This window comes from Falco biarmicus, chromosome 5 (genome assembly GCF_023638135.1).
Source record: "Falco biarmicus isolate bFalBia1 chromosome 5, bFalBia1.pri, whole genome shotgun sequence".
Lineage (NCBI taxonomy): Eukaryota > Metazoa > Chordata > Aves > Falconiformes > Falconidae > Falco > Falco biarmicus.
Genome location: NC_079292.1, coordinates 58,622,045 through 58,723,463, shown reverse-complemented (window position 1 = coordinate 58,723,463; position 101,419 = coordinate 58,622,045). Strand labels below are relative to the sequence as shown.

The 101,419-nt window shown below is 43.4% G+C and overlaps 1 protein-coding gene across 3 annotated transcripts; it reads right to left on the bottom strand.

Annotated features, from left to right (window-relative positions):
* Positions 1-13,685: 13,685 nt before the first annotated feature.
* Positions 13,686-88,122, bottom strand: MYH9 (myosin heavy chain 9). 3 transcript variants are annotated; one of them, XM_056339468.1, is made up of 41 exons: positions 87,984-88,122; positions 71,740-72,092; positions 65,948-66,104; positions 55,735-55,762; positions 54,834-54,927; positions 49,510-49,602; positions 48,762-48,825; positions 48,111-48,209; positions 47,093-47,236; positions 44,173-44,268; positions 42,993-43,111; positions 41,828-41,980; positions 39,862-40,035; positions 38,900-39,073; positions 38,198-38,312; positions 35,654-35,847; positions 35,218-35,339; positions 34,742-34,811; positions 33,635-33,795; positions 32,816-32,924; positions 30,611-30,742; positions 29,795-30,001; positions 29,140-29,277; positions 28,518-28,641; positions 27,519-27,690; positions 26,728-26,940; positions 26,137-26,281; positions 25,431-25,637; positions 24,368-24,472; positions 23,001-23,153; positions 22,388-22,636; positions 21,671-21,883; positions 19,862-20,074; positions 19,345-19,506; positions 18,533-18,661; positions 18,100-18,188; positions 17,774-17,897; positions 16,464-16,672; positions 15,932-16,040; positions 15,416-15,588; positions 13,686-15,225 (listed from the first exon to the last, which is right to left on the bottom strand). In XM_056339468.1, exons 2-41 carry the CDS (start codon positions 72,070-72,072, stop codon positions 15,108-15,110), a joined length of 5,883 nt encoding a protein of 1,960 aa, XP_056195443.1. In that variant the 5' UTR covers positions 72,073-72,092; positions 87,984-88,122; the 3' UTR covers positions 13,686-15,107. The 3 variants fall into 3 exon arrangements, with proteins under 3 accessions (XP_056195443.1, XP_056195444.1, XP_056195445.1); XM_056339469.1 differs by lacking the exon at positions 87,984-88,122 and adding an exon at positions 87,245-87,398; XM_056339470.1 differs by lacking the exon at positions 87,984-88,122 and adding an exon at positions 87,258-87,389.
* Between the last annotated feature and the right edge of the window lie 13,297 nt (positions 88,123-101,419).

Below are 101,419 nucleotides of genomic sequence, written 5' to 3'. Positions count from 1 at the left end.
AAGATAACTTTCTGAGCAGATTTGTATCATTTCATAGTAAAGTTAGGGGGTGTAGTGTGTGTTTCTGCCGCCCCAGAAAGACATCTTCTGAAGGGATTCCTTGAAGGAACATGTGCTGGTGCTGCCATTGGGCGGGAGATCAGGTGGCATAGGATGCTGGCTGTCAAACGCCTATGGAAGTACAAAGACCTGAGTCCCATGACATGCTTGGATGGAGCAGAGGCAATGATTCATGTAGGTTCTGAGACACAGGCGTGAAGTGAGGCACAAACCTGGCTATTAATCTTTGACCCAAAGGCATAGAAATCATTAGGAGACAGTTCAGAGCAAATCTGTCCTCTCCACCACAACTGAGAACAGTTTCTTGCTGCTTCCATCACCTACACACGAGGATGTCTCATCCTGCTGACTAGCTCCCTCTTGCCCTCGCAGCCTCCCGCAGTTTTGCCCCTGTCCTTCCCAGTGGATTCGGTCTCTCTGCTAAGTGGTCAGGGGAGGTTTAGTGGCTTGCCCAGCCCTGCTCATTCCTGCTGTTTCTGTCCTGCCAGCCAAGCTCCTGGAGCCAAACGCTCATCCTCCTGACAGCCGTACTCCCACAGGTAATGAAGTGCTGCCAAGGTAAAGTTTCAGCCCGCACTTCAGTCCTGGTTTTGCAGGAAGCTGTGGTGGAGCTTTCTGTAGCAACAAGCATGGGTAAATGTTGCTCCTTGCTTATCTCAGGCCGGGTCTTTGCTGCAAAATTTTATTAACAGAAGGTGCCTTTTCTCCTCACCGATTAGCACAAAACCAAAAATACATAACCTAAGTCAACAAAATCCAAAGACCTTGTCACCTGACTTAAACCGTCTGCCAAAAGGATGCCAGTCCCCAAGCAGTGGCAGGATGCCAATATCGATGTCACTCTGACGCAAGGGTGCTGTCAGCTGTCAGTCAGTGGGTCAACACCCACAATGAACCCAATCTTTTCCCAGTGCCACCTCTTACAACGAGGACACCTGGCTTCAGCAAAAGCCACTGAGCACCTCAGCGCTCCAGCAAAGCAGCAATGTCAACAGCTGGGAATCAACCAGAGAGCTCAGAGTAAAACCTTCCTGACTCGTTTTCCTGCTGGCTTCAAACATCGCTGCAGTGCATTTATCGTTGCTAATTGTGGTTTGGTCTGTGGTTCTGTGGGGTATCGTCGTATACAAAAGTTGTGCTGTTTCAGGTATACAGATGCTGCTAAAGCAGTACACCACCTGCAGTGCAGATGCAGTTATCTGCTTATATGCAGTTAGCATAAAAATGCTGTCTGCCTGCGCTGCTTGTGGCTGGGAGGATGGGGAATAAAGTAGGGCCTTCGGCGCTTTCACTATATCCCCAAAATGTGTAATAATAGGAAACATGTGAAGAGCGTGTCTGGGAAATGAAACGTCTTTGCTTTCCTGTTGAGATAGCAGAGCTTGACTGGCTCAAGATAAGTAGTGTGAGCCACGGAGGTACCACAGGTAGTGCATGGGGATGCAGACAAGAAGGAAAAAACATTGGCTTTCCCCACCCTCTGGGTGCCAGAGATCAAGCAGCGGGCAAATACTGGCATTTATTCACCTCAGCTGCCTGTGCTGCGTGAACCAGAGGTTGTCAGAGGCCAGAGTCTACGTCAATGGGCCAACAGTAACGACCATTGATGTGGTCCTCTGGTAACCTCACTGGAGCCACAGCCCATGCATAAATACACCCCTGGCTGTGCCACCAAAGTACCTCAGGGCTGTGCCACCCTCTCCGCTCTCAGACACAAATCTGTAGCAGCTGAGTGGCCATGGCATTATTATTCAGCCCACATGGGCACACAAACAAACAGACCGTACGAATCATTATTTGCAACGGCTTGTTTCCAAATCTGCTGGAGGCGCAGCTCGAGAAGGGCAAATGCTCCGCTGGAGGCAGCATTCGTTCCCGGTGGAACAGGCAGACCGAGCGAAGGACAAGGCAAAACACCCACTGTGGTGGCGGGGCACATCATGCAAACAGAGCGGGTGTTATCATGTAACTCCTGTTTGTTTTCAGTGAGGCACCCTTTTTATTAGGGGCCCCTAGCTAGAACTTAATTTACTACATGGCTGATCTTCGGAGTCAAGGCTGATTGTTTCTCCCTAAACGGTTTATTGAAAAGTGTCTGGAAGCGCACTGTTGCACACAAAATGCCAAACTAAGGTGGTCCTTAACACAGCTCAACTAGCAAGAGGAGCTATCTCCCAGGGCAGTTAATAGCTTGCAGATATTTTCTACAGCGATCCCTGTATCACCTTTCACTTCTGTGACTGAGGCAGGGATAAAAAAAAGGGTGTGCAGTTGAAGCAGGCCCACACCCTGATGTTTCCCAGCTGTTGAAGCCTTCCCTTGAGACAGCCACCATCTGTGCGAATTACAACAGCATGAATTACGGCTCGGGATCCAAGCCACAGGAGTGTTTCCATGATTGCTCCAGCTTTTTGCTATTCCAAGCATTTTGCAGGTCCCTCCTCTTCTGCTGCTAAAGTTTTAGCTCTTTGTGTCCTCCGCACTCGCAGAGCTTTCCAGTTCCATTCCTTGTATTTTCCTTGGTCTCAACTTTCAGCTGAAATTTCCACGTGTCCAACCGTACTTCTTCAGCTTTCCAGACCACAACGCATACATTATAGATGTCTCCCCCTGCTGGCTACTCAGTAGTCAAACATCCATGTCCAGAGGGATATGAGACACCCAGTACTCACTTAACGTAAATACGATCCCAAAATTGTGCCCTTAAATTGTATGTTTGCTGCAAAACGTTATCCGTTTTACTTTGCACAGAAAAGTGCTACGTGAATTTATGATAACATCGTACCAATAAGCACTTGCAATCTGATTTTACCCTTTCACAAAGCTATTTGTTGCTGATACCTCACACATTTCAGATAAGATTTGAAAACGTGCTTCTTTTTTTTTTTTTTAGTGCAATTTTTCCACTCTTGAAATAGTTATTGCCTCTTGGTCTTCAGATCTAAATTAGAAAACCGCAATAAAGCACAATAAATACTCTACATATGAGCCAAGAGGATATTTTCAAAGTTAGGCAAACCCCGGTTTGTAAAGAAAATCTCCTGTACATGACACATCTGCATAAATACTAAGAGTTTGCATAAAAACCCGATGCGTGCATGAACACAGAGCCAGCTAGGTCAAGAGAACTGACTGCGAGAGCACGAAGAAATCCTTTTCTTGTGATTCAGCGTGGCATTTAAGCACTTACTTAACCTTAAGCATGAGAAATATCATTGCAATCAATGAAGTTATTGACATGCTTCTGGATGAGGCAAGTACTCTGGTGCTGGGCTGAATCAGGGCTGTGCCTTGCGTGCACGGCCGGAACGACTGTGCCAGCTGCAGGCAGGGGAAGCTGCCTACATCTGTCTCAGAACATGTCCATCTGCCCTGCCAATTGCCAGTGCTCTCTTATCTCCAAGAAAATGAAATTATATCAAATGCAATTTGTAGCCCCCACTGAAAAAAAGGCTAACCCTCCCTCCCAGAATCATCAAAAATCCAGACAGCACATAATCTGCTACAGGAAATCCAAACGCCTAATGCAATTTTATAGGCGGCTGGAGGGTGCCAGCTTTGCTAGCCCACACAATAGGTTGCAGATTTCTCTGTGGAAAACAACAACAAAAAAACCAACCCCCCCAAAAAAAAAGAGTTGGGGGGAGGGCTGGACTGCAGCTTTCCTCGGTGCCTCTCAAATCTTGGGAACTTCAGCTGTGGCTGCTGGCATGAAGGGGCCGCTAATCCCGCAGTCTGTAGCAATCAGAAACACAGCCATATTTAGTCATGTTTTCCAGCCCCTTCTCCTATTCCTGCCTGCTGAACAGCCATTTGGAAGCGAGCAGGGCTACAAAGTCAAACCAAAATAAAACCTAACCAGCCCGTGAAAAATTCAGAAGGGGATATCCACAGCCCTGCGAGGCCAATGATAAAACTGTGGTGGAAATCCCTGCCTGAGTGACACGGGAGCTGCCTGGGGACACCAGCCCTGCACCGCAGGGTCCGCTGACCCAGAAACTGGCTGTGTGGCTCAGGATTACCACTGCCGTGCTGGCCCCACTCTCCCCAGAAACTTGCCTCCAACTTTATTAATACCACTTTTCTTCACAAGTTGCACTCAGATGGAGTTACACTGGTTTGGGTAACACGGGTTAAATGTGGAACAGGGAAATGGCCATTGTCTCCCAAGTACTCGCTATAAATCCAGGCAATTTAAGGCAGAGGGGAGAGCTGGAAGCAATCTGAGCATATACTTCAGCAGTGGGAATGCACAGGTAGGCCACCTAAATAAACATCATTGCCATAACAGGCTATAACCGTGTCATTCTGGAGGAGTCACTATAGTTTTATCCCCAGACTCGCTTGCACTGGTTTTTAAAGACACAGTATCATCTTGTCCCCTTGATTCCCATTCTCCAGCCATCAACCTGGTTGGGTGCCTCAGCTGTACATCTCTTACCCTAATACACTTACCAAATACACGTTGTAATTGACCTCAACGCTGAGTTTCCTCAGTTTGCAGTACGTATTTAGAGGTTAATTACAATATTCATGTGATGGATCTTACCCTGGGTAACATCCACATTCTGCTTAATGCAATCTTACATACATGCATCTGGTTACGCCCATCTATAAGCTTATATGTACGTTTAGGCACACACACAAACACCCACGTTCGCACACACACACGTAAAGGTTCAAGAAAGCCTCAGCACTGCTCTTTGCTACTCCTTCAGGGGGCTGCTCTGTGCACACAGGCTGCTCACCCCACACCAGTGCCTCTCCCAGGGCCTGCAGCTCCTCCAGCTGCCCGTCCCACCTGGAGGGGGATGCTCTGGCTCCCCGCCACCATGCACGGTGCCAGACGCTGGGCCTTACGGGAGCCCCTGGGCTCCTGCTGTTAGAAGGTCCCTGGGGATTTGTGCCTCGACCTGCAGCGCCCTGTGCAGCTCCCACTGGCCTGGACTGATGGGAACCCCAGCCTGGGTGCATGGGGGCGGTGGGGGGTGTCCACCCCCACTGCAGCTCCTTGCCAGCACCCCTGGATCCTTGGAATTGCTTTCCCCCCTGCATCCCTCAGCCCTCTGCGTTTGTTTTTTTTCTTTTTTCCCCCTTTTCTGCAGCAGGAACTTTCCCTTGGAGCCGTTAGTAGGGGAAGGGAGATGAGGAGAAACGAGAGCCAGGGACTCAGACTGTGAACAGGCACAAACTCACCCCTCTGCTGCCAAAACCTCGTTGAAGGCTCCAGAGCTACCGGGACCATGAACCTAGAAGCCCAGGGCTCACCACCCTGCCTCTGCTCAGCCCTCTGCTGCCCCAGCACCCACCGGGGTCTCCGCAGTGTACCCAAAATCCCTGCTCATGCTGCCCATGGCCATCCTGTGTCACCGAGCCCAAAGCCCTGCTAGCACAGACATCACACCAGGTAATCCCTTTCATAAATTGCTCAAGCTCCAACTAAAACCACTATTAAAGCAGCTTTCAGCTCCTCTACTTCAGTGAGATGGCTGCTTTAGAATTAGTTTATAGCAAAGCTCTCTGTTTAATATAAAGCTATTATCAAGCCATTGCCTGGTTCTGAAGAAGATCACCTCATGCTGTCAGCTCCAGGCTGTGACAAAATGCCAGCTTAGGTGTCCAAACAGGACCAAACCAGTCAGAAACAGGCCAAAAAAAATTACCAGCTGCAATAAACTTCTCCTATGTGCTTTCGCCCTCACAGGCGGGTTGAGAGGCATGGGGTCCCCGATCCTCAGAAACAAGCCCCTGCTGCAGCGTGCGGCCGGTAATCAGATTCCATCCCGGCCCAGACAAATTCCTTTTGCACTTCCTCTGTGCCGCTGAGTGCAGCATGCCTGCCTGGGAGAACGGATTATAATCAAGCTCAGTGGGGCTCATAATCAACACAGGTAAGTACAAATCATGTTCCACTGCGCTTTCGAAATAAATAAGGCAACTCCTTTTTGCCTGCTGTATCATTGATAATTTATCCCCTTCTTCCAGTTTTCGACTCATGAGAAATTTCTTTTGCTGAAACCGTTCTTCATTAGTTTTCTGAGATACTGAATTTTTAAATGCATCCCAGTCCATCAGTCACAGCCAGTGTTCTCCATCCACAATTTCCACGTCATCCTCTAAGGCTGTAATTTATCGGTAGGACCCTACCAGATCCACACATCCCCAAATTTTACCCAACAGCTTCTGCATAAGCCTATACCCAGCTGCAGTCATGGGTGTGAGCATTCACTAAAGACAGGTTTTATATTTTCACCACTGGTCTTTCTCCCATCACTGTTTGTCTTTTTTGTTTCTTTTTTTTTAGAGGACAGACCTTCAAATTGCAGGGCAGGAATTGCCACGAGCACTTCTTATTTTCTGTGAAATGCTGTGCTGTGATTGCCCTGGCATCAAAGCATTTGCTGGGTAGTTCAGAGAAGAGAGGAGAGGAGGAAAAAAAAAAAGAAAACAACAGAAAAAAGGAAGAAAAGACAGTAAATATTTTATCTATCCACTGCTCAGCAAAAGCAGAGAGCAGTAGCATCAAAACCATGAGAGCAGTCATTATCCTGATGCAGTATCTGTCCAGGTTAGTGAAAAGGGTTGTGCTAGTTGCAACCAGGGAGAAGAAAAAGGCAGCACCCGAAAGCTAAGCAGGTAAAGGGAACAAATCATGTCGAAGCAATAGTTTGCTGTCTGTGCAGCCCGTCGCTGCTGCTTGGTTCACTCACACCCGGTGACTTAAACATGATGGGCTGGCCCTGCTCCATGCACAGATGGGTCCCCAGCTTCAGCCACGCCAGGAGCGATGCAGGGCTGGTAGACCCGGGGACAGGGTGGCTGTGATCATCCGCAGTGAAGGTGCTCGAGCGGTTGCAGTCAGGCCTTTACCCTCAGCCTAAACAAGAGCCTAAGTGCCTCTTCTTTAGTGATGGTAGGGGGGGTACCCGCCCGCAGAGAGGTAGGAACCCCCTTTGGGCTGGCAGGAGGGTTGCTGGGACCACCTGGAGGGTTGTCAGGGAGTCTCTAACCTGTGCTGGAGGAAACTGAGTGCGGAAGGGAGCTGTGGGATCTTCTGGTTGGCCCCAGGGTGAGTGGAAGCCCTACCTGTCTGCTGCAGCTCTTCTGGAGCGCTCTGCCTTGGTGGGACAGGGCTGTTTGAAGCTCAACTTGAGCCCAGAGAAAGTGCACGAGCAAGGCACAAGCACAGCCCGTGGGGCTGTTGGTGCTGGGAGGGACCCAGCCCGGCATGCAGCCGTACGGCAGGCACCAGCCCCATGCTTCGCCTGCCGCAGGGAACACCGGGAAGCCCAAGCTGCGTGGCACCCTTTGCAGCTTATGTGCCTGGCCCTAGAAGAACCAGGCAGGAGGGGTTCCTGCCTCTGAAATACACCTGCCCCAGGGACACCGGCACAGGGCTCAACCCCACGCCCCAGCAAGCTGGACTGTGGCCAGGAGGTGCCCCGCGGGCTCCCACCCCGGCACCTCTCACCCGCTGCAGCACAGCCGCCCTCTGCCACGGCCGGGAGAAGAGCGCTGGCCTTTCCAGCCCTGGCTCTTCCCACCACGGTGCCTGCTGCAGGGTGTTTCCTTCCTCTGCCTCAGCAGTCAGGAAGGGCTTTGTTCGATGGGGGAACCGCAGCCAGCTTCCCGCAGCACTGCTCCTGCCCGCTCACCGCTGGCCGATGGAGAAGCGGGTCTGGGGAGCCTCCCGCCAGCATCACCCAACCGCCTCCCAACTTCAGGGCAGCTCCCTTGCCTGAAAATATAGATTAACTTTTCTAGGAAATGAAGGAATCCAGCTCGCGCATTTTGTTTGGTATGAATGTCTCGTGACAGTTTATTTTAATCATCTTGCTGCTTTTAATAGTTTGTGGCAGTGTCATGAGGCAGCCGTTCCTACTGGGTGAGCGGTAGGTACTGCAGCCCTGCGGAGAGCGGGCATCCCATAGCACAACTCACGGAGGTGCCGGGGGGATGCTGAGGGAAGGTTTTGGGGGACCGCTCTGTCAGATCCTGGACAGCAGAGCAGGAAACAGCTGCTCTGTCTGCCTAGGGGCCCAAGACCTTGACATCTCACTTCAGAAAGAGGCTATTTCCAGGTGATCCTGCATGATAATCCCGGATGCAGCACCACCCATGCTGTGCCCCATGTCCACGCAGCAGGTGTCCACCTCCTCTTGCCATCGCACACCTCTTCACTCCCACGTTATGAGAGGAGCCACAGAGAAGCTGCAATCTGGTCTCCCTGGAGGGAGATGTTCTCCCTAACGCTCATCCATCTGCTGCTCAAAGCAAACAAATCGGGACCCTCCGCGGGGACCCGGTGGCACGCTTTGCTCATTCTCAGTGTCCCACTCCCAAAGCTATGCCAGGGCCATGCTACACCCTGTGAGGGGAGGACCAGCTCTGCAGGCCAAACTGCATATGATGCCACATCCTTGGCCGCCAAAGTGCCTGCACGGGTCCCATCCGTGTCCCGATGCTCCTGTCAGTGGGGCCACGTGCCCCAGTCAGCCCCACAAACGCAGGCACTTGTCCCCAGCCACTCTGCCAGCTCTTCTGTGCAAACCGCTCTGGTTTCCTCACGTTCTGCCCAAGGAAGCGGCGCAGGCAAAAAACCTCTGGGGTGGGTGAGGTTTTACTCTCAGCGTAGATTTCTTCTTATGCTGTAGAGATACTGTACGTACCCTCCCATGGAACAGGCCTGCTGGCTGCACGGGCCAGCTCTCCTCCAAACCAAACTCGCTGGCTGCAGCAGCGAGGTGAGCACTTCCCTGAGCAGAGGAGCGATAAACAAAGGTGCAGATAAACTCCCTTCAGTTTCACAGCAGGGGCCTGCGTAAAGATGGACGGCACAAACACGGCACCTTTCCTCACGTGGGGTCCCCCTGCAGTTTCTTGACTGCAGATCCTCGCTGGAGCGTAAGCCATGTCCTTGAAGTCATTTCCCAGAAACTTTGCAGGTGAGAGGGAAGTGGTGAGCCAAGCTTCAAGCAAAAGCTGATCAAGAGCTTTATCCGTGCCTTACCCACAAGGACACATCAGGGCGAGACAGCTGGGTGCCTCGTGCTTCCAAAAACGATGAGCTGGCGAGCTGTGCAGCACGCAATTACATCGACAGCAGAAAGGATCAAAAGCCTGCACAGCAAATTGGGCTGTACGTTACCTCGTTAAAACCTATTTTGGCTGTACCAACGCCTCTGCTTCAAAGCCTGCTACAGTTCATAGTGACAACATTAGCACTTCTTATGCAAGCCAAGAGCCTTGCCCGAGACTGGAGCCGGGTCTCCTCCAGAGGCGAGCTCCTCACACCTGCACCAGCCACAGGGGAGGCTTTGGGAGGCAGAAACAGGGTCTGAAAGAGCAGGCTCCAACCCAGGATGAATTTGGCTGCGCACGTGCGGTGCATGCAGCCTCCATGCCCCTCTCGGCCCCAGTGGGGAAGTTTTGAGAGGGAAATGAAACAAGCTTTTGACACATCCCCTCTGGCCACGGGGCAGCCTAGGGACACTACAACCATTCAGCAGCCTGCAGGGCTGGAAAGTTTTGCCAGGGTCCTCTGAAGCCCCAGGGACAGCCCAGGATTGAGAAAAAGTTCTGAGAGGGAAGAGCCTGGGCTAGGAGGAAGGATGCTTCCCTTGCTGCCGTGCCAGGAGCACTCTGTGCCAGGAGTTTGGGAGAGGAAAAGTGAAAGGTGGGCTTGGCTCTGGTACGATGCTGTCTCTTTATAAGGCAAGATGGGGAAATGGTTCCCTGGATACAGTAGGAATAAAAAGCAGGAAGCAAGTTTCTTTGATCACAGCTTCAAGGGGATGGGGTTTTTTCCTCCTTTTTTTCTCCTCCATCAAGTCATCACTTCAGCCACAAAGCTGGTGTAGGCTGCCCTGTGGGGCCGGCTGATCAGTGCACCTCTTGGATATACGGTTCAGCATCTCGCTGCTTCTAGACAAATCTCTCAGCTGACCACCACCAATGCCCTCCACTAGTACTTTGTCTCCAGTGAGACTTTTTCTGGCCACAGAGACCTACTTTAGCCTCAGCCTTACATGAGGTCTGGGATTTGAGTGATGCCTCCTCTCCTAAAAAGGAGCTGAAGGAAGCAATCCACCCATCCTGCGTGCTACACCCTGCCATAACACCCTTTTCCATGAGGCTCTGCACAGTTTCAATCAAAAGTCAATTAAGGCTGTAGTGAACAAAGCCATCCACAGTACAGCTGCAGATTAATTAGCAACACGCAGCCATATTGCGGGTAACACAGCACTGCGAGGCCAGCCACTCCATCATCATCAGTTCTCCATTTCCTCCCTCGCTCTTCCTCAGGGCTGGGGAGCTGAGCAATAGCGAAACCCGCAGGGCAGACCCCTCCCGTGGGGTGCGAGCGGGGCCCTGCACCGCGTCCCGCGGGCTTCTGCTGCCCGTGCGGCCTCAGCCACCGCAGGTGAGCGGGGAAGGCAGCCTGCCTTACGTGCTCCTTGTGCACAACCAAGTAATTGCCCAGTACAAAGAGTGACCGTATTTTTACCAAACTGAGCTTTAAGTGTCCTTCTCTGCACATTTTATTTTAGTTGAAAGCACCGCAGCCCAGCTCTCCCCAATGTCAGTGAGAGAGGCTGCTCCACTGCAGGGAGCTGGCTGGAGAAGGGGCTCCAGCACACGTCCTCTCGTGTGCCAGACCACCGCTGCTCGAGACATTTCATGTTTTTCCTCTTGCTGCATTGCTGTTCGCTGTTTTGCTCAGCCACACTGGCTCAAAATGGTAGCAAGGACAGGAGAGTCACAGATTTCAGACTGGAGAGGTTTGGGGGTTTTTTCTCTTTTTCCTTCTGCTCTTGCTCCCACTGCTGGAACATCAGGGGAAGAAAAAACTTGGTCCAGACAGCAAACACTTATCTGCTAGTATTAGCTGTCCATCCTGGAACTGGGAATATTGTCTCCAGCTGTGCTGGGAGCCAAGGTTCAAAAGGACATGCCCCCAGCAAAGTTCGGATCAGGCTCTCCAGGGAAGGCCATGCAGCTGGGATCTTGCCAGCAGGGTTGGGACAAAGCCTCTCCAGAACAGGCCGAGCGGCTCTCGGGACAGGGCTGGGCTTCCAGACGAGCCCCATAGCTGGCCAGGATGGGGGACCCACACCAGCTCCATAGCTTCCTCCCCACACCAAGCACCACAAAGCAGGCCGTGGACCTGCAGGGATGGATGCTCCTGGACAGCACAAGCCAACAATTAACGCTTTGGAATGCCCTGGGGCCCACTGACGGTGGTTGGGCTGCGGCAGCAGGCAGCAGCAGGCATTCAGTTTTGTCTTGCTCATCCCACTGCTCCGGGGCCTGCTCCACCCTCCAGGCAGGGAACGCTGCAGTTTTCCACCACAGATCTCTGCCTCAGGTGCCATCACTGAGCCGTCCTAGCTCCACCCTCGGCTTTGTCAAAAGTGATTCTCCACGTACATTAAGTAGTACTTGAGACAACTTGGGAAGGAAATGGAAGAGGGCTAAATCCTAAACCCGGCAGACCAGTGCTGCTGCACGCTCTCCGTGTGGGAAGGTGCTTTGCAGCAGGCCCAGCGATTTACCTCCATCACCCTGAGGCTGTGACAGGGCCGATTGCTCTGCCCCTCAGTTCTGCTGTTACAACAGCCTGCAAGGGCCACACTGTAACCTGCATCAATTATTTTTTTTTAGCTAGGTTTATTGTATTTAATGATCTGGTTTACAGATCCTTTGTGCCAGCACAACAGTCCAGTACAGGGACAGGAACGTTTGAAATCAGCTTTACCATCACCCCTTACATCTTCTGTAGCTATACCTGTGTGTGCCCTTCATTCAGACCCTTCCAGTGCCTGCTGGGATCAGCCCTGAGGTTGGATGGTGCAGGCAACAGAGCTCCGGCACCAGCTCCCAGGAACAACTCTTTTGTAGGGACCACAGACCAGGTCCCGGTTCAGTCTTTTTCCACTCTTGCTCATTACAGCACTTGTAATCACTCACCTACTCAAAGCACCCCCAAAATCTCAGTAGCACCTGTGTGAGGCATTTAGCAGCTTTGGAGATCTACTGAAGAGCAACTAACCTGGAGCCACAAGAACTTGTTAACTCAAGGTTGCACTCTACAAAGTGGAAAATGTTGTAGGAGACTAATTTTGGCCCTTCCACGGGGATGCACAAGGTGGCGGAAAACTGAAGTACTGTGCCAGTAGAAAAACAGACACAAGTCTCTTTCCATCTCGCACGGGACAGAGCAGTGTCCAAGCAGTGCACCAGCTCATGCACAGCAGTGCAAAGGACACAAAAAGCAGCCTGTGCTTACGAAGGATCAGCATGCCATCAGCACCTGGTGTCACAGCAGTTCTGCTCTCTATCACAGCAATGCCCAGCCAGCTGGTGTTATTCAAGATGATCCTATGATGGGAAAGCAATTTTAATGTAATTTAAAGGGCATGCTGTTCACAAAGACACCCTCCACATTTCTGCAAAACACTTTGGGAAAAAATAATAAAAGCAGTAAACTCCCAGGTGAGAGTAACTCCAGCCATTTTTAACTCAAGACATCAGCAGATGTCTATTCCACACACCATGCGCGCACCTCCATCCCTTCACACACTAATCCCTATCCAGCTTTTTGAAAGCCACAGCCTGTGTAATGTAGCATCAAAAGTTGTTCATGGTCACGCTGACCCCTTAACGTGACTACACCCACTCGCACAGCGGCGCATGCTGAGTCTTTGCCTCCTTCTGCACAGCCCCTGCCCCCCTCCCTCCCCCCCCCCCCCCTTTTTTTTTTAAGTTCTACCTACACTCAAGTTTCTTAATTAGAAGACTTCTTCCCTTCCCAACATCTGCTTAGACAGAAATCCCACCCTCTGGGAGCAGCAGACATGCATGCTCCCCTGAGCAGGGGTTTACTATAAGCTGCGCGCTCCCTGCTCCCAGTTTGCCAGCAGCACCGGCCAGCTGCACCCTACCCCTCATGGTGAACACGAGCACTTCCCCATCGCTGCCACCCAGGGTCTGACCCAGCCCCAACCACAACCTCTAACTCAGACCGTCTCACCCAGGTTTAAACCCCTATCAACACAGCTGGAGAGGGATGAGGTTGCAATTACCAGGTGCTGGTGTCACACTCCAGCTTTTTATGCCAAGGCTGCAGCACCCAGAATACACGAGCACCTGGGGCAGTTTAAGGGGCCACAGACCAGAAGATGAATGTCACCACAAGCTCCTTATTCAATTTCTAGTTACCTTCCAGTGACTCCAGAGAGTGGAAATAAAAGCGAAGAAGAGAGTTTGTTTGCTAGTTACAGACTCAGAAATACATTTTCGGGCCAAGAACAGAACTAGCTTGGCTCAAATTCACAGCCTTGTGTTTTGAATAGGTAACCCTCTGAACGCACACAAACAAGGTGCTGCGTTACCTTCCTCCAAAATCCCCCGGGGCTGGCCGCTGCCAGCTGCCCCAGTGACATGCGGAAGGTACTGTCACACCTGATTTCAGCTGGAGTGCACTCAGCGTGTCACGGGAGGTCTGCAGCACTGCTGACAGGACAGGCCGATGCTCTGACACCACAGCCGCCACCTTCGGGGGTAACAAGTACGGTCTGCACTGCACCTGGGGAAGGAGGGAACGGCAACACACACACACAGACTGCAGCACATGGATAATCTTTATTGGTAACATCAGTGGAGCACCAGTAAACCATTACTGACTGTAGTGGTGACACACAGCTGAGGCACATGCTAAGGCACTTTTATTATAAAAAAAAAAAATTAATCTTTTTGTGACAGCAATTGGGACACGAGGCTCCTGCATTTAGAGCGCTTCAGGCATACAGTATGGTGCTTCATATTTAATTATTTTTACTTCGCTCATAAGTAGGTCTAAGTGCAGCATATACAATATGGTTAAGAATACAGGTAAATCCAGCAACCAGTGTACGGTGTAGAAAAGTAAAGACTATCTATATATAACCATGGTCCCAATAGAAAGGCAGTGATAAAGACCTTTATTTTTTTCTTAATTACTTATTACAAGAGATACAAAGGCCTTACGTATATCTGTGCAGATTAAAGGGTTTTTAATATACTCTTAGTCAATGGTGCACAATAACTAATCCCAACCCCCGGTTACAGAGCAGGTGCAAGAGGCTTGGACATGTCAATAAAAGAGGGATTTCCCTCCCCTTACTCCCACCCTCTGCCCACTACCCTATTAAATTCCCCTAGATTCTGTCTATTACCATTAAATATATTTGGTCCCCCAGAGATTCTCAGACAAGCACAAGGACATTGTTCTGCTTCCCCAGTCTGTCATTAACTACTGGTCCGCACTACCTTAGATGAAACCGCTCAGAGGCAGAGACACTAACAGGACATCATTGCACTTCAGAGATCTGTCCAGACAGTAAAAATAAGGAAAAAAAAAAAAAGAAAAAGAAAAAAAAAACAAAAAAAAGAAAAAGACAACTTTGGCAAGTCCTCCAGGTAACTGGTCCTGAGAGGAGCTTCCCTCTTCACCCCTCCCTGGAAACATGTGAAAGAAGAAAGGGCAAATTGCCATGGCCAAAGCACACCGTTTTTCCTGAAACTGCTCCCAAACCATGTGGGTGGGCAGATTAGAAGAGGCAGAAGTCTGAGGTCACTGAACATGATTGCCGAAAGCAAACAAAGAGGGAGGGGAAAGAATACAGGAAGGAGCTTCCCTGCAGCTAGAACTGAAGACAAAAGGAGATTTACAGCAAAAATAATCTTTCCCTAACCCCACTCCCTCCAAACTGTGTAAGGATTCACCAGCAGACACGGCACAGACAGTTCTACAGGCCTTTGTAGGGGCCAAACTGCTGGTCAGATTTCAGAACCTCGACTCTTTGGCATTAAATACAAAGAAGATTAGGAAACTGGAAAGAGGAAGAAACTAGGAACACAGATGCCCGATGGCTCCAGACACACAGAGCTGGGCTTGCTCTGCAGATCCCCAGCCAATTTAGGAGAGGGTTTGCTGAAAGTCCAAGGGAAGAGGGGAGGGTGGATGGGTCACTCCATCACATGTAACCTGGGTCAAATGGGAGAACTTATTCAGTAGCTTTGGCATCACCAGCGTCTGCCTTGCCATCCACTTCCTCATCGGAGCACTCTCCTGCACCCTTCCTGACAATTCGACGTGTCACGACAAACGGCAGGTCCCCACGCCTAGGGAAAGACAGACAGTAAGTCAACAACACAACGTTTCACTGAGCTCACCAGACAGGACAGGCTCTGGAAAGAGGCAGGGAAGTACCTGGCCACACTATTTGCTGCGGGCAGCTGCCACTGTGGGCAGTTACAGCAAGACTATGCTGGTCTGGCTGCCAAGGTATTGCACAAAATGCTGTGCCTTTACCTGAGTTTGCTTTTCAGGGAGCTGACTTCTCTATTCATTGCATCAGCTGTTTCGGTGGCATCCTCCAGCTCACGCTGGAGCTTCCTACGGGATGCATTGGCTCGCTGGGCCTCCTCCTCTGCTTCCTCAAGCTGGCGTTTCAGCTGCTTCAAGCGCATGTTTGCCTTGTCCGCCTGAGCATGGCCAGGGGGAGAGAAAAAGATAAAGATATCTGTGTCTCCTCAGAGTTACAGCAGCAAAAAGCAGAGTTTCCACAGCCCCCTCTTCCCTTTCTGAAGGGAGCTGCCTAGGGCTTGACAGCTCCAAGATTTTTCCTTAAAAGCATTACATTTTCATCAGTGTCATCTTGTAATTAGCACAGTGAGGGGAAGGAAAAAAAAAAGAAAATTAAAAAGAAAAGAGAAATCCATAGGAAGGTTAATGCTAGAGCCCTCTTACATGCAGATGATGCCTTGGTCACAGAAGAGTAATCCTTCCACCAGAAGACTCACCAATGTTGCAGGTAACTATACACACCTGATCTTTGAACTGCTCAGCATTACGCCTCTCATCATCCACCTGCAGCAGGATATCTTTCAGCTTCTTCTCGGCACGGCGCACCTGCTTGCTGGCAGCCTGGCGCTCCCTACAAATGCAGTGACGCTCAGGCAAGAACTTACCTCCCATTCTCCCCACCAAGATGACCTGACTTGGGTAAGTTAGAAACAAGGAAGATGGAAAAAAATCCTCTTAACTTAGGAGAAAATGGGCCGGGAGGCAACGTTTCCCAGAAATGACCAAAAGGCACACTCAGATATGACCCTTCTTGAAGCTAACAGAGGGGCAGCAAGTGTATCACAACTGCTGTTTTAGGAATTACTAAATCCAGAAGCAGCTAGAAATCTCTACAATGAAAAATAAGGAAGGTTTACCAAAATCTTAGTTCTGTACTACCCAGTATACCCATCATGAAGCCCTCACTCAGACCAGTCAGGATTTATTCTGAAGAGCTTAAAATCCCAGAGTGGGTGGGGCCTGTAAATCGGACAGAATTTCTACTAAAACATACTTTGTCTCCATGTCCAGCTGCTCTTCCAGCTGTGCTATCTTTGCTTCTAAGGCTGTGATGGTAGCCTTGTACTTGGACTTTACTGCGCTCTCCATCTCCTGCAGTTTAAGCTTAAGCTCCTTGTTCTGGCGCTCCATCTGCTGGCGAGCATTCTCAGTCTTCTGTGCATTGCTGCGCTCAGCATTCAGGTCGGCGTTCATCTGATCAATCTGCAGAGAGGAGAGGAGGAGTAGTCAGCGTATCATGCATGCCAGCCTGAAAGGCTGATTTACGTCTCAGATGCGTGCTGGCACACAAAGAAAAAGGACCCTCAGGGCAAGCTGAATACCTGAAATAACTATGATGCAGAGGGAGCTGTCTGTAGGCAGGGCACTTTCCAAAATACCTTAGTTTATACAGATTTTCAAAGAGATTCCTTGAATAACAGGTTTATCAACTTCCTCTTAGGGCTAAATATGCCAATCCCGTCGTACAATGCTTTCTGGGGCAAAGGCCGTAGTTTAGCACTTAACACAGTAATTATCAGTCTTAGTGAATAACCAAAGTCCTGAGGCAAGGGGATCCAATACATGTGCTTCACTAATTTATCATGTATTTGCTGTCTGTCTACTTCCACTAAAAAGCAGCAGCTTAAAAATACTGACTTTCGAAAGGTGAAACAGCGAGAAGTCTGCTTCCAGGCTGGGGCTCTGGCTGACAGTCAACCAAGTAGAGAACTATGCTCTCATCCACCAGAATGAACAAGCCATTTGGAAAACCATCAGCCTAGCTCCTGGGCTTTAGAGGGGTAAGAAAGCAACATGCTTGACTCCCACAGCTAGACAGATAAAACATGGCAGTGAACAGGCAGATTAAGATCACGGTTTCTATAGCAGCCTAACAAATTCCATATGGTTAGTCCATTTGAAGCAGCACAGAACTAGCAGAAAAGTAATTTTCCAAAGACATTGTGGCACTGTTCAGCACGCCAGGTTGGAGCGGCATGCTACAGATCATCTTTCTTACAATCCCTTAATACAGAAAAAAGGGACTGGGAGGTTTTTTTGGGTGGGGTTTTTTTTTAGTAAACCTGGGAGACTGTTCCAGCTACCCAATGATTTAAATGACCAAAACCAGTGAGTTAACATCAGCTCCGACTGCCCAACCTATTTTCTGTATTGTGGTATTCAGGTGTTTTATCTTGCTTGCATCTACAGACTCCTGAGGGCCTGTACTGTACACCAAGCAGCAGGTGGCATTACTCAGAGTGCAGCCTGACAATCTGCACAGACTAGAGAACCCCTACTGGCACACACAGCCTGAACAGGTACCTGAAGATTTGCCTTCTTAAGCCGGTCATTGATTATCTCTGTGTTACCCTGCTCCTCTTCTAACTCCTCTTCCAGCTGAGCTATCCGGGCCTCCAGCCGTCTCTTCTCCTCCATGGCCAGCGCTCTATAGGACACAGAATCGTTAAAGCAATGTTGGTGGCATTAATGCCCTGGGGAAAATTCCCCATTTTTGATTTTACAAAATAAGCTCAGTCTTTCAAGACCAATGGGGATACAATGCATGCTGCAGTCTACACGAAAATAACAGCCTGCAAAGTATTTTCTCAAACCAGCTCCTCCACCCTTAAACATGGAACATTACTCACCCTTTACCACTGTTGTTGGCAATCTCATCAGCCAACTCATCCCTTTCTTGCTGGGCCTGGCGCTTGGCACGCTCAGCAGCTGCAAGTTCCTGGAATGAAAACGAGACAGTCAGCAATCCAATGGGAAGCTACGAATTAATGCAGCATAGGAAAAAGCAGTTACTGGTAATGGGTGGTATGGTCTCTAGCTAGATCCTGGCTTAAATATAAGACATGGTCTGTTCCCCACCCACGCCACAGCTTCCTTTGTTTTGCACGCTCCTATCACAGCTGTCAAGAAAGGGCCAAATTCTGCATTTTGAAGTGGACCTCATATTTGAGCAAAGCAAAAAGTACAAAAGAAAGGAAATAACCACTTGAGCTTAGACTGCTACAGTTAGTTCTTGGCCAAAGAAAACAAACCAACCCTTGACCTGCATACATATTCCATTACCTCCTGCAACTGGATCATCTCTGCCTCCATGCTCTTCAACTTCTTCTCATTTTCTTTGGCCTGAGCCAAGATCTCTTCTCTGGAAGTACGTGTGTCCTCCAGTTCCCGCATGTAATCCTTCATTTGTGCCTGAAAAGGGAGAAAAACGTTAATTTCAGAGCAACAACACTGACAAATCAAGTTTTTTATCTTACAGGAAACACAGAGGGAAAACTGAAACACGGATTCATTAATCTTCAGCTACTAAGAAGGTTGTTAAAACAAAAGGAATCATCCTTTTCCCATTACACAAGTATCAAGGAGAAGCAGTAATGGAAGCAAACAGGACTGCTTAAATCACAGAAAGGGAAAAAAAGTGTCAGATCTAGAAAGGGGGGAAGAGAGGGGACAGGAAGCTTTGTAGTGAAACAATGGAACGGACAGCCTAGGGAGGATTTGGAGTTTTTCCTAAGAAGAGATCAGACAGATGCCTGTAGGAATTACAAAAGCACAACAGAACTGTCTTGGGGCAGAAGGCCTAAATGATAGTTAAGTTCTTCTAGCTTCGCAGCTCTGCAATCCCTTCTAAAAAAACTGGCGTGAGGCAAGCACTAGAGTGAAGTCAACTTCCCTTACAGCTTGTCTCCCAGAGTTAAACAGCCAGATTGGGGTTAGAAGGATATTTGAAATGCCAATGAATATTTTGTGGTAAACTGCTACAAGGTTCTGCTGCTCTTGTGACACTGATACACGGTTCTCATGAGGTGAGATCTTGTATCCCACTTCCCTGGGTAAATGCTCTACACTGACAGCAAAACCAGTTGCAGTCTCACCTGCAGTTTGCGGTGCTGCTTGATGGCTTCTTCACGACTCTTGTTAGCAGTGTCTATATGGCTTTCCAAATCCTTCAGGTCCATCTCTAGCTTCTTCCTGGCAGCCACAGCAATGGAACGCTGCTTTCGTTCATCATCCAACTCCACCTCCATCTCCCGCACCTGTATGGAGAAATACAGGCATCAGCATTTCAGCTCCTCGATTTCCCAACAGCCATGTTACACATCCCCCTTTCAAACTGTACATAAGTGCAAGCATGTGACCTGTTTTCATTCTTCCTGGCAGGGGAATGGGGCTAACATTCCTCACTAATAAAGCCACATGGGTTCCTTTGATAGACAAAGGCTGTTTGAACAATCATGCACACAAGGGGGAAATTCTCTCACAGCTTTGCAGTGCTGCCTGGAGAGTTACCATTAACAAGAAACTGTGGATTGGCACTGTCTGTCTAACCATCTCTGGACACAAGTGCCTTTGTGTACAGAACACTTTCAGGATTTACAGAGCAATTCTTACTTGTCTAATCAGCTGTTTCTTCTTCTCTTCATTCTGTTCATCACGGCCCTGGAGGTCCCGGTCAAACTGTGCCTTCATGGCCTGTTGGTTCACTTCTAGTCGCAGTTTGGCATCCTCTGTGGCCTGCAGTTCATCCTCCAGCTCTTCCAGCTGTGTCTTCATCTCCTCCACCTGCTGCTCCAGGGCTCGTTTAGCCTTCTCCAGCTCATGGACCTACAGCACAGTACCACACATGAGGTTTCCTCAAAGAGTGGAGACAATTTCATCTATCCTAAGAGCAGAAAAATCTAAGAACAGCCACTCGCATAAGACTATATGCAAGAACACTGCACCCATCCCTTGCATTAGGGCAGAGACACCCCTCAAAGCCAGCTGCTAGCATCCCTGCAAGCTGCCAGCGTGAATCAACTACCTGTCAGTTCTGATCACGTAGTGGCGGTGGGGAGAAAGAGGAAAGCATTTGTTAGCCCAGTCCTGACCTACTGCAGACTCAGAGCTGGACACCTCTGGATTTGACAGAATAAAATACTTTTTAGCCTCTGAATTTTTTAATTTTCCTTCCTGCTTACCATAACATCTTTTGTCTTGAAATTTGAGTTACTGTCTTCCATCGCCTGGCTAATCCCTGTATTTCACATATCAGGCTCGCATCATACCTTCATCTCTGCCACAATACCAGTTAATTTTTAGTTTGCCACTACCTCAACTGGGCCAGTTCCAGGCTCTTCCAACCCATCTTTCTCACTTGCTTATCTAATAACAAACATAACATTCACAAACTTACAGTGTGTCCAGTATTCTCTACAACATTCCTCTGTGTTAACACTAGCATAAGCTTCTTGCATTATTAAACTAATAGTATCACCTGTGTGACATTTCCTGCCCAGAAATTTGAGCCATTGGGGCCCACATCTGTGGCCCAGAATGTGCCATTTCCTTGCCTCAGTAAGTTTGCAGATGACACCAAGCTGGGTGGGAGTGTTGATCTGCTTGAGGGCAAGAAGGCTCTACAGAGGGTTCCAGACAGGCTGGACCGATGTGTATGAGGTTCAACAAGGAGAAGTGTTGGGTCCTGCACTTGGGTCACAACAACGCCGCACAGCGCTACAGGCTTGGAGAAGAGCAGCTGGAAAGCTGCCTGGTGGGAAAGGACCTGGGGCGCTGGCTGACGGCTGGCTGGACATGAGCCAGCAGTGTGCCCAGGTGGCCAGTACCACCCTGGCTTGTATGAGAAATGGTGTGGCTGGCAGAACAAGGGAAGTGATTGTCCCCCTGAACTTGGCACTAGCAAAGCCACACCTCAAACACTGTGTTCAGTTTTGGGCCTCTCACTTCAAGACACTGAGCTGCTGGAGAACGTCCACAGAAGGGCAATGAAGCTGGTGAAGCATGTGGAGCACAAGTCTCATGAGGAGTGGCTGAGGGAACTGGGGTGTTTAGCCTGGAGAGGAGGAGGCTTAAGGGGGACCTTACTGCTCTCTACAACTACCTGAAAGGAGGTTGTAGACAGGTGAGGGTCTGTCTCTTCTCCCAGACAACTAGTGACAGGAAAAGATGTACCAGGGAAGGTTTAGATTGGATATTGGGAAAAATTTCTTCAGTGAAAGGGTGGTCAAAAGCATTGGAACAGGCTGCCCAGGGAGGTGGTGGAATCACCATCCCTGGAAGTGTTTAAACAAAACATGCAGACACGGTACTTCAGGATATGGTTTAGTGATGGACTTGGCAGTCCTGGGTTAACAGTTGGACTTGATTATATTAAAGGTCTTCTCTAACCTAGATGCTACGATATTTTAACTTCATACTTACACTTTTCCCAACATCATCCTTTGAACTCATCAAGTCTTCCATCTCTGCACGGAACTGTTTATTGACTCGTTCCAGCTCAGCTTTCTGCTCTATGGCTTCTTCCAGGTCTCTGGCCAAGGAAAGGGCCTTAGTTTCCTTCTCACGGGCTTCTGCCTCAGCACGGTCCCGTTCTTCTGCATACTTGGCAGAGATGTTCTTCTCCTCTGCCAATAGCTACAAGAGCACAGCATCAGTATTCTGAGAAATTACTGACAATTTTCTAACAAGGTAAGCATGCATCTTTTTGTTAGCCTTTCTTAATACTGTTTTGCCATGGACAGAAGGAACCAAGAAAACACAGCTTCAAAGAACGAAGCATGCATTTTATATTTTTATATATATATTTATTTATTTATATGCACATTTAATAGCTGTGTTGACCCCCAATTAACAAAATTCTGAACCCCTAGGCCTCCAACCTATCATTTCCATCTCTCTCTCAAAGATGATCTACAAACAAGGTTTTGAACTCGATCTTGGTCTTGATATAAATGTTATCCCTTTGGGAAAAGGAGCATCACTAAGCTTGCTATGCATAGAACAGAATTAACTTAGCTCTATGAAAGCTTATTTCTCCACTCTATGTGCTGTATCTCAGTTCAGAAATTGCTTAGGTATTCTTAAAGCTGACCTGTCAATAAGATGCACCTACTGAATGCCCAGTGACTGAAGTCATACCTGATCAAACTTCTTCTGCTTCTTCTCTAGGTTGGAAACTATCTGCCGCTGATGATCCAGGTCCACGGTGAGGTCATCCAGCTCTTGCTGCAGACGAGTCTTCGTTTTTTCCAGCTTGTCATAGGCAGCTGTCTTCTCTTCGTAACGCTGGCTCAAACCCTCCAAGTCCTTCTGCAGCTTCTTCCTGGCTTCCTCTGCTGACTCAAGGCAGCCCAGACCATCATCCATCTTCTTCTTTGCATCTATTGCCTGAAGGACAGAAAATACTGCACATGAAACCATGCCACTAATAGCGTGCCAGTTTACTGGCACCAGAAGTTGAGGAAATAAATCTGCTCATTTCTGAAGGTACTACTCCCCCTTCAAATACTCCTATATGACTGAGTTCCCAAAGGAATTCCTGGATAGAAATCTACAAGCAGTTCACATGATTATAATCAGAGACTTCTTCATTTCCTTTCTCGCCCAAATCAGCAGTATCACCTTTCCCAGGAAAGGTTCTGTTACTATAAGTCAAATCTGCATTTAGATTTTACTTCCGTCAAGAGACCTGCACTTAACACTTCTTCTGAAAAGTCACCGGTCATTGGTTTATGTGATGCAGACTCTGTACCTGTTGCTGAAGAATAGAGATCTGTTTCTCCAGGTTTCTCTTTGTCTCTTCTTCTTCTTCCAGTTGCTCTTTGAAACTGTTCTTCTCATCCTCCATCTGCTTCAGCTTAGTGCTGAGGCTCAGTTTTAGGCGAGTCTCCTCCTGCAGCAGCTCCTACAAAACAAACACCCCAGTGGAATTCAGCATCACTCCTTGGCTTTAAAAGCTCACAGTCCTCACACCCACTCTCTCCAGAATGAGTAGTTTTCAAGTTCAGTCTAAGTATGCAACCTACTTTAGAGATAAGACAACTGAAGACAAAATTTAAATAACTGTCCTCCAGTGAGTCAGTATAGAAACAAAATACTCAGAAAGGTCCTATTCTCTCATATACTCTAATGATTAAAGCATACTACTTCACCACACAAGCCATCTACAGACTTTTCTGGAGTCCTCTGCGTAGCACACAAAGCATTAAAACCTTTCCCAACAATACTGTGACCGTATTCTGCTAAATTACTTTCTCATATTCAAGTATCAAAGAAACGGACAACAGTCTAAAGTGATTTAATGTGGTTAAACCCAACATTGGTCTTAGCAGAATTGTAAGACAGCAGTCATTTACCAACTTAAGACACCAACACTTATTGACTTACGCTGCCAGTGCTTGAGCTGAAGGATCTGTAGAGACTAATAAAGACTGGCCTTCAAGCTAGTGTGTAACTTTTGTATTGTGTGCTACTTTTGAGTCTATTTTTTAAAAACAGTAATAAGTAGACAGAACATCAATGATCATTTAAGGTTACTTAGTATCTGAGGTTTGGCCTACCCTTCCAATGTTCTGCTTGGTACTCCATGCCTTACCAAGAGTTATATTCTACTAACTGGTTGATTTATCCCAAAGTGTAAGACTAAGCATGACTTTTTCCTGAATAAATACCAAATTGTTTGAGTCTATCACTTCCCTGACATCCACTGGGAAATAAAACTTTCTGCTTAACTTTACAAATTTACTGGAAATCACACATACACATAAACCTTGTCAAATACTTGACTGTGAAGATCTCAAACAATAACCTAGCATTCCAGTCCAGTTCTAGGAATAAAGAGCCTCAAGCAGAAAGGTGATAGAGGAGGAATTCTAAATTTAAGACAAGGAAAGTGACACATGATCCACATACTGAGGAAGCAGAAGGAAGATGAACAGCTTGTTTCTGGAGAAATGTTCTCAATATCATGCAAGATAACCCCTTAACAAAAAAAGCCAGACCCAATGCTTTAAAGGGTTGTATAGCCAGTATATAATGGTGTCCAGAGTGACTTCTCACTTTGAGAATTTGTAACAGACATTGGCTGTACCACACACAGATGCCTTTCAAAGCTCTCACCTGAGTATCCTGAAGCTGTGATTCCAGAGCAGAGAAATCCTTTGCTAGTTTGATTGATTTGCTATCAGACTGGTTCAAAAGACCTGTGACGTTGTCCAACTCGACCTGAAGGAGACATCAGAGAATCAGTCATTAAATGCATCAGCAAAAACAAAGCCAGCAACAGGTGAGTAGCTATGAGACCCAAAAGTGAAAGCCGAGGCACCTCTCAACAGTAAAGGATGTGTATATAATCTCTCAGGGGAATGAATGCACTGTTTTCTGGAGTCCCAGGGATGAAAGATGAGAAATCAGAAAGATATTTTTACTTAGGATCACTTCTTGCAACAGCCTTCTGGTTTTGGTTGTTTCAAAGCCTATGTGAGATTTTAGACAGCTTGGCAAGAATTTTAAAAGCTTCTATTAAGTTCTCTTCTATTTTATACCATGTGCTTCAGGACTCAATCTACAGTCTCAAAAATACATTTTCACATTCCAAAAGATAGTGCACACATCACTAATGCTAAACTTTTAATGACAGCCCTCCACAAAGAAGGTAACACATTGTGTGAAACAAATGGATTTGTTGTTCCCTTGAAAAAAGCAGGAGAAACCCCTAGATTTCCACATCACCCTTGAGTCACCCCTCATCAACATCAACCACACTACAATGCTTCAGGACACTGTCTTCCAAATTAGTTACACAATCATCAGTCAGTCTGTGACACACTAGGTCCACAAGCAGCTGGATGTTTACAGGACTGTACTGTGCAAACCGCTGCATGCTGAAGGGGAGCACACATGCTGATACTTTTAAGGCTTACAAAACTCAGATGGCAGCTGGTTACTTCACCTTCTCAGGGCTGCTCACGATAAGCAACATCACTCCAAATGTCCTGCCCTGGCAATGAGTTAAGGAGTCTGCACAGTCCCTGGGAAGCAAACGATGGATTTGCTCTTCATAGGAACTTTATTCTCAGGAGGAACAAGATTTTTGATCTAGCTGTGGGGAGGTACCACTCTACAACCATTTCTCTTTAGCCCTGGGTTGAATCAAAAGCTAAGGAAAACACTTGCCACTCACCTGCAATTTGTTAACCCTCTCAACCAGTTCTGTCTTCACTCTTTCACCTTCTGTAAATTTCACCTGCAGTTCTTGGAGCTGAGCATCTACTTTTTTCCGCTTGTGCTCAGCATCCCCTTTGCCCTGCAGAAGAACCTTCACCTCATTGGACAGTTCGGCCCTCTCACTTTCCAGAGCTTGTTTTGCTTTTTCAAGATTTGCTTTCACCTGAAGAAGAAAAAGAGGGGGGAAAAAGAAATATCAGCAAAACCCCTCAGACTTTAGATGACAGGATCCTTCCACTGAGTGCATTTTTTTTTTCCAACAAGCAAGCTAATGTTGCATGTTTAGCAGCTAAGTTATAGCCTGCTTACTCAGAAAAAATAATTTGAAAAATCTCCTGATAAGCAGGAGACAATCTAACAATTAGAGAAGACAACAATACAGGAGATAGTCTTGCACCCATCAGATTTCCAAATCAAAGGCTGTACAAGTCAGCAAGCCCTAGCAGTGAAAAGAACGTCTTGACTATGCAGTATAAGTGCCTGATAGGAAAAAAGAATGAACAGCTATTTAAAACAGCTTCATATATGCTTCACAGTGAAAAATTATCTACCAAGGGAAGAACAGCACATGTATCAGAAGTCTAGTGTCATGAACACCTCATGGAGCAGCTGTCATTTCAGGGAGGTTGACTACTTTGGCCTTGTGTTTTCTGTTCACATACCCGTTTGGTTTGTTCTAACTGCTCTGCCAGCTCTTCAATAGCTTGTGAATGTTTCTGCCTCATCTCTTGGATTTGAGCCTCATGAGTCTTTGCCTCATCTTCAAGGGTCTTCTTCAAAACTGTTACTTCTTGTTCTCTCTTTGACCTGCAAAATTCACAAATTCCATTTAGATGCCAAGGAGGAATCAAGCAGATGAGTATATCCACCAACGGCATCTCTAATGCAGAATAATGCCAAGGGCTATTTAGCTCTACAAGATATAAAGACAAAAGTTAGACCTTTTCAAAGTTAGAACTTAGCACTGCACCCTTCTTAAGCGCAAGCTGGCAGCATTACCTTCAGCCTAAGTAGTAACAGCCTGGAAGTATGAAAGTTTCAGGGGTATCACTAACACTATGGTTAGGGAGCAAATTAACTTTCTTATGTCAGGTAAGGTAATGCAGTCTTGACTACAGCTTGCACACTACCTCCTTCCACAGTCACTGAGGCTGCTAACCAGACTACCCTAACTTTGGTAAGAGACTGGATGTGGCAGAATTTATGAAAAATTCCAAACCAAATAAGACAATGCAGCTACATGTTGGACTTACCTGAGCTCTTGTTGAGCAGCTGTAGAATCTAGTGTATCTTCCAGCTCTGTTTTCAGTGCTTCCAGCTCTTCTCCTAGATCCCGCTTCTGTTTTTCAGCTTTATTCCTGAATGCTCTCTCTGACTCCAGGTCTTCTTGCAGCTCGGTGATCTGGGATTCAAGTTCCCTGATCTTTTTCAGGGCCATGTTCTTCTGAGCTGCCTCTTCTTCCACCCTGTGTTCAACATAGGGTTGTGGTCAGAGCCAGATTTAAACCATATGTAAATTAATACCACCTGTCCTACCAAGAAAAAAAGCTGGTATCTGTCAGCTCTACAATATTACATTCAAACTTTGATCTGTATATTATCTACAAATTCTAAGTTCTATTTCCCAATACTTGAGAGAGCACGATTACTTACCTTAAAGAACGGGACAGAGAGAGACTGACAACAGAAGAAAGCAGAAGAGAAAGCACCATTTTACATTGGAAATTGGAGACTGTACTGAATAGATGAATATAGCAACTACCAGAAAGACAGTGTGTTGCCACTACTTTTTAACCCCATCTGAAATCTTACTGCTCAGCGAAACGTGTAAACTGCACATCACATTCATAGTCTAGCTCTGTACAGAGAACGTGGCAGTGAGCAGCAGCCAAAGAACTCTGATGCTGAGGACACAGATCTTAACAGTCCACAGGCTGAAATACAGCAGCCACAGATTCCACTTAGTCCCTATTCCAAAGTGACACAAGACAAGCAATACTTCCCAGCCTAGTGGGTACCTGAACCCTGCAGGTCAGGTTCTCACCTAGCTAAGGCTGCCTGCAGCTCCTCTTCCTTCTTGGCCAGCTGCATCTTGAGTTCTGCAATCTGAGCCTGCAGCTCAGCAATCTGGTCATGCAGATCACTGGAGTCCCCTTCAAGCTTTCGGCGAGTCTTTTCCAATTCTTGCCTCTGCTTTTCTTCACGTCGCAGACGTTCTGATGGAGATGGGGATACATTAAGTTACACAGACAACATATACTCAAAGAACGTACAAGCAGAGAAAATAAAGCTATTTAAGCAGTAGGGTTTTCCCTAATAATACAACTGTCCAAACTGTAGCTGGAATGCCTTATTCTGTCAGGATCTATACATGCAACTGCCCCCATAGTTTTCCCTCAAAATATATCTGAGCAATTTCCCTTCCCCTCATCTTACAGCCAAGCCTCCTTCCCCCCTTTCACTGCAATAAACAATGCCAGTACAATACCAGTCTCTCCCAACACCCACACCACGTAGGCATAAGCGTTCATTAACTGATGCTGAACACAAGGTCTGCTCTCCCTTTACTGAAACTAAATAGGCTGGCTTCTGCTGTGTTAACCTGGGCAGCCTCCAGGTAAGTGCCTCCAGTCTGAAGTACTTGTGCAAACACAGTATCAGAAACAGCACTAACCCTGACAGATTGATGGTGCTGGAAATAGAAAAGTGGAGACGCTTCCACAGCAGGAGAAGAAAGAGAACCAGCCTCTCTTCTCCATTGGCCTGATGCTTTACAGAGAATTTTTATTTGGATCAAGGGCTCAGCTGACAAGGCACATAACCTTCAGCCAGCCACCAAACAGCTCTATCAAACTAATCAATAGCATACACGCTATAGACTAATTTTTAACCCCTCAGAAACCAAGAAGGACTAAAACTCTAGAAATGAAACTGCAGTTCAACAGATTTTAACAGATATCCTCCTAAAACTAAACAGGCAAGTCCTTTGGAGGATCTGCCTTTAAAAAAAAACAAAGCAAAACCAAACCAAACCATAAACCACCTTCAAGGTCTGTGATCATGGCCTCATGCTTATTCTTTAGTTTGGCTAAACTCTTAGATTTCTCCTCTTCTTCTGTCAGGTTTGTTGTAAACTCAGACATTCTGTCTTCCAACAGTTTCTTTTCCTGCAGAATTGAGAAGGCAGTGTCAAAGCAGTTGCTGGAATTACAGGAGATTTTTCCAGAGCTGACTGTGCTCAAGATGACACTCATGACATTGACTACTCCTGCTACAAAGGAACTTGGAAAAAAAGAAATCCTTTCAGGTTTACAGATAGTTTCAAGTAAATGGCTACATAAAGGTTTATATTTGATAGCCCTTTCAAAACTTAAAGGAAGCCTGTTGATGAATAACTTGGTATGGTTTGGCATAACAACGTATCAGAAAACATTTGCTCATGGATCTTTATTTAGTCAAGGCTATCTAAATATCATACAATACTGACTTGTAAAGAATACAGGCAGGCAGCTAATTTCAAAAATCCAGGTCAGAGTTGTCCAAGACAAGACTGAATTCATCCCTAAGTTTTCCTGTAACATGGGAAAGGTCAGCCTTTGGTGAGTAGCTCCAGGAGAAACACCGGTGCATCTTTAGCCTATGTAGGGAAGCTGCAGGAATCTTACCTTAGCCAATTTGAGATTCTGGTCTTCCAGAACTATCACATCTTCTTCTAGTTTCTTCAGTTTGGCCTCTGTGGTCACTTTTTCTAGCTGCAACTTTTGCCTTGCACTTTCCTCTTCTTCAAGCTGCTCCTCTAGTTCCTTCACAAAACCCACAGAAAAGCAAGGTATTTGTCAGTGCTGCTCACCAACCAGTGTAACAGCACAGAAGCAATACTAGAACCTGGAAAGTTCCTTTACCCTTCCTTTACAGTATTATTATGTATTATATATACTTTCCAGAAGTGACATCTATCATGACTTAATGAAACACACTGCACCCTAGCTAGCAAGTTTTCTAGCAAAATAAACAATGCTACTTTGCAAAGAATGCCACCGTTTCTAAATCCCCTGGCTTAAGCAAAGACTTGTCTAATTCTTCGACAAGCAGCCATCATCTTAGTCTTCAAGAATGAAACAGCTCATTCCAGCTGACTGACCGAAAGCCTCGGGCTCAGCACCAGACTCACTGTGTTCTATTGCTATTTCCACAAATGGATTTTTTATGCTTTTTTATTGTTGTTCTCTCTCTCTTGTTTCCCTCCAAGCTGAGACAAAAGAATCATCTAAACCTTACTATCCTCTTTAGTGACAAGAGACAGCATTCCTAAGGCATTACCTGGATGTTCTGCTGCATTTTCTTCTTTTCAGCCTGCAGATGTTGGCACCGTTCTTCTTCTTCCTCCACCCTTGCTTCCAGGTCATGACATATCTCTTCCAGTTCTTGTTTCTTGGCTGTCAGGCGGGCTCTTATCTCTTCAGCTTCAGCACAGAGTTCAGTTTCTGCTTGCAACTGTTCCTGCAGCTGCATCTTCTCTGCCATTAGCTACATTGGACACAAAGTCAGAAATAAGAGCAGCTCCAATTTACCAAAGTACTTAGCAATCTGTGTTCAGTGAAGTTACATGCTCCTCTGTTCCACAGTTACAGTCTTAATCATTGCAGCAGTCTCTTGCTGCTACTAAAAAGCTAAATATCAAAACATAGCTTTTAAGCATGTGCTCTCCTTCACAAACTGTCCACTGCAACTACAAATTGTTAGCCTTTGTCTAGTTTTCCCCTGCAAGAGTAACACAATTATCAGCCCTACAGAAACACAATCTTGCTGCCACCTTCTGCATTCCAAACAAAAAGGATCCCACTAACGATGAGGTTGAATTCAATGAGCTTCCTACAATATTCAGCCAAAGGAGACTGACTTCATGTAACAGCTACAGAAGGGAGATAGGTGGTCACTGTACAAAGTGACCTGCTAGAGGAACTAAGGTGGGAAGAAGGGCAAAGGAAATTGAACAAGATGGCAGCTGAGTCACACATTTCAACAAGTTGCTATCCTGCAGCTTGCCTATCAGACCAATAAAGCAAAGCAGGTGCTCTCAAGCAGCTGGCCAGGTAGAGAGAGAATTACTTTTACACACAAGATTTGCAGACTCACCTGGGCCTGGAAGGTCTCCATCTCACTCAGTCTATTTTCTGCAGCTAACTGCTTCTCTTTGACCTTTATTAGTTCTTCTTCCTTGGCCATCATCTCCTCTTCCTGTCTGCTTACTTGCAGAAGGGGCTTCACCTGAAAGGGAAACCCATGCAGTGAGACATGTATAAGGAACAAGAAAAACATGAAGAGATGTTCTTGTACTTGATAAGCATTGAATAAAACAATTTTCAATAAATGTCATATTTGAAAGACTGATCATTCATTTTGTTGTGAATACTGGGAGGATCATAGAGGACTAGTTATCATCTGCTCTGCCTATTAACACACTTTCTGCCTGCCCAGCTTTTCCTCCAGGACAGAGTGCGTCAGGAAAGGGTTGGGTAAATTCCAAACCCTTGAGGGCTCAGTTGTAATAGCAGGAGAATAAAAAAGTTGCCATACAGTGGGGAAATACACAGATAGGTCAATGTCATCTACCCAGACTTTTGTAAGGCCTTTGACAGTCTCCCACAATATCCTTCTCTCGAAACTGGAGAGATATGGATTTGATGGGTGGACTGTTTCATGGATGAGGAATTGGTTGGATAGTTGTATCCCGAGAGTAGCTGTCAATGGCTCAATGTCCAGATGGAGACTGGTGGTAAGTCAGGGATCCATATCTGGACCAGTACTCTTTAATTTTTTCATCCAGGACACATCCAGTGGGATTGAGTGTACCCTCAGCAAGTTTGCAGATACCACCAAGCTGAGTGGTGCGGCTGACACACCCAAGGTATGAAATGCCATCCAGAGGGACCTGGACAAGCTTAAAAAGTGGTTTCATGTGAACCTCATGAGCTTCAACAAGGCCAAGTGCAAGGTCCTGCAGCTGGACTGGGGCAGTCCTCTGTATCAGTACAGACTCTGGGATGAAAGGATTGAAAGCAGCCCTGTGGAAAAGGACTTGGGGGTACTGGTGGATGAAAAGCTGGACATGAGCTGGCAATATGCACTTGCAGCCCAGAAAGCCAACTGTATCCTGGGCTGCATCCAAAGTAGTGTGCCCAGCAGATTGAGGGAGGTGATTCTGCCCTTTTACTCTGCTCTGGTGAGTCCCCACCTGGAGTACTGCATCCAGCTCTGGAGCCCTCAGCACAGGAAAGACATGGACCTGTTGGAATGGGTCCAGAGGAGGGCCACAGAGATCGAGAGGGATGGAACACCTCTCCTATGAAGAAAGGCTGAGAGTTGGGGTTGTTCAGCCTGGAGAAGGATCCAGTGAGACCTTATGGCAGCCTTTCAGTAAAGGGGCCTATAACACAGGGACAAACTTTTTAAGCTGGGCCTGTTGCAACAGGACAAGGAGCAATGGTTTTAAAAGTAAGAGGGTAGATTTAAACTAGATAGAAGGAATTTTTTACAAGGGTAGTGAAACACTGGAAGAGATTGCCCAGAGAGGTGGTAGATTCCTCATCCCTGGAAGCATTCAAAGTTAGGCTGGACAGGGCTCTGAGCAACCCGATCTAGTTGAAGATGTCCCTGTTTGTTGCAGCCAGGAGGTGGACTAGGTGACCTTTAAAAATCCCTTCCAACCCAAACTATTCTATGATTCCATGAAAAAAACCCCGAACACCACCCATCTCTGTGCTCTCCCATCAAAAACACTTACAAATAATTTCATAGGAAAGAAGTTTAAATTCTGCTCTCAACTCTTTTAGCTGCAAAGTCTCATGGCTAAAATGCAAGAAATCCCACACATTTAGAAGACACGATTTCTTCATGTGTTCATTGTCTTTATAAAGGTAAAATATCTACAAGTCTTAACAGCAAGATCAGACCTCAGCGCTCTTCCTTTGCACTTACAACCCTGGAGAAAAGAGATGGCAAGCCATCCCCATATTAACAATTTTTGTCTAGCTAAATTGAGTAGCCACGTAGTAAATGACTCTTTGAAGTACCATACCACCAAAGGAAGTGATCCTCTTACTCTTCTTAGGCATAAAGCATTCAAAGATTACTTCTGCTTTTCCACATTACTTGAATATAGCTTTGCACATGATTTATGCAGGCATACTGCACAGCTATCAAATATTCTCTGCCTAAATCAATCAACGTGTAACTGCAAACCTGCCCAATTGTGGAGGAAGTGGTTTGGGGGCTCTGGTTCAACCTGAGCAGCTGAAACTGCAACCAAACTGTCAAAATTGCAAAGGGAAAAATTATTACCTTGGTGAACAACCTCCACCATTGCCAGTTCCGCAGTTTCAAATAGGCAGCGCAATTCCTCTGAAGCACTTTCATGGCTGTCAGTTGCTGCTGGCGTTTGGCAAAGGCTCTGCAAGGTAAGTGGAAGTCAGACAAAAGGAACCCACAGCAACACACAATTCTCTCCACTAAGCCCTTTCTCAGATAACTCTACGTTTTTACTTTACAAGATTCCTTCCTAAAAAAACAGCAAAATTTCCAGTGAACATCCTCTATCTTTTTCAAGTTTTTTTCTGCTCAGGTAAGGAATTTTTTTTTCCTTTATTCAATTCCCTATTTAATGAAGTTTTTCCCTAATGTCATCTGATCCATAAAGCCTCACTCTTAATTTCAAAAAAGGGAGATTGGTAACACACGTGGGTTTTCTGCCAATCTGACAGATATTTTTGGTTTTAGAACTGTATCATTTGCAGTCCTACCCAATAACTTCAGAGAAATCCTATACCTCCTGGATCAGTACCATACTAAGACTTTTTCATTTGCACACTTGCAGTTTGAGCATTTCTGTCAAAATCTTTGCCTGCTGTGTAGTATTACTACAGAAAGAAGAGACTTTACTGCTCTGGTAGTATGTGGGATAGCAGCACACCGAGTTTCTTGCAGGTGCCAGAAGTCTGGCATTACAGAGATCAGAAAACTCTAAAACACCTTCAACAACAAATAAATCATAGCCTTTCTGACAAAAAATAACTTCCAGTCAGCTTTTCTAAAGAAGAAACTTGTACCTGAATGGGAAAAACGTACATTTTTATGATGTACTTTACAAAATATGGTCCTTACTTTCTGGCCAGGTAGCCTCTGCAGCATGCTTGGAAGCCAATAATGACATCTGTGATCTTCAGATCTCTCTCTTCTTCAAGATGAGCAAGGACTCCAGCTCTAAAAAACACTTTACTCTGTCCAATTCGGTAAAGGTTTGAATCCAGCTCCAATGCTTTGATCTAAAATGAGAGAAGCATTCATCTCATGCAAAGGCTGCTTCACGTGAAACATCACAAAATGTATTTATGTTTCATGGCTGTAAGACACCCGCTCCCTACAAGGAGCCACCTAGGCCAACCAAAGTTCCTAGCTCAAATAAGTCCTGTCCCAATTAAAGGAGTTGGAGGTCAGCCAAGCACAGCATGAAAAGGAGGTAACCAGAGACAGAAAATATGATAGAAAGCATTGTTTAATACACTACATCAAGTACTCAGAACTACAAGGATGCTGTGAGGAACATATGCCAGTCCCAAGAGCCCTCTTCCTTTCCTAAAGGAAAAACATCTGTTGATCCTTCCTATTTATTTTTTCCCAGTCCTAACTTTTGTCAGAAAAAGGCCCCCCAGCCAACTTTCCTGTCCTTTAAAGGATTTGCTTATACTAGTTAAAGTAGTATACCTTATTCCTCTTCAGAAAGAAAAAATAGGAATCCCTTACAGCCAAATTCAATTCAGTCTCCCCTAGTCTTCAAGCTACAGAGCCAAAGCTTTCCCTCTGAAGCAGGGAATCCTGCAGAAATTAATTGGAGCCTTCATTGAAAGCATCTGTCATCAGCAGGCTGTTACAAAGAGTTTGTTGAAGCTCATACTTTAAGTATAAGGTAAAGATAACATCAAAATGCTTAGAAGCATTTTGATTTCAGGAATACTGCTGGAATCTCAAAGTATATGCATCTGTGGAAACAAAGATCCTCTTTGCCTAGGATTATTGAACCCCATGCTAGCCAGAAGCCTCCATCTGCAAAGCCAAAAGAAAACTTTTTGCACCCTCCTCCTACCAAACAAAACACTTGACTTTGGAATTTCAGTCTGTGAGTACAAGACATATTTAACATGCACAACTCTGATTTCCAAACCACACCCATAAAGTTTATTCTATTCAAGTAGAGTTTCTGGGATGTCTTACCATCAGTACACAAGCCTGCTTCCCATCCATAAATCCTTTGGGAATTGCATTTGGAGTTAAGATTTCGTATCTGAAAAGGAGAAAGCATTTGAAAAGGAGAAAGTATTAGACTAGTTACACAAGTATATTTGAAAACAACAACAAACAAACAGGGGAAAAAAAAAATCAGTAATGCATTCCTACACCACTATGAGTTTGACAGTTTACGGTCTCATTAGAGAAAAGAAAATGCATCTCCAGACAGAGTATGAAGCAGTCTTAGACGGGGTTCTCTGTGCCTCACCTTAAATACACGCTTAGCAGAGAAGTCAAAGATGCTTTCAAGAGGCTTTGTGCCATCAAATATAAAGGGACAGATGTGCTGCCTTTGAAAAGAGTGGCAATCTAGTTGCAATAAAATGCTTTAATTTGTGCACTTATGTCTGTCTTAACTTTGCCAGGATAAAGACTGATTCAGATTCTTTTCTAGGCCTTACCTTTGTCTGAATTCCTGGAACACAACTCTGTTGGGGAAACCTTGACGACAAATACGAATTCCCTCCAGCACTCCATTACAGCGAAGCTGGTCAAGGACCAAGTGGGGATCTAGTTTTCCAGCCTAGTGAGGAAAAAGTACACTTTATAAATACCACAAAGCTTTTACAAAAGGGGCGTCCCCCTGTTTTTTGTAAAGCAGCCAGTCCTCTCTTTTCCAGCTAGAAGCAATTGAAAGTTTTTATGCTATCTTAAGAAGAACTGCAAAGATTGGTCTCCAAAACATTGGTAACTACAGTTATTTAGGATGACCTTAAAAAGATATCCTGAGAATACAGGACATTTTTAAGATCTCTTGCAAACCCTGACAAAGAGAGCAACCCAGCCACATGCCCCAAAGAAGCCCATGTAAGACTGCACAGGCTGTACTGTCTTTACCTTCTTCTCATGGTTGGGGATAATGCAACGGACGAAGTTTGGGTTGGTGTTCCTCAAGGTAGCCATCAGTTTAGCCAGCTGTTCTTTATAGAGCTGTCCCACTGTTCGGAACATACCCTTCCTGGTTTTAAAGGCCCCTGGCAATGCTGTATCTGACATACCAGCTACCTGATCCAGCCCAACAATACGGTCAACTAGAGAGAGCACAAGAAAGGGTGTTAAAATTCTTCCACAGAGGAAGCACTGGAATGTACAAAGAACATCTGGGAAGAACAGGATGAGAGGAGCTGCAGGATCCTTTTTGCTTCATCTCTACACAGATGTTGACTCCTGTACAGAATTTGTGCAGGGATAGGAGCAGGAAGGAAAAAAAAAGCAACAGCTCACTACAGGAAGTTTGAGCGATGGAGACAAACTTACTCCCAAACATATTCTACTGATGCTCTGGATAGCAGCTCTGGAAAAGCAATCTAGAAGTGAGTTTCAGATGCTTCTACTTGCTTAGGTTACAATGAAAAACAACAGATCAAGAGCTCTAGCTGCTAGCCCAGCAGAGTCAACTATTAGTTAACTCTGACCCAGAAGGGGCCACAGTTAAAGAGAAAAAGCCCAGCTTCACTCTTGCATTACAGGCAGAACGGCCATGACCGGTGATCAGAAAAGCCACATCTACTTTAAACTGAGCAAACATGGTAAAAGGCATGATAGAAACCAAACCTCAAGATACCACTGTTTGAGTCATTTTTAGAGTACAAGTATTCTATGACAGCATTCTATGACAGAGACATGAACAATACCACTAGGAGAAACTCAGAATCCCTTGCCCCAACAGTTTCTCCACTATGCCACAGTGACATCCAAGCACTGATGAAGCTATCACCTTGATGTGTGGACTCCACAGATCCTTTTTTTCAACAGAAGCCAGCTTGATCTGAGAGTAGCAGGGGCAAGAAGAAACTAAAGCATTACTTTTTCCCTTTGCTCTTCTTCATGGAAATAAAAATCCATCCACACAACCAAATCACTGCAATTTTCCACACCCCTAGTACATTTTTATTAAGGGCTTCAAGCTACTACTTCACTTTATCTCTAGTGGTTGGCTGATGCCTACTCAGGCTTCCCAATCTTCACTTCAGAAAAATATATCAACTTGTGGTCAACTGGCTTCTGATTAAAAAACCACAACTAAGAGAAACCCCTACAAAAGAAACAAGAAAGGATATCCTGATTTACAGCTAGTATTAGTTTAGAACTGCTCACTTCTAGAGCAGCTGTTAGAATAGGGTCAAGGTTGTCTTATCAGAAAGAAAAGAAGGTTATGTTACTAGATGACATCACAGAGAAATCCACAGAAGAGTGTCCCAGATTGCAGCTGGAACAATCTTGGGCTCTGCAATCTCCATCAAGATAGCAAAAAGGACAGTCGTTTGCAACAGAAGATCCAGCTAGGAACAATAAATGAGAACTGATAAGCTGTGATTCAGTTGACATTTCAAGTCCAAAAGGAGTCACACACAGCAAAGGTCTTGTTAGGCACAACTTGCTGATGGCCGTTTTTCATGCAGTACAAGTTCCTTCGCCAAACTTTCTTTTAAATAATCTGCAGCTGAAGTCAAATCCCAATACTAGAATTAATGTTAAACTGAATTTCAGTTTAAATGCAGTCTCAGAAATCTTCCCTCCAAACCTTGCAAGAAATATAGCCTTACTAGCTCTATGGTCAAACAGTTGACAGGGATTTGCTTCTAGCTGTCCCTATGCAAGTCTTGCAAGAGCAACCTTTAGCACCTGAATATGTCCATATTTTTCTTGTATCCACTTGCAAGATGAGTTTTGCTTTTGGTTTAAAGTCTGTGAGGAGCTACTAGCACAAAGCAGAGGAAATGAACAAGAAAGACAAGCAGGTATGACAAAGGGACAAAGAGAAGTTAACGGAAGCATTTCTTGCATGGCTCTAGGATGCATTACACACATGACAAGACAGCTGGGTTTCTCAGTCACCTGGTTCTAGATGAAGAATAGGAAAGTGTTGATAGAAATAGGCTCTCTGAACGTTCTGCATCTCTGTAACAGACAGAGACGTCAAAGAAAACCCACCGCAGAAAGTGACAGCAACAGTAAGACTCAAAAGCAGATAAAACCAGAGAAGAGTAAAATACTGAACGCTGCAGAAAGAACACACTAGTTGCAGGACTGAAAACAGATTCAACCTCAGATCCTGTGTTTGCAGCTATGCAAGCTGCTGGGACATAATGGTGCATTTATATTTTATCCTGGTATGCTTGGTTTCAAGAAATAATTGCTATATACGCAGCAAGCTTAACCTAAGTTGACGTAAGTGAACCTTTCTCTTGAGTTACAATGAACTTTTAATGAAATACCATGACCTAAGCAAAGGATGTTCTAGATAATGCTCATCTTGGTGGTTTAGTCTTCAGGGAAAAAAAGCAACACAGCTCACCACAGACTTTTGATGATCAAACTCTTCCACATAAAACAGGAGAAAAAAAAACCAAAACAAAGAGATTAAGTTTAATTACATACCATCTTTCCACAGCTCAGACACAAACTTATCCGATGACTGGTGGAGAAGAGTAGCAATGTTATCATTCAGTGGATCCATGTTCTTCATCAACCATTCATCCGCTTTATAATCCACCTGGAGAAGATAAACACATCAAGAAACTTGGGGGGGGGGATTTTCTGCAGCACAAGATGCAACAAGATCCTGCAAAGTCTATAAAAGCAGCACTGAGGTTTGCACAATCAGCAACAGATTACCTAATCACTCTTGGATTTGCCATCTAAGCAAGCATACCTACAAATTTCAAACCCTAACAGACAGCTGCATGTTCTATTCTGTCAGTAAGGGAATGGATTTGCAATGCCAGTTTGCACCACCCACAGTGTAACACAAAAAACAACTGCATCATCATTTTTGGTGATGAAGTCTTGATGCAAGACTTCAGAAGCATTTTTGAAAAGTACCTTCAATCTCACCAGGTTACAGAGAACAATTTAAACTGGTGTCTGTTTGACCTGTCTTCAACTATAAAAATAACAATTTGCAGGTAAATACCCTTAGGCCCTGTAACGTCCACAGCAATGGAACGACCTCATGAAATCTTCCACTGGTTTCCCATAGGCAGCCGTTTTGGTAAGTAGCCATTTCTAAGCAGCAGTGGTTATACATTAGAAAATCAAGCAGACATCCCAACGTTCACGTTTTAGCTACTAATTCTTTACCTTGCCAGCATAATGTATAATACAGAAGTCAGCTTTGTCTTTCAGCTGTTTTGGCTTCTGAAATTTGGGGTGAGTGCCTTGTTCTTGTACAACTTTTTCCACAAAGCTTTTGTCTGTTGCTTTTGGGAACCAGCACTCTTCATCCAGCAGGGCCAGTATACCAGGAGGACCAGCCTTAAAGAAGGGAAATATCAAAACATCATTAAACACATGACTGCACAATTCATTAACACCTTTAGATGGCTAGAGATATAAAGGGTACCTAAGCCTGATCCCCATCACGTTCACCTGCTATGTGGTATCCGTTCAACTATTTCTATGCTAATAGAAATTGTTAACAATTCTTCCAAATCCTCATCTGAATTCTTAACATTTTACGAAAAGGTCTCTTCCATCATATTTGTCTAGGTTATTTGACATGGGGGAAAAAATGTTTTTAATAGAAGGAATACTATCACACTGTTCTCCAAATATTCAGGTATCTAAATGCAGAAGACCACAGCACAGTATTTCACAAACTAGTCCTTACTATTGGAACATCTACTATGAAATCTATACATATTCAAGTTTCATTAGAACAGAAGGAAAGCAACAGAGATTCACAGCTTCTCACCACACAGTTAAGTAAGGAGGTTCACACTACTTATGGTAAACGACGCATACATCTAGCACCACGTAGATCTACACAAATAAAAACAATCCTGTGAGAGGAAAAAGTGGCTGACTATATCTATTTTCATGCAGTACTTCCTACAGAACCGATACTAACAGACTTATTGGTGACACATTCAAAGAGGGAACTGTTCGCTTCTTCTTCCAAATATACTTCTAAACATAAACATACTTCTAAACACAGTAGAGGATTCCAAAAGCTAGAAAGCTAATTTCCAGTTTATGTCCTCAATGACAAAATTAGTGCAGCCATTTCTTGCTACTCGATGGTAGAAGAACAACAAGCTTACCGGCTTCTCTATGAGGTCAATGCAGGGCTGCAGGTCCAAGCCAAAGTCAATGAAATTCCACTCTATGCCCTCCCTCTGGTACTCCTCTTGCTCCAGAATGAACATGGTGTGGTTAAAGAGCTGCTGCAACTTTTCATTTGTGTAGTTAATACACAACTGCTCAAAGGAGTTCAGCTAATGAAGAAAAAGGTAGAAAGATGTTTGAACAGTGGTTTTTGAAGACACACCTACTATTCTCTTAGCGTGAAAGATCACATCTATAGTTCAGGAATTTAAGTTTGTGCTCTGCATGGGGTGGGGAGCCCTTTGTCAAAATCTCCATTTGCTTACGAACTGCCTTTCCTGTCACATGCCATTGCCTCACTGCTTCAATCCCTAGAGAATTCATATACACTGTTCCTCAGACTTTGCAAAAGAATGTTTAGTTGTAAACAAAAGAATAATTACTACAGCTACTTAACCTGGGAATAGAAAAGATTTTCTCACAAACTCAGAGCTGGCAAGTGCTCTTCATAGGAAGGGGAAGGAACAGAAGCCCGAAGACAAACTCCTAAAAGCATGTGGACTGGAAAGTCCCCTTTTAATCCTCATATATAAAATCAGAGCAAGGAAAGCAAGGGAAAATTCTTCAACATCTCCAGATTTCTTCAAACTGTAAGGACAAGGTTAATAACCACCCACAGTGCATTTTCATGTTAGACCACGCTAAATACAATGCAGCTGTGAAAGAGAACGGTCCCGTTCTACTTCCTCCACGTTTCAGAAATTCCATGTATTTCCACTCCCCTCCTTTTCATGAGATTCAGCAACCATGAAACCAAAGGTAGACTAATCTGAGAGGGGAGAGGAAAAAAACAACCAGCCCTCAACTTTTCCATGTCTTAATTTTCCAATTGGTCCAATTCACTTTGCAGCTGCACAAGAGTTAGATCCAGCATAACAAAGGTTGATAACAGCTGCCTGTCTGGGATAATGGCAGGATAGTTCTTTTCTGATGGCAGCCTATGGCTGCTTCAGACTAAGTATAATGCAAATCCACATTCTAAAATTGTTGTTTCAGAGACATAAAGGTTTGGCCTGACAGTTCACTGCCACCTACAGAGGGAGCTCCCACTTCCTCTCTTTTTCCATCTCTCAACTTTATTTCCACTGTTCCTATCCTACATTTATCTTGCATCAGTTTTTATGCTCAGATTCCCCTTTGCAGACTGATTCAATTACAAAACACCCTAAGAAAATATTTTCCCCAGGGCCAGAGAGGTGAACAGCACAAGCAGTTGCAGCCAGGAGCAGCAGAGGGGAAAAGGAGCAAGTTCAATCCTTTTCTGCACCAAACCGCTGCTGTTAAATCTAACTGCATGTGAAACCACAATCTGATCCCTGATTTTCAGGTTTCTTTAAGAAAGGAGCATGTATAGGTCAATTTATATTGGATCTGATTTGGTCTACCATGTCTTTGTTTTTTCCAAAATTCATCAGTAGGAAGACAAAACTATCTCTAACAATTTTTAACGACACTAACAGATTTTTAATGACACTAACAGATTTCAGCAGATCATCCCTTAAATGTTTTGGGACAGACTAACGGGACATGAAATTTTAAGTCCAGTGGTGATCCGTAACTCTACACACTTTAAAAAAAATTTTTGTAGGTTAGCAAACTCTTAAAACTGTGAGCTATAAAGATTCAAGAACATCTCAAACTGTGAAATTAAAATAATTCTAATGCACAGGACAAAAAGCATGTAAGCACCAAAATATACCGCAATGAGAACACATGTGCAGAATATGTCAAATACTAACAAATGAACCACTTATCTGACAGTTCACATCAGCAGAGATCTCAAGTAACAAAAGTAGAATCCTTTCCGAAATTATACACTGTTCTCTTCCAGTTTTAAAGTGATTTCCTTCAGCAGTCTTTGCTCCATGATAAAAAGAGTACAAGGACCTGATATCCCCTTACCTCAAAAATCTCAAAACCAGCAATGTCAAGGATTCCAATGAAGGATGCACCCTGTCGCTTGGTCTTATCCAATGCCTTGTTGATACGCATAACCAGCCACCGGAACATACGCTCATACGTGGCTTTAGCCAGCGCTTCAATGGCAAAGTCAGCCTAAAGAGAAAAGGCAAAGATCAAGAGTTAGGTTAGAATCTAAAGAAAGGCACAGATTACACAGTTTTGGCATCTAATGGCCCAACTGCAGTCTGATTTTCCCTCTACCACCAAACTCACTGAACAAGGCTAATTTCAAAATTTATTCCCGCTGAAAAGTAGTGCAATACTCCACAAACAAGAGCAAAGAATCTGTCTTACTAAATTAGTGTGTCAAAGCCAAATTTCAGGATCCTGCCTGCTGGAGAAAGCAATGCCTGGTATTCAAGAAAAAAATCATGCCCAGTGACCTCCACAGACTATAGTAACATAGCAGGTTTCACAGGCCTAAAGAAAAGCGTTTACATTCTTTTGTAATTTTGGATTTGTGAAGCCAAATCCCTCCCTCCCATGCCACTACCCTACCTGGGATTGACAAAAAAAAGTACTATGTGTAGTAAGAAATTAAAAATCAAAATGGAAAGGCAGAATGGAAAAGCAGCCCGTGACTATTTCTAGACTTCACTCTCTTCCTAAACCCTTCCATGCTATGGGGGCATGTTTATTCGCACTGAGAACAAGGACGTGTTAATAAAGAAGCTGTGCAGCGAGTACCCACAGGGGCTTTGCCCCATTCAGGACCCTACTAGCTCCTAGGTCAGGTTTCAATTAGGGCACAACCTGATTCAAGAGTGTTACAAAATTTCAAGGCTGAGCAGCAAATTCTTCCACCCTAGTAACTGACCTACTCAAAAATAGTGCTCTTTGTATTATAGCAGCTTGAAAATGTCACCCGTGGATACAGCACTGAAGGATCTTACTCCCTTGGGACAGCCAGTTGCCAAAATTAGGGAAATTACATTCTCTTGCAATATGCACGCTACAGTATTCAAGTGTGGTTGCCATACATTGCATATGTCATAAAGTCATAAAGATGGTTATTAAATGCTACAAAACCCTCTAATACATTTATTAGCTTTGTGGCGGCAAGATAAAAGACTAAAGTACTTGTTCAATTTTACAAAATGCTTACCTGCTCTTTGGTCTGAGCTTTCTGGACATAATCTCGCCCAACTTTGATGCGAGGAGTCAGGATACCTCTAGTGAAATCCGTCACATTGATACCCAAGAGGTGAGACACTTTCTGAGCAGCTAAAGATGGTAAAAGGAAACAAAGAGATTAATGTTCATTTTTCTCACAGAAGGCAAAAGAAAAAGAAAAACATTCCTGCAACTGCCTTCCCAAAAGTCACAGAACAGCTTATAAAAATATTAAATGAAGAACAGGTTGGTGAGACAAAGATATCTTCAAAACCAAAAAATCCCCCAAAACCCTCTTGCAATGCATACTACGGGTTATTGAGAAGCCACGAAATTAAAAGAACACTCTCATACAACTAAGTAATAACACAGAAGCTTTAGAAAGTTCATTGTAATTTAAAGATATGTCAAGTAATGGATTTCTGAAGCTAACTGTTCTGTCTTCAGCTACTGATTAGTCTTTGAGGCAACTCTGTATTTCAGATTCAAGATTCAAACCCCAAATGGTTTATTCTCCTCCCTAAACGTCTATTTAGAGGGTATTTTCCATCATAATAATTGCCAAAAATATAAAACCTTAAAGATAAATTAACAGCTTCTTACATTTCTGCAGTATATCGATAATGAAGGTCTAAGAGTTAAGTCTTCCAACAGATAGCTTTCTTATCACGTGAAACAGTGTAATATTTACACACGTAACAATGGGCAGTGCAATTAAAACACATACACATACTTTATACCCACCACAAAACTACGCACCTTACTCTTACAGTCACATGTCTACCTACAGAGTCAGCAAAGAACATTCCCTGAAGCCTGATAACGTAGGTTTGCAGAAGCAATCATTCCTAGCTTGGTTAAAAGACACACACACTACATATTCCAGTAGAGTAATCTTTTTCATCTGGTCATCACATGCACTTCCTGCCTAGCCCTGTCACAGGAACACTGCCGCGTTCCTGCCTATGGGTGGCTGCACATGCACGCCTGGCAACACAGCGAGTATTTCTGTGAAGGAGCACATCAGCTCCTTTGTTAAATAATTCACCGTATAGGAAAACAAGACTCCAGTATTCCCTACGTACTGTAACATATTCTGCTACTTGCAAGAAGCTTCTGTAGGCTTTTCTCTGCATTTTTCTTTGTGGGGAGGAAGGAAGAAGATTGCTTACCTGTATTGTCTGGCATAGAGGCTTGGTCTGTATTACGCTCCTTCTTGAAGACTATGTTGCCAAGTTGAAGAACACCTGAGATAACCTTCAGGAGACCTTTTAAAATAATAATTACAGCTTAGTGTCAGACATCACCAAAAGCCCTGATACATCGCAGTCACCTTTCCTGACATGGCTAAGAGGCCCTTCTCAACATCCCAAAGATCTTTATGGAATCTGGAAAAACAACGCACAGGTAATTCCTCTATATGACTCCCATTCAGGACACAGGACTTGCCCTGTCCCTCCTATGCAAACTACACAGCCTGGCAATTTACCTGTTCTCAACATTGTTACAGTGAAGTGGGAGACAGGACTGAACGTAACATGCCACCCTACAACATATATATTTTCTGATAAAAAGTTTGTTCTCTGTTAGAGGGCCAAAATTCACTCAATGAATTCAATATTCAAATTTCCTCAATGACTACTGTTTAACACAGGAAAGAGACAGTTATTAAGAGTACAAACCAATTAAGAGAAGGAAGATTTTGTCCCTTAAACCCTGTACCACTTTCAGCTCCCTGACCAAAGTCTGTAGTCCATACAGACATATAACGTATGAAGGGCAGCAGGATGTGGGCCAAAGTGCCTGCACCGTAACTGTTACTAATTACATGCTGAAGCACCCCACCCATTGCTAATGGTATATTCATACTCTTTGAATGGTGCACGTAATAAGAGCAGCATCAGACACTAGGAGAGGAATGACATTTTTCAATGCCATTGCATCAATACAGTTTTCACTGTGTATCAATCAAAGCTCACTGCATAAGAGCTTCTAGTACTCTTGAGTAAAGGAAACTGCAAATGCAAAGGGAATCTTGTACCGAAGTTATTTCATTCCCTAGTTTCTACCTGTTGTGCTGGTTTTAGCTGGGATGCAGTTAATTTTCTTCATAGTAGCTAGTATGGGCTATGTTTTGGATTTGTGGTGAAAGCAGTGTTGATAACACTGCTGAGCAGAGCTCACACAGAGCCAAGGCCTTTTCTGCCTCTCACCCCACCCGTGAGCATGGGGGTGCACAAGATGTTGCGAGGGGACACAGCTGGGACAGCTGATGCCAGCTGACCAAAGGGATATTCCATACCACGACATCATGCTCAGCATATAAAGCTGGGGGAAAAAGAAGGAAAGGAGGGACATTTGGAGTTATGGCATTTGTCTTCCCAAGTGACCACTAGGCATGACGGAGCCCGGCTTTCCTGCAGATGGCTGAATACCCACCTGTCAATGGGCAGTGGTGAATTAATTCCTTATTTTGCTTGCTTGTGCACACAGCTTTTGCTTACTTAAACTGTCTTTATCTCAACCCATGAATGTTGTCACTTTTACCCTTCTGTTTTTCCCTCCATTCCACTGGGGGCAGGCAATGCAGAGAAGTGAGCAAGTGGTTATGTGATGCTTAGCTGCCAGCAGAGGTTAAATCATGACACTTGCAGAAACATTTATTTTAAAACAACATCTTTGATAGCAGAGTGAACAAAGGCTCTATATATGCTACATGAGGACTAACAGAAAAGAAACACATAAGTTCCTAGTGGCATGTTATGAAATCCAGTGGTTTGGTAGCTGAATCTGGAATCCTGATAATTGGATAGACGGCTTACTTGTATGTTGTCTCAAATTAAGATAGTCAGCTTTTAGACTTTACATCAAAACTAAGTAAACCTACCATCCAGCCAGCTACTGTATGTAATTATTCTGAAGAGCCTATAAGGAACATGAATGCCCTTCACACTTCGAACCGCAAATGCAAAACACTAAAGCTATCTTTGCTGTAGTGGCTGGAACCAATTTATCATCTACGTGACAGCAAAGATATGCCCTAGAGCATACATTAAAAACCCAACTCAAAAACCTGAGCACAGAAGGACATCCTGACAATAAATTATGCTGCTAATTCTTTTATTCGGTTTAGGCAAATTTCTCTTCACCTCTATACAGCAATTTCAGTCTCAGATGATTCAGGATATCAAGAAGTATATTAAACTGCGGATGACAACAGCATGGATTTATAGCAGTCTGGACCGGGAAGAGCAATAGGTAAGGCACAGGCACATATTCCCTACAGCCTCAGGGCTGCAGCTTCCATCAGAGGAGGTGATGACCTCAAATCACCACAGATGCCTGCTTCAGTGTAGAGAAAAAACAGTCCTAGTTTTATGAGACCTTACACATTTAGAAACCGAGATTTTGCGAAAACACTGGTTCCCAATCACTGAAGCAGATCATGAATGAGACAGCACAGAGCTCTGGTGAATACATATCACTGCACTTTGTGCTGGCTGTATGCAATTCTAGCTTCACTTTCATGGTACTGTGCTCCCAGAATCAGACAATATTAATTTCTGATCAGCAGTTCAGTGTTAAGCTGGAAAGAAAGGCACTATGACCAGGCCATTCTCAAAGTACTAATCCAGCAGTGGTTGGATTAGATACTTTAAAGCCACTGCTTAGGGATAGGGGGAGCACACAAGCCATGCATTGCACAAGAGAATGAGAGGATTCTTGTATCTTGGATATGTTATTCATAACCTGGATATACAGCCCTCATATTGGAAACAAAAACAGCAAGCAGAAGCATGTTTTCATTAGCTGCTTGACTTGTAACCTTAACTGTATAAACTGAAACTGTGCTGGTAGATCCTGAGGTGGGTCACTCCAAAGCTACTAAGTTTATTATTTGTACACTGTTCACTTGGGGGGGGGGGGGGGGGGGAGGTGCAGCATGGGAATGGACACCAGGCAAAACAAACCCAACAAAAAACCCAAAACAAATAAACAAAAAAGAACCCCAGAACAAAAAAGCTTTAGAGATGCATGATCTCTTCCCTCTGTCATTTCCTTGCATTTTCAAGCCCTTCATAGGATTCATACCTATCTGCTCCTCATCTGGGATGCCCATGATCTTCATTGCCTCCATGGTCTCCTGAAACATATCTTTGTCTTGCTGACCCGGGATTGTAACATGCCCATTGGAAAGGAAGCGGTATTTGTTGTAAGGCTCCAGTAGCAGATCAGCTTAGGAAAGAATTGAGAAAGAAGTTACTATAACTTTTTTTTTTTTTTTTTTTACTAGACAAACTACCACCAAGACCAAATTTCTGACTTGCATATGCTAGCAGGTGCTGTATGAATTTAAGATTAAGCCCAGTTTTACCGCAGGCTGAATATTTAATGTATTTTAGACAAACCTGGAGGTTTTCTGCCTCATTTCTTTTTATTCCCTCCTCTGGACTACTCTACCAAAGCAATGTCAATCATCATTATGCCCTAAGTCTGTAAGAAGCAGGGATTAACTCGGAAGTAAATTTGCCTTTAATTTCAGGCAACTCATTTGTTTCAAGTCAGGTGAAAGTTAATACATAGGTCTTGAAACTGCAGCAACTATGAGAAAAGTCCTGTCCTTCTGTCCTTCCCCCAGATCAAATCTGCAGCTCTTCCACACCATGGATTCTAATTACTAGGCTGAAGTATTAAAGCTAGGTGCAGTAGGATCCTAGACTTCTAGAGCTGCTTAGGTGCTAGCAGCTTTGCTCAATTCAGTTAAACAGTGAGTACATTGCAGTAGGACCCTTCCTGCGCTAAAAAAAGTTTACATAATGCAAGACAAGACTAAACAAGGGACAGTAATTTAGATAAGGAAGGGTGTAGAGTCATTGCTGGCAAGGAGACAAGTGCAGGAAGGAACCAGAGAAGGAAGTTTTCAGAAACAGAGAAGTGCAGGGGGAGGGCAGAGGGAAGTATGAGTGTGTAAAAGAAGTGAAGTAGGGGTGACCGTATCTAAAAGGCAGAGACAAGACACTGTGAAGGAACAGGTCCTAGCCTGCAAGTGTTTTGGACCCTCTGTCATTGCGATGAGGGAACCCCATAACCACAACAAAGTCACACTTACTCTTCAAATGCTCCCCAGCCCCAGATAGCAGGTAGTAAAAGATGTGGAAGGTTCTCTCCTCTTTGGCTTGACGAATTGCACGTGACTTCTCCAGCAGATCTGCAGAGAGTCAAGGCATATGGCAGGGCGTACAAATCACCTCTTATTCCATGGCAGGAGAAAAATCTCCTGATGTACTACTACCTGATGTTCTTCTCGTGCCGTTAACAGGGGTATTGATATAGCAATCATTACCAGTCAACAACCCACTGAGCTTCAGGTCTCAGTTCTGCCAGCCTCCAAACCATGGCTATGATAAGAGAGACTTAACTGATTAAAAAAACCCAGAAAAACAGTGGCCATCCATCCCCTATTTGCCTTGGGCAGAAGTGAGAACAGCTTACAAAATTCCAAAGTTATTCATCTTATCGTAGTTTATGCTTCCATTTCAGCCTCCTGAAGTTAGAATTCATTCATTCAGAAAAGGTTTCCATCACGATCAAAAGATCACAAAATACTATATGAAGAAACAGGAGACTGCAACAGTAATCTTGCTAAGTGCTTCCTACCATTTTCTCAATGTGACAGTCAATTGTGAGCAGACTGCGAGTACCATTACCGCCACTTCTATAGCCTTTAACTTTTCCTTTTAAGTGGTTACAGAAAGGATACAGGTCTCAATATTAGCTCCGACAATGTAGCCGTTGACATCAAAGTTGATTCTGATGAATTTGCCCTAAGAGGAAGATAATAGCATTAAAATTAGCATTCAGTGGTTAACAGGAGTAAGCAGCAAAGGTAACCTTCTCTATTTAATTCAGGAAATTCAGAACAGGTCAGACAGGTTTTAGGCAAAACATAAGGTCAGCCAATAGGCAATGCCTACTGATCACACCAGCGATTTAACAAACAAGGCACCGCTTTCAGACATTTCTGACATTCAGAGAGCCTATAATTCAAATTCATTAAGTTTCAACCTAGATTTCCCATAACCAAGGTCCCTTCAGTTTCATGTGCTATATGACCTAAACAGCTCCATCTTCCTCAATGTCAGCTTCAACCATTTTCATTTAGTTTCAGCTCTAGGTCCCTCATCTGCCCCTCAGACACTGTCTGTTGCTCTCCAAAGCAATCAAAACAAGGACCAGTATTTGCTCTCCAGGATAAAACTGACTGTAATAAACTTACACAAAAAATTGGTATAGATGATCCTCGTGCAGAGTCAGGTTCATTCATTCCAGAGACCTATCAGGCCTATTCTGGATAATTCATGGAATGAAACTCACTTCCCAGATTAACGTGAAGGAAGTCACTTGCAGACAGTTGTCCTACCCCTGACATCAATTCACCCAGAAGTAGACTAGGTCTTCCCTCTAGGAACTGGAGAATACTGGCACCCATGTCAGATAACAATACTCACAAATCTTGAGGAGTTGTCATTCTTCACCGTCTTGGCATTTCCAAAGGCCTCCAGGATTGGATTAGCCTGGAGCAACTGTCTCTCCAGTTCTCCCTAGAGAGAAATCAGAAATTAATAAAGTAGATAGCAGTTCACTGCATTAACCCTTGGGTCAAACCAGCGCTGAAGTTTCAATTCACACTAGCTTAGCATCTGTTGTAGAGAAGCCACATTAAATCTTTGGAGATGATACCTTAAACCTTCAAAAGAGACTCATTAGTTATCTGGGTAAAACAGAAACATTCACAAATATTCCTTGTTCCCTTCCTCAACACAACGGCATCGCAGTGCTCCCTTTCCATTAACAAGCCACCCTTCAAAGCCACTTTGTGTAACACCTCACAGACTTCCCAGGATCAAAGCGAAACACCGTACCATCCAAGATCAGGCCCTCATCCCAGAAGTGTCTTGCCATCTAGGCTGGAGGAGTGAGGAAAACCCTGTCTTGCTACTGCAAAACAGTCCTGAACTCTGCTAGTAGTAGGTTAAGAAGTTAGTCTGAAAAGGTCTAATTTTTTTTTTTAGGGGAAAAAAAAAAAAAAACCACCACAAACAAGAAGCCTGCACTAAGAGCTGACATCTTCCAAAATACAAACAAGCAAAGAACTCCTTTGTAAGAAGGCACACACACACACACAAGAAGGGGAATTAGTGGTATCCCACAAACTGCATGATCGCTTGCATTCCGCTGCTATATTCGCACACTCCTCCCCTTAAGGAACATAAAATGCTGGAGCTGTAGAAAAAGAAAATTCAGAACCTTTACCCCTGTCAAGTACTAGACCACTGGAGCATATACACCTTTCCCTGCAGGCTCTAGATATTTCCCTGGCTGTTTTTAAAAATTACTTGTCCTCTGTGCTAAAAATGAAGTTCTATATATTTCAAGATTGCCTAAAAATCTTCTAGAGACAGAAAATGACAGTTTATATTAATGTTTCTCTTTTTATCAGTTATCAGCAAGTACTCAAGGCTTCCTGTGCATAATGGATGGAAATGAAGTTAGATTCGCAAGAACTGGAATTTATGGGCCAATTATTTAAGGGTATTTCTAAAGGAAAATTGTTCCCATTTATTCTCAAAGTGCATTATAAAACAGATTAGTCCTTACACAACCTCTCTAAAAATACATGCAATAAAAAAAATATATACGAAGAGGAAGATACATGAGAAATGTACAAAGAACTACAAATTTTATTTCTTACTTCCACAATGACCTCAGTTCACGCTTGCAAAGAGCAAGGCCAAACAAGACCCTCAGGACCTGCAGAACCACACATACACCGAAGGGGCAGCTTCTGCAAACACTTCCATTCACTGACAAGTATATATAACAAGGAGGGTAGCCCTGGGAAGGGAACCTGAGGTGGGACACCTGCTCTCTCACAACAGACCCAGCGTATGGTTTTGTAAGGAGAAAACCTTGAAAACTAGGGTTTAGTCCTTGAAACTGTGTGGCAGTCACATTTCTCCTCCCTTCTGGCACGTGTAATGAAGTTGGGACACTCTTCCCTCATCCCATTTCTCCTCCCCATCCTGCAGTGAGGTCCTAGGCCTTTGTGTTACTATGCAGGTGAGAGATGCAAGCAACATAACATTTCAACCCAACTATGAAACAAAATGCCCATTTTTTCCCCTAAACAGAAGTCAAGTTTAGACATAAAATCTATTCTAATTTTTTGGCTAAAGATAAAACTAAGGTCATGCTTAGCTACACAAAGATCAAAAGTTGACAGAAACCCATACTGTAGACCCTCCTGTTATTTAGTACCTCAGGAAAAAAAGTGTCATTAGTGTCAAGTAGGTGTTGGTAAACTGTGGTTTAGTGGTGATTAGGTCTCTTGAACCAGCAAGGTAGCAATATGCATAGAGAATGCCAGCTCAGACTCACAGCAGTGTAAAGCTGTGAGGAAAAGAAAATGCTTAAGAGCTGGTCAAGTCAGCTAGCCTTCATGACTTGCCTTAGCACCATACAGTGGGAAGATCAAGTTCTCAGAATGCCGTGGCAATGGCACGTAAGATTAAGTGGCTGCGATTACTGCAATGTATTCACTCCTCACTGTTCGCTGTCTTTTTTAAAAAAAAGACCATCCCATTATCTTCAAAATTGTAAAGACTTTTTTTGCGTGGCGCTGTTTGGTTTATTTTTACCTTAAATTTTGATCACCTTTCACTGAAGGAAGATACTTCATTATTATTATACAATGGGTAATTCTGCAAAGCAAAACCAGTACAACACAGAGCTGTTCATCACAAGCTTTCTAGAAATTCTAAGGTTCCTATCATCAAGACGCTGCCAATTTTCTGACACCTGTAATTGCCATTCCTTGACCTGAAACAAATTTGTTTAATACTTGGCATGCATTTGAAGTATGTACAATATTCCTCGTCAAAACAGAAGCAGCAGACACTGGATCTGTTAGCCTGTGGTTAGGCAGTGCAATTCAGTATACTCTCTTTATAGTCCTCTGAAGTTACACCAATTTAAAGCAACAAAAATCCTTGATATCTACCTTGTATGCTGCATTTTTTTGCATCTCATATGCTTTTTGGAATGACTTCTACACAATGTAGAACTTCTGCCAGCCATTTATTCTTCTGGAAGTATGGAGAAAGGCACCTAGAAATCACAGCTAGCTTTCACAGCATGCAATTTAAAAAACTGAAAGATGGGGGAGGCTGTTTGGTGGTTTTGTTTATTTTGGTGGGGCTTGTTGTTGGTTTTTTTTTTTTGGTTTTTTTTTTTTTTTTTACACTTTAGGGATTTACTTTCGCATTCTCTGCAGTTATGTGAGAGATTCTTCGATAACTGAATCCAAACAACAGTGGGTTGGATGGAGAAGGGAGAAACATCGTCAGTAACGTAACCTTCAACACAAATGTTTAAGCATTAGCAACTATTACCCATTAATTTCTGATTAGCTGCAAATTTTTCATCTTGAAAAAAACTGTTACATGACTTAAATCAGTAGAGAAGAAGAGACTAAACAAGGGAAAACATCAATCTCAACTTCCATAAACAAAGTTTCATCAAATGAAGTGTTTATATGATTAGATTCAGTAGACCCCAAAAGCAGCTTTAATGTGCTCAGCAGTCACACCATGCAGCTAGAAGCTATTTAGCTGAATATACTAATGCACTAGGATCAGTGGAAGGTGCCATTGTCTCCAAAACAAAAGAGCTGGAGTTGAAGAATATGCTTTATAAATCTGATTTTGCTCTGATACTTGGGAAAACGGGGGCTTACATCCAAAACTCTAATAGGTGAGAGTCAAGAAACCTTCATGGTAGATAAAGTACCACTACTTTCTATATTATCATTGATTAAGTTCTATGCAGAGTCTTGCAGCATAAAGGTTTGGCACTATCATACTCTACCTAAAGAAGAAAATCTGCCATGATCAGCATACCTGAGATTTTCAAAAAATTTAATGCATTCATCTTCATAAACACTTATAATCTGGTTGCAAGTTCAAGGTTTGTAAGGAATTGTTGCATAGAGCACTCATTACCAATTACATTCAAAGACTCCAGTTCTAAATCCTCTCTGGTAAGGCTGGTGCTACTGTCTAGTTACAAAATCAGAGCAGAATGTGAGCTGCAGAACTTCTCAGAAGAATCAAAACTTGGGGGGCAGTAAATACAGAACTTGGGCAAATCACCAACCAGTCCAATTTAGAATTGGTTTATTCTCCTAAGAAGACTGTCTGTCCTGCTTTAGTGGTTCAAATTTTGCTCAAGGATAAACAGGGGAAGAATACTTAACTCCATGATTTTATTTTCCACACACACACACAAAAAAAAAAAAAAAAAAAAAAAAAAAAAAAAAAAAAAAAAAGGAGAATGTTTCTAAATAAAGCTACTGACAGACCATGGAAAAAGTCTTCATACGTCTGAAACTCTGGCACATACAAGGTTGGGGTTTTTTTGTTGGATTCCAGAAGTTACTTATTACTCTGTGTGCGCACACACACAGTATGCCTGTGTGCAGAAATGCCTTCTTATTTGTATACTCTATACACATAAGATGTCTACACGTTAAGCTACTATGGGAAAATCCTTCTGTTGTGATACAGTGGACACACTTGGCATCTGGCTTGCATTAACGCAGCTCACCAGTGAACATTTCCAACTTGTTCAGCTCTGGCTAACAAGCTCAGCCCCAGAACACCCTGTCTGCAGGGCAGCCTTCCCCTCAACCTTCTTCACAACATGCAGCCACAACTCACTGCAATGAACACAAAGCTAAACACCTAACTACATTTGTCTTACTAGGAACACCACACACTACATGCTTGTAGTTCTAGGAAAGCCTGGTCCAGTCCTATTGCCCTGGAGGAATACTTCTGAAGTGGTATGTCTTGGAAAATTCTGCAAGAAAAATCTTAAATGCAAACTAGTATTGAGCACAGAACACAAGTATTCTTGATATTAGTCTCCAACTGAACATCCTCACAAAAAGATTACTGTGCACCACACAAAAAAAAAATTGTGAATTGTCTATGGATTTGTTTTAGCTGCAGAAAGTGACATTGGTGTGGAGTGAAAAGCTGCTCAAAAAAAAAAAAAAATCACACAATGGGACAGAAAATGCATTCCTGGTGCAGAACGTGCAGTAAACGTGCAGCTCACCTACGAGGATACAACTGACGAATTCGGCAATAGTCCATCGGGGGAGAGGGAGGGGGAAAAAAATATAAGTGAGACATCTTTGAAGTTCTCCCACCATCACCACCACCCTTCTTTCATGTGCTGCTAACACTTGGCTGTTTTCCACCCTTTAATTTTTTTTCTACAATTTCAAAGCTTTCAGCTGATGTCCACTAGCCTATCACTCCATTCTCCAGGTTTGAGGCAGTATATATAATACCCAGGCCTAATCTATAAAAGTACAGAAGAAAGGAGACGGCTCCTCCACAGAAGGATCAGTTGTAAACTGCCTGGACTGGTTATAAGCAATACATCCATGAAAAGTTCAGCATGGGTGATCCTTCATTTATAGTGTCCCTTGCCTATGCACTTGCCCATGAATCCAACTGGTTGTGGATGAGCTTATCACCACTGTAACTCCACTGAATTCAAAGGAGTTATGACTTAGAACAGTGTTCCCTGGCTTGCAATTTTTGACAAACTTGTTTCATAGTTCACTGTCCTCCTCAGATCCCTGATAGATGTTAGTATCTAGGCTTTTATTGAGCAATACAGCTTTTAACAACATCAGCTAATATATATTTATTGTCCAAAGTCAGCACAGCAATAAAGCATCATTAAACCTAGGTCTTACCTGGTCTTTTTTGGACTTGTGTGAAGAAGCAACGTGAGCCAGATATTGAATGACCTTCTTGGTGTTCTCTGTTTTACCAGCTCCCGATTCACCTCTGTAAAGAAAATCTGCAATTCATTCACAAACAAGAAATAGGGGGACATACTCATATATCTAACCCCAAAAGGGCTACAGAGCTCCTTAACTGCACTCTGGCCATTGCGGCACCTCCCTTAAACCCAAGAAAAAACAAGTTGTACTGGCAAGCTGGTAGCAGTGTAGCTGGACTGCAGGCTAGCCCTCCGGCCGTTTGCCACCAGATGCAGGTTCCATATGCATGCACATAGGAGGGAAGGCAATAAAGAACTACGCTTTCTAGTACTTGGATACAAAGCCTGCCAAATGGCTGAAGAATAACTCGGAGGCTGCTGTACAGGTAGGGGTGAAATGTAACGAAGTGAATCCTTCAAAAGGAAACTTCCTGAGTAAGAAGAAACATACCAATTCCTTAAACAGAACTGAGGGCCAACCAATTTTGGTGTGTCTAGAAGAGAAACTGCTGATTCAAGGGTATCTGTTACTCTGTTGGCCTTATCAGTATGAATGTACTGAAACATAACAGCTGCATCAAATCTGAAGGACTTTTCCAAGCCTTTTCCATTGACAAAGCTGTATTTCTTTAGGAGTTTGAGTACAGGGACTGTTTCAAAACCTCCCTTTCTTCATCCACTTCTTAGAAAAATTATTCTGCAGAAAGGATTAAATATATATTGGAAGAAATGTAGTGGGACCTTCCTTGACTCTCCATTATTACCTGATTTACTGAGCCTACTCCCAGCACCTACAAATAAGAGTCATCCAACCAAGAATTTAAAAACACAGACTCTGACATCCAGACAAGCTGATGACTGTAAACACTCACGTGCAAAGGATGGACTGATCCTCTCGATCTAGAATAAAATTTAAAAAAGCAGTCAGACTAAGATTCTGGAATTAAACTGTGACAGAATGAAATCAACACCAAAGACAAAACCAGGAACTAGTAATCTCTGACAAGTACCTTCAGAAATATGGCCAGATAACCCCTTCTCTGACAAGAGACCCCAACCTCCCACCATATGATAAAGTATACTGGCACCATAGCAGTTTAGTTTTCTACATCCAGAAAGAACATTGTTTGCTTTACAATTTTTCCACACATCTCCCACTGACTGTTTCTTTACCACAGAGTTACAGTTTGATGTACACCTACTTGTTCTTCAGCCCCCCCTGCCCTGTTATATCGGGCCCATACTTACAAAAGTTATCAGCAGAGCAGTGGAAATGGAAGGGGGAGGGGGGAAGTGGAACAGAAACCATTACAAATCCTGAAGTGCCAAAACTTCACATCAAACGGAGGCTTTCACCCCCAAAACAAACACTGGCAGCTCAGTGAGAATTTTTTGTTATTTACTTTGTACACAATGGCCTTGAAAACTACAACACTGAGCAGCAGCCCAAGTCCTATACAGTTGGTCTGTTTGTGGCACCATCCCCAACTGTATTAACACAGCAGCTGGTAACAGCAGAAACCTTTTCTTCTTCATGTTGACATACCAGTAGACGTACTAATTCCTGTGTTCCAGTCCCAGCTGTAGGTGATAATATCTTTCCAGTTACAGAACTTATTCACCCAGCTAATCCACCACTATCTTCTCCATCTTTAACCTCCTTTCAGCTTTCACCTGCGATTCCACTTCCTCATACACAGTCCTGACTAGTCCTTCCACCATGGCTTCATCCCACTGCTCCTCCACCACTTCTGTGTGAACACTCCCCTGCTGCTGCCTTGGTTTCACTTTCCATCCACTCCTCTACCCTGTGCCCCCTTCCCTCCTCCTCCCCCAGTCTGCATCCCACTCCTCCCCTACACTACCAGGAACCAGCTGGGAGCACTGGGCGAACTGAAGAGTGCCTGTACCAGAACAACTTGTAGTCATCACAGGGGCAGTGAGACCTGTTCAGACATGGAACAGACTTGGGCACTGCAAGTCATTCAGAGGCAGTCACATGAGCTACTGGGGCACTCACAGAACAGACTGTGCCACCAAACTCAAAATTTCTAAATTATCCATTTGGCCATGTGGTTTTTTTGGTTTTGCTTGATTTTAACGGGTTTTTTGCTTAAGATCAAGACCTGAGGACTGTCAGATCATCCAATCTGAGAACCTCAGAAACACAGCAGCTAAGATTTCATCCAGTTATTGTCATTTTTTCCTTTTTTTGCATAGCCCAAATTTTGTGTTGGGATGAAGTCTAATCTCCAAAGAGCGAGAAAGCAAGCCTCAAACATCCACAAGAGTATAGAATTCACAGAATTACTCTAATTATTTCAGCAATAACTTTCATCAGTATGTTTATGGATGTGACTGTCTCCATATTTTAGCTACTGGTTTATTCCTTTCTCCAGTAGCTTAGAGAAACAAAGTGCACTCAGTATTCTCCCGTCAGAGAGTACTTAGACGATATAACTGAGTCACTATTCAAGTTGTTTTGTGCAAGATAAAGAGAATGCACTGTAATTAGGGTAGGCTTTGTAGTCAGATAGAGGTCAAGTACCTGGAAACCTATATTCTATACCCTTAAACACTGCTGCTGCAAGTGAATTTAGCATTTCAGTCCTAACGTCATGATTGCCATACCCATCAAGAAAATTCTCCTATAGACCTCTCTCTTTATAACCTGAGTTTATCTAGCCTTTGGACACATGGAATAAGGAAAGCAGGTAAACCTACCAAATTTGAGATTCTATCTTTTCTTAAATTATTCTGAAGCCAATGATGAAAATATTAGGTTCACAAGTTACAGACAGGCAACTCCTGCTCTTAAGCTTCTTTACTGGAAACTGACTGTATGCAGACGACCACAAAAAAATTAGAGGACAATCTGCTTTATTCCTGTTAATACTGTTCTCAGAAAGAGCTGATCAGCCCTGAGACTGGAAGAAAGCAAGCAGAAGAAAATCACCACTCAACATGGTTTTGATCCAGCAAACTCTTGTGTATTCAAAACTAGATACTGCAGCCTAGCACTGCATATTCATTTTTCTCCAAATGCTGAATTTTAATCATTGCCTTTAAAGATACGCATCTTTTTTGCTGAGGGACAGGCTGAGTAGATGTTAGCCAGCTCCGAAGGCCCCACCCATTCAAGGTTCCCAGTGGGTCAAGGGCTCAGCAGGGCATGCCAGCCCTCTGCATGACTGGGCACTTTGAGGGTGGATCAGGGGAATAACTAGTTACTCCTTTATGGATTGCCTAAGGAAATGTATTCTTTGGTAGCGCAACACCTGGGTGTAATTCTCTATCACAAAGCAGCTATATGAAAGGACAAAATTGTGTCTCTGAATAACACCTGACTTTTGAAAACTTGACTATAAACAAGCAGTCCACTTGTCCTAGAAAAGGTTATACACACACTCAAGGTACTACAGAGACTCTTCTAAGAAGCCAATTCAAGAGAAATAAAAAATAATTTAAAAAAAAAAACAACTAAGAAAGGTGTTCCTTATTCCTGATAGCCAGCTCTGGTCTTAGAATTATGAGCTGGAGGTCCTCAGACAGGCAATGGAGCCCCAAGTACTTGAATAGCAGATGCCTTCCCATTCCCTCTCCTCCAGGAGAAGATCCTTATTCCAGCAAAAAGATATCAGTAAGCAGACAGATAAACCAACTGCCCAACAGAAAGAGACGATCAACATCAGGTAATACTAAGAAGCTCTTTGGCACCGAACATTTTTTGTTTGACAGATTTTGTCATATTTAGTTGAGAAGCTCTTTTTGAGCCACATTCCCCTGAGGCAAGGTAGCAACAGCACCCTGGAGTGACCTGAGAAAGTCCCAAACAGGCAAGCACAGGATTTTTTCCACACCTTAACACAAAGCAAGGTGTTGAAAGGTGCTCAGGCAGGAAAAGTAGCAGACAGTGTTCAAAATCCTCCCGGCACTACATTTTCCTCCCCCAGCATACTTTCCTGGTGGCCTGCTACAGCTGCGTTAGTCACCTCTGCTTTAAACCAGCAGGAACGTACCTGCGAGTGCAGGCAAGTCACTGGCAGCATACAGACACTGCCATAAAAGGCAACATTCCTGTTTGCAATCCGGGGGAAATTCTTTCCCAGGACTGCAATGCAGCAGTCATTGGGATAGCTGGAATTCTTCTAATTGTATACAGGCAGACAACTCAAATAATGTGTTGAGCAACAGGAAACTGGAGCCGACCAAAGGGCCAATGAGCTAACACATACAAAAGCATAACTCTTAGATACACTTCCAATTAAGAATTGCTTTAAATGCCAATATTCATTCTCCATACAATACTGATTTGTGCCATCACAAATCAGAATTCAGTTGCCCAGACAAGAGGCCAACTCCACACACACCCCCCTTTTTTTTTTAAAGAATCATTCAACATGGGCGTACTGCACAATTTCAGTCAGCACTTGCCTTTACTCCTTTGTCAGTTGTGCAAGCAACATACTCAGCAAAAGAGAATGTGCTGGGTACCATAAACTCAGTTGCTTATAATAACACAATCAAGAAACGCCTGATTAAAAGAAATCCGCATCTGCTTTTCAATCCTAAACAGAGACACTTATTAAAACCAATCCAGAATAACAACTCATTAGTTAATTATAGCAACAGTTCTGTATTTCAGACCAGCTGGCAAGGGAAGCTTTTTATCTAGGTACTTCTTTAGCTCTCATCACCATAGCATTCAAGAGATTGTAAGAAGAAGCAGCCTCAAGTACCCAGAAATTCAGGAAGTAAAACATCCTTTATATTTAAGCTATACAGCAGTGTACATATTTTTATTTATATATATATATATATAATATCTCAAGATCAGTATCAATTTTAATTTTGCTATATACAATTAATTTTGCTATATAAAACCCCCATAATATCTAACTCATTCTTGACTTTCTTCAGTCCAAAAATAAAAGACTGCATTTTAGACTGCTTCCAGGACCTTCCACATACATTAAAAACTCAATTAAACCAAAATTTGTTTTCACAAGAGAGACATCTTGTACATAAAAAGTCCTCAGGCAAATACTCTACTGCAAAACAACCAATCTGAATGAATGCTGAACTGCTGTGGTCGAATATATTGGCATAATTGATAAATTAACAGACCTTCAAACTCCTGAATTTTGTTTTTAGATGTTTTGGGACAGAAGAAGAAAAAAGGTTGGGAGGCTAGAAGAGAATGTGCAATTTAAGCTCCAGATCTCAGTTACAGAACATCCTAGCAGGCCTTTATCACCCACTTCCTCTGCATGAGTGACTCCAGTTTCAAGCCTGTTCATCTCCATAAAAGGAGAAGTAATATAGCATTCACACAATGGTGACATCATCCCTCTAGCTAAGAGGAAGTGTAGCTGAAAGGCTTGGCTTGCAGTCCACTGCCTATAGCTGACTCATTAAGGCTAAAATCTTAACCATAGCTAGATGGTACCACCCACCTCCTAACCACCGAGCGTCTGGCAGAACTGAGGAGCCTGGGCCTCTAGGTTTCCATTGCTACACTGCTCCCCTAGCATCGTGGTGAATGCCTGTAGCCCAACTTAGCTGACCAAGTTGGAGTTGACCTAAAGCAAGCATTAGTCTTAAATGCATGCAAGTGCTTCAACCATGCAGTAGTTTCAGTTTCTCAGTCCCTCCTCAAACATCTCTTTCTGACCTCAACATAATCTTGCAACCAATGTCCTTCCCCCAGAGTTCTGTAACAGGAGGTGCCCCAGGCATGTGACTGTACTACTCAGAACAACCCCACTGCCATAAAATCTAATCAAATATGTTCACTGCGCTATTTCAACCTACATCCTGTTTAACCAGGATCAAAAACACTCCGGGGGAACACCAGAACAGAGCTGAGAGCCTGGTTTTGCATTGTCATTTAAGGAATGCATTATAGGTTATCAGCATTTTGAAATTTCTCTATCATTATCATCAAGTTAAAAAAAAAGGCAAGAAAAAAAAAGTCAAATGAAGGACAAACACAGCATATCCAAGACAGCTCTCAACAACAGAATGTCAAGATGTAAAACAGGAGAGAGGGAAAAAAGAAGTATCACATGAGCTGGCAGGAACACTGCAGTGCCAAGATTCAATTTCGCGTTATCTAAAGCTTGGGGACAGCCATGAGGAGAAAAGTTTCATTTCAAAAAATGAAATATATCCTACTGGGTCAAATGCAAATATTTACTTCCCCAAGCCATTTCTGGACTAAAGCCCATAACCTCTAGCATTCCTTAACTGAATCTGGAGATAACAAAACAGGAAAACATGTTAGACTCTAATTTTAGGTTACACAAATGTTTATGAAGCTCTAACAGGAAAGAAAAACTGGTATACAGCCTGCAAAAGCTCAGGAAGCCCACGGTACTGAAACAGTGAACTGCATGGAAACTGACAGCAAGGGCTGAAGCATTACATAAGGGACTGCCAGAGAGCTCCTGCTCTGGTTTGCAGGAATGAAGCAAAAAGGGTGTGGTAACTACTAAAAAACAAGTGGGCAAGGGACTCTTTTAGCTCCTTGTTCTGTTGAAAACCACATTCTGAGACACAGATTTTGAGAGCTGCACTTAGAAGTCTCAAGTAATTCAAAGCATGTAAAAAATTTCTTAAGAAGATCCAAAACTACGAACCTATTTTCTTTTCATTTGTATACATTTGTATACAAACACCACCAAAATGAACATCCTCCATAATTTGTATCCAAACTTAATGCATCAGAAGTTTGAACAAATCTTGGAAACTAACTACTGAAACCACAGGCTATATTCTTTTGGGTTTCGTGGAAACAGAACGACCTTTACGTACAACTTGAAAAAGACATCTGTGCCTCTAATCTGAACAGCTCTGTCAATCAAGTTTCTCTGAATTGGTAAGCACACACAGAATACTGTATAGGAAATAAAGATGCACTTTGGGACAGCACAATATACAGCGTGACATAGCAGACCAATGCTAAGCAGCAAGCTGAGAAAGAAGACCTGAGATCATGGAAGTTAAACCAGAAGGGTTCTACTAGCTTGGAAGCCTAAGAAACAAGTAAATGTCTTAAGAATTACAAATCAAAAACTTCAAGGTCTTGTTCTATAGAAGCGGATCTAGAAGACTCTTTCTTGTGAAAATGACAACTGGGCCTGAGGTGCACATGAAGATCTACAACAGCAAGTGATCTGCCTTAAAATAGCTAACACCGTTTCCTCCCTTACTGTAACAAGACCAATAAAACCCCCACAGATCACAAAGCTACTGCGCTTCAGAATTTTTTCTTTTAAGCAGCAAACCCAGAGACTACCTAACTCCCAAGTGAATACCAGCAAGGTCTGCAGACTAATCCATCAAGGTCAAGGAGGGTTTAATCACTGCACAATGATTTTAAGAGTTTTGTTCAGTGAACCATTAGGAGCCCTACACTAATATGTGTAGAAACTAGATGAGAAAGGAGTCGGGGAGTACATTCATTAGCAATGCGCTGTCTATTCCCTGTGCTACCTATCCCTTAGTTGAGGAAGTTGTGCTTTGCAGACCTGGGTAACCATACTGATCTAACATATTACGGAAGTTTCAGACACTGGCATTAAAACAGCCATCATGCTCTGGATACCAATGAAATTTCTAGCTTCTATGAATAAGTATTTCACATAGAAAATTCCCCTGTGTTCCAAAAGAGACAAGCAGGTGTTTGACAGCTTTAAAATATGTTTTCCTGAAGAGATCCTCTGAAGACTATGAATTGAGGTAAAGAATGTTCCCCTTCAGTGTACATCTCCTGCATTAGAATAATGATTTGTTTGCTCAAGACACCACTCCACTTGCAGGCACTGTGTTTCAATCAGCACCAGAAAAATAATTATTCTGAAGGCAGTCAGACCTGAAGCTTCTGGCATCCAGGTTACACAGGGAATAGAAGCATTAAAACAAATAGCTGTTTTCGCTGGAAATGTTGCACTTTTTTCACTTCTGTGCTTGAAGCACACAAAGTCTCTCCAAGTACCATGCAGCAAAATAATGTTTTCATCTCATTTTTGAGTCTTAATGTCTTAGGTCAGAGAAAGAAGGAAAAAAGAAAACAAATTCACTTTGAACATGTTCACATGTTATTGCTTCAAGGAAATATTTCTGGTGAAATTTAACAAAAAACAATTTAACCTCTTGGAATATATAAATGCCATATGACACTTTTGTGAATGGAGTAACAAGGGTAGACACAAAAAGAGGACCAAGCTCACCCATAGTGCATCAGAATAGATGCCTGAAGAGTTAAATAGTTTCTGGATTAGCAGAGGTTGGAATAAAGCTTTCATCTTCCTTTCCCTTCCCAATTCTTTTCCTGATTAACATCCCTTTGAATAGTCTGCTTATTAGAATGCCATAAATTGACCAAAAAAAAATAATAAATTCAAGAGTCCAAATCAATTAACATGCAAGGCTTTTCCACTCTGTCAGCTTAAGAGATAATTATACCCCATGCTGACAGAAGTCAGAGTCAACAGCTGGCTGTCCTTCTCCAGATCATGAAGGATTCCGGTCTTCAGCACTCTGAAAGTAACCTAGGGAAGGCAGCCTAATCCTAAATGCCTCCGGCTCATGTGGAGCACCGGACCTTTTCATCTTCTATTCTCTGTACAGATTCCTGCCATACCACTGGCTGCTGCACCAAGCCTCCCCCACCGCTAAGCAAAACTGAGAAACTGGAATAGGAATGTTACTCTCCATCACCCCAGAGACTAGCCAGGACCAGAGACATTGACTGCAACAGCCTACTCTCCTTCAGTCCCACAGCAGACACTGGAATGATACTGTTATCCTTTGCAATAAGGAAATAAGGCAGCAAATAACCCTAAAACAATCTCTAGGGTTCTTGCTAGCACACATACACACATATGAAGCAACACACACAATTTTTTTCCAAACCTAGTTAACAGGTCAAAGCAGGCTAGTTCAAAAGCTAACTGGGAATGATACTCACATCCAACAAGTATTCCAAAAAGTCAGCAACAAGGTATCTCAAACCAAGCAAAGAGCTGGGATAAAACTCTAGACTGTCAGTACTGCTGAGAATATTGCATAGCTAGAATTATTCTGGGAAAGGTAAACACTCTAGCAGAGCTCATAGCAACTTTCCCATGCTAGGTAAACAGAGGCAAGGCTGCCGTTCTTCAGCTTTGTACACTAAAGCAATTCAAGTCTGGGGCTTCTGAGTTTTAGACATCACTCAAGCAGTGGTCAGACTGAGACACCTTCTCTTTTCAAAAGGAAAGAAAATACTTATGTAGATTAACCACTAGCTCTGAACCACCATCAGACCAGGGAAGGTTACCTGTCCCTTGTTGTAGAACTGCAGCTGTCTAGCCATCTACTGCCACATACGGCTATATCTGGCAGGGGCAAAGGACAACAAGATGCATGCACTTGCAGTTCCAAATGGTTTAACTTGCCTAGAGAGGGAAAAGGACTTTTTCAGTCCCCTTACAAAAACACCAAAGAAACATTCTGATTCTACATAGAAAAGATTTCTTTCTGCGGAACAGTAAGTCCGGTAGGGTTAAGTCAATAGCTTGTTTAAGAAAAATGTATGTTGGTAGCTGAGCTGACAAGGAGTGGGCAAGGAAGAGAAGAAAATAATAAAGGAAGCAAAACAGTGATAAGAGGTTTATGGACAACCATGCTGCCACATATAGTATAGGTGGTGCATCTGTCCTTGTCTTTCACAGCAGGTCCAATCTTTGTCTGAGGGAAGTGAAGTCCTGTATAGGTCCAGGTTCACAGATTTTTTTCCCTCTGGATACAGCATTCCTTTCAGTAACACATCAGTAGTAGTACAGCTGTATTTCTTCAAGAGCTGTCAAATCTTCAACAAATTGCCATAGGTACCCTACCACCAGTCCACTGCAGCATGTCTGTACTGATCACCCCTCACTACTCAAGGCTTTTACAAATACAGCTTCATCGATCCATCATGTTAGCTCTTCCATGTGCTCTGCATGACATCACACTTCAGCAAACTTTTTCAGCACTCTTCACACATAAAATTTTTTTAAAGCCACCAATGAAAAGTAAGTGGAAGGAGTTTTTCTTGCTCCCTTTTCACTCTGGGCAGTAATATTGTTATAGTCCTATGCCTCGAGCTGCAAGTGGTAGTGAGGGCACTCTAAAACTGGGTGTAATTAGAATTGCAAAGCATGATTTTATTTTATCTGGCCTTTGTTCAAAAAAAGCGAGGCCAATGACAAGACCTAGGAGAGACAAACACCTTAATCATTGCTAATCAAAAAATAAAGGAGTAATCAAGTTCATACAAGCCATGCCAAATCAAACTGTCCATTATATCCTTTAAACCTTACAAAACATGCTTCTTCATATAACCCAGCTACAAACAGGAAGAAAAGCACAAAATACCTCCACACCTGAACACTCTGCAAGCATCCCAAACACAAGCACTAAATCTGTTAAAGACCTCCTCTCAGAATGGGGGATACAGGACATTCAGATCTCCAGATTTAAAAGTCCTCAAGTAACAAACAAGCAGCAGGTATTATATATGGTTCCTTCCTTCTCATTTGTATATACGGGGCAAGGGGGGAAGGTCAATCTGCTTGCTTTCTTTTATTCTACAAAAATGACCACCACACTTCGAAATGTGTGTTAGACTAATCTTGTTTCACCCAACCGGACTGTTAAGGCCGGATTTAAAATACTTTTGTTAAAAGCCTCTGTCAACCAATACATATACTCGCCCACTACAGCTATTATTCCACAGGCTCATCACTGAGAGGGAAAGTTCACTACCTCGGTTCTCCTTGCCTGCTTCTCTGAACACAGCGCATTCACAGCAGTCTGTTCTTTATGTCAAGTTTAGCCCCTGCCAGACTCTTTGTAAGGTTCTTCAATCCACTAGAGCAGAAGACAGCTATTCACCTGAACACAAATGCTGGTACCAAGTAGGTGTGAGGTGTCTGTCAGCAAGGACAGAGGGGACAACAACGCCTTTTGATAGAAGTGAATTGTTGTTCTACAGTGTTTTGACTGCAACCTTGATTTGTGATTTCAACAAGAGTCATTATCTCACTCAGCACTCACCTTGCATCATACTCCTGTAGGCTGTGTCTGTGATGGCATAGATATGAGGGGGCATCTCATGTCTCTTTTTGCCTTTGTACATCTCCACTATTTCTTCTGAGTATATGGGCAGGTTCTTGTAAGGATTGATTACCACGCAGAACAGGCCTGAGTAGGTCTGGAAAGAAAATGCCCCAGCAAATAAAGACAGGAATTAAAAATGTTGCATACTTGCACATTTTAACAGTGTATTTACTTGGAAAAACAAACCAACCAGTCCTTTTTTAAGTGTTTCTTCCAGTGATGCCATGTGGGATGCTTCCCACTAAGCAGTATTAGAATCTGAGCAACAGCTGAAGTCATATCAATTTGACTAGTACTCAACATTTCCAGGCATGCACAGAGCATCAACTGACACATTAGTCACACTGATATCAAACTGGCCTGCTCCCTGTCCACGAGGATTGGCTTTTCTTCCTTTCAAAGTTCCTATATTCAAGTGAAGTGTCTATTTCATTATATGAGGTAGGTGCTCAGCTCCTAGAAACATGCGTATTATTATGTTCTGCCTCATTTCTTGGATTTATCCAGTAACTGATCAGCTACAACATAATAAAGCTTCAAGCCAAAATAGTTACTAAAAGAAAAATAAGACCAGTATACAACACCTTAGAGGTCTTCTAGGCCACTGGGCTCGCCTGAATCCAGTGTTGACCCTGCTCTGAACAGGAGGCTGGATTAGACAGCCTCCCAAAGATCCTTCCAGCCTGAACACTTCCATGATTTATAACGCAACATATATGTTTTCTAATGTATAACTAAAACTAGATTCAAAACTGTAAGGTCATTAATGTAATACAGTTCTGAACTTGTTAGTATAGAGAACAATTCCAAAGCATCCCATGCTCAAAAAGTCAACAAGATTTGCCAAAGTTCACTTTAATTCATCTCAAACTGTTAAATCATTGATGTGTGACAGCAAACCTTGATTTCTCAATTGGTTTCCACTGAGTTAACTTTTACAGTTCTAATGGAAGACAATTGTCAAAATACTTCTAGTGGAAATATTAAGCTTCTTAAAAGGAAACAAAATATCTTTGAGATCTCCATACCTGAAAAAAAACAACCCTAACCAACATTTTACTTGCAAAGGGAATAGGAGGAGCAGAGGATTCTTAGATATTTCCTAGATATTCTAAGAATAGCACTCCAAGCCTTGCTCCTAGACTTTAGAGCTACCCTAGTTCCCTGTCCATTTTAGTGGCAGCTGTTTGAAACATCTGGAGAATAACAGCTTTCTACAGGAATTTGCAATGCTACCAGCAGACAATTGCAAAGACCAGTACATTTGACAATTTATTTCTCTTGCTACCATCTCTTCTATTGTTTGCTCAGTGAAGGGTACTTCGGAGTGGTGAAGAGTTCTTCACAATGAACACAGAGTACTTAATCAGATTTAGCCTCTTTAGCTAGATAAAGGTAAGGATTAGACTACAGTGATTAGAAGGGTGAAAATAGCATCTACTACACATAAGTTGTCTTATATCCAAATTTTTTATATGCTGGCTTAACATTAAGTAATTAGCCCACTCTTATATGCAGCAGATTCAGATACAGTCTTCACCTTATGTCCTACAGAAAGCAAAATTTTTACAGGTATTTAAGGTTCCTTTTCCATAGTGCAGTATAAACCATCAGGATATGTTTCCAGATGTACTTTTTTAAAAAAATATATATATATTTGAAGAATATTTGAATAGCTTACAGAGAATACTAAATCTCTTTCCAAAGTGGGAAACTATGAAAGTTGGCTAAAAATCTTTTAGCGTAGGACTTCTAAAGTTCCAGGAAACTAAGCTTCAGTGAGACATTCAGTCAGGCTAAGTTTGAGGTAGTGCTTGAAGGAACAGTTTAAGGATTTTGCAGAAACTGACTTGGCAAGGCTAGCTCCTTTTGCCTTAGCCTTAGTTCTCCATCATGACAGACCACACTTCTACAGCACAGAATAGCAGCTGAAAGACTGGGTTGTGCTTTTCTGACCTTTGACTACACTAGTGGAAGACAGAGTAGGACAAAGAGGTAGAAGGAGTAGACTCAAGAGTAGCATGATCACAGCACCTTGTTCTTACACTGGTACAGAAGTAATTGACATTGGAGTCAACTGAGCTGTTAGAATAAAAGCTGTAATTTTATCAGAATTCTAGAAAACAAGTGAACAGAACCCTCTAGGCTGCCAGTTCCAACTGTCTGCATTAGCAACCATCTTGCCTCAAATCCCATGGTAGCAGCAACATGCACACAATAATCAAAAGAAGATGCCCTATATAGCCCCTGGTGTCTGTTCATCCCCCCCAAAACTGTAACTCATGCCACAGACTGAACTTTTCTCTCCTTTGAAGATGTTAATAAAGCTAAATGCCTGTTTGCTGCTTTAGGGGGATTAGAAAGAAGTGAGAGCAAAAGAAAAGTGATAGCAAGTACTGTATTCCACAAGGAATGTAATGTTTTCTAGTCTGTATTTGTTTGACTTTTTATGGCCATGTTTGCTGACAAACTAGAATTGTTGCTTTTCAGTTAAGAATAGTGTAAATGTCTGAAGCTGGACTGAAGCAGTCTTACAGATAAGCACATCAATTTAGAAAATAGAAGACATTAATTTCAATTGGAGCAACAAAGCCATGAAACAGGTATGCAGGAAGAAGCCATCACCTTCTTCCAGTATTCTGGTTGCCAGGAGAAATACCTAAGGGAATTTTCCTTACAGTATAATGATCTCGGACAGATGTGTGAGGTGATATTTTTGTCTAATAAAGAGAGGCAACTAATCATGGCTGAGACAGGCAACTGAGCAAGACCATCATGTCACAACTGCTGGCCAAGCACACTGACAAGGGTTTTAAGTAGGAAGCAGGTCAAATTATATTGAGCAGAAGCTGCCACCACAGAGAAGACAAGAGTCATATTCATCTTATTAAAGTACAAATAAAGACTTATATGCATAAATCCCTGAACTGAAACCAAGGCTGCAGTTGAAAGGCTAATCTATTATAAGCGTAGCTGGCTTGGAAATCTGTACTTTGTTTCAGACATTACTATCTCAAAACAGAATTCTGGCATTACCTTTTGCTAACTATTTCAAGTGACACACAGGCCAAACTGGAACTAGTTTTATTTTTCTAACTGCTAAACTAGCTCTGAAGAGCTGAAAGGACCGTTTGCAGCATGGCACAAAGCAACATCAGAGTTTATTTTCCAGCAATTGTTAACTTCAATGAAATAACTGGAACATGTAAGGTTGAGGTTTGAGTTTCACACTGAATACAAACAAAGGCAGTTCAGGTAAGCAACAGAGAAGCTGAAAATGATCTTCTGACAAAGCATTAAGAATAGAAAGGGTTAATATGAAAGTCAGTCAAGTCACCACAGTGCAGAAGTAATCAGCCCATGCAAACAGCAAATTGGTGTCAGACTCAAGCTCTTAGTTCCTGAAATGTTTAACACTACCCGCTCAAAGTCTGTCTGCACCCGCCATAAGACTTCCCCTTCTTTTTTATAGGATGGGCAGACAGAAAAATGAAGTTAAAAAAAAATAAAAGCGTGCCACAAAAACACACAGTGCTGCTGGCAAAGAAGAAAGGACAAGAGCAGAACTAAATTATGCTTATGATCTTTCCAGAAAGATTTTTGCTAGAGATACATTGCGTGTATTCTTTTTCTTCAAGAGGATTAATGATCAGCTAACAGCCACTCCAATGAAAGTATTTTAAGCCTTCACATTAATCTCCTGACTTGCCAAGAACTGCTGACAGGTAAGATCAGTCCATTTCACAAGTGCACAGAAACACAGTTTGGGCAAAACTAAGATTCTGTAATAAAGAATTACTATGCTAGGTTTATTTGGGTGAAGGGTGTGTGGATTTTTTAATACTTCTTGCAATCCAATTAGAAGAACTCAATTTATTTCAGTCACAGACTATGTTTGAAATTTCAGAGGATACCTTGCAAGATATGTGAAACAGTCCATTATGTAGCATGCAACAGACTTCAAGATGCCATTGAATTATTTTCAACTTATTACATAACCTAGCAATGTTTCCTGTTCTAAAAATGTTACACATGATCTTGAACATCCTATGTCATCTCAATAACAAAATTCTTCCCTCTGAGAATAGACTTTGACCGATAGCCAAAGGAGCTACTGACAACACAGAATAATTAACTACATCAACCTCCAACTGCATTACATCTCAAAATTTTTGTCATTAGACAGTGGGAGTCAGACTAAATTTATATCCACTTTGCATCCTTCAGTTGTTCCCTGGTAATTTCTGTATGCCTTCACGCCACTCCAGAAGAGCAGCGGTCACAGCAATAGCCAGAGTCAGAGTTCCTAGCTTGTATTCATGCTCCTTAACTTAGAAGGTTCACAAAAGGTTCTATTCAAGATGCATAGCTAGGGTAAATTCCTGCTACGAGGTGTCTTAGATACCACCAGTTCCTGTTAGGGCAGAAGAGATCATCTATGGTTTGCCAAATAAGATGACTACATAAAAGACTATATCCCCATGGGTATGACGAAGTAGAGAGCATACAAAAAAAACCCCAAACATACAGATAGATACTGCACAGATTTTTTACTTACATTGTCTTCTCCGTATGACAAGAGAGGCAGCTTTTGGGGTCTGGCAGCATAACATGCAGGGGAGGGGAAATCTACACAGATTTTCTCCAAGGACTGTATTAATATACATGTTTTTATATTAAATTTATTCTTTCATACAATTTATTTTAATAGATTTCCTAATCTACTGTGAAGATTTCATAGTGCCTAAAAATACTGAACATCTAGCATTTTCTACATCCCTCAGGATTCCATCTCAGACTGTCCCATTTTAATTCTGTAAGCAGAGGCTAGTCTGAGAATAAATAAACCAAGAAACACTAGTTCACGTTTTAACCAGTCATTACACCCAAATTTTACATTACCACTGAGTTTAATCATTCATTCCATGCCTGCAGAGTATTAATAAAGCAGAGGCTATCATGACCAACACCTGCTGGCTAAACAGAGGCCACATGAAGAGGAAAATCAGAAGGGAACTGAAGAACCAGGTCAAGGTTCCAAATTCTCCTTCCCCACCTTTCCCTGTTTACTGCTTTTAGTATTCAGTGAAGTAGCTGCTGCATGCTTAATTGGGTGTGACCGTTGGTCCCACAAATGGTATCTTTGTCATTTCCACAGCAATAAGAAGCAGGAATCTCTGCTCTGGTCCATTCTGGTGGAAAGAAAAGGAAATACTTCCTATCTGTAAGCACATGCAGGCACATATGTGCCTTCTCTAGTAAGGCACTTTCAGATCTAGAATTTTTGTAACAAAAAATGTTTGGCACTAGCATCCTTTCCCACTGAAGCTCCAGACATGGAAAAATGCAATTCAGATGTTAGGTATATTAGAACTGTGTTTTTATTGTTATTTGGTTCAGTTCAGATCAGACTCCCTGTTTACCACTTTCCAACTGCTCTCACTTCTTGCTAAAAGTAAAATGGCATTCAAAACATCCTGCAAACAAAGACCTTAAAATGTTAAAGACAAATTTACCACAGCATTCCTTGAAAGTTTCAACATGAACTAGAGGGGGACTGGCATAGTTTAGCGAAAACATTTTAAGCAGAAGGAAGAAGCTAAGTCGCATGAGAGTTGCATGTAGGGGCAATGAAAGGTTAACATACATATTTTAGAAGCAAAGTGATTACACTAAGTTCACATACTATGTAAGCAAGAGCTCTCACCTCAATAGACAAGATTACTTACATAGATCAGTCCTGAGTAGTATCTCTCCTTTAAGTTGTGAAGCACAGAAGCCTCATTCAGGCATGTCAGCTCCGCCATATCTTCCACTTTAGAGAATTTGGGGGGGTTCATCTTCTGGATGTCATCCTTATTTACTTTCACCTTCTTCCCATTCTCTGCCAGTTCCACGATGGCTTCATCTCCTACTTCTTCCTTCAGGCTAGCTGCCTCAAACCCATTCTTCTCTGAGGGAACCCATACCAACTTCTTAGCTGCCCAGTCAGCCTGAGTCAGAGGGTTATTAATGATGTTTTTGTCCACATAAAGGTACTTATCTGCATCTCTTTGCGACATTGTGTTTTAGAATTGGGGACCTGTGAAAAGAAGTGGGGGAGAGATATTTTTAAAGCTTCAAGATGCCTTGAAAATTCCTAAAGGCAGACAGGCACACGCTAAGTACTCTGAGTCCCTGGTCATCACAGCATGCCTCCTCCTCGTTTAGTTTCATGTCAGTAAGCACTGGTAAGTTGTCAAACTTCCAATAAGGTCAAGGTTTTGCTTGCCAAGAGGATGAAGAAAACCAAACTAGCAAGCAGTTTAAAAAAAAAAACAAAACTGCAATCCAACAACACACTGACCGTTAAGTATTTGGAAGATGTTATTTGGCAGAAAGAACACATTAAAGTGGCAAGCATCAAACACTTTGTAAGATGCGCCAATACCCATAGCATCAGATGCTATATCAGTAACGTTCAGGTCAAGATTAGCCCTTCACTGCTCTACTTAGTAGAGATATTAGCTCAGAAATATAATCATAACTGTTTAATCAACACTTTTACCTCCTGTGTTCTTGTTCTGATAAGCTATGAATCAAATACCACAACTTCTTCCAAATGCCATATACCAGTCCAGACAATACATAAGACATGCTCTACTTCTAAAAGACATCATCAATAATGAAGACACCAGTTAAGACCAACATCAGATATTTCCTATCACCAGCTTAGTAGCATCATCCAGCCCACCAGTCTGAATCTTTTTTTCTAGACAACGGTCAGTAGCAGAATACCTCCAAGACACTAACAGAATAAACCGGTGGTCAGGAAATTTAACAGCCAAAAATCCTCTATTGGGATCCTTCTACGAAGCTATGGTCGGGTAGAGGAGAAAGTATCACTCCTCAAAATGGAGATTTAGGCAGTATGCTCCAAAAATGGCACCCTAGATTTAGTGTTTCATCAAAACCATAATGCTACTGCCAGGGATTTTCCAGTTTATAAGGCAGCAATTTTATTGGTGCCATTCAGAAATCCTTTCAATCAGAAGAAAGGACTGCATACGTCAAGGCTCATTAACCACGTAACAGCAGCCTCTTTACAAGGTCCCATAAACATTACTTCTTGAATCCTTCCTCACAAAGATACCAGTGTCCTCAATATATTTTTTTCATAGCTTGCATAGAAGCTAGAGCTCTCTACCACCAAAAGAAAAGGAAATGAAAACATCAATATTCACATCATGGAAGGCTGTCAGGATCTACAGGGATCACTTTTCTACAGAACGTACTCGTATTTACAAACCAGCCTGCAAATCAAATAAGTGAAGTCTGACTATAGATACCACAGACAAAAAGGTACTGAGAGCAGGACAGAAGCAGTTCAACTTACAAAATATGCCTGAGAGCAACAATAGTTGTTGAGTCCCAGCATTAGCAAGCAGTGAATGAAGCCAGAAAAACATTAGCTATAATAACGACGGGCACAAATACCCACACCATTAATTTGTAAGCATGTAGGGAAATGCCCTTCAACAAATCTATCACTGTAGGTGGTACACAACTTTGAGCCAGAGACTGTATGGATAGCTGTATATTCACAGTCAAAAACTCTTTAGCTAAGAAAGAGAAAATTACTCTATAAATAATAATATCCTTTAGCTTGAGCATAAAATCTTTGCCTTAAGCCTTACAGGATATGCCAAGCAGCTATGCCACACTTTACCTCACCTTTCCTTCCCCACTGGGTTGCTGACACTTCCACTTCAATCACCGCAATGGTGATTCTCAGAGCAATTCCTCCTCCCTAGCTTTTCATACTTTTATTGAAAAATCCAGATTTTAATGGGTACACAATGAAGAGATTTGTTGCAGATAAGATGTAGTAATCAAAAGGCTGACATGAAAAACTTGAGCTGTCAAGAGAGCTCCAAGATCATGCCACAACAGCTAGCCTGACAGAGTATGTAGGAAATAGAGAAGACTAACAATTCAACAGAAGATATTGCAATTCCATGACACTGCAGTGTAGCATCTGCAGGTTGTGGTCAAAGGGTTAAAAAAAAGGGAGTGGAGGGAAGAGGGGGGAAGAATATTCAATTGTGTCCAGAGCTGTATCAGGTTTGGCAAGGCAACAGCTGTGCTCTGCCCTCCATTACAGAGTTTCCTGCCTATGCAACTCCCAGAATCTAACCAGTTGCCTTTTTTGGCTATAATCAGGCAGGACACAGAGGCAGTATGCTTCAGCTAAATTCAGTTTCATCATTTCCTGATGAATCCTAAGTAACCAGCCATCTGAAGTGTCCTACATTACAGTGAAACATATTCCTCACTTCCTTACTGTTAAGAGTACATGCATTCAATCCGCCTTGGAGATTTATTCTGGGATAAAGACTAATTCTTTTTGGATAAGAAATACTTAAGACCACAAGAAATCTTTCAAGGGGTATCCCCAGCCAGTTCTAGATCTGAAGAGAACTAAGGAAAGAAGATAGCTGCAGAGAGGTTAAATGCCTCGTAGGAAGAGAACCCTGAATTATCTCGCATACAGCAAGACTGCATTCTTCATCCAGTAAGGGATCATTCTATAGCATCTATCCCTTTTTATTTGGAAAACAACAACTTTCACAGTAAGAAGAGAAATAGCCTAACATAGCTACTCTAAAATCTCAAACATTTAAGTTTTTTATGCCAGTACTACCAAACAGTGAGGCGATTCAAAGATGGTCTGCATCTCAAACTTTAAACAGACTTGAAAATTACCCTGTTGCATGGCGATAATAGGGCTGTGCGCTGCTGCCATCTTAAACTAGTTTTCATACTCTCCAGAACAGAATCATCAGGTACTAGAACTAAAAAGCTGGAGAATCATGCTAAGATAACATAGCATTAGTGCTATTCTCGAGGCTGACTTCTAACCCACAGGGCCTCTAAACTAGCAATACCACAAACCAACCATTAATTTGCCTTCTCCACAAGAACAGTACCAGAGGAATCAGATTCAGCAAGTTCCATCTCTCAGCCTCCAAAACTTATCTTCCTAGCTTATGCTGCATGTCACTGGGCATTTCTAAAAACCCCTTAAGTGGTCAAGGAAGTAAGCCCAGTAAGCTCTTGCAGCCTTACAGCAATCCTAACAAATGCAAGTCATGACCATTTTAGAAACAAATTAGGAAGCAATTTGTTTGCCTAGTAGTTTGCATTTTGGGTGTAGATAATTATGTGAGGTAAGGACATTTATCTTTACATGACTATTGTGTAACTGCCAGATGAGAATACCGTTAACAATATTCTTTTTGATGCAACACCAGTCTATAGGTAAGACGACCAAAAAATAGAGAAGGAAGACACACCATCCTTATTTTGATTTTAAATGCCTCCTTCCTAGTATTGTTTCCAAAAATGAAATACTGCAGTCACTTCCCTGTTAACCCAGTATGCTCCCTTTTTGTGGTTCACAGCAGTCTGAGAACAGGCTGGTCAAACATTGCTTGTTTTCCATTATTTCAGGCACCAAGACACTCTTTTGCCATTTAACTACATAGTTGTCACAAAGATGCCATATAGTTAGAGGTGGAGGCAAGGCAATCTCTACAGTCATGAACAGAATGGGACCCAGATATTAATATGCAGTCCAATACTAAAAAAAAAAATCCAAGAACCCTTTACATACATATTTCCCTGCAGATTCTTTTGCGATTAATGAATTAAACACTGGCTTTAAGCTAGGATGCTATATATTCCCATTGAACTAGGCAGAACTACCCCAAACCCTCATTTGAATACAATCATATGGACAGAAGTTTGCCTTCGCCTCCTACAATTTCATACCCTTAAGACTTGAATTATGAGCCACTTTGCACACTCCTCTCCCTACTTAAAGCATCAAGTGCTTCCCAAAAACCTGGACACAAACACCTTGTCTGGATTGGAAAAGCCTAAAAGCTGACTCTGCTATATGGTCCCTTCCTTTCAATTACAGTGTTTTGCAACTACTAAAAGCATAGAACATTATCTGTTTATAATTTTCCAGAAATATTTGTATTATTCCCCCCCCATGTTTATTCTGTCAGCAGCCACAGAATTGCTTCTGGGACTGAGCCACTGCTCAGTAAATTGAGCTTGGGCTATGCTAAACTATCGAGCTAAGAGCTGAAGTAGAAATAGAATATTCAGAAGAGCATTAATGGCAAAAGTTTAAGCATCACACTTACTAACAAGTATTAGAGCACTAGCTAGGCAGAGAAAGCACTTCTAGTTCTGAGTTATCTGAACCACCATTAAAAAAGTAAGGATCTCCAGACTGTTCTTTTTAGGCTTCAGTCTCTTTATTAGCAAAAATGCATTATTGCATTGGAATAGACCGCTTTAATCACAAACCATTTCCCTACTTTAATGAATTATGAGAAGTTTGTGAAATACTGGGCTATAGATAGCCAGATACGTGTACTGTATACTTTCTGATTCAGATCACTATTTCAGAACTTCACTAGAAGACGGAGCCTGAATGAAAGGGGACGTATGTCAATAAAGTTTTCTTCTGCTTCATATCTACTAGTAAGGCACTGTTATAAAAACTTTCTGTGATTGCACATGAAATGATCCCCCCTCATGGTTTGTCTAGTGGCTTTTATACTAGCAGTGCAAGAGGAACTGCCATAAAGATCAGGGTGACAAAAAGAATGAAAATAGCATACACATTTAGACTAAGTTAATTTCCCTTTGTTCATACAGTTCACATTTTAAAAGTATTTCTGGGACACAATTCTCATGCCATTTTCCAAAGGGGCTTACCTTTAGCAAGTGGTGAGAGAATGCAGCACAAGACAAAAGGCCTTTCACAGACCAATAGGAATGTACACCATTTCTACAGCATGACAAGACTTTTACACTAGAAACTACTTTTACACTAGCACTACCAGTCACTTACAGTCCCATTTCAGCTACAACTAAATTGTCCTCAGTGAAGAAACTTGATTCTTTGTTAATACACAGCATTTAAAAAATAATCTGACTTTGAGAAGAAGCTAATGATTCAAACTAAGTCTGGTCAGTAACATTCCTATGATGGGAATCCTTGTTAAGTGTACAATCCAAACAGCTAATACTTGCATTATATTTGCAAACTCAACTATTTCACTCTCCCCAGCCAGCTGAATACAGTTCATCAAACCAACAGAAACAGTCGCATTAAGCGCAGCTAGAAAGCACAGTAAGTAGACTTTAGTGGCCAGACTGCCTACAGTGACCATGAACTGACAACATTAAAAACCAAAAACCTAACCCACCAAAAAAACCTCGCTACAATTCCCTTGTATTCACTAAGAAACTGTTCAGATCTCATCTGTTTAGGACATAACTAGGCTGACACTTCACAGCTCCATGTGCCAGGATGTTTATGGGAAAGAAAACTGCGAAGTTTGTTAGCACAAACTGCTCCAGCTTCTGACACCTATATAAAAACTGAAGTCTGAATCACTAAGGGTGAGAAATTAATCCCGGGGGGTGGGGGTGGGGGAAAGGGAGAAATGGCAGGGGAAAAGCTGGCAGGAAGCTGAACTGATGGACTGACTGGTTGTAGCTGCTTGTTTCTCAGTACATTGTGACACACCAGTACTTTATGCTGAACTAAAGAATCATGAATTTCAGTTATTCCACTAGAGAATACAACCACCAGTCAAGTACACGAGTTTGCAATTAATACTCCCCCATAGATAGCCCCTCGGAGCTGAAGGCATTCAGCTACACTTACCCTTTTTGTTCAGAACACTGTGCTGCCACACAGATCCATTTCTTCTAGTTCAGCTTTATTTGGGATTCATAATGATTGCTGTTAGGCTTACTGTAGTTCACTGCTTTCCTCTCTAGTCACAGGCTGATGTACAAAATACATTGTTGAAAGATTTATTTCACAACTGGAATGCAGATTGCTGGCAATTACTGTTGCATATTCAGTTTGACTGTAGTGCTGCCCAGACTTGCCAGATACCATGTTTACTACTGTAAGTTAAACTCAAGGTAGAGCACTAAAGTGCCCTCTCTGTATGCACAGGGCTCCAAAAATCAAGGAGGACTCTAATATGTAAATGATACCTGTGTTACACAAAAGTAATCTACCAACCAGACTACATGTAAGACACACCAAACAAGTTGAAGGAAATTCTGTATCTTCCAGGTGACCTAGAGGTACTTAGCACGCATCCTCAGCACAAGAAACATGGAATAAACGTTTCTCAGTTTCTGCATAGCCAGCTCTCATCAGCCGTCAGGCACCACTTCCCGGTACATGTGAAGCAGCACTTGTATATTCTACTGTAACAGCTGACAAAGGAGGTATGCTCTGTGAAAACCTGAGACTTTCCATCACAAACTGCAAAGGCCAAAAAGCCACATACAAGTAATACACTGTCCTTACATGCCACTTAGCAGTCACCTTTTCTCTCCACTGGGTTCAAATGAACGGCAAGATTTTGGAGAACAGAAGCTACAAGCACAGCACACGCAGAAGCAACGTAAATTAATGCCAAGCTGAAGAGGCTAGTTTTGGGTAGTAAAGTGTGAAAATGGCATAGTGCAGCCTTCACCACAGGCTATACAAGAACAGAAATGATCCTGGGTAACTGCACTGCACACCATAAAGAAATTAACCCGTGCAGATTATGGGCAAATATGGCCAGGCATTGCTTCCCCAAGTTAATGCTAGGGAGGGTATGCGTGACCCTATTTTAATTACACCTTCTCAGTTCAGTGAGACACAAAGACACATTACCATGTAACATGGCACCAATGAAGTTAATCAGTTCTGTGAAGCCTGTGCACATTGTTTAAACACACCAAACACTGGTTTAGGGAGGGGGAGGGTAGCCTTCTGTTGATTTCAAGTCCAGTCTTTAGCATGACAAAGCTAGGCTGGCTGCCACCCAACCCCATTCACTTTGAATAAATATTCAACGTTTACAATCCTGCATAATACACTTTCTGCAACTGTTGTTTCTCATTAGTGCGTGTACAGTACATGCCTTCTCAGCAGAGGAGAGAATTCCTCTTCCAGAGACAGTGTGCCCACAAGGAAAACATTCCAGGGGGAGAACACATTCTTCGTGACCACTCAGCAAAGTAATCCCACTTAAGGAGACAGCTGTAGTTCAGAAAACTGCAGCCCATCCCTGCTGTTCAAGCTGTTTTGCTGGAAGACTTGTTTTCAGGAGGCATAATGGACTGCAAAAGTTCTGATGAGGCATGCAGAATTCCCTAGGGACACTGCATGAGAGAGGGAGGAAGAGCTTGGAAAGTTTCAGCCTGTCCTTATTATCTCGGGGTCACTTTTCATCCCTTCCATAATATTCTGATTTAAGGCTAAAAAGCTATCTGCCAAGAACTCTCTGGGGCACTGAAGTGTAAGGTAGCTCTTCCAATACAGAGTTCCATATCAATTAGCGCTCCCTACCATCTTTGTCAATGCCAGGTTTCATTTCATCACAAGAGGGAACAAGGAATAAAAGAGTTACATCTAAAAATACAGGAAAAACACAGTTCTGGTTCACTTTTTTAGAGACAAATATTTAGCAGGCATGTGGCTAAGATAAAGTCATCTTACAGGAGCAATTATTCTTGCTTACATTAACTGAAAAATTACTTTGATCACAGCATCAATAATACTAACTTTCTTCCAGCTCATGTTAGAAAGAACCAAGAATCAGTGCAAATTTGTCTGGCAAACCATTTTTAAAAAGATTATTTTTACACTGGAGCAGGGAATCAAGTTTCTCTAGACACTTACGGCTTAATCTACTGTGCCAAACTATGACCCTGTACAAACAGCCTTCTGCTATATCTTGTATTTTATTCTTGTTTCCGATAGTTCCACTCCACCATTAACAGCAGCTATGGTGGTGGTAGGCAAAAACTCTGGCACAAGAGAAGCCTACCACCTTTACAGGGTCTAACTTTAATTTTCAACTCTTCTAGCCATACGTAAGACTCATTAAGAGGATGTGCCTCTGTTTATGAAGGTGATCTTGGGGGGGGAGGCAGGAGGAAAATGCTGTTTCTGGATATGAGAACAGCAAGTCCTACACCGAAGGAAAAATGACATAGCCTTAAGTTCCAGAATGTATAAGGAGGCCAAGTTGAAAGCCTTGCAGAGCATAAATATCAAGTTCAGAATGGTGTGAAAAACCTTGAAACATTTTGATTGTGACATTTCCCTATTGCATTCAAGGTCTTGCAGAGCTTCATGGCCCCTTACTTAGCGATCCATTATAACCAATGTTCTAGAGAAAGCCTCTGCTGCAGCAGAGCGCACAATGAACACTTCCCTCATCGATACCCTTCAGCCTCACAGTTGTTTTCTGGTTAGCTTGTTCCTTTCCTGACCTGTGCTTTCTTCCTCAAATGTCAAATATATCAGTCTTTAAAAAGGAACAGCATTAGGCATTTCTTGTTTTAGAATTCATCCAGCCATGCCCTCCTGTCTGGATCTCCTGATTTTTGCATTAAAAGAAAAGAAAGGACTCATGTTTCAACCTGAAATGTGTAAAAGCAGGGGTACTTGGAGTAGGAACCCACTGCGAACTGTTACACTCATGGCTATATGGCACATAAAATCTTCTCTATCCTGGCGTTACAGGAAAATACATTTTTGGAAAAAAAACAGAATTATCCCTTTCTGACAGGAGACTGACACTATGATATTCCACAGTCCCAATAAGTGGAGGCAAATACAAATTGAAAGTTTCCAACAAAGTTTTGCTTTCTGGCATAACAGGATAAAAAACAACATGAGGAAACACTGACCACAGACTAGCAGAACTGTTTCATGGGTTTCTACCATAGTTAACAACATTCTCCACAACCATATACACTGCAGTGCTGTGGTGGTGAGGCACTGGAGCTGGTTGCCCAGAAAAGCTGTGGATGCCCCATCCCTGGCAGTGTCCAAGGCCAGGCTGGATGGGGCTCTGAGTAACCTGGGCTAGTGGAAGGTGTCCCTGCCCATGGCAGGGGGGCTGGAACTAGCTGATCTCCAAGGTCCCTTCCAACCCAAACCATTGTATGATTCTATGATATGCTTTTCCTTATCTACACAAGCAAGAGCTGAACCATTTACTGCAGTTGTACATCTTCCCAGTAGAACTGCATGGTAATATAATACAGCATGGTAATTTTTATCAGTTAAATCTATATCAAGTTTTTAGAGCATTAAAGAACTAAAATTTACCCATATAGTTCTGCCCATTAGGAAAAAACTTTAAATTTGCCATGCAAAATAATTTATTCCCACTATGTGAAGGAAGAAGATAAACTGACTGTGTACACATATATACCAGTGCTACACAGACAATATGTAGATCATTTTTTAGAAGTTACACCAGTTTGTCTCATATTCTGGCAATCCCTTTTTTAAAGAAAAAATATGACTAATACAACTTCCTCATCACATTTCTGTGTTCTCATTTTACATTTCCCATCTTATACTGCATTGAACTGCAAACTCTGTCTTGGGAAGGGTCATAAAAACAATTCCAGAAGAATTTACTGCGTAATGAAAGGTCAAAGATTTTAGTATCTGCTATAAACATTCATACTGCAATATAACATAGATGATAAAAGCCAAGTGAACCAGTTTAACTCACAAATACTAAGTCACAGTTTAAAGAGGTTTCTGTACCTGTGGAGAAATCTTATTTTGTACTTGTGCTCCTCCAAGAAAGAAAATTCCCTTTGTCAGTAAGCAGACACATCCGTTTGAAACATGACAGTTTCAAGTACCCAATTACTTAATTATTGTAAATAGTCTACCATATACCTGTATCTATAATCCCATATCCATTTATTTAAACAATTCTGTAAAGTCTGAATAATTTTACTTCATGTCAAAAAGAGATAAAAATATCTCTATCCCTGAACAACAAAAACAAAGACATCTGAACATCTATGAAGAATAAAATACATTAAGTTGTATTTGCTAAAAAAAAATAAAAAATAATCCATTAATAAAAAAAAATAATCTCGTGGACTACTTCAGATGCATTTACAAGCAAAAAGTAACTAAAGTTGTTCTCTAGATAGTTACCTGCAATTAGTAGTTTATTAATTAAATTGCCCGTTTCTGGATACCTTCATCTCAAATCCACCCCTTCTGATCCGTTCCACTAACTGTGAAACATACAACTACCCACCCCCCCAACCACCACCACCCCCCAAAAAAAAGGAAGAAAAAAGACCAAAGAAAAATGTCAATACCTTCCTCTACATTTTAAACTATGAATTACATGGCCAAAACGGAAGCCAGAGAGTATTTTTCTCCATGTACATTAAAAAAAAAAAACCTGTCAAAAGTCAATTTACCTCAACCACCAACTAGTTCCAAGTGCTTAGCCAGGAACTTTCTCATCCAGTTCATCAGTCTGACTTCAGATTTACATTCAGTATTTGTTGCCAAGTTCTTACATTTAAGTATCTTATTTTGTTGAAATATGCCTAGTCCTAAGACAGACTATCAATTTAAGGAAAAGAAACACTACCAGTGAAACTTAATTTGTATTCACACATTTCAAAATAATTGATTTTATGCATTCTGAGCACAGCAAGACTGGAATCTCCTGCACAAAATGGCAAGCAGACCTACAGTGTTAACAGTCCCTATCAAAGAGAGCTTACTAACTGAAAATTTACCTACAAACTGATATAACAGTTGTTTTAACTCGGTCACATTTGGAGAAAGAGACACAAGCAACTGAATAATTATTTTTTTTTTACTTAGAATTTTCCTGTAGGTTTCCTTTTTTTCCCCTTGCATATTTAAATAAACTCCAAGTATGTCAATAAAACTAGCTGAACTGAATGTTGGCCACAACCAACTTGAACCAAAGTCAAATCTACTGCACCTCCAAGGTTGATTAAAAGAGCCTAATTTCAACTGAACTGGTGAAGTCTTGACCTTAAAAGAAAAATACAGATGAATGTACTCTCATCACTACAAACAATAAAAAAGGGAAGTAAACTATTACAAGAACATGCTTTAAATCTTGTATTTTAAACAGGAAGCTACCCAACAGGAAAAAAAATTAATAATCTGACTTGACAATCCTGTGCAAGTTGAGCTGCAAAATTTCTCTAAACCTCTTTTCTTACAAGTCTGAACGCCGCCTTTGCTTTCATTCAAATCAGAACTCCAGTTCTGTGTTGAGGCATATATCATAATGGATTTCCTGCCGAGACTCTTTAAAATGGTAGTTCTTGATGAATAGAAGTATTCATCAGTTAAGGAGACTTTACGATACAGATTTTCAAGTTCAGTTTCCCTCAACGTATATTAATTATTAGCTTGAGTTTACCGAAATCACTCATCCATGTGGTTTTATTTACTACTCTCAGTAGAGTCAGCATACATGCATTAGGAGAAATTTAAATTTCTAGTCATGAAGACAAGCAGAATCCAAACCCTATGTACAAAACTCTAGAGGCATAAATTTCATAAAGAGGTCATAGAGTCAAACCACAGTGTGCAGAGTTGTATTTCATTATACCCCTCTACATCCAACAGCAATACATCTAATATTTCTATAAGAAATAATTTGCAGTAGGCAAGTACGCTAGATCAATTTTACAGTTTCCACCTTGCTATGTTTAAAAAGGACATGACTTAGCAGTACTAACTATCATACAATGAAATCAATCACAGTTCCATCACTGGAAAATTGTAGACACTACTATTTCTTTAGACCTTTTAGGATGCTCAGAAAGGCAACATACTATGCTGAATAGTATCAGGCCAAAGAGCCATTAACTAACAACAGGGACTAGTCCATTACACTGAATATGGCTGGGCTGGAGTGAGGTCAGAAGACGCTAAGCCACTACAGTAGCCTAGGATTGCAAGACAAATCGTTGCTGAGATTACTACTTCAAGTACTCAGAACAAGTTCTCACAGTCACTAAAGAAAAAAGTGAAGCGGATAAACCATAATTAAGATGAACTTGTAAATCGATGCATTTCATTTAGTTGGACAACACCCATTTGCATTAGCTTCCAGGGCAGAAGTTGCATTTGTGTTTTTGTCTCATCATACTGTATTTAAATCAGGTTGCTAGTTTCCATCTCTTTCTACACTAGGAAACTCAATTAAAATCATGGTGTGCTTAAACTGAAAAGAAATTTGAAGTACGAGGTCACCAAGTCACCATTAAGCTAGAGCAACTGCCAGCAAAAACAATGCCGCTGTAGGCAATCCCATGCTACTATAGTTTTGTTCCAACCCACAGAAGACTTAACGTTAGGCACACAATTTCTCTACTTAACATGTAAACAGCTGTGCCTCAATTATGAGCTAAGAAAACAAAGACTAATAAGGTATTTATACAAGAAATCAAAGACAAAATTGGATGTTAGAGGGCACCAAGTGCATTATTGAGTCAAATGAACAAATACGTATTACATCATAAACTCAGGATTAAACTTTTGGACACCTTTTAGTAGACATGCACACTAACTCTGAGCCTCTAAAATGTACTTTAGTCATCAGTTAGCTTTAGCACATTACCCAATAACCTGAAGTTACCACACAAGAAAGCAGATGTAGTACAGACGGGTGGGGGATAAGATAACCTTAACTTGTGACTTCCCCTTTCAGTAAACCTTGCATTAACCAGATCGGTTCCCGTACCTCCAGTGGGTACACTTACAGTCTCACCCTATTATACTCACACCAACTCGTAAGTGACACAAATCTGGGCAAGACACAGGCCTAAGAATGGGGATAGAAACACAAGATTCAGGAGAATCACAATACCTACATGTCCTGTCCTATCTGCTTATTATCCTGGAGATTAACAGAACAAAATTTTGGGGTTTAGACAGATTACTTTAATCTCTTAGTACAACTGAAGTATGTTTTCATGTAGTTAATAGCCATGCTGATATACATACGCTCCTTTGTACCTGCATGTGAATAGTCTGACAGAGGACTAACCTGTGAATGACCAGTTATTATAAACATTTAGTGCATTATTTTTTAAAGACCTGCCAAGATAATAATCATTCAGGTTTTCAAGATACTTTGTTACAGTGGTAAATGTACCTCTCCCCATTTGTAGTAGAAATATTTGCAGTGCCAAGTGCTGTTGCAAAGAGATTTAAGCACCTGCAGTATCTGACTCCACCATAGTTTTTAACTCAAAGATGAATCTTGTACCGCCTGCTACACAGCTTGAACAGTCTAGAACATTTTACATAATATCAAATACATGTGCTGGCAACCAGCATATTTTAGCCTCCTAAGTGAGAAATTCTTGTAATTTGTTTCCTACAACTTTACTGAGCAAGTGAAGTTATTATTTTTTATTATTATTACTTATTCATTAATGGTTTAACACTAAAAGAGAGGAGATTTAGATTAGATATTAGGAAGAAATTATTTACTATGAGGGTGGCGAGGCTCTGGAACAGGTTGCCCACAGAAGCTGTGGATGCCCCATCCCTGGCAGTGTTCAAGGCCAGGTCAGGTGGGACTTTAAGCAACCTGGTCTAGTGGAAGGTGTCCCTGCCCGTGGCAGAGGGGCTGGAACTTGATGATCTTTAAGGTCCCTTCCAACCCAAACCACTCTATGATTCCCGATTCACTTAAAAGATAATTGTGTAGCTCTCAACCTATTTGTCTTCTTAAAATGTTCTCAAGCTTCTCAAAATCTACCCAAATGAAATAATGAAGAAAAGCTTATGCTTTCTTTTTCTCTTCAGATAAAACTATCACTCTGGCAACAATTTTCTTACAAGAGCAACCTGAAGTAAAAAAAAAAAAAATAAATCCCAGAACCATGATAGAAATATCCTAGCAATCTATGCAAACAAAGTCCAATAAAAGACCTTCAGTTTCTACACTCATTCTTCTGGAACTGACAGAACCTGACTATTTAGTCTTCCTGTTTATACAGAAACAGCCACATGCTACTCAGCAGAGCAAACTCTGAGGTCAAAGTCTCTTCTCCAGGGAATTTTCAAAATCAGATCTTGCCTATACAAGTCAAGCATCCAAGAGATGACACCATATTACAAGAACCACGTAACTCACCGGCTTGGTGTTGGTCATACTCACTTTGAGGTTACAGATCAGTAAATATGAGAAGTTCAGACCCCTGTTTCCATCCACTACTAGTAATTTTGCAGCTTAAGAGTTACTGAAAATTTTGCCTGTCCACCTCCAGAAAGACACACACTATGAATAAGTGCAACAAATAAAGCTATGAAGAAGGAGAACAAGTCAATTCAAACAGTTCCACCTGACACGAAGCTTCACAGAACTGTTTCATGACTTTAGTTATTTTTACAAGGTCAGATTAGCAGCACAATCTTGTGACTATATAGTTTTGGCAATTGTGATTAACAACTTCAAAACTTTTGTGCTAAAGGCAACCCCACTTACATTTATCAATTGCTTCCTCCTCGTTACAACTTTGTATTTTAAAAAATTTTTGCTTATGTCTTTTCAACTCTGGGAGAGAGCACTACAGTTGCAAACAATGCATCTATGAGTCAATACATATCTGCACCACAATTTGCCATTTTTACTGGAATGCCATGGGTTAGTGAACTTAGTCACATTGTTACCTAGTGACTAATTTCAAAAGCATCTTTACACAAGCAGTAACTGATTTAGAGTGCTGTTACTTTGGTGAGAATTAAGGATGTGTAATTTAATCTTTCAAGCCATGGTTCAATAGCCTCCATGCAGATTACAGTATTTCTTTATAGTGTAGGGCAGAAGCACAGAAATCATAGTCTGCAGGCCAAAGTCCATCTTCTACAGTATCTCTTCAAGTTTGAAGCACAAATTTCTTACGCGATACTTCAGAGATTACTTTGTTTAGGACAGACCTGCTCACTTAGAAAGAAAGCTTAGGTTCTTAGTCTGCTCTGATGGAGTGCAGCTCAGGACGTTATGACAAAGGATACAGAAGAAAAATCTATGGAGAAAGAAAGATGAAGAGCACAGTGTTTTAATAGAAAAAAGGGGGAAGGAAAGGAACCGTAAGGGAAAGGGGAGTGGGGGGGGTGGGAAGGGAGTGTATGTAACAGCCACTGCATTAAGAGCTTCCTGACCAAGGCAGTTTACTTCTGAAAAAATCCCACTTCATTACCAGAGTCATGTTACTGCCTCAAAACTCATGTCACCCTGTATTTAGGAAATTAGGAGCAATCCTTATTAAACCCACTGGCTACACACAGCCCTCGGGGACTATGAAACTCCTTACCTTCCACACCTACTGGAGACAGGTTGGTAACGATATCACTAGAATCCAGGTAACTTTCCCTACTCTGTCGGAGGTGATGCCTGAAAGCACACGCTATCTGCAAGAGTTTTTACTGCAAGCTTCATCTTGCCCTGTCACTCCCTCCTCCCTCTCTCCTGGCTTCACCACACAGACCAAACCGAACGAGGAAGTGGAGATCTGAGGGCGGAAGCCAAGCCCATTGCAAGGTCTGCAGGAGGATTGTCAGCCTGTGACTCAGGCTACAGCCCTGACAGCTGCCAAACGGTCCTATTTTCCCCTGCCCGTTACTTCCAAAGGACGGACACTCGAACGCGAGGGGGGAACTGGGGGGAGACGCACCGGGGGGGAAGAGGACGGTCCTGTGAAAAAGAGCGCGAATAACAGCACCCACCCCACCTGCGGGGCGGCCGGGCAGCAGGGCGTGGAGGGAGGAGACGGGCAACTCCCTGGGCATAATGCAAGCGTGCGGCGGCACACACGCTTCCCGGGGAGAGGGGGAGTCCGGGGGGGACGGGGAGCATCCCAGGCACTGCAGGTGGGCGCCCAACCGGGCTGCCCGCCGCCCGGCTCCGCGGGGAGAGCGGCAGAGAGCAGAGGGGGAGCGGCACCCGCTCGCCCGGCCAGACAAAGAGGCGCGAAACCCGCCAGGGGGGAAGCACGGCGCCAGGGGGGCAAACCGGGGGCACCCGCGCCCACCGCCCTACCCGACCGGCTTCACCTGGGCCCGGCTACTGCGGAGGGAGGGAGGGAAACGCCGCGGCGGCGGCGGCGGCTGCGCTCCTCGCGGCGAGAGAGTGGCGTCCTCACGCTGCCGGCTCGTCCCGCAGGCACCGCTACCGCCTCTCGCTCACCGGCACTGCGAGGCGCCCGGCCAGGAAGAGCCGCCGCGGCCCAGCAACGCCGCGGCGCAGCAACGCCGCCGTCCCGCCCCTCCCGCCCCCCCGGCCCCGCCGGCCAATGGCGGCGCCGGCTGCGGAGAGCTGACGGCCGCTGCCGTCAATCGGAGCCGGCCGCAGGGCGGAGGCGAGCCGCCGAGGAAGCGGCGAGCCGTTGAGGAAGGGGGTGGTGCCTCGCGCCCTCTGCCGTTAGCAACGGCCGGGCGCGCGCGGGGCCCGCCCCTCGGCAGCCCAGCCCAGCCCCGAGGTCGGTCGGGTGCGGAGCGGCACGGCGCGGTACGGGCCGGTGGTGGCCGCCGAGGCTCTGCGGAGGGTCGAACGGCGCGCCCCGGCCTCCCCCCACCGGCAACGGGAGCGGGCCGAGCCCCCCCTTCCCGCCGGGTCGAGTGGTGCCAAAAGCCGCTCCCACAACCCCCCGCGCCAGGCCGTGCCAAGCCAGCCCCACAATGCCCCGCGCCGGGCGGGCACCGGCGGCCAGCGCCGGCCTCAGCCCTGCGGGAGCGCGGCCCGCTGGCGCTCTGGGAGGCCTCGGGCTTGCCGGCTCCAGCCTGCCCCCAGGGCTGGGGCAAGGGAGCTCGGGGTCAGCCTCTGGGAGCAGGGCCATGGGCTAAGGCCCCGCCCGCCGAAGGCCATGCTAGAAGTCCTCGGAAATTCGGGGGGGTCCCCACCGGGTCAAGTTGTCCCTGCTCAACCCTGTTGTCTTATAGTGCAAAATAACCACGATAGGAAGGTGCGAGTCAGAATTTTGTTTCATCCGGCAAAGGAACAGTGTAAGCAGCTCCTGATGCTGCTGAGGTGTTTGGATAGCTGGTGTGTGTTAAAGGAGGCCCAAAATGGATTAAAAAAGGCGTGCCACAACTGCAGAGGTGTGAAAAGATAGAGGTGGTGTAATACTGCCTGTTTGCATTTACTACAGCACTCTTCAAGGCTGAACTACAGAGCAAGTAAAAGGGGGAAGCAGTAGCTAAGACAGAAAAGTCCTTCTAAAAAGAGTATAGCATATATAAGTTTGTACGTCAGATCCAGCTATGCAAGTGAGGTTTACTGCACATTTTACAAGCATGAAGAAATACAAGGCTCCCTCCCTTTGGGCCTTCCTGCTTTCTGCAAGGAGGGCAGGCTTGCAGATGTAGGTGCCTGTGACAGAAAATGTGAGGTGACGTTTACCAACGACTATCAAAGGTACAAGTGGAAGAGGCAAATGAAGTGAAAGAGGCTTGAATAAAGTGAGAAGTTAGTGGAGAAGTGTCTCGTGTGAGCACCTCTTGTCCAAGTGAAACACTTCAGGCTTAGAAAGATTCACTGCAGCAGTTTGGAAACAATGCTAGACCTTTGTATCTTAAAACACAAAAGGCAGTGGGAGAAATCACTGCAAGATTTGTACAGCAGTGTATCAGATACAGCGGTGTCATTGTTAAAGACAGAGATGAGACATGTAAATACAGGTGCAAAACAGAAATGAGAATTTGATTTGGCAGTGAGAAGGGAACATACAGGATAGGACTTTGCTAGTACATCAAGGCAAAAAATGAAGCTGGAATTCTGATAACCAGAGATACCAACGTAACCAGATACCTTAGGTGGTGAAACGATCTGTAGTATCCAGTGAGTCATTTTGATCCATGAGAAATAAGTGATCAACATATGGAAAGGATATTTACTGGTTGAACAACAGGGGTTTAAATTCTCCCATGAAAATTAAGCAGAATGAAAATAGTGGAGGTTACTACATATATCAAAAACTTTTTAAGAACAGGAGAGGCTGCCTCTTCAGCCAAGTAGCTGAGAAAAGAAAGGGAAGCAAAGGAAAATAGTAAGTATGAAGTCTAAATAGAGTTCTTAAAGGAGAAAAATAGCACATTAGCTGGGAAAGCTAATACAAAAGGCAGAATGAACTGACAGCAGTAGTAATGTGGGAAATAAAAGATGACTGCAAGTATGAAATAAAGACATAAAAAGGCTGCCAATAAAGTCACTTTTGAAGAGTGTATGATACTGGGCATTTAAATTTTTTAGGTTCTTTTCTGACTCATAATTCCATATGTACTCTGGTCTTCCTGATGCTAAGATTTAAGTCAAGGTAAGACTGGACTGGTGCTTCCCCCCTGCTGCTCCTGCCCCCCCCCCCCCCCTTTTTTTTTTATTAACTTGAGAACTTGGTTATACTCCTCTTTATATCAGAATATTCTTGATGACTTCAGCAGTAAAGCATCAAAACTGAGTTTACAACAAAGATTGCTGCAGTTTTAAAGTATATCCCACCTTTTTTGAAAACTCTGTGTATTTCCCTTGTTGTCAGATCTGTAGATGTGCAGTAGATGAGGCAAGTCAGATTTTCCACAGCTTGATTACTTTGAAAGTAAGTACAACAGGTTATTGGGTCGATCTGGTGGCAGGAAGTTACCCAGGAAAAGAGACACACCTCAGAGAGAAACAAGTATGAGTAAAAAAGCTATCATATTAATTTTATACATCTGTTACTTTCTACAGATTTGCAGGCAGGATGTTTATTTGGATCCTTCTGATCAGCTTCACTCATATTTTCCATCAATGTTTGCAAGCCAGCATCCTTTGGAAGAACAAGCTTGTAATGGTCATTGAATTCTGATAAACATCATCTCAACAGCAGACAGATTTACCAGTTTGGTGGGAGTATATTAATGGTACTCTGTTTCTAGAGGGGAAAAAAATATTTACGAAGCAGTGAGCATGCAAAGATGCCTCTTCAATTTGCCAGCCTTAATTGCAACCCAAACAAATGCCTATTTTGCTGAACTGCGGTGTTTTCCTCTATGCTGGTCTAATCCAAGACAACTGGGCCTAATTTTGTTGACAAACGGCAATCCCTAGGAGAAGCCTGCAATTCTGTGATCAACAATAAATGTAGGGACATTTGATTTCTGTGTCTGACAAGCAGGTAAAGTGGCTCATTTCATTTTGGTGAATAATTTCTAATGCGTTGCGAGGCAGAAGAAATCTCTTCCAAAACTAGTTTCTTACTGACAAGCTTGAGAGACTGAAACAAGAAGAGTGACAGAGACAAAAGGTGTTTACTTCATCGGAGAAGTCACATTGCTAAATGTCAACCACAGTGGGTTTAGATAGAAACCACAGATCTCTACAGATCTGGAGAATGTCACAATCTGGTATTGCTAAGCCTGCTTTTGCAAAAGCCTGCAACACCAGTAGTTTCAGAGCAGATTCATAATTAGAAATTCTCAAAAAAAGCAGCTCTGGAGTGGCTTTAATATGTACAGCCATGCAAAGCAGCACCTATAAATGCAGATGAGAACCCGAAGGGTTTTCATGTACCGTAACAAAAGGAAATAGCTCTTTGAAGCTGGGTCTGTAGAAGAAAGCCACGTATGTCTGTGGACTTCACACCTGTATCCTCTGAACAACTTGAAATTTGTCTGCAATTTAGGCACCATCTATTAGCACATAACTTCCTTTTCCCCTTACACTGATTCTTTATTGTTCTGCTCCTCTAGCAAATGCCAAATCCAAATTGTGAGAGTGCAGAAGGTGGAAAACCATGAACCTAAGGTGTGGAAAGAGTGAAAGCAAGTGATGTTTCCACTGGGAGGTCAGAACTTACAAATTTAGTTACTAACCATTTAAGCCCAAGTTCTAGCTCAGTTCATCCAAATTCTACCTGAAGCAGCTGACATAGAAGAGCTGCACTGGACCACAGTAAGGGAAATGTGGCCTGGTAACCTGCCTCAGAAGCAGCCAGTAGCAGATGTGAGGAGGCGAGTAGTCCTTTTCTTACAGAATGATGTTACCCTTAGCATGAACACCCAGCTTCTGGCATGGCTGTGGAAAATGTATGGCTTACTTGGCTCATTTCCATATGTCCATGTAAGATGTTTATTCTCCCACTAGCCATTCATTCCTAGTCATAGGAGGAATGACACAAGCTGTGTCATGGCTTACCACTGCTCCAGCGGATGTTTCAAAAGCCATATTGTAAACTGGATCACTGAAGTAGAGTTAAAAAAGAAGGTTAAGAAAAAAGATCAGTTCACTGATCTAGTTTATAGGCCCACAGGGAGATGCATCAGCACAACTGAAGGGATTAAACTGAGGCACTGTGACAGGAGTCTTTCAAATTGACTTTGCCAATGGAGAAAATTTAAGAGGGAACTATACCTGCACCCCAGGACTGGGGAGGAGCTGCACCTGGCATACTCTAGCATTTAAAACAGTTATTTTACTTTTCACCTCTCCCCAACCCTCCACCCACACAGCCTTGTGTGAACAACCTGCTGAACTCCTGCTCCCTCATTGTGGTTCTTGCTTCAGCTTTAGTAAAAGAGGAACTTGTTTTCACTTTCTTAACACGTTAATGACAGGATCTGCAGCTGAAAAACAAAGCATTTACATAGAGCATCTCTGCTCATTTGGGATACCATTCAGAGGCATAAAGCTCCTATCCATTGGTTGTGTAGTGCAGTAAGTACATTCATCTTGTGCCAGAGTTCCTCCTTTCATGGGAGTGACACCATCCTTTAGAAGGGACCTTTACTGGGGAAGCAGGTTATCAAACAGCTGTGCTCTGAAGTCATGAAGTATCCTCAGAAACACACCTAAATGAAAACTTCTGTCTTAGGCAGAGGAAAACTCTTCTTGGAGCTTTGAGTTCCTCCAAACCCTGAGATGAGATTACAGCTCCAATATGCATGGTTAGAGACACCACATTCCTGATCTGACATACTAAGAATAATGGCCCAGGGCTCTTTAACTCCAAGCAATTCTAATATAATCATCTCTTCCATTTAAATGCAAGCACAATGCTAAGCAACAGACATTTTTTAGTTCAGTATATCCCCTTCCTAACCATGTTTCCTTTAGCCCCGTTCTCTTGCTGCTCACTATTTTCTATTCAGCTTTAAATCTGGAGAAAGCTAGCATCCAACACAATTATACAGAAGGGCCAACAGGAAGACAAGCCACCCAGCAAAAGTATCGTTGCCCCAAACTCAGTATTTGGAATCTGAGTTTTCTGCCGTGGGCCTACCCAGACTTGTCCAAAATGGCAGCAGAACACATCCTGTTACCTGCCTTAAATAAGCACAGCAACCCTTTGCTGCAGAAAACTGTAACATTTTCACACAATCTGTTACAGCTTAACTCCTTCAGTGATAATTCCGTGAGTATGATGCATGTAATTTTAGGCTTGTCTGTCCTAGCCTCGCAACTCCCAGGTTCAACAATTGCTAAGGATCCTTTATCTCAGATACCTCCTTTTCCTTCTCCCTTTCTCAGAGGGGGTAAGAAATGCTTCAGATTCCCGAGTTTAGAAGGGCTTGGGGGCATTCTTCTTACTCAGCAAAGGTTAAGCTGAAAGGAGAATAACATCCCTCCCCATCCCTTCTGTCAACCTGCATGCATCTGTTATGCTTGTGACTCTCAGATAGCAAACATACTTGCCAGGCTTGCATCAGATATTGATAAAGAAAAAATATTGTAAAGAGATTGAAAAATCAGACTAAACGCTATTTAATTCATCCTGATAAGGTAGGGCTGTGGAGAGCTTTAACGCCACCTTTTCTTCTCTTTTCTTTCCATAGCTCTCAGGCTGGGCCATGTTTTCACAGAACCGAGAACTCAGTAGCAGGGTGACTGCACTATTTGGAAGTTGGGTCTACATACAGAGAATACATAAAGGTGATAGTATTTAACTACTTCACAATTTTTTTCAGTGTTTTAATTGCTTTTCAGTATCAGTCGCCTTTAACGGACATCTAAACAAAAAGCATCTAACTAGATGTTCACTGCCCTTTTCCTCTCCCAGCAGGAATTTAGTCTTCATTTCTCCTCCCCCTCACCTACAAAAAAACCAAGAGCGCCCCTGCTTTCAGCTTGCTGCCTTTCCCGAGGTTACTGTGTGAGCTTTTGCTCTGCTAATGTTGCCTCTCAGCTTACCTCATGTTTGCTGTTTGGTTTTGGGTTCAGCCTGCAATAGTAATCAAGGCCAAATATTTGCTCAAATGAAGTGGCTCTGTGGTTCTCATTCCAGGGAGCTGGCTGAGGACAAAGTGAAACTAGCTTTAAATATTCTAGTATGCCCAAGAGATGCTAGGAACAAGGGATTTTTCCAGTGCTGTAGAAAGTCATCCAGATTCTTATTGTAGCTTTGTTGTGGGAACTGCAGGGGAACTAACTTGTTTATAGCCTGCCACAACTAAAGACACCACTTTTGCCTGCCAGAAACCAAAGTCAGTCCAGTCAAAGCCAAACTTTGGGACCATTCTGTCAGGCTGCAACCAGAAAGAAGACTCGATGTGAAGTTACACGAGCATTCATTCTCTCTCTCGTGCAAAACTGAAGCCTGCATTTTTCTGATAAGAGGAGTCTACATCCTTTGTGCTTGCAAGTCAGTGGCAGGTCTTATAAACACACCCACAGATTCCCAGCGTAACATATTGCAAGCTCTGTGCATCTGGAGCCACTGCATGCTTTGCTCAACAACCCCCCTTTCATTTCTGCCAAGATTCCCTCCCACATTTGGGACTTTTTTCCTGCTCCCTTGAGAGCCTCCTCAATTCTCCCAGCTCCTCTGGCCTCCCACTGTCAGCATGGACTGTTCTGCACAGCTTTGCCGGTCTGCTCTGCCTTCAGAAACATATGGGCCAGTGCAGGAAGCTGGGCATAAAGAAGATCCGTGTGTTGCTCTTATTCTCAGCCCTGTCTTTGAGTCAGGTGGATGGACCAGAAGACTGAACTGACTGTGCTGGCACAGAAGGCAGAAAATTAGCCAGGACCTACTGAGGTGCTAGCTTTGTAGGGTTGAGAAAATACCAACAGAGATACATGAGGTACCATCACGGTGGGAAACCACCTTTTAGCCAAGATGCAGATGAGTTCCATTTAACACAGCCATTTTGTTTCCCATTTATCAGAACATCATTTCCTGGGATTATTCTGGAACAAAGAAAACAACTTACTGGGCACCCTGCGTGTTTGCATAACACACATCTCCTGTCAAAAATCAATCCCTCATTGAGTAGCAGCAGGCTACGGAGCTGCCCAACTGCAGACTAGCACCTGCTCTGTAATATTTCTCAGCTACCAAGAGACAGAAAAGTGTTAAAGGAATCAAGCCCACAGGACAGAGTGCTTGGGAGCATCTTCTGAAATTCCTCTATGTGAGGTAGCAGCTTGTGTTAGGCTGGGATATAAGGAATCCTGCAACCACTGCTGCTTTCTGCAGTGGTCCAGGGAAAAAAAAAAAAAGTTAAAAGTTTTTTTGTGGAAGAGAATATTTGGACTTTGAGTTACAGACCCAAGTGTGATACAAATCTGAAGCATGAAATAGAAAGACAGGTCTGCTCTCTTTTACCTAGTGGGTCAAAGCATTCAACCCATAGTAAATCCTGTCCACTCCCTCCTTGTCTTTTCTGTTTACACATGAAGTAAAAACATCCATAAACCTCCTGCTACTCTACCATTCTCCTCATTACAGCTGCATCTAACACTGAACTTGAAGCACACACCTGTATGTAAGTTTGCTGCTAATTGCGAGACAGCACAGAGGCCTATAATTCTTTGACTCTTTATAGAGGAATGTATATATATAAAAGCCTTTTGAATTTTCATAATCCGCCTTTTAGATGTGGGATAGCAAAATACAAAAAGATGAAAACAAGATGCTCACACGATGATTCAGCTTTCCTGCAAAGTTTCTTCTAACAGCCATCATAACCCTGAAAATAATCATCCCAGCCCCTTTTTCCTGTGGGCTAAAAACACATCAGCAATGAGGATCATAATTTAAGGGTTTTGTTCCTACTAGGAATCCATGAGAAACAAGCTTTGCATTACATGGAGAAAAAAAAAAATCATATGTAGGAAAAGAAGGTATGTGTATGTTTGGAGTTTGGGGTTTTGGGGTTTTTTTTGGTTGGTTGGTGTTTTTTTTAATTTAAGGAATGCTAAATCAGGTTTGGCTTTGCTAGGGGACATACCAGCTGTCTCCAAGCTCTTTTTATTATGATCTCTCTTGTACCTTAATTGAAAAAGCAGGGTGTGGAAGTTTCAACAAAGGCTCCCCTTTGAGTGTGTTAATTAGGCACAGGAGTTAACAAAACCCCTCAGTTATAAACAATTACCTTTCCCCAGGCTTACTTTCATTTTCATGCTGCTGCCTTTTTACTAATTTTCTATTGGTTTTCCAGAGTGGACAAGACTCATTCCTAAAATTAGTATTGTAATTAGCAAAGAAAAAAAAAGAAAAAAAACCCAACAGGAAAATATGTAAAGCAGGAGGGGGAGGAAAAAAAGGTATAATTAGAAGCACTTAAAGATGGCTTTTTTTGTGCTTCTTCAGGATATAGGAGCCCAAGGCCTTTTCAGATCACTGTAAAGTCTCCTTTAAAGCTGTAAATCTAGATTGTAGTCCCCTGGAAGTGATTCTAGACTTAAATGCCTGGGGGTCAGAAAGAATCTGATCTGTGTTTGTGTGCCCTGAAATGAGTGCAACCCTCACCCCCGCAGGAGGAGGCAATGGAGGAAAGCGAGAGGGGCTGCAAGCTGTAATTCCTTCAGACCCTCTCCACCCATTCCATTTGCAAAACAACGTTTTCTTTAAAAAGAGGGCCCTGCTTGGCTGTGTCCTGGCTGGCTGCTCAGCGTGTGCTCAGACCCAAAAACACACAACAGCTGGGAAGGGAGAGGCCTCTGCCCTCCTCCCTGCCAACACCACGCTTCCTTCTGATGGCGATGACCTCACCTCTTGGCACCGAGCTGTCCCACAGGAGAGTGCCAGCCACCCTGGCATGGGCACCCCTCCTCCTCCCTCTGCCTTCTGGCAAGGGAAGGAAGAAACCCAGGGGTTTGGAACAGCCCTTCTGCCTCAAAAAGAGGCAATCCCAATGACAGAAAATACTATAAGGACAATTGCCATCTTAATGCTAAATGTTTTACACCCTGCACTGGCTTGAGACCTTTCACATTGCTGCTCTCTAATCTTGTTCTCTGTTGAATTTCTGGAGAAAGGTCGAGCAAGGCACTTTAATCCCCAGTATCAGGAGAAGCACATTATGATTCAGTCCCCAGTCAGCGTCACACACCTTGTCACCTGTGATAGTGCTGTTTGCCCAAGACCTTTACAATGTAGAAGGCACCCAGATATTCAAGCATAGATGAGGGGCTACATCTGTGTTCCCTGAAAGTTGCCTTTGCATCCAAGGAGCTGCCCAGAAAGCAAGGAGCAGTGTTTATGTGGGACTGGGGAAAGAGTTTCCAGCAGACCTGGAAAAGACTGTCTAGGGGAAAACTCATAATTCTCAGTGGCAGCTTCCCAAGCATAGCAGTTCTCATCAGGAGCAACCTTGCCTCTCCTCTCTGAAAGAGACTGAGGATAGTCTAGTGAAGATATCTAGTGAAGATAGGCATTCCCCCCTTTATTGCAGCACATCAAATACAGTCCTCCTTTCTCACTGTGTTGTGTGGTAGCACAGACCGATTCTCAAGCCAAGATCAGCTCCTGTTGCTTTCCCCAAAGAGCTTTCAAGCTCAGATGGACCAGACAAACTCCATGTGAGAGAGCAATCAGAAGGGAAGAGAGGCTGAGGCTGGCCCCGGTGCCTGCAGTAGGTCCCAGGCGGGAGCTGGGTACAGAATCCTACCCTGACTGACCAGGCAAGCCTGGGAACCAAGCACTCCATGGCAGCACAGAGCTGCTTCACATATGATGGGAAATGTTTAAATTGCTGTAGTTGGGGCCCACAGGAAACTTTTGGGAAGTGTGCTGGGTCTAAGACAGGAACCAAGAGAGTCAGTGTTTAAGATATGCGCTGACAATGAATTGCTTCATTACTTAGAGAAAAACTGAGAAGCGGGAAGGAGAGAATTCAGCCACATCAGGAAACAGGCAAATAATTGTCTGACGGATGCACCAGGTCTCCTGACCGCTGGTCTAGGGCTTTGGTGCTGCTCAGCCCACAGTGTCTTCCTCATAACAACAAGCTTCTCCTTCCAGGAAATGGGAAGCTCTCCTCTGCATTTCGGCATTCCCCATGGGAAGGCACTGCATCTCGGAAAGGGCAATATGCCCTCAGATGATCATTTTCCTAGAAAGAAAAGATGGAGGAAGGTGGCGTTTGATGGCTGACATGCTAAGCGTAAGACCCTGAGGACAGCCTCCTCCCTCGACACCAATAGTGGGGGCTGAATGGCACAGCTAAGTCTCCTCCGCTGTGTGCCCCCATGTGTCTCAGGTCCCCAGGGGCTGTGTAGGGTACAGGGGACCCTGCCAGAGAAGTGTCACAGCCATGCTATGGGATTAGGGCTCAGCAGGGTGGTGTGACCCCTGCCTACATGCTGATCAGCACAGCTCTTTCCCCATCATGCAGTACCCTGCCCGAGTGCATCCTCTCCTGCGGGATCTCACGCTCTGGAAAAGAAGCAAGAAGAAATGTCTTGCGTGGGGCTGCTTACTGTCTCTGCTAGTGTCTTGGTTTTCCCTGCTGTACTGTTTTTCTTTCTTCTTCTGCATCTTCCCCTATACATACACTTTCAATTGAACAATGGAAGTGCCACCCTTCAAACTAAGGAAACTTTTGGCCCGTGAGCTGGTGAAGAAAGGTATGTAAACATGTGAGCTACAGCCCTCCTCCTGCAGCACTATGTAAAGCAAATGAATAGTCTCAGGCAGGAGCTTTCTACACTTCAAACAGTCCATGGCAAGTTGTGCAGGGCAGAGCACCTGGAGAAACTGGACCTCATGACCTGGCCTTGCACATCTATGAGCGGAGACATGGGAAACGCTGCCTTTCGGGAGCTGGGGTGGGGAGTGCTGGAAGCTGCAGGCAGGAAGAGTCAGCCTTGGGAAGGTGCCCAGTCTCCGCAGAGGAGGCAGGTAACGATCACACAGCTATTTATGGCTCTTTTTGGTTGTGACAGCCACAGCCGTATATGGCCAAGAGCTGCAGCGGAGGCAGGGCTGCGGAGGTGGAGCCTCAGGGGGCACTCCTGGTGCTGCTCCCAGGCTATCTGCCTGCACAAGCCGCTGACCTCCTTCCTGGGAAAAACCCTGGGAACCCTCGCTGAATCCAGCTGTTTAAATTTCAAACTGCCGAATGACCCAGCTCCCCTCCCCTTCTCCCCCGTAACTCCTGCTGGCTGGAGCTGTGGTGAAGCAGCAATGTCTGCATTTGTCATGTTGTGGGTATCTGGGGGCACTGGGTTGGAGAGTCCCCCCGCATCTGATGTGGAAACCTATTCCCATCTGGTCGTGATAGTACTGAGAACCGGAAGAAAAAAAGAAAGGAAAAACAAACAACGCTCCCCTCGGCCCTCCCAGTGTTGCTTGTCAGGCACTAGCGAGTGTGTGAAAGGCTGCAGCTGGCAAATCTGGTGCACAAACTTCGATCCTTTTGCCTCTGGATGTGCTTCAGAGCCCCTCAGTGTCTCTGGCTGAGCTGCCAGCGTGCGCACTGAGTTCTTACACGTTTCAACCCCATGCAATCCACCCAGCTGAACTACGCTGGAGACTGGTCACAAATAAAACCAAACATAAACATGATAAAAATGTCACTGTCATCAGATAAGGTTGCTATGCACATAAAATTCCTGACACAAGTTCATTAAACCAACACATGAAAAGTTAAGTGACATGCATACAGGGGCTGGGATGGGGAGAAGGGTACGCTCAGTGGGAATTCAGGCTGTAACTCTGTTTTTGGGCCGGCTGCAAGCCCATAGGACATCACCTTGGTGTGACTCAATTTCTCCCAAGGGGGAGGAAAAAGCTGTCACAGGACCCGTCCCCTTCGGTGAACACTGGCATATTTCAGGAAGGAACAGCAGGCGGAAGGCAGGGGTTAGCCGTGCCACTTGTGAGCTGCAGAAGGCTGGCCTTCCAGAGGACAAAGCACATGCTGACTGCCAGCACTCAGCAATCTTCACCAAAACCAGTCACATTTAGCACTCCAGGAGGCAGTTATCTCTGTTTTATAAGAGAGGAAACAGGCGCCGAGAGCTTCCTCTATAATACGCTTCTTGTAGTTGTAGCTACATTAAAGTTGCAGAAACACAGGGTTGAGTGGGCTAGATGCTACTACATGGGCTTACCAGTTCTGACACCCAGGTTTGCACAGCGGGTGCATGAGCTGCCAGGTGAAATTACCTTCCCTACCATGCACTGAGTTTTTATAGTTCTCAAGCCACATATTTTAAGAGCCAAGGGGGGCAGGAGCTGTGGAAGTGATTTCAGGTGATCCTCCCCATCTCCTGCGCTTACCACAGCAGCCACCCTTTAGCTGCTTGCAGGCTGTTGGTGGCTCAAGAGATGCTGTGCACCCTTCCGCTGGGGATGAGTGATGTGAGCTAGGTTAACCTGCAAGAGTGGAACATCATACTCCTCCTCAGCCTCATAAGGGTCAGGGTTGGGGGGGGTTGACGACTGTGTGAAGCCAACGCAAGTCTGAGCAGCCCCTAAAGGGCTGTTCCCCTCCCTCCTCTGCTCTTCACACTCACTGCCAGCCCCGGAGGACATAGCCAGCTGATCCAGCTGGAAACAAACTTGAACCAAAAGAAAGAGAGATGTTTCCAGCTTGATGATTTCCTCAGTCCATTTGACTACCTGGATGCTAGAGAGGTGCTGGAAATGCACGGTCATGGGCAGCCAGAAATAAGCTGGTCAGAAACTATGAGGGAATCGCAGCCCAGGAGGGTCCAGAAAGCCTCCTTTATAGTGAATATACTCCTGCTGTGTGGCTGGTCACAGGAGTTGTTATAGCATCCCACTGGCAAGTGGTTGCAATTAGTGTCTGAATTAAGGAATGTCTACTGCCAAGCATATAGGATTACCAAAATCACAGCATCATTTAGTATAGGAGGTAAGTTTGGAGGTCTCCAGTCCAACCACCTGCTGGGAGCAGGACCAGCCTTTAGGTTAGACCAGGGTGCTCAGGACCATAACCAGCTGGGTTTTGAACATCTCTGAGGATGGCAAATCCACGATCCCTTTCCTGCCTCTTGTCCTTTCCCTGAGGACCTCCGGCAATCTGGCTCTACCTTCTGCATAACCCCCATTTGTGTAGTAGAAGGCGGTGGTTAGATAGCCCTCCCTCACAAGCCTTCTCTCTTTGCAAACCAGCCCAGATCCCTGAGCCCCTGCTGATGTGTCAGATGGTCCAGCTCTCTGGGTAGCTTCATGCTCCTCCACAGGAGTTGCTCCAGTTTGCTAATGTCTCTCTTGCATATGTAAAGAACCACCTGGTGCAGCCTGAGGAACTATCTATCTCACCTC

Bases quoted from the DNA above. Each gene is read 5' to 3' on its own strand.
- MYH9 (XM_056339468.1), bottom strand. From the start codon at position 72,072: ATGTCGCAAAGAGATGCAGATAAGTACCTTTATGTGGACAAAAACATC. The intron at 43,112-44,172 runs GTAAGCAATCTT...TACCATCTTTAG, and splicing joins CTCTATGCCAGACAATACAG to CTGCTCAGAAAGTGTCTCAC. The intron at 33,796-34,741 runs GTAAGACATCCC...CTCTCATTTTAG, and splicing joins AGCAGGCTTGTGTACTGATG to ATCAAAGCATTGGAGCTGGA.